This window comes from Podarcis cretensis (assembly GCF_951804945.1).
Source record: "Podarcis cretensis genome assembly, chromosome: 7".
NCBI classification, from domain to species: Eukaryota; Metazoa; Chordata; class Lepidosauria; order Squamata; family Lacertidae; genus Podarcis; species Podarcis cretensis.
The window spans coordinates 88,222,378-88,366,556 of record NC_137176.1 but is presented as its reverse complement, the minus strand read 5'-3'; the positions used below and the strand labels follow the sequence as shown (position 1 = coordinate 88,366,556).

At 46.5% G+C, this 144,179-nt stretch overlaps 1 protein-coding gene and 1 long non-coding RNA gene across 2 annotated transcripts; one reads left to right on the top strand and one right to left on the bottom strand.

The window, feature by feature from the left end:
- Positions 1 to 30,656: 30,656 nt before the first annotated feature.
- LOC307220628 lies at positions 30,657 to 136,008 on the bottom strand. The gene is made up of 2 exons (XR_013841006.1): positions 135,911 to 136,008; positions 30,657 to 30,834 (listed from the first exon to the last, which is right to left on the bottom strand). It is a non-coding gene; the product is annotated as an uncharacterized lncRNA (long non-coding RNA).
- Positions 112,229 to 113,041, top strand: LOC307220289 (THO complex subunit 4-like). The gene has a single exon (XM_079984033.1). It carries the CDS (start codon positions 112,245 to 112,247, stop codon positions 112,845 to 112,847), a length of 603 nt encoding a protein of 200 aa, XP_079840159.1. The 5' UTR covers positions 112,229 to 112,244; the 3' UTR covers positions 112,848 to 113,041.
- Positions 136,009 to 144,179: the final 8,171 nt, after the last annotated feature.

Here is a 144,179-nt window from a genome sequence, read left to right as displayed (position 1 = left end):
CCATGATTGCAGTCATGGGATTTTTGTCTATCACATGATGGTATATGTTTTGACTCCACGGAGTGGGAAGTGAAGGAGACAGGCTGTTCGTGTTATTGTGTTTCGTGAAGTGGGACTATCGTCATTTGCTCTTTTCCCTCTTTGTTCTCTGATGCTAGAGAGAGAGGGAGCCATGTTTCAGTGCTCCGTGTGTGTTTATATGTAAATAAAGTAGATTAGCCAAAATGCTGAGTTGCTGAGGTCTGTCACGCGAGATGCGCAAACTCTGTGGATCACTAAGTGTGCCGGTGTCAGTTGGCATCAGTGTTCAGGCGGAAGAAAGCTTTTGAAGCTCCCGAACGAAAGACCAGGAGGGAGAGAACATGCCTGCTGGGCATGTGTCTCTGCCAGGGTCCTACTTGAGTGTAGGCCGAGCTCCTGGCATATAGATGTGAATTCCATATTGACACAGACCCTCTTGAAAGGGTGGACATCATTTATGATTGCTAACATCTTCTGGAATTTAGTCCTCTGGAACTGAGGATCCCTTTGAGGGGATGTCTAAAGGGAGATCCAGCAAAAGACCCTGGGATATGTCAGTTCTGAAGAACACTGGCATCAAAAAGTCCAAGCCGAAGAGCGAGGAATTAACATGCGTCTCCGGACCCAGAGTCAACCTAAACCTCATGAGTCTGGAACCTCCTTGTGAGCTTGTCATACCTGAAACTCCTTCACCAACAGCTGTAGTTAGGGTGTGGTCTGGGAGGCCAAAATATGTAAGGTCTTGAATCATAGAATCATAGAGTTGGAAGAGACCACAAGGGCCATCGAGTCCAACCCGCTGCCAAACAGGAAACACCATCAGAGCACTCCTGACATATGGTTGTCAAGCCTCTGCTTAAAGACCTCCAAAGAAGGAGACTCCACCACACTCCTTGGCAGCAAATTCCACTGTCGAACAGCTCTTACTGTCAGGAAGTTCTTCCTAATGTTTAGGTGGAATCTTCTTTCTTGTAGTTTGGAACCATTGCTCCGTGTCCACTTCTCTGGAGCAGCAGAAAACAACCTTTCTCCCTCCTCTATGTGACATCCTTTTATATATTTGAACATGGCTATCATATCACCCCTTAACCTCCTCTTCTCCAGGCTAAACATTCCCAGCTCCCTTAGCCGTTCCTCATAAGGCATCGTTTCCAGGCCTTTGACCATTTTGGTTGCCCTCCTCTGGACACGTTCCAGTTTGTCAGTGTCCTTCTTGAACTGTGGTGCCCAGAACTGGACACAGTACTCCAGGTGAGGTCTGAGCAGAGCAGAATACAGTGGCACTATTACTTCCCTTGATCTAGATGCTATACTCCTATTGATGCAGCCCAGAATTGCATTGGCTTTTTTAGCTGCCGCGTCACACTGTTGGCTCATGTCAAGTTTGTGGTCAACCAAGACTCCTAGATCCTTTTCACATGTACTGCTCTCAAGCCAGGTGTCACCCATCTTGTATTTGTGCCTCTCATTTTTTTTGCCCAAGAGCAATACTTTACATTTCTCCCTATTAAAATTCATCTTGTTTGTTTTGGCCCAGTTCTCTAATCTGTCAAGGTCGTTTTGAAGTGTGATCCTGTCCTCTGGTGTGTTAGCCACCCCTCCCAGTTTGGTGTCATCTGCAAATTTGATCAGGATGCCCTTGAGTCCATCATCCAAGTCGTTGATAAAGATGTTGAATAAGACCGGGCCCAAGACAGAACCCTGTGGCACCCCACTAGTCACTCTTCTCCAGGATGAAGAGGAACCATTGATGAGCACCCTTTGGGTTCGGTCAGTCAGCCAGTTACAAATCCACTGAGTGGTAGCATAGTCAAGTCCACATTTTACCAGCTTCTTTACAAGAATATCATGGGGCACCTTGTCAAATGCCTTGCTGAAATCAAGGTAGGCTACATCCACTGCGTTCCCTTCATCTACCAGGCTTGTAATTCTGTCAAAAAACGAGATCAGGTTAGTCTGACATGACTTATTTTTCAGAAATCCATGCTGACTATTGGTGATCACAGCATTCCTTTCTAGGTGCTCACAGACTGTTTGCTTAATGATCTGCTCCAGAATCTTCCCTGGTATTGATGTCAGACTGACTGGGCGGTAATTATTTGGGTCCTCTCTTTTCCCCTTTTTGAAAATAGGGACAACATTTGCCCTCCTCCAGTCTGCCGGGACTTCGCCTGTTCTCCAGGAATTCTCAAAGATGACTGCCAGTGGTTCTGAGATCACATCTGCCAGTTCTTTTAATACTCTTGGATGCAGTTCATCTGGCCCTGGAGACTTGAATACATCTAAACTAGCCAAGTATTCTTGTAGTTCCCTAACCTATTGGTATTGGGAGACTTCAACTTCCATGCTGATGCCACTCCCTCCTCACAGGCTCTGGACCTGGTGTCTTCCATGGCGACACTAGGGCTCTCCCAGTTTGTTTCAGGCCCCACACATCAAGCAGGCCACACGCTGGATTTGATCTTTGGCGCCGGTATAGATGTGATCATGTCTCCTTCGATGAAGGTGCCATGGTCTGATCACTACGCTCTGAAAGCCAGGATTGACTTTCCACCCCCACCCTGCTTAGGTGGCGAGCTGATTTGGGCTCGCCCGCAGAGGCTGATGGACCCTGATAGATTCCGTCAAGCCTAGCGGGACCTTGCTCCCCCTGGCGACTCATTGACTGAGCTTGTTGAGGTCTGGAATACCCAGCTCCTGGCAGCCATTGATGAGATCGCACCTAAGCGCCCTGTGCGACCCCGCAGAAACCGGGCTCCCTGGTTTACCGAGGAGCTCCGGAAAATGAAGCGGGACCTCAGATGGCTAGAGCGAGTATGGCGGGGTGCCCGTGACGGAGCCTCAAGAACATCTTATAGGGTTTTTATGAAAACCTATGAGATGGCAGTGAAGGCCGCTAAGAAGTCTTACTTCTCGGCCTCCATTGCATCCGCTAGCTCTCGCCCGGCGCAATTATTTAGTATAATTCGGTCTTTAACGTCCCTTGAAGGACAGCCAAATTTAAATAACAATCTGACACACAGCTGTGAGGCATTTGTGAGCTTTTTTGCGGAGAAGGTCCTGTTGCTCCGCCATGACCTCCCTGCCAATTTGGATACAATAAAGGAACTGGAGGCCCCTCGACTGTCCTCGGGTCCAGTATTGGACCACTTTGACCGGATATCTCCAGCCGATGTGGACAGACTCCTCCGAGCTGGAAAGCCCACCACCTGTCCTCTTGACCCGTGCCCGTCATGGCTGATTAGAGCGTGTCCAGACGAGGTGCAGGCCCCCCTGGGGGATATCATCAATTTGTCCCTTGGCACCGGGCTATTCCCAGGGGAACTGAAGGAGGCAGTGGTGCGTCCGCTCTTAAAGAAAACATCATTAGATCCCTTAGATCTATCCAATTACCGCCCGGTCTCGAATCTTCCATTCCTGGGTAAGGTGATTGAGAGAGCGGTTGCTGAACAGCTTGGTAGGTTTCTGGATGAAACATCTGCTCTGGATCCATTCCAGTCCGGCTTCCGCGCTGGTCATGGGACCGAGACGGCTCTGGTCACCCTAACAGATGATCTCCGCAGGCAGCTGGATCGAGGCGGGTCGGGGCTGCTGATTCTTTTAGACCTGTCAGCAGCCTTCGACATGGTCGATCACGAACTCCTGGACCACCGCCTTGCCGACGTGGGGATCCAGGGCACAGTCCTTCAATGGCTGCGCTCGTTTCTCTCTGGTCGGGGACAGAGGGTGGCGCTTGGGGGGGAATTGTCATCGCGCCACTCCTTGGTGTGTGGAGTGCCTCAGGGTGCTATTCTCTCCCCGATGCTTTTTAACATCTTTATGCGCCCCCTCGCCCAGCTGGTCTGGAGTTTTGGGCTGGTTTGCCATCAGTATGCTGATGACACCCAACTCTATCTGTTGATGGATGGCCATCCTGACTCGGCCCCAGACAGACTGGCGAGATGTCTGGAAGCTGTGGCTGGATGGTTACGTGGGAGCCGGTTGAAGTTAAATCCTTCGAAGACAGAGGTCCTCTGGCTGGGGCGGGACGATATGGGATTGAGGGGGCAACTCCCATCTCTTGCGGGGGTGCAATTAGTGCCAGCACCGTCTGTTAAGAGTTTGGGTGTAATCTTCGATACCTCCCTCTCTATGGAGGCGCAGATTACAGCTATAACAAAGGCGGCATTTTTTCATCTCCGCCAAGCTAAGCAGTTGGCCCCTTATCTCTCTCGCCCTGACCTAGCCACTGTGATCCATGCGACGATCACCTCCAGACTGGATTATTGTAACTCGCTCTACGTGGGGCTGCCCTTGAGACTGACCCAGAAACTCCAGCGGGTGCAGAATGCCGCGGCGAGACTCCTTATGGGGTCTTCGCTGCGAGATCACATTCATCCGGTACTATACCAGCTGCACTGGCTCCCGGTGGAGTACAGGATCAGGTTTAAGGTGCTGGTTTTAACCTTCAAAGCCCTATACGGCCTAGGACCCTCGTACCTACGGGACCGCCTCTCCTGGTATGCCCCACAGAGAAACCTACGGTCTGCAAATAATAACATCCTCAAGGTCCAAGGCCTCAGAGAGGTTAGGCTGGCCTCAACTAGAGCCAGGGCCTTCTTGGCTGCGGCTCCAATCTGGTGGAACGCTCTGTCACAAGAGACTAGGGCCCTGCGGGACCTGACAACTTTCCACAGGGCCTGCAAAACAGAGTTGTTCCACCAGGCCTTTGGTCAGGGCGCAGCCTGACTCCCTCCTCTGGCAACCTGCACAGAATTTTGCTTAATCGGTTGCCATTAATTTGACTTTAATTAATTTTTATAATGAAATATTTTTAGAATGTGTGATTATTTGATTGTTTGATTATTTGATTATTGTTAGCTGCCCTGAGCCCGGCTTCGGCTGGGGAGGGCGGGGTATAAATAAAATTTATTATTATTATTATTATTATTATTATTATTATTACTATCTCCTTAGTTATTCTGGGCATTGAGGAGTTCAGCCCTTTCTGTGTCCCCTGTTTGCATTTCACCATCTTCTCCTCTGAGTGACCCCACTGTTTCTTTGTTCTTCCTTTTGCTACGAACATACCCATAAAAAGCCTTTTTTGTTGCTTTTAACCTCTCTAGCAAGCCTGAGTTCATTCTGTGCTTTAACTTTTCTGACTTTGTGTCTACACGTGCTGGCTATTTGTTTGAATTCCTCTTTGGTGGTTTCCCCCCTTTTCCATTTTTTGTACACATCCTTTTTTAATCTTAACTCAGTTAAAAGTTCATTAGATAGCCACCCTGGCTTCTTTAGGCACCTTCCATGTTTCCGTCTCATTGGTATTGCCTGAAGTTGTGCTTTTACTATCTCCCTCTTAACAAACTCCCAGCCATCATGAACTCCCTTTCCTTTTAGTATTACTGTCCATGGGATCTCACCCAGCACTTCCCTAAGTTTTATGAAGTCGGCTTTCTTAAAGTCAAGAAATTGAGTCCTAGTATGCTTGGCTGCTCCCTTCCGCTGTATAGTAAACTTCAGAAGAGCATGATCACTCGCGCCTAATGATCCTTCCACTTCTACCCCACTAACCAGGTCATCGACATTGGTTAGGACCAGATCTAAAATGGCTGTTCCTCTTGTTGCTTCTCCCACTTTTTGGACAACGAGGTTGTCTGCAAGGCCAGTGAGGAATCTGTTTGACCTTATGCTCTTGGCTGAGTTTGACATCCAGCAAATATCCGGGTAATTGAAGTCCCCCATTACTACTATCTCCCTTCCTTTTGCATGCTTGGCCATCTGTTCCAGGACGGCATCATCTATGTCCTCCATTTGGCTTGGGGATCTATAGTAAACTCCCACAATGAGGTCCCTGTTATTCATCTCTCCCTTAATTTTGACCCAAATGCTCTCACTTTGGCTTTGAGGTTCTAAATCTTGGATCTCTTCACAGGTATACACATCCCTGACATATAATGCCACTCTTCCTCCTTTCTTGTCTGGTCTGTTTCTCTGAAATAGATTGTAACCCTCCATTATTACATTCCAGTCGTGGGACTTATCCCACCAGGTTTCAGTGATGCCTATTATGTCATATTTAGTTTGCTGTACCAAGAGCTCAAGCTCATCTTGTTTATTACCCATGCTTTGCGCATTAGTGTACAGACATTGAAGTCCATTAATCATTCCCCCGTGTCTCTTATTTAAGGATATTTTTCCTCCCACTACTAGGCCTGCGTGCTGTTTGCTCCATTTGGTCTATGACATTTGGATGATCATCTTCATCAATTGATAGACTCCTACCTTCAGGAGCACTGTCTTCCTCCCCCACATTAGTCAGTTTAAAGCCCTCCTGATGAGGTTTCTGAGATTTTTGGCAAAAACATTCCTCCCAACCGTTGTGAGGTGCAGCCCATCTCTTGCCAGAAGTCCATCTTCAAGAAACTGCAGTCCGTGATCTAAGAATCCAAACCGTTCCTGTTTACACCATTTGCGAAGCCAGCTGTTCACTTCCACTATTTTTCCCTCTCTCCCTGGGCCACGTCGTTCAACTGGGAGGACAGATGAGATGACAATTTGTGCATTTAATTGCTTCAATTTCCTGCCCAGAGCCTCATAATCTCTTTTGATCTTCTGGAGGCTATTGCTTGCAGTGTCATTGGTTCCCACATGAACCAAGAGGAAGGGGTATTTGTCAGTGGGTTTTATGATTCCTTGCAGTCGTTCAGTTACATCTTAGATCTTAGCCCCGGGGAGACAGCACACTTCCCGAGACATCTTGTCAGGCCCACAGATCACTGCTTCTGTTCCCCTCAGTAGGGAATCCCCTATCACCACTACACGCCTCCTCTTAGGTTTGGTCGGGGTTCTTCCGTGATCTGTCCGTTCCAAGGTCGCCTGCACATTCCCTGAGGACTGACTTTGCTGCTCGTCTTCATATACCTGATCGACTGTAACAAGGGAGAGATCCTCAAATGGAGTCTGCTCTTCATCTTCCATGCTAGGGGAGAGGACCTCAAAGCGATTGTGTATTTCTAAACTTCTAGTTTGAGACTTCTAGCAACTGGAAACAGCTCAGATATCCATCTCCTTGTTCTCATCTCTCCTCCTGACTGAGCTGTGCCTTCTGGTGTTGATCTTGGGCTGCTGTTTGACCTTGCCCCTGGTTTTTTCCTGAACGGATTCTCCATGCTTGACCCTAGTTTGTTTGGACTGAGGCAGCTTCACCCCTGTTCTCTTTGGTGGGATGTTACCAACTGGGACCTCATCCCCTGAGGCCACGCACTGGAGCACGACAGAGTTAAAGAGTCATGAGAAGTTGACAAAGCCAACCTGGAAGTTTGAAGGCCCCATCTCCTCAGACTACAAACCCCAGAGACTGATCCTGTGTCTGGACAGGAACTGAGAGTGTTCCAGATGTCTCCTCCCCAGGCCATGAACTTGCCATAGCCTGAACATCCTCCTTCACAGAAGATTTTATTCCCTGCCTTTGGGTTCCTTGATTTGCTCTTCATCATCTTTTTGGGGTCAGTGTGCCGCTTCTGTGTTCCCACTCCATGATGCATTGCTTTTATCTATGTGTGGGTGTCAAAAGGCCCCAAGCACAATACGTTTTGGGGAAAATGGGGTGTGTGTATCTTTTCTTAGTTATCACAATGATGATTGTTATTAATGGTAGTTCTCCTGAGGAAGACAAGGTAATCTGACACCGACTACTTCAGAGGGAATTGCAGGCTGCCGGGGGAACAAGATAAGCTATGTAAGGCCTAACTTACGGTGACCTTTCTTTCTTCCCTGAAAACCACTTGCTTTAGAAAAATCTCCACGCTCATAAATCACCATCACTCACCACTGCTTGGAACAAGCGGGATGCTTTTGCTACATTTATCATGGTTTAAGGAATGTTGACATGTTGTTCTCTTCTGAATTTAAAAGTTCTCTCTCTTCCCTCCCCCCTTCCCCCTTCTTCTTCTTCTTCTGCTTCTTCTTCTTCCTCCTCCTTCTCCCTTCCTTGTCTGAAAGCTTTCCAGATAAGCAACACCTGTCTACGGAGGCTCATTTGGATAGACGAGATTGGATGCGTGTGCCTCTCCAGGCGATTAAGTGGGCTCTGGGAAGATTAACCTTGCACAGAAGGACCCCGCCGAAGGAAGACAAAGGGGTAGGGAGGACACAAGAGCAGAAGCTCACGAAGTTAGACTGCAGCTCATAATCACGGTTGATGGCTCCCTCGTTTGTCACAGCAGACAGCCAAGGCAAAGGCTCTTTGCTTGGAAGGAAGCTGCGGGAATGTGTGGACCCCTTCATTCAATTGCCTGCTCACCCACCCACCCTCGAGGTGCCTGGGAGGTCATTTACTGGCGGGGAAGGGGAAGTTAAAGTCACATCAAGCCCATGTTTGCATTTATATATTTATTTCTTTAAGGAGAAATGTCATTGTTACGGGTCCACTTCTTTGAGTTTTAGTCTTGTTTCATTTTTCTTTTTTGAAATTTCCATGGAAGCAAAGCAAACAAATAAAAAATAATACAAGTACAAATTACACTACAGGGTTTTTGCACCCTTGGGGTGTCATCCAACACTGCAATTCTACAATCCTTTGATTTTATGGAATACACACACACACACACACACAAAGACTTAACACCTGGTAAGCAGAGTACTTAGGAGCATTAGGAAATCTGAATTTCACATTGTGCCACGGAGTGAACATCCTGTGCGTCTGTATTTGTTGTATATATGATAAAACACCACCAAATGGCATTTAATTTTTGCAGGGTCCTCCAAGCCTTTGGCAACATGCAATTTGTGAGTTGTTGCTTTTCCCAGCTAATGCTAAACTTCACAGATTTTTATGCCAAAGTGAAAGTCACACATCCTTTCAACTGATCATCCTGTTGAAAGCTGCAATGAAGTTGGAATGGGATGTTTGAGCATTGCAATCATTGCTTGGAAAACTGTTGTCCAGAATTTGAATATTTGTCGGCGGTCCCACCGTAGGACTAGGGGGTATTATTGGGGTTCAAGGATGCACCCCAGCCCTGCCAAACCCCTCAGGAGTCATGAAAGAGGCCCAGTAAGGGATGTAGTCTGGGGAGAGGGGTGTGTGGCTTGAGGAGAGTCCCAGGGGCCAGATAGAAAGACTTGAAGGGCCACATTCATTCCCCCAAGTCCCTACCAGAAGTGTAAGCACTTTCAGCATAAGGAAGAGAACAGGTCTAAATAATGTCATTACCCTACACTAGTCAGTTGCGAGAGGGAGAATGAATTCTGCATAATCAATGGAAAGGCATCGATCTGAACAATCAACCCAGCATGCAGAATCCAACCCTTCTTGGTGCAGGGCCCAGGTTAGGTTTCTATTTTGCTCCTGCCTCAGAAGAACTGAGGAGGAATTAAAGAACCTTTTATTGAGGGTGAAAGAGGAGAGCGCAAAATATGGTCTGAAGCTCAACATCAAAAAAACGAAGATCATGGCCACTGAGCCCATCACCTCCTGGCAAATAGAAGGGGAAGAAATGGAGGCAGTGAGAGATTTTACTTTCTTGGGCTCCATGATCACTGCAGATGGTGACAGCAATCACGAAATTAAAAGACTCCTGCTTCTTGGGAGAAAAGCAATGACAAACCTAGACAGCATCTGAAAAAGTAGAGACGTCACCTTGCCAACAAAGGTCCGTATAGTTAAAGCTATGGTTTTCCCAGTAGTGATGTATGGAAGTGAGAGCTGGACCATAAAGATGGCTGATCACCGAAGAATTGATGCTTTTGAATTATGGTGCTGGAGGAGACTCTTGAGAGTCCCATGGACTGCAAGAAGATCAAACCTCTCCATCCTTAAGGAAATCAGCCCTGGGTGCTCACTGGAAGGACAGATCCTGAAGCTGAGGATCCAATACTTTGGCCACCTCATGAGAAGAGAAGACTCCCTGGAAAAGACCCTGATGTTGGGAAAGATGGAGGGCACAAGGAGAAGGGGATGACAGAGGACGAGATGGTTGGACAGTGTTTTCGAAGCTACCAGCATGAGTTTGACCAAACTGTGGGAGACAGTGGAAGACAGGAGTGCCTGGCGTGCTCTGGTCCATGGGGTCACGAAGAGCCGGGCACAACTAAACAACTAAACAACAACAACAGAAGAACTGATTGTTTATTTAGTACTGTGGTGAAACACTTATCTGCTACACAACAGCAGGGATGGAAAAGCTCTAATAAGAGTTGGACATTTCTGCTCCAGGAACACCCAGAAGCTCCCCTGGAACCTAAAATGAGCTAGTAAATCATTCTCATCCCCAGAGCACCACCCCATGTTTTTCACCTGCTCCTTGGACAAATTACACTGTCATGGTAAATCCTGCTATGTTAATTTCAATCGATAATAGAAAAAATGGAAATTCTTTAACTGTCACTTTCTTAGAAACGATTCTCCTCCCGGGCGCACTTTCTCTGCCACATGCTCTGTGCAGCAGAGCCATCTCTGTGTGCTTGTCCTCTGTCACATGGTTCCTGCTGGGCATTGCCTTGCATCACAAATGGAGAGCAACCTCTTTGCTTTGAAAGAGGATTGGACAGATTCATGGAGGCGAGGGCTATCGGTGGCTACCAGCCATGATGGCTTGGCTTTGCCTGCATACGTGGAGGCAGCAATGAATATGGCCTTGGTCCAGTATATCTGAAGGAGCGTCTCCACCCCCATCGTTCAGCCTGGAAACTGAGGTCCAGTTCCAAGGGCCTTCTGGTGGTTCCCTCCCTGAAAGAAGTGAGGTTACAGGGAACCAGGCAGAGGGCCTTCTCGGTGGTGGCACCCACCCTGTGGAACTCCCTCCCATCAGATGTCAAGGAAATAAGCAACTACAGTGGTACCTCGGGTTACATACGCTTCAGGTTACAGACTCCGCTAACCCAGAAATAGTACCTCGGGTTAAGAACTTTGCTTCAGGATGAGAACAGAAATCGTGCGGCGGCAGCAGGAGACTCCATTAACTAAAGTGGTGCTTCAGGTTAAGAGCAGTTTCAGGTTAAGAACGGACCTCCGGAACGAATTAAGTATGTAACCAGAGGTACCACTGTATCTGACTTTTAGAAGACATCTGAAGGCAGCCATGTTTAGGGAAGCTCTTAATGTTTGATGTTTTATTGTGCTTTTAATTCTTTTGGGAGCTGCCCAGAGTGGCTAGGGAAACTCAGCCAGATGGGTGGGGTATAAATAATAAATTATTGTTATTGTTATTGTTATTGTTATTGTTACTGCTTGCACTATTTCACAGCTGCACCTGTTATTAATCCTGTTTTCCGGAAGGAAAAGGGTTCCTAGTTCTGAGAACAAGAGCATACTCGCCTCCTGTGACTCCAACTGGAAAGGCAGAGCCCAACAACAACAACTTTATTATTTATACAACAACTTTATTATTTAGAAGATCATGCTTGTGGGGTTTTTTTCCATTTGTTGGCCACTGTGGGAAGGTCAGATGGTCATTAGACCATCCAGGGCAGGGAGGGCTATAAAGGCATCCTGTTTGGAATCGGACCCTCCCTGAGCAACAGGGTTATCCTGCCTCCAGTGTGTTTCTGTAGAATCATGGAAGGGATCCAAGGGTCATCTAGTCCAACCCCCTTTCAATGCAGGAATCTCAGCGAAAACATCCATGTGTGCTCTTCGTTTCTCCTTCCTGGCCTTGTTCCCCAGCCCTGCCTCTTGGACTGGTTCTCTGGATCTGATAAGGGATTGGCTGCTGGGAAATGCCATGGTTCAGTGGTGGAGCATTCATTTCACATGCAGAAGGTCCCATCTGGCATCTCCAGATGGGTCTGGAAGACAATTAGAACATAAGAACAACCTACTGGATCAGGCCAATCACCCATGTAAGTCCAGCATCCTATTCTCACAGTGACCAGCCAGCTGTCTATGTGGGGCTACCTTTGAAGGTGACCCGGAAACTACAACTAATCCAGAATGCGGCAGCTAGACTGGTAACTGGGAGCAGCCACCAAGACCACATAGCACCAATCTTGAAAAACCTACATTTGTTCCCAGTATGTTTCCAAGCACAATTCAAAGTGTTGGTGCTGACCTTTAAAGCCCTAAACGGCCTCGGTCTAGTATCCCTGAAGGAGCATCTCCACCCTCATCATTCAGCCCACACACTGATGTCCAGTGCTGAGGGCCTTCTGGCGGTTCCCTCACTGCAGGAAGTCGAGTTACAGGGAACCAGACACAGGGCCTTCTTGGTAGTGGCACCCGCCCTGTGGAATGCCCTCCCATCAGATGTCAAAGAGAACAACAACTACCAGACTTTTAGAAGACATCTGAAGGCAGACCTGTTTAGGGAAGCTTTTAATATTTAATGCATTACTGTATTTTAATATTTTGTTGGAAGCCACCCAGAGTGGCTGGGAATGCCCAGCCAGATGGGCGGGGTATAAATAATAAATTATTATTATTATTATTATTATTATTATTATTATTATTATTATTCCCGAAAGTAGTACCTGAATGCAACTGCAATCTTCCCAGTTGTGATTCCAACTGCCATTCAGGGCCATTCACTGTCTTGTGACAGTGGTGGTAGCCACTGCCAGTCAATGTAGACAATACTGAGGTAAGCGGAACATATTGCAGATATTGATATGGCACAGCATGAAGCAACTTGATGCATAAAAACTGACTCCTTTTGGAATAAAACATTGTCCAGGCTCAAAAGTTTATTTCAAAGCTTTACTTGCAGAACTTTCTGCAAAACAGAACAAAAAACAGTAAATGATACATTCAAACAATTCCATAAGATCGCGTGCACATCCAGCATGGGCTCAGCATCTTAAAAATAACTTTGAATAGGACTGAGATAAAAACTCTATGGTCCTGGAGTGAGTAATTCAAATTTTATTCCTACTCTGGCTGGGAACAAAAGGCCAAGACCAACTCCCCAAGATGGTAATTTGCAATTCAATACTTTTCATGTGATCTAAAGTTAAACACTCACGTGTTAGCTAGCAGAGAACAAGAATAGTTAATTACTAACCCATCTAGGTGTTTAGCGAACTCTTTTTGCTCTTTTTTTAGCTTCAGTGGAATCTTCCAGTTAAACCCTTAAAGCAATACACACAGACATTCTCAATTTCACTGTGAAATAAAAAATCATACAAAACTGATCAAGGGTCTGATTCAGTGTAAGGCAGCTCCCTCTGTTCCTATATGGTTCATTCCTGACATGTGCCAACGAACCATTGTTCCTCCAATAGCAGAAGCCATATTTAGTTGGTCTCTGCATCTCAGTCACCCTGAAAGGTTCCAGCTTCCTTCTAGCCCTTTGCTCTACTAATCATGTTGCTTGACCTCAATAGCTTGCTTTGCTGCAATATTTGAACTAGATTGGGGAGCACTGCCCCCCAGGGATGTGAGATCCAACTAGCACGGAGTCAGGCAATTCGTTATTATCCGGCCCTACACATCACACGGAACGTTAAAGGGCATTTCACAGCTGAAAAGACTCCATTTCTAACTAAAGTGCATCTCGGGGTTGCCAGCAAACCCCAGGCATCAAGGGATATTTTTTTATTGTAATTTATTTCTCGAGGCCACCTCGCTCCAGCATACATTTTAAGGACAAAGCAAAGCACTTTAAGAGCATCTTCAAGCCTGCAGCAGTGATACCTGCTTCTGTCTACTGTTTAATGACTCTCCTTTGAAAGGGGAGGGGAACAGATATTGTAGTGTTAATGTTTGCAGGAAAACATAGAGTTTATGGGGAAGAGAGCCGTAATACCCCTTCAGCCATCTGGACAACAAAAATACAACGGGGAGTTTTCAAAACGCATTCAGCTTCTTTGAAATGGAACTGGGCCGTAAAAACAAACAAACAAGGTTGTTTCTGTCAGGTCAGGAAACAGGCACAAAGCTGAAGATGCGCTCGTAATATCTCTGCGGCACAATCACAGGTCACCGGGTTGTTTTGAAAGTCAAACAGTGCCTTCTGCTCCCAGTTAAAGCAGACAAATGGTTATGGCAAGCAAAAGGCCAGGAGAAATGGTGGCCGATGCTGGTGGAAGAGACAGTCATTCAGCTTTCATATGGAGATATGGACAGCATCAGCGGAGGGTCTAGGGAATGGCTCTGGTTCCTAAGAACCTAAGAAAACCTTGCTGGATGAGGCCAATGGCCCATCTAGTCCAGCTCCCTGTTCTCACAGTGGCCAACCAGATGCCTGTGTGGTGTAGTGGTTAAGAGCGGTAGTCTCGTAATCTGGGGAACCGGGTTCGCATCTCCGCTCCTCCACATGCAACTGCTGAGTGACCTTGGGCCAGTCACACTTCTTTGAAGTCTCTCAGCCTCACTCACCTCACAGAGTGTTTGTTGTGGGGAAGGAAGCGAAAGGAGAATGTTAGCCGCTTTGAGACTCCTGAAGGGGAGTGAAAGGCAGGATATCAAATCCAAACTCTTCTTCTTCTTCTGTGGGAAACTGGCAAGCAGGATTCGAGCACAAAAGAACACTCTCTGCTCCTGTGGTTTCCAGCAACTATTATGTAGAAGTGCTGCTGCCTTCAGTTGTGCAAGAAGAGCATTTTATCATTTAGAATCATAGAATCATAGAGTTGGAAGAGACCACAAGGGCCATCGAGTCCAACCCCCTGCCAAGCAGGGGGTACAATGCCAGTCATAAAACTGTACAGTTGGAAGGGACCATGAGGGTCATCTAGTCCAACCCCTGCAAAGCAGGAATCTTTTGCCAAGGCTCGAACCCACAAGATCAAGAGTCTTATACTCTACCAACTGAGCCATCCAGAAGCTAATAGAATAATAGAATCTTAAAGCTGGAATGGACCCTGAGGGTCATCTAGTGTCCCATCCCCCCAGCAAGAAAGGAATCTCAGCTAAAGCATCCATAATAATGGGGGGGGGGTTTGAGAGAACATGAGTCCCCAGAAAAGACTGTGGGGGAGAAGATAACTTCTCCCCATCAAGGAACCTGCTATCCTGAGGTCCTGATGTTTAACTTGAAGCCATTGGCTCAGCTCCTATCCTACAGAGCAGGAGAAGACAAGCTCATTTCCCATGTAACAGACCTTTAGATGTTCGAAGATGGCTATACTATCTCAATCTCCTCTTTTCCAGACTAAACAAACCCAAGTCGCACAGCTGTTCTTCGTAAGACTTGGTTTCCAGACCCTTAACATCCTGGTCACTCTCCTCTGCACACGTTCCAGCTTGTCAATGTCCTTCTTAAACTCTGGTGACCAGAAATGGACATAGGACTCCAGGTGGAGTCTGGCCAAGGCAGAATAGACCTGCTGCAAAGCAAGCTTTCACTGGTACAACATATTGCAAAACCATTATTCTCACCCTTATGCTAGTGTAACAGCTCTTATGCTGGCAGTCAGTGAAGGGTGAATCTGGGTCATAGGAATCAGCCAGAAACCTTATGAGATCTCTCACACTCATAAATTGGTGTTGATACTGGCGAGGTGGCAGCGCAGGTGGGGTGTCCACAGGGATGCTGCCTTGGGAGCTTCCAGCATCTGAGGCAGTTGCTTCACCCTGCTTCAGAGGTGCACCGACCCAGCAGCAGTGACCGATCAGGAACCAGAATGGAAGGGTACAATATTATCACCTAGAATCAGGAACCACCTCCAAAGATGGGAGAACACCCATCCACACCAGAGGAACCTGCATCTACAATCCCAACATTTGAGCCATGAGTACCGTACTTTTCCATCTATAAGACACCCTCATGTATAAGACACCCTCTATTTTGAGGGGCTCAAATTTAAGAGAATCGGGGGAGATTGCCCCCAGGGTTGTTGAGCTTTTTGGGGGGAGATTACCCAGGGTTGTTGAGATCTATCCCTACACAGGCAGAAGCTGCCAATCGCCCGCCCAACTGCTGGAGCGTCAGCCAATCAACACCACCTATTGACGCAGCAACCAATAACATGCACAATAGCCGCTGACAGCCTCAGTAGCAACCAATCAAACGTCCACCCTATGCACTACCCATTTATAAGACAACCTCCACTTTTTAGCATGATTTTTAAAGGAAAAAAGTATATACGGAAAAGCACGGTATATCATGGCTCGTCTTTAAAAGCTTGGTAGGTAGGGTGTGGGAAGTGTTGGGACATCTTCATTGCTTCGGTTCTGGAAACCTTGCCTGATTCCTGAACTCTTGAATCCTGACTCCTGGAATCTGTGTCTGCTGCCAAACCTGTACTGGTGAAAGCCTGAATAAAGATCTCTTTATTCAAGAGCCTCTCTCTGTGATCGTTGGATGGAAGGCAAGAAACACGGTTTCCTGCCTCCTAGGTGGATGGGACAAATACAGCTTCCTTCCTCTCCAGTGGGTAGAGCAAACATGTTCCTGCTCAAATGTGGAAGAGTGACACTGAAGTTAAACAGTGTCCATGCTGTGCTACGGCTATCTTTCAAATTCCAATGGTGCTCTTCATCTTTTCTGTCAATTGCTCACCTGCAAAAGGTCCCGTAAGGGGAGTATGTGCGTGAAGACTGATGAGAGTCTTTCTGTGCATCCGTCTCCCCACTATTAACATCAAAGCAAGGAACTGGAAACAAGACCATCACTAATTAAACTGTAATCCCAGCGAAGCACCGATTGCCGCCTACCCAAGGATTAGATCTGTCACTGAAGAAAAATGTTGCCTTTTTCTTCCAAGACCTTTTCAGACCTTTCATTGAGAGAGGGAAAAATAACCCCAGTGTGTTATCAAGGCTACAAAATAAACCAGAAGATGGGTTTGCAAAAGGTGGTGACATTACATCTATTGCAAAGGTCAAAGGAGAGGGCGGGGGAGGGGAAGTATGCTTGAGTGATGGTTATAATCCACCAGCAAGGATATAGAGAAAGGTGTCTTACACCTTTCCGCCGGGCGATTTTATTCATCCACATTCGCCGCAAGCCTATGGGCCAACTTCCAGACCACAGCTCGCAATGTTATTTCATCAGCCACCAATTCCTCATTTAAGTTAAAGCCTGGTTGACACAAACAGCAGGCCAGGTGGTAAAACTTTTCCGGGACTTCAGATTGCATGCAGGAGGTTGCAAACTCCTAGTGTCCTTTCATTTAAAAACAAAAAAACAAAAAGTTTGTCCAGTATATCTTCAGATACACTGAAAATGTGTGCGTGCACACGAAAGCTTATACCCAGAACATACTTAGTTGGTCTCTAAAGTACTACTGGACAATTTAATTTATTTATTTCGACTACGTCAGACCAGCACGGCTACCTACCTAAATCTTTAAAAAAAACTTTATATATATATAAACACAGATACAGAGCAATAAGAACATTATCATTTACGATTGTTGTTATTATTTATTAAATGTCTATACCATCCTTCATCCGACGACCACAGGGAGGTTTCACCACTTTGAAGGGTTTTTGGGTTTTTTTAACAATCAGCAGTGTATTAATTTTGCGAAATAAATAAATCAGAAATCCAGATTGTTTGAATGACATCGCATGACCTTTCAGAAAGACATATTACATTGTTCCACCGCTAGGCTATTCTTCCAAACGCTGCACCCTTTTTCTTTTTAACTCCCTTTAAGAGTTCTATTTATTTGCTCAAAGGCAGGTCAGCTTCAGGCTAACTTTCTTTTTAAAAGGCGCAGAGGGAGCACAGAGATGGCTTGAGCTTGCTGATGTTCAAGGCATCTGCATGTCAGATCTTCCAAAGCACGGCAGTGCAGTTGGACATTTTTATCCGATCATTCAGCCTGACAGCTTGTCAAAGCATTCCAGGGGAGTTTTCCCTTTTCTCTTCCACAAATAGCTTCCTTTGCCTTCCTTTTCCACCTTGCTGCTTAATGCCACCCTCAATAAGTGGCTCTGAGAGAAAGAGAGTTCTGCAAGCAAGAGCACAAGAAGTAAACTGGCTGGCTGGATTCAACCAGGTGGCCACAGATCATAGGAAGCTCCTTCTTGCTTGCTCCATCTAGCTCAGTAGCGTCTTAACTGACTGGCAGAGCCTCCTCAAGGTTCCAGGATAGAAATATCTCCCTGTCCTACCTGGAGATGATGGAGGTTGAACCTGGAGCCACAGAGCTATGGCCCTTCCAGAATTGTAGAGAAAACCTGGAGGCAATAGACCTTATGCATTATCACTTTGCAGCAACTGGAAATCAGATGTTTACTGCTTCTGAGCATGGGGATTTGATCTACCTAAATAATAGCTGTGTGTGTGTGTGTGTGTGTGAGAGAGAGAGAGAGAGAGAGAGAGAGAGAGAGAGAGAGAGCAGGATGGTTGGGCCAAAAGGAGCACTTGCCCCAACAATAGCCTGGACAGAAGTGTAAAGTGCAGACCAAACATTATGCACTACATTGACATCTAAAATAACAATAAATTACAAGGTGTCTCTGTTCATTTGGGTGAGAACTACGCCAGCGTGGTGTAAGTTAGAGTGTTCCTGCTCAGCCACAATGCTCAGCGGCTGACCTAGGATCCAGGCACTGTCTTTCAACCCAACCTACCTCACAGGGTTGATGTGTGGATTAAACAAGGACAGCGAGAACCATGTACGCCACCTTGAGCTCCTTGGTTATATGCTATTATTGTTCTCCCCGCCCCGCCCCCCCAAAATAGTGCAGGTGAAAGCTATATACCAACATGTTCAGATGCTTGTGGAGGCAGTAGGCAAGGCAGGGGAGGAGATAACTGTCAATTATATCCCACCAAGTGGAATATTATCAGAGCGGTACTACAGCACTGCCATTGGGCAAGCTTGTGGCCTTCCAAATGTTGTTGGACTACCCTCTCATCTTCCCTGACCACACTAGCTGGAATTGATGGGAGGTAGACTCTACCAGAGTGGTGTAGCATGGGGGGGGGTCACTGAGGCAGTTGCCTCGGGTGCAAAATTGTTGTTGTTGTTGTTTAGTCGTTTAGTCGTGTCCGCCTCTTCGTGACCCCCTGGACCAGAGCACACCAGGCACTTCCACTGCCTCCCGCAGTTTGGTCAAACTCATGATGGTAGCTTCGAAAACACTGTCCCACCATCTCGTCCTCTGTCATCCTCTTCTCCTTGTGCCCTCAATCTTTCCCAACATCAGGGTCTTTTCCAGGGAGTCTTCTCTTCTCATGAAGTGACCAAAGTCTTGGAGCCTCAGCTTCAGGATCTGTCCTTCCAGTGAGCACTCAGGGCTGATTTCCTTAAAATGGATAGGATTGATCTTCTTGCAGTCCATGGGACTCTCAAGAGTCTCCTCCAGCACCAAAATTCAAAAGCAAAATTGTTAGGGGGTGCAAAATTTTAGCACCCTCAATATAACTGTGTGCTTCCATCACTGGACTCCATTGAAAGCGACTTCTCCATGTAAACCAGGAAGTGACCTCTCCAGACAATGGAACGACTCTTATTTTCTTATCTCTGCAGCTGCAGTCTCCTGGGTGATGTGGATGCCATAAGGCAGTTCAATGTGCATGCACATGCCATCCGTTTCCCTCATTCCCACCCACCCACCCCATCCATGCAGCCCTGGGTTCTGGCAACCCATGCTACACCACTGGTCTACCAACATCTGAAGGGACACAGATTCACACACATGCACTTTGTGTCACTGTAACGGAAATAGTGTAAGTGATAAAGCAATACACATCCACAGTCATTCTTAACTCAGCCGGGTTGTTATCAGTCCCTCTCCACTGTGGTCATTCTGAGGATAACCTCTGCTCTGTTCACTTCAATTAACAGGCAAAGCCTTCTGTTTTCTTCGTCTGCTGAAAATGTAATCTGGCAGAAACCACTAACAATGGGAAAATAAAGTTCTCATCATTAAAGCATTACACATCAGAGACATTCATTTATGCATGCCATTAAAAATGACTCTAATAGTGTGTGCATCACTTATATCGTTTAATCTGTACAGCTACCAATCCTGGCTGGAACCCAGGAAAGATTCCCAATTCTATTAGTTTCAATTTACAAGATTCTGGTTAAAGCTATCTGATGCTGATGTATATTTTAGAGATAACTTTCCATCCAGCTGACTGTTCAATGAGGTGATTATCGTCTTCCTGTACTGCCCTTGATTTTGTTTGCATTGTGATTTTGAAAAGCAATTCAATCCTGGCAGGCTGGAGAGAGGCATTTGCGTCCGACGTAATTCACTCAATGTAAATTAGGGAGATCTTATTACATTCCAAGCTTCTGCAGAGGGAAGTGGAGAAGGATAGGGAGTATTGCAATGGTGGGGCCCAGGCCTTGAGTGCCAATATGGTAGGGAAGCAATAAATAATAATAATGGCGATGTCAATCAAAACCAGTGGAATGCCATCAGTTGTTGAGAAAGATCTGCACAATTAATTGACGGAGTTTGCATCTGCAAGATGAAGTAATGGCCATTAGCTTAGAATGGATGGGGAACCTATTCAGCTTGAAGGTCACAATTCCCTCCCGCGGTTGCCAGTGGTGGCCAGGAGGACCAGGAGCAAAAACTTCAGTGGGGCCATTGGAGGAACATTTTTAAAAAAGTATCCGATTCAGAGGCTGAACCTGAGGAATCCCAGCCTGCACAGGAGTCCCTGCCTCCAGGGCCGGCTGAACTGGGGCAGGGGCTTGAACCTGAAGGGCCCTCACCTGTGCCGGATCCTCAGGAGCAGACACCAGCTGAATCCTCTCTGGCTCCGGAGGTGATCGAGGACCCATTGCCTTCAGGTGCTCCTCTCCCAGACCTGTCAGGGGAAGGTGAGATTGCCTCTGGGTCCAGTAACCCTCCAGCCTCTCCGGAGCTGCAGAGGCTCAGGGCAGAGAGGCGGAGGGAACTAAGTTCTCTCAGGAGGAGTGCTTGCCTTAAGGCCAGGAGAGGCGGGTCTCCTGGGGGCCGGGGCCGCCCCTGGCCTCAGAGAAGATAAAGGCCAGTCAGCCCAGTCCCAGGTTGCAGGAGCAATGTCGTTGGAAACCTGTTCCTGCCGGCACCCTGACCTGCTCTCCTGAGTTCCTGACCACGCCCGACTCCTCGCTTTGGACCTCACTTCGCCCCTGATGGACAGTCTCCTTACCCTCGACCTAGGACCGGACTCAGACCACGCTGCACGGTAACACCCCCCCCCCGGGACCAGCACAAGTCTTCAGGTTCAGGCCAAAGGAGCATCTAGTCCACATTCCTGTTCTCATATTAGCTGAGCAGATGCAAGCAGGCCCTGAGCGCAAGAGCCTTCTCTCCTCCTGTGGTTTCCAGCAATAGATATTGTGCTGGGCCCGGCGGTAACCCAAGCAACACGGTCCAGGTCCAGTCCTGAATCCAAGGGTTCTGCAAGGAGTCAGTCCGACAGGGCCAAGGCAGGACATGAGGCAGGAAACCAGCCAAGGTCAGGCACAGGATCACAGGAAGGTTCTGGCAAACAGCAATGTTGCTCCCGCAACCTGGGTCCAGCAGCCTTTTTTCTCTGTCGGAGTAATGGCTGATCCCGATCCCCCAGTGACTCACCTCCCTGTCTCGCCCAAAGGTGAGCACTCCTCCTGCGAGTACTCAGGTCTCTCCTCTCAGACCTGAGTTTCTGCAGCTCGGGAGACGTTGGTGGGTTACTAGACCCAGGGGCCGCCTCAGCCTCCCCTGAACAAACCAGTAGTGGAGCAGCTGTGAGTGATTGCCCAGCTGGAGGCAACAAGGTAATCCCCGCTTCTGGAGCCAGGTCAGGCTCAGGCCCCTGACTAGGTCCAGGTGGTGCTTGTTGTAGGGGAACCTGTGCAGACTGGGGCTCTTCAGAATCAGGCCCTGGACTTGGTTCAGCTGCCGCCTGAGGCAAAGGATCCAGTGCGGACTGAGACTCCTCCGGCTCCGAGTCTGAGCCCGAGTCCCAGGCCATCACAGATATTCAGAAGCATTGCTGCCTCTGACCATCATGGTTGGTAGCTATTGATAGTTTTGTTATTTATTATTTATTGAATTTATATTCTGCCCTATACGCAGAGGTCTCAGGGCAGCTCACAGCCTTCTCCATGAATTTATCTAAGCGTCTTTTAAAGGCATCTAACTTGATAGCCATCACTGCCTTTCAAGCGAGTGAGTTCCGTACATTATGCACGGCATGGAGATGGTCCTTTTTTTATATAGCTGTCCTGAATCTTCCAACATTCAGCTTCATTGGATGTCCAAGAGTTCTAGAAATTTGAGAGGGGGTGGACTTTTCTGTATCCCCCTCCCTTGCAGGAGGTTGGACTAGATGACCTTTGGGTCCCTTCCAACTCTAAGATTCTATGTCAGGGAGCTGGCGTACAGCTTCCGGGTCATGTGGCCAGCATGACTAAGCCACTTCTGGCAAACCAGAGCAGTGCACGGAAACGCTGTTTAGCTTCCCGCTGGAGCAGTACCTATTTATCTACTTGCACTTTGATGTGCTTTCGAACTGCTAGGTTGGCAGGAGCAGGGACCGAACAACAGGAGCTCACCCCGTCGTGGGAATTCGAACCGCCGACCTTCTGATCAGCAAGTCCTAGGCTCTGTGGTTTAACCCACAGCGCCACCCATGTCCCTCAACTGTGTACAAAATTTCAAATGTGTTCACACCATAACAGCATTATGATATCGGCAGTTTTAGTTTCAATTCCTTTTCTAATGACCCCTAACATGGAATTCGCCTTTTTTCACAACTGCCACAAACTGGCCCTACATCTTCACTGAACTATTCGCCACAACCCCAAGGTCGTCTTATTAAGGAATGCAAAACGGTGGCGGTTTCTCTTCTGAAATCAGAGTCGTTTCCATTCCACTGCAGTTCAGTTTCCACCAAATCCTTTGTGATTCTTATCACTGTGTGGAATTTAGGTAGCTTGTGCCACTTAAATTCATTCAAATGTTAAGGAAATGTTGAAACAATGTAAAGAAAAGTCATAAATCACATATTGTTTATGGACTTAAAGAGAGAGAGAGTGAGACAATTGATATGTTCAAATATAAATTGCATTCTCTTGACTGACTTCCATTCCTAACCACAAAGGGTAGCAATTTCCATTTCTTTTTTATTGAAATTATCCAACATCTCTACTTCATGAAGCAGGAAAGGTCTAGCAATGGCTTTGCTTTTGTTTTGTTTTGTTTTGCTTTGACTACATCTATATCTCACCTTTCCTCCAAGGAGCTCAAGGTGCCATAAGTGGTTCTCTTGCTCCCCATTTTGTTCTAGCAACAACTCTGTTAAGTTGAGAGACTATGTGTGGTGATCAGTGAGCAGGAATGGGTGGTGCTGTGGGTTAAACCACTGAGCCTAGGACTTGCTGATCAGAAGGTTGGTGGTTTGAATCCCCGCGATGGGGTGAGCTCCCGTTGCTCGGTCCCTGCTCCTGCCAACCTAGCAGTTCGAAAGCACATCAAAGTGCAAGTAGATAAATAGGTACCGCTCCGGCAGGAAGGTAAATGGTGTTTCCGTGTGCTGCTTTGGTTTGCCAGAAGCGGCTTAGTCATGCTGGCCACATGACCAGGAAGCTGTACGCCGGCTCCTTCGGCCAATAAAGCAAGATGATCACCGCAACCCCAGAGTCAGTCACGACTGGACCTAATGGTCAGGGGTCCCTTTATCTTTACCTTTTATCTCAGGTCTAACCACTATTCCATGCAGCAGCTATACACCTGGTTGCTGCAAAAAACAGAACATTGAACTAGCTACAGTGGTGTAGCGTGGGGGGTGCAGGGGGGCCAGCCGCACCGGGCGCAACATCTGGGGGTTAGGGAAATCCACGGGTTAGGGGGCGCAAATCCACGGGTTAGGGGGCGCAAATCCATGGGTTAGGGGGCGCAAATTACTTGCCTTGCCCCGGGTGCTGATAACCCACGCTACGCCACTGACTAGGTAAGACCTGTGGTGTGATGCTCATCATTGCGCAATCCAACCAACAACAGTAGCTCTCAGCTCCCAGAAACAAGGTAGAGAAGAAACCTGTAAATCAAGTACAGGCTTAGATGTTGAGCTCTTCCTTGCTGAATGTCAACTTGCTATTGTGTGGCTATTATTTCATGAGTTGCTGCCAAATCCACATGACGGCAATCATAAACCATCTTATAAAATTCCTTTGATTCACTCTCTCGGCGCAGCATCACAAGGGATGAGCGGGGAGCCTGACTGCTTATCATGCAGGAGAAACCTGTATAACTCACCACCTTTTCCTTCCTGTCATGTTTGTATATGTCAAGCATCTGCCGCTGCCTCTTGTCATCTACCAAATGTGCAAGATCTCTGGGAGGGAAAGGAGCAGCTTTTCACTGTTGTTTTCCTTGCTTTGCTTGATGCTGACAAGCCGTGTCTGATAAGGGGCGCAGGCCCAGCCTGTCTCTGCAGAAAATAATTCCATAACTAGGGTGAGAGGAGGAATCCACAGAAGTCAGGTTTCAAAGCACCCCACCTGATTTGATCCAGGTAGATCATGACCTGAGTGGGGATAGTGGAGGAATTCAATTCAGTTCACATTTAAAGGAGAACACCCCTAATTCGCACTTGTCAAAACAAGGCACAGCCATCCTTTGAAATTTATACTTCTCTGAATTTTGCAATGGGATAAACTATATATTGCAGTAAAGTGTCCATAAAAATGCATATGTTTGTAAAAAAATAAGGGACGCAGGTGGCGCTGTGGGTTAAACCACAGAGCCTAGGAGTTGCTGATCAGAAGGTTGGTGGTTAGAATCCCCATGATGGGGTGAGCTCCCATTGCTCGGTCCCTGCTCCTGCCAACCTAGCAGATCGAAAGCACGTCAAAGTGCAAGTAGATAAATAGGTACCGCTCTGGCAGGAAGGTAAGTGGTGTTTCCCTGTGCTGCTCTGGTTTGCCAGAAGCAGCTTAGTTATGCTGATGTTGGGAAAGATGGAGGGCACAAGGAGAAGGGGACGACAGAGGACGAGATGGTTGGATAGTGTTTTCGAAGCTACCAGCATGAGTTTGACCAAACTGTGGGAGGCAGTGGAAGACAGAAGTGCCTGGCGTGCTCTGGTCAATGGGGTCACGAAGAGTCGAACACAACTAAACGACTAAACAACAACAACAGAAGAACTGATTAGGTCACGACTGGACCTAATGGTCAGGGGTCCCTTTACCTTTTACCTTTAGACTTTGGTTCCTGGCCTGGGATCACTGTGTGCAGATCATGGGATTTATTTATTTATTTATACCCCGCCCATCTGGCTGGGTTTCCCCAGCCACTCTGGGCAGTTCCCAACAGAATATTAAAAACATGATAAAACATCAAACATTAAAAACTTCTCTAAACAGGGCTGCCTTCAGATGTTTTCTAAAAGTCAAATAGTTGTTTATTTCCTTGACATCCTATGGGAGGGTGTTCCACATGGCGGACGCCACCACCGAGAAGGCCCTCTGCCTGGTTCCCTGTAACTTGGCAGTGAGGGAACCGCCAGGAGGCCCTCGGAGCTGGACCTCAGTGTCCGAGCTGAACGATAGAGGTGGAGACTTACTGGGTTGGGGCTGTTTAGGGCTTTAAAGGTCAGCACCAACACTTTGAATTGTGTTTGGAAACATACAGGATTACTGTGAGTAGAATTAATTTGTATTAGAAGACTGCCATACCCTCTACAGTGGTGCCCCGCAAGACGAATGCCTCGCAAGACAGAAAACCCGCTAGACGAAAGGGTTTTCCGTTTTGGAGGTGCTTCGCAAAACGAATTTCCTATGGGCTTGCTTTGCAAGACGAAAATGTCTTGCGAGTTCCTGCAGGGTTTTTTTCCTTCCCCCCCCCTTTTCTAAGCCGCTAAGTCGCTTATCAGCTGATCCGCTAAGCCGCTTATCAGCTGATCCGCTAAGCCGCTTATCAGCTGATCCGCTAAGCCGCTTATCAGCTGATCCGCTAAGCCGCTTATCAGCTGATCCGCTAAGCCGCTTATCAGCTGATCCGCTAAGCCGCTTAACAGCTGATCCGCTAAGCCGCTTATCAGCTGATCCGCTAAGCCGCTTATCAGCTGATCCGCTAAGCCGCTTATCAGCTGATCCGCTAAGCCGCTAAACCGCTTAACAGCTGATCCGCTGAGCCGCTTATCAGCTGATCCGCTAAGCCCCTAAGCCGCTAATAGCGCTAATCCGCTAAGCCGTCAATGGGCTTGCTTCGCAAGACGAAAAAAGCGCAAGACGAAGAGACTCGCGGAACGGATTCTTTTCATCTTGCGAGGCACCACTGTATTTCCACTCCTGGTGTAACTGACAGGTGACATTTGCTCTGACAACAGGGACTGTTGCTCTCAAGTACACCACTGCAGTGAAGGCAGACCTGACCTTCAGTGCTCCAGCCATCAGTGATCGATATCTGCTAGCAGGAGTGCAATATATCTCTGCAGAGTCCATAGATTCACAATGCACCCAGCTAGGGTCTTTTGCAATAGACAAACTCCAACCACATCCCAGCCCCCGTCAAAATGGCCATCTGCTAGTCAGTCATACTGGGCAGCAGTTAATTACTGATGAAGTCTAGGCCAAACTGGGGGGAAAGCACTCAAGAGTCATAATTCCTGTTGCTTCTCTTAGTTTTGAATGTAACTGTCAGAGGCGAGCTGCCACATGGTTAATTTTACAAAGTGCAGTCATCTTTGAAAAGGCTCACTATGGGGCAACTTGTTTTCTGCACACATCTGCAGAAACCTGCATACCAGCATGATCTTGCCGCACTTCGTTAGTCTCAGCGGGAGCTTTAAATTGTCACTTTCTAATGGGAATTTTGCATTCATAAAGACGTACAGTGGTACCTTGGTTCTCAAATGCCTTGGTACTCAAACAACTTGGAACCCAAACACTGCAAACCAGGAAGTAAGTGTTCCGGTCTGAGAACTTTTTTGGGAAGCTGAACATGCTCCGTTTTGAGTGTTATGCTTTCGATTTGAGTGCCACACTTCCATTTTGACTGTTACGCTGAGATCTGTCTGTTTTTGCTATTTATTTTGTGGTTTTGTTTTTGCGGCTCTTTTTGTTTTGTTTTTGTGACTGTGTGGAACCCAGTTCAGCGACTGATTGATTGATTGATTAAGCCGCTTCTGGCGAACCAGAGCAGCGCACGGAAACGCCGTTTACCTTCCTGCCGGAGTGGTACCTATTTATCTACTTGCACTTTGACGTGCTTTTGAACTGCTAGGTTGGCAGGAGCAGGGACCGAGCAATGGGAGCTCACCCCGTCGTGGGGATTCGAACTGCTGACCTTCTGATCAGCAAGCGCTAGGCTCTCTGGTTTAACAGCGTAGTAGCAAACAAATCAGTTACAGATCTTGACTGTGAACTTGCTTGGTTCTGGCCCTATTTGTTGAAGCTCAGAAGCAGGAAAAACTGGAGCGACCAGAGGGCAAAGAAGCCAAGATGTAAAGGCAGAGATCTGGAAGACCATATGAGGCAGTTTATATATTTTTTAATCTAAAGTGTTTAAGTATAATACCAGTCCATAATAGATGATAAAGCTGTAGGGAGCGGACTTCTCCCTACTGTCACAAAACAAATTCAACAAACAGAAACCAACTAACTGAGAAAGATGTTCTAGATTTAAACCTTCTAAGTTGTCCGTTAGGTTCTTATTTATAATCTTATTTACAACGGACAATGGAAAGGGGGGAAATCAATAGAGCTGTTTGAAATACAGTAGCTGATGGAGTGCTGCTACAGAGTACTAAGCTAAGAACTTGTTTCATTCTTTCTCCCTCCTCCCCCCCCAAAAAATCTTCTGTGTGTCTCTTGTCTGATCACGGGTCAGTGCATAGGGACTGTCTGTATCACAATTACTTTTGAACTCTGCTCAGATGGTTACCGTTTATTACTACTCTCACTGGACATGCTGCATCTAAATTTAAGGACTTTGAAGTTGCATCGATTTCAATCTGAAGAGATTTAACCGCAGGCTTTGCTCTCCCACTAAAATCAATGGGCTTTCAAAAGCGCTTGGCTTTCGCCGGATCATGTCCTTCATTATTAAGTGGTCAATGCGGTGACACAGTCATAGAATCATAGAACTTCAGAGTTGGAAGCGGTCATCTAGTCCAACCCCCTGAATTACCCACTGTCGACCCTCTGTGGCGAATTAATGGTGTACGTGTAAAAATGGTTATTTTTAGAGTTTGCAGAAGTGATTTTATTGTTATTGTGTGGGGAGGGTTTCTTCTTTCTTTCTTATTCTTTCTTTTTAGTTTAATACCCTTTATTGTATTTTTTTTTTCATTTTATTTATCATTTTCAGTTTTTGAGTTTGAAACCATTTTTTTTAAAAAAAAAAAAAAACCCAACAACCACTATTGATATTGAATCCCCTTTCACCCTTTCCACGGTTCATTTTCTTACTTTCTTTTCCTCTACATACTTTAATTTCCCCCCGTATCTTATTCTTCTCAACTTTATATCTCAATATTCCTTACTGCCGAATTTATTCTTTCACTGTTAACTTTTTAATATGTTCACAATACGTTTCCAAATAATCTATGAAACATTTCCAATCTTCTCAAATACTTTGTTCATCCTGATCTCTTATTCTGTTTGTCACTCTTGCCAATTCTATATATCCTATTAATACCTTGTGATACTTATGGGCTGCAAAGCAGTTTACAAATATGTAAATAGTAAAAAATAAAATAAAACAATATTTCACAACAGGGATTGGGGAAACCTTTGTCGGCCCAAGGTCCACATTCCCTTCCACACAACTTTCCAGGAGCTGCATGCTAGAGGTAGACCAGTTTAAAGTAAGCAGCACATAAGCAGCACACAACACTACCAAACCATTCTATGTTCTAAATCTTATATTAATAATCCAAAAATTGAGAGAGCTAGTTACAAGATCTACTACAGAAGCCACAAACAGAAAACTCATTCAAATTGTGTCCATAAGGAAGATTCCATCTTTAAAGTTCCTTTAGCCAGGCTCCTGTAGATATCAAGAAAGGTAAGTTTGATCAAACGAAGTATCAGTGATGTTACGCACAAGAGTTAGACAGGGTGCCAGTGTTTGTCGCCTGTTTCCCCCATGAAGAGTCTCAGGCTTCATCAGTAAAATCTCTCTCACAGTTTTGATATATTTATAAACATTCAAGTCCATATACAGTGGTACCTCGGGTTACATACGCTTCAGGTTACATACGCTTCAGGTTACACACTCCGCTAACCCAGAAATAGTGCTTCAGGTTAAGAACTTTGCTTCAGGATAAGAACAGACATCGTGCTCCGGCGGCGCAGTGGCAGCAGGAGGCCCCATTAGCTAAAGTGGTGCTTCAGGTTAAGAACAGTTTCAGGTTAAGTACAGACCTCTGGAACAAATTAAGTACTTAACCCGAGGTACCACTGTATTACATTTCTTCTTAGACTGTATTACATTTCTTCTTAGATTAAGTTACAATATTTAATTTCTTTCTTCAGGAAATTCTTCCTCAAGATTTTTGATTCAACTTCATATGCTAAGTTCTTTCTTGACTTATGTGCTGCTTACTTTATACTGGTCTACTACGAGAATTGGCAGCATAGGTTCATTTCTTCAGTATGCTAGATGTAGACTAGACCAAAATCAAAAGCGAGCAATGCCAAGTTTTCCTTTTGTGTAGTAGGTTCGTTTCTAGAGACACACGCTCACCCACAGCCCTCTCTGCACTCCATCCAGGCAAGCAAGAAACATTATCACACTTCAAAAGCACATTCAACAACACTAAAGGAGAATGTGCCCCTGGGTTGTGTGGCCTGGGAGATGGGGTGTGACCCAAGGACCAAACAGAGGCTTAGCAGACCACATTTGGGGTCCAGCCCTGAGGTTCTTCACTCCTGTTGCACTGAGTTAAGCATATTTAACTCCACAGATGGGTATAGATTTTAAGGATGTGGAAAATGTCTCCTGAGTCAGGCCAATTAAACACCAAGTCCAGACGTCCGTAAGAAGCCTGCAAGCGGGATTTGAACACACGTGTCAGGTGTGCGTGCAGGAGCCAGGTCCTGTGACCAGTAAGGCTTCGCAGGAATGGGGCCTTCCTAAATTTGTTCTGGAGAGGCAAGGCGCGGCCGCACAGGTGAGGCCACTTGGTAACTCACTGCACCTGGTTGCAAGAGCCAGGAAGGGATATAAGGTCAGCATTTCCCTTGGGCTTTTTGTCACAGCAACACATTTCCTGCCGTGCTGTGTTTAGTTCCTTGCTTCCTGATCCTCGGACCTCGGCTCCTTGACTCCTTGCTTCTCAACACTTGACTTTGTGACTCCTTGCTTCTCAACCTTCAGACCCTTGACTTCGTGACTCCCTGCATCCTGACCCTTTGGCCCCTGGCTTCTGGACTCTCATTCCTGCTCCCACCCCGCCATCTTGCCCCTGGTCCCAACGTCTTCATCTGGGACTTTGATCGCCCGTAGACTGGACCATGACACAAGACTCTCCACTTTCTGTGGCATCCAGCAACTAGTATTCAGAAATACTGCAGCAGAACATAGCCATTGTTGTGTATTCAGTGGTCTGTGTTTGCCTGAGCTTGAGTCTGGACTAAGGATTCTGAGCCCCTGTGTTCTGATTCAATACGTGGTATCCAATCACAGAACATTTCAGGATTTGGGCCTCTGCCATTGGCCCTTAAACTCTGAGTTATGATTCGCAGCTTGGAAGTTTAGACAGCCAATCACGTTGGGAGTGGGAGTGGCCCAGGCCTTCAGAAATGTCATCATCATCAACCTTTATTACAGTCCAGAGACCCAACAAATCGTTCCAAAGCAATACACAATTCATACATGCAGGACAAACAACTCCTCTTTCTTATAAAAGCCCTGTACAATGGAACCAAACTGCAAGTCCGATGCAGTCGGCAGGGACAGTTATCGAACAGTATCGAGATGACTAGGGGGGTGAGACAGGGATGCATTTTGGCCCCCAAATTGTTTTGTCTATTCTTAAATGACCTAGAAGAGAGCTTAATGGACCCAGATGGACACCTTCCAAAAATAGGAATGAGAACGACCCCCCCATGCCTTTATATGCGGATGACGCGGCCATTATCTCACGTTCCAGACTGGGTTTGAATTATCTGCTGAGGAAATTTTCTGATTACTGTTCTGGAAATGGTTTATCCATTAATTATGAAAAATCTAAAATTTTAGTTTTCGAAAGAAGCTTTTCTTGGTCTAAATGGGTGCTGGATGGCCATAACATTAAACAGATCAAATACTTCAGTTATCTAGGGCTCACATTCCATCATACAGGATCTTGGAAGCACCACTGGCAAACCTCCCTTCAAAAGGCGGAGATCACAAAGCTAGCCATACTCAGATTCTTTTCGCAAAGGGTGGCAAATATGTTCCAGCCGCCTTAAGGGTTTTCAACGCAAAACCCATTTCCCAACTCCTGTACGCTGCAAATGTATGGCATAATGGGGACCTGCCAAAGCTAGATGGTTTTCAGAAATGTATATAAGCAGTTGCTTTGCCCCGTTGTCCAGTTCTGGTAGTTCAATACAGGTTCTTGCTGTTATCACTGTGTCTTGCCTCGTGGGAACCCACCTACACTTCAGCCATCATGCCTAGCACTCATTGATAGGCTTCTTCCCCTGCACAAGTTTGTCCAATCCTCTTCTTAAAGCCATTGAAGTTGGTGGCCTCCTGCAGAGGAGAGTTCCATAGTTTAACTATGAACTATGTACTCAATTCTGTTTGGGATTTCAGCTGTTTAGAAAGGCCCAAAACCTAAATCCAAAAGTATAATTTCTTTCCTTTTTGGAGGGGTGGTCCCATTTTTTAAAAGAAAAAGGAAAGGAAAGCATCAATCAACAGCATCTCTTCTTTAAGGCTGCATATGGAGTGTGACGATAAATAAACTAGCTGAAGCTTAGGGGTTTTGCTTTGCCTTTGGGGGGAGTGTTTTATGAAGCATCTTGAGGTGATGGTCGGGGAGTGTGATGATCACAAATCAACAGACATCAAGGATGGGCGGGAAAAGCTGGCTGGCCATGTACAGAGCGGCAGGGATTGCCATCAATTATTATTATTATTATTATTATTATTATTATTATTATTAATACCCCGCCCATCTGGCTGAGTTTCCCCAGCCCACTCTGGGCGGCTTCCAATCGAGTGTTAAAAACAGCACAGCAAACACTTGATAAATATCTCCTGGCAGACCACGAGTCACTTAAACTGCATTTGACTGCCTCTCCTTAATATTACATCTGATCTACTGTATTGCAGAGTAAAAAGGGGGGGGGGGAGAGAATCATTTTTACTTCCAGGTTTGACAAATGCTTTCCCCTACCCAGTGGTTTTTTTTTTCCCTTAAAAAAAAATGTTTAGGGGTACTCTCATTTCCCTACTCATATTGAAATACTGCCCTTCAATGAGGCCAAACTTAGATTCACAAAATGTTTAGGGGTATGTGTCCCCCCAGAAAAAAGCACTGCCCCTACCCAAGACTTATATTGCTTACCTCCCTACAAACCCGCAGCCACCCCTCCAAACCTGCAGCCCAACCGGCTGTTATTGTGCAAAATGAGCAAACAGAGAGGTCCCCTGACAGGTACAGCAGAGGAGAAGATATTTACAAGACAAAGCGACTGAGAGCTGAATTTATCTCCAGCCAATACCGGCTTCTGTTTTATTTGATGGGATATTCCTCAGCCCAAATTAAATTATAATGTAGCCCTGCCAGTTTATCCCTCTCTGCAGCGGGGGTTGCTGTCATCAATTAGGAAGCTTCTTTTCTTGCATGCTCGTGTCGATTATTAGTTACAAGGGATGCCGTGGTCGGCCTGCCTGCTGTTCTGCTTTGGTTACAGGTGTATAAAGGAAGCCCTGGGCAAGCAGACTCCTTTCCCAGCAGGAAGATGGATGAGGAGGAGTCAGGTGGGTGGGCAAAGATGCTTCTAGTATACCCTCTGTCAGGGGCTGGACTGAGGAGGAATGGTGGGGACCGCTCCTGCCTCCTCCTGAACCTTCCCGGAAATAGGAGGACAATATAGATTTAGAACAGTGGTTTGCAGAAGGGCACAGTTCAGAGGCTGCAGAGGGGAGAAGCTGGGAAATATTGTGAGGGGAGCAGCAGAGGAGAGACAGCTGACACACTCAGTGTCTTTAGAAAGCATTACTGACCACCAGGCAAGCATTGAGAGTAGTAGAACAGAAAGCTCAGAGGAAGAAAGCCCAGATCAACTGGCACAGGGATGATGTATGATAAGAGAGACGGAGGGGGTTGGACTTTACTTGGAGCAACACGGAACAACTCTGAGAAGCGTAATCATCTGTCTCTCTGTGAATATTGAATGAAATACCATGGTAGGAACTTCTTAGGGACGCGGGTGGCGCTGTGGTCTAAACCACAGAGCCTAGCGCTTGCCGATCGGAAGGTTGACGGTTCGAATCCCCACGACGGGGTGAGCTCCCTTTGTTCAGTCCCAGCTCCTGCCCACCTAGCAGTTCAAAAGCATGTCAAAGTGCAAGTAGATAAATAGGTACTGCTCCGGCGGGAAGGTAAACGGCGTTTCTGTGCGCTGCTCTGGCCACATGACCCAGAAGCTGACTGCGGACAAACACCAGCTCCCTTGGCCTATAGAAAGAGATGAGCGCTGCAACCCCACAGTCGTCCATGACTGGACCTAACGGTCAGGGGTACCTTTACCTTTAGGAACTTCTTGCTTTCCCATTTCTGTCTTTCCCATTTCCCATTCCCTGGTGAGGGAGGAGAATCGGATTCCCTGAAGAACTTTTTCTGACCAAAATCTGGAACGGACACACATACCGCACCATGCTGCTGCCTCCCCGACTCTACTGCCCACCCACCAGAAAGCACACCCAGGGGTGATATGATAGCCATGTTCAAATATATAAAAGGATGTCACATAGAGGAGGGAGAAAGGTTGTTTTCTGCTGCTCCAGAGAAGCGGACACGGAGCAATGGTTCCAAACTACAAGAAAGAAGATTCCACCTAAACATTAGGAAGAACTTCCTGACAGTAAGAGCTGTTTGACAGTGGAATTTGCTGCCAAGGAGTGTGGTGGAGTCTCCTTCTTTGGAGGTCTTTAAGCAGAGGCTTGACAACCATATGTCAGGAGTGCTCTGATGGTGTTTCCTGCTTGGCAGGGGGTTGGACTCGATGGCCCTTGTGGTCTCTTCCAACTCTAGGATTCTATGATTCTATGATTCTATGACTCCCCGGCCACACAAGGTGGAAGAAAGAAGCTTCTTGCACCTCATCCGGGGCATGAGCTACTTACTCCCCTGCTTGAGGGCCTGAGGGCCCCGTTCCTGCCACTCCCCACCTGGCCCAGGGCAGGGCCTAACAGGCCTCATAAGGACTGCTGCTGCCGCTGCTGCTGCCCAGCAAGGACTGGGGTACAGTGAACCCTCCAAATACAAACTTAATTCATCCCAGGGGTCCATACTTACCCTGAAAAGTCCATATCCGGAGGCTCCGCTTCTGAGCACTCGTGCGGCTCGATAGAGCGCTTCTGCACATGCGCGCACAGCCTAGAGACAGCATGATTGGTTGGTCAACAGTAGGTGTAAGTTAAGGACTGGTTTAGATCAGCCAATCAGTGTCATGCTGTAACAGAGCAGCTATATATAGATATATGCCTGCATTCTGTGATAGCGAGGTTGTGACGGTTCGATAGTGGTGTGATGGTGTGTAATCTATGTGTTTATTACTGCTTATAACAATAAGGACAAGTTCTAGCATTCATGCTGTTTTCCTTCATTGTCCGAAAGACAACGTCCAGAGTTCAATCGGCTTCCAACGACGTTGCATCCTCTGCAAAGTTCACCACAGAGGAAGCATGTGGGCACGAGATTTATTAGCACACTTCTTTACAATAAATCTCTCACACGCACTTCCGGGTTTGCCGTGTTCGTAACTCAAAATTACGTTTCACGAAGGTAACATAACCCGAGGTACCACTGTATTTTGAGGGAAGTTTTGTTGGGAGTTTTTGCTGTTGTTACTGATATTACCTGGTATTAACTTTCTGTATCTTTATTTTTATGTGGGAATTGTTCAGTTTGGTTATGTAGTTTTTAAGGTACTTTGTTTATTTTTATGACTACTTTGCTATGTTTCTAATTATGTAAATCTTTTCATATTGTAAGCCGCCTTGAGCATTGTTTTAACTGTGGAAAGAAGAAGAAGAAGAGGAGGAGTTTGGATTTGATATCCCGCTTTATCACTACCCGTAGGAGTCTCAAAGCGGCTAACATTCTCCTTTCCCTTTCTCCCCCACAACAAACACTCTGTGAGGTGAGTGGGGCTGAGAGACTTCAGAGAAGTGTGACTAGCCCAAGGTCACCCAGCAGCTGCAGGTGGAGAAGCAAAGAAGCGAACCCAGTTCACCAGATTACGAATTTACCGCTCTTAACCACTACACCACACTGGCTCTCAGTGATGATGATACAGCCAAGAAGATTGACTGCTTTCTGAAGGACTTTCTTACTGTTGCAAGAACTTCTAGCTACTTCTCTCCTCCCCCCCCCCAATAAATTTTATTAAAGTTTGAAAGAAATTACACAAGGTTAATATCAAATATCTTTTTTATTAAAAAACACACTAGTGGAAATAAAAAGTAAGAAAGTAAAAATGAACGCAAATAAAAACACAAACCAAAAGAAAAGAAACCCTTGCTGGTTTCTTCACCCCACACAACACCTCCTCTCCCCAGTGCACCAAAGTCTTCAAGACCAAACCTTTCTGTGCAATTTGGTTTGTGAAAATTGGTTGCAGCTGGTGCTATTGTCAGGCAAGGAGATAATTGAAAGCCAGCAGAAACTATCAGCCATTTAATTGCTTACATTAAAGAAACAAATTGACAGCAATCAAGGCGACGCATAAAAGGCACTAGAACAACAAGGAAAGATGAGAACGTGAGGAGCCAGATTAATTTTCACCAAGGATAAGTTAGGGAGGGGGGTTTAAAAAAAGCCAACCTCAAGTGGTATAATTATTATGTGGCATGCATTGTTCATAAACTTTAATCAATTTAAAACTCATTCTCAACATATTAAACTTTACTAACTCTTTAATGGTTGGAGATTATTCCAGTCATCAGCTGTGTGTAGGAGAAATCATGCGCCTATAAAAAAATGGAAACCGTAGCTCTAAAATGACTGTTTTATTACCAAGTTAATTCACCTTGCCTGCTGCTTCAGCCATGCTGAGATCCTTATAGTTCAATTCTATATGTGCCTGCTCAAAAGGAAGCCCTACTGAGTTCAACAGGACTTAATTCCAGGTACGTGTGCATGGGAAGAAGGAAGAAACCCAATTCAGTTCACATTTAAAGACTGTGTACACACTCCCATTTATTTTGCACATCCAATGCATATCTGATGTACAACTACCGTTGGTTTGGGAAGCAGGTGTATACAGAATGCTAGCTTGTCTTTCCCGTATCTATCCTACTGCTTCTTATAAAACATTGCATTTTGATATATTTTGCCCCAAACCAGCTTTGATCCTAATTGATTAAACCAATAACCTTGGGTATAGGATATAATGTTGAAATGGCAGCATGGGAACAATTGTGGATTGTAGATTTGAAATTTACACAGAGCCTAGGACGTGCCAATCAGAAGGTCAGTGGTTCGAATTCCCGTGACGGGGTGAGCTCCTGTTGCTCTGTCCCAGCTCCTGCCAACCTAGCAGTTCGAAAGCACGTCAAAGTGCAAGTAGATAAATAGGTACCGCTCCGGCGGGAAGGTAAACGGCATTTCCGTGCGCTGCTCTGGTTTGCCAGAAGCAGCTTAGTCATGCCGGCCACATGACCCGGAAGCTGTACACTGGCTCCCTCGGCCAATAAAGCGAGATGAGCGCCGCAACCCCAGAGTCAGTCACAACTGGACCTAATGGTCTGGGGTCACTTTACCTTTACCTTTACCTTTATGGGATAAAAGAGAAATCTATGAAAATGATATATAGATGCTACCTAACACCTAGTAAACTAGCAAAAATGTATAAATCATAATCCAATAATTGTTGGAAGTGCAAAGAAAAAGAAGCTATCTTTTTCATATGTGGCGGGTTTGTAAAAAGGCTAAAGTTTATTGGGAAATGTTATATAAAGAGTTGAAAAAATGTCCAAGATAACTTTTATTAAGAAACCAGAAGATTTCCTTTTGAGGATAATAGGTTCAGAGATACCTAACGAACAGAAGAGATTATTTATGTATGTGACCACACCTGGCAGAATGATATATTCCCAGAGATTGAAGGAAGAGGCAGCAGAAATTATTGGACTATGCAGAAAGGCGAAACTTACTGGAAGAATAAGAAATCAGGAAGAAAAAGTTTTAAATTTAGAATCAATATTATTTGTTGAATATTTAAAGAAGTATTGTAAACAACTTAGCAGGGTTGACATGAAAACATGCAGTGAAATATTTCAAATATGATTGTTTTGGACAAAAAAATAATTAGGTTTAACTTGGATATGCAGAGGAAAAGATATAACTTAAGTAACCGAAGAAAGGGGGTAGGGGTTGATATTAATATTGGGTATATGAAATTTGTTGCGCAAAAAGATGTTTGGATGATGCAAAATTAGAAAATGGAAAAATAAAATATTGAAAAAGAGAGAAAGAGAGAGAGAGAGAGAATGACCTTACTGCCAGTAATGTGTACTCAGTCGCTTGCAATCAAGTAGCACCTTAAAAACAAACCATTTTGCCATGGCATAGAGTTTTCTAAACTCAAGAGCAGACACCCCTAGATTTAAGAAATAAAGGGCTGGAATTGATTCAGCCTTCGATGCTGAAAGAGATCCAGAGGTCTTCTTGCATCTTGACCTTCCAGCTAAACTGAGCTGCCTGTGCATCACTGCTGGGACTTGGCAATACTTTCAGAAATGATTTCTATAGCTGCAGACTTGAAGCAGACTTGAAAGTGGCTGGCTGAGCAAACCATGAGGAGTCAAAGTCTGACTGAGAGTTCTGAGCAGGAAGGAATGGGTTGTGGCGCAGTGATGCACCTCTTGCTTGCGCCTGTTGCCTAATCCGCCTTCCTTTTATCCGAAGGCTGGAGGGAAGGGAACAGAGACACAGTGGTTGCACAAACCCAAGGAACTGCTGAGCCTTAGGCAATGTTGCATGCCGCCACAATCTCTGAACAGTGCAAGATTCCAGGAATGCTCAGGGTTTGGTTTCCTCTGGATGAGAGACAGAGAAGACTGTGATGTAACCTCAGGTTACATATGCTTCAGGTTACATATGCTTCAGGTTACAGACTCCGCTAACCCAGAAATAGTGCTTCAGGTTAAGAACTTTGCTTCAGGATGAGAACAGAAATCATGCGCCAGTGGCGCAACGACAGCGGGAGGCCCCATTAGCTAAAGTGGAGCTTCAGGTTAAGAGCAGTTTCAGGTTAAGGATGGACCTCCAGAATGAATTAAGTACTTAACCCAAGGTACCACTGTGTATATGGTTTATTTACACATATGTACAACCTTAGCCTGCTCATAGCATCCACACCCCAAGAAGGTCTTGCTTCTCCCATAGCCTTGGATTCCCGCAGAAACAGAAAATTGTAGAGATGGAAGTGACCACGAGGGTCCTCTATTCCAAATCTGCTGCAACCTTTTTGTCCTGTCTGGGCCTCGAACCCCCAGGGGCGTATGAAGTGGAGGTTGGAGGAGGCGGTCCACCCCATGTTCCACTCTTGGGGGGGGGGTGACAAGATGGCTCTGCCTCCCCCCAGCTGTAGAGCAGCTGAGGGTGTGCGCAGTCAGTATGCGCGTCGCTCGCGTGGCATCTGTACAGGCTGCCACTCTTGCGCGGTCTGTGCAGGATGACGTCTGCACATGCACAGTCCATACGGGATGCCGAGCATGTGCAGTTCATATGGGATGCTGCACATACGCAGTCTGTACGGCATGCCACTCTCGTGGCAGCCTGTACAGACTCCACGCAAGTGGCAGCCAATGCGGAGTGCACATGTGTGGCATCCCGTACGGAATGCGCAAGTGGCAGGCTGCCATGCGTTCACACTCCGTATGGGATGCCACACATGTGAACTCTGTACGGGATGGCGTGTGTGCGCAGTCTATATGGACGTCGCGAGTGCTCCACCAGGTGGTTTGCCCCACCCCTCAGTATGGCGCCCCGGGTACCAGAGAGGGTTCCTCTGCCACTGCGAACCACAACCCTGAGACTAAGAGTCTCGTGCTCTACTGACCGAGCTCTCCTTAAGAAATCAAGCATGTCTCTCCCTCACAGGCTTCTACCAGCTGCCACCTGCTTCTATCTTCAAGCTCACACACAACTCTGGCCCTTGTCCTTTTCACCAACAGCCAGGCGAGGGAGGAATACCCACCCACTTGCCTCTGGCACAAGGCCACTTCTTTTGTTACCTTAATGACCCACACTTAGGGTCATGGTAGCCAATTCAACCATGAGATCCTTGCTGGATCCTGAAGGGACAATGGAGATGGTCACTGTCAAACAAAATCCTGGCTTGGTCTACAACTTTTTGCAGTCCTTCTGATCCACCATGATCCAATGGACCAGGCTCTAGCTCAGGGACAAGAGTAGAGTTGGGGCCCTTTTTCAGCCCAAGGGCCATGTTTCCTTTCGGGCAACATTCCAGGGGCCAAAGGGGATATAGAGTTTTACCTTTGACTCATAGGCTGGTATCTACATAGACTCATAGATCCCTGTCTATCCCACATCCAGACAAGCGATAAGCATTGCCAAGGGCACATTCTTTTTTTAAAAAAAACAAAAAGAATTTCATTTAGCTTTCCAAAGTTTACATACTTTCCCATCAACAATACTTTAATTTATCCACTGACTTCCCATCCCCCCCATGGTGTTCTATGTTTATCATTTAACGCTGCATATTTTAACTTACAACATTTCATAGGTACATCCTGAGTTATTAGCCTTAATGTCTTTCTTCTGCTTCAAATCCCACAGGCATTTTTGTACAATTATAATGGTTCTTTAAATATTCTACAAAAGATGTCCAACCCTCAAAGAACGTTTCATCATTTTGATCTCCCATTTTTGCGGTTCGCTTTGCCAGTTCTGCGTACTCCATCATTTTAATAAGCCGTTCTTCCTTCACTGGAACCTCACCCAAGGGCACATTCTAGGCAGGCAAGAACACACAAACAGGGGCTGGTGATGGGTGAATCAGAAGGACCAGATAGAGAGGCTTAGAGGACCTCATTTGGCCACCAGGCCTAAAGTTCTGCATCCCTGGTATATGTTCAGAAATGAAAAGAGAGAACAATACCAGCAAAGTAGGAATGGCAGACGAAATTGGTGGAATATGTAGAATTAGCAAATGTATCTAATAGAATAAGAGATCGCAAAGATGGAGTATTCAGAAAACAGTGGGAAATGTTTGCAGAATATCTGAAGAATCATGTGAAAGAGGTTAAAAACTAGCATGGCTAGTGTAAATACAGCAGTATAAAGTATTGAAGATATAGGAGGAAAGGAGAAAGGTGAATATATGGGGAAATTAGACTATGCAGTCTAAATGGATAAACAAATGGAACCATGGAAGGGGGGAGGGAAGTCAATGATGGAATGTGTGGTTATATTCAATTACAGTGGTACTTTGGGTAACAGATGCTTCAGGTTACAGACGCTCCAGTTTACAGACTCCTCTAACCCAGAAATAGTACCTCAGGTTAAGAACTTTGCTTCAGGATGAGAACAGAAATTGTGTGGCGGCGGCAGGGCAGCAGTGGGAGGCCCCATTAGCTAAAGTGGTACCTCAGGTTAAGAACAGTTACAGGTTAAGAACAGCCCTCCGGACCGAATTAAGTTCTTAACCAGAGGTACCACTGTAAATGTGAAAATTGTAATGAAAATTATAAATATATTTTAATAACAATGATGATAAAGTTATCCATCCCTGAACTGGAGAATATGGCTGGGGATGATGGGAGCTGTAGTTCAAAACATCTGGAGGGGGGAGAAGCAGGGGTGGAGGAAAGGGGGTGTGGTGCGGGCGGGCAGCCCCGGGTGTCACTCCTGAGGGGGGTGACAAATGCTGGGCAGCACTAAATGTTGGAGCTGCCGCTATGACTGAGCTACTCCTCCGATTGAGTCCTTCGGAATTGCCTCCGACGTTGATTAACGACCTGAGCCTTTGATGAGGCTCCAGGCACGTTCACTCATTAAGCAGAGTATCCAGCAGCAGGGAAGGATGAGATAGTTTGAGCTACATGGCTAAGAGTTTTATTTCTAACTACGCAGACAGAAAAGAAATATACATGCTCTCTCTGTGAAAGCAGAGAGCAACTGGAAAACAAAGGAACACGAAACCAGTAACATCATATCCGTCTCCTGTCTTCCGTGAGACTTCCAACAGCCTGGAATGTCTGGAATGAAAACAGAGTCTTGTGACTTCAAGCACTGCACAGTGACATAAACAGAAACTAACACTCACTGCGGGGCCTGCAGTGCGCCCGAGCCACATGTCTCTCCTGGGAGTGACGCAGTGGCTTGGGTGCCCGCAGGCTCTATGCTGCCCCAAACGGTCCGCCACCTCCTCTCCTTCAGCTGCAGGTGGTTGAGTGGGAGGAGGCAGGCAGACTCCTTGGGGGCCCCGCGGAGCATCCTGCCCCAGCTGGCCCTGCTCCTGGGTGCAGGGAATGCACGCCGCCCCAGGGGCCCGATCAGCGTGCTCTTCCGCTGGGGAGAAGGTTGCAGAAAGTTGGCGCAGTCCATTATTTGATTGTTCTTTTTAAGTGACAATGGAAGGTGATAACAGGAAATGTGGCTGCTGCTTGTTTTTTTTCTTCCCCAGCGCAAAGGGAAAGATGGATGTGTTGTTTTTATTTATTATTTTTTCCCTTGAGTTGAGTCCATTTTTCATTTTTTGATAACAATCTAATTTCTCAACAAGAGTGACATAAAAACAAAACAAACGCCGGGCAAAGCCTGGCTGCTCTCCAATTTCCCTTTCCTTTCAAAGGGATCAACAACCAGTTTCATGGAGTCTTTCTCCCTCCACTTAATGATTATTCTAATGCTGCTGACCTTCAACCACACTGGCTCGAGTAGTGAAAGTCTGGCTGGCTTTCTGCTCAAAATCAATAGGTTCAGAGGCCTTTTCCCTAACGGGTCTCTCTTTTTAAACATTGCTTTCCCTTCTGGCTCCACACAGCAGGACCTGATTGTTACTTGCTTGTTCAACAGACATGAGAAGGTTGCAAGTTACATGCAGCTGGAGGAGAACCTTTGCCTGAAGGGATGATCACTCTGTGTTGCTCAAAGGCCAAGAACCTACCCTCTGGGTCTCTCGGGTGTTCACCATCGAAAAAACAGAGCCGCTGCTTACCATCCGTCCAAATATATTTCCATACTTTTTGCCCAGTCTTTTAGGTATCGCCATAGTAAAAGCTATGGTTTTCCCAGTAGTGATGTATGGAAGTGAGAGCTGGACCATAAAGAAGGTTGATCGCTGAAGAATTGGTGCTTTTGAATTCTGGTGCTGGAGGAGACTCTTGAGAGTCTCATGGACTGCAAGAAGATCAAACCTCTCCATTCTGAAGGAAATCAGCCCTGAGTGCCACCTCAGGAGAAGAGAATACTCCCTGGAAAAGACCCTGATGTTGGGAAAGATGGAGGGCACAAGGAGAAGGGGACGACAGAGGATGAGATGGTTGGACATGTTGTTGAAGCTACCAGCATGAGTTTGACCAAACTGCGGGAGGCAGTGGAGGACAGGAGTGCCTGGCGTGCTCTGGTCCAGGGGGTCACGAAGAGTCGGACATGACTAAAAGACTAAACAACAACAACAACATGATGGGGATAAACAAATCATAGAATTTTTGAGTTTGAAGGGACCCAAACCTTTGCAATCCTGGAACACCTGGCAGATGACCATTCAAACTATGCTTGAAAAACCTTCAAAGATGGAGGGTTGACCACATTCCCACATAATTCATTCCACCGCCAAACAGCTCTTACTGCCAGAAAACTATTCCTGGTGTAAAGCCAGAATCTCCTTTCTTGTAACTTGAAATCCATTGGTTTGGGTCACACCTTCCAGGACAGCAGAAAACAAGCTAGATCCATTGTCCATGGGACGAAGATGGCTATCGTGATTTGTAGATGGCTATCATTAGGAACGCAGGGACGCAGGTGGCGCTGTGGGTTAAAGCCTCAGCGCCTAGGACTTGCCGATCGAAAGGTCGGCGGTTCGAATCCCTGCGGCAGGGTGCGCTCCCGCTGCTCGGTCCCAGCGCCTGCCAACCTAGCAGTTCGAAAGCACCTCCGGGTGCAAGTAGATAAATAGGGACCGCTTACCAGCGGGAAGGTAAACGGCGTTTCCGTGTGCGGCTCTGGCTCGCCAGAGCAGCGATGTCACGCTGGCCACGTGACCCGGAAGTGTCTCCGGACAGCGCTGGCCCCTGGCCTCTTAAGTGAGATGGGTGCACAACCCCAGAGTCTGTCAAGACTGGCCCGTACGGGCAGGGGTACCTTTACCTTTACTATCATCTGGAAAGGAATTGGGGGGGACGGGACTTGCTGATATCATAATGTCGTTATACAAATCTGCAGTGTGGCTGTGGACAGTTCTGGTCTCTTCACCTCAGAAAGAGAGCTGGATACTCCCCACAGCATACAGAAGCCGTCCCGGTTTCTGATTTGATCCCGGAATGTCCCGCTTTTCCTTAGGGCATCCCTATTTTCTGTTGGAGTTCACAGTCTACGTGCAGCTTGGCAAGTGAGCAATTAGTTTTATTGACTACAGGCTCGGGAGACAGAGCATGGGAGAAATTTGCCGGGAGATAAGGGGACCTAGTAACAGCTCGGTGATTGGCTGAAGTCTCTCATATAGGCAGCATGACCTATGACATTGTTTGGCTAGTTACAGTAGGAGTATTTTGGAGTGCTTGGAGAGTGTTGAAGTTCGTGTCTGTACAGTGGATGCATGGGTTGCGAATGTGATCCATGCCGGATGCACATTTGCAACCCGCAGCATTCACAACCCGCAGCGGCGCGTCTGCGCATGCGCAAAGCGTGAATTAGCACTTCTGTGCATGCGCGACCCCCGAAACCCGGAAGTAACCCATTCCGGTACTTCTGGGTTTCGGTGGGTCCGTAACCCAAAAAAACACAACCTGAAGCACCTGTAACCCAAGGTATGACTTGTTACAGACAGGTAGCCGTGTTGGTCTGCCATAATCAAAACAAAATAAAAAAAATTCCTTCCAGTAGCACCTTAAAGACCAACTAAGTTAGTTCTTGGTATGAGCTTTCCTGTGCATGCACACTTCTTCAGATACACAAGGTATGACTGTATATAGTAACTTGTATATAGCTTGTGAGTTTTCTGCTGTATATAATAAACTACAAAATCAAGTTACTAGTTGTTAGCTTTGCTCCTGATCATCGTCCTGACTGAGCAGTCTCGATCATTGCCTAGGAAAAGCTGTACTACTCTGCTAAGTTGTGCATCACTGAAGAAGTTCAGAGGTGAAGAGACTGGTACTAGTAACATGCGAGAAGACTTCAGAAAGTGCTCACAGGCTTCAGAATTTTAACATTTTCATGGGAGGAACGTTGGAGTGTATGGATAGGATGTCCCTACTTTCATCGGAGAGATATTGGAGGGTGCGCAGGATGCAAATTAAATCTATTTGGGGGAAAGGGTGCATTCTTCTTATTCTACACATCCATTGAAGTCAAGGCCACCATTAGATCAGCATCTCTCCTCCTGCTCCCCTCAAGGAGCCTTTCCCTAACAACTGCAACCACCGTAGAGGCTGTCCCTTGCATATCTTTACATCTGCTATTACACAAAGCCTTGAGGCACTGTGGACTTTATGCCTCTCCAAGGATGTATGAAAGACAGCTATATATATTTTTCCCCCTCTCAAAGGTGATTGCGAGGACAGACCTGTAGCAAAGGTTTGTGCGCACACAGGGACCGGGAGAGAATTATTGCTCTGATTTTATTAGAGTGCATAAAGATATGACGTTTTTGATGCCACAAGCAACCACAGCATAATCATTACACCGAAGACAGTATTTTTCTTCCGCTTCCCCTTTGGCTTGCCGTGCTGTTAGGAACAGCATACTGTATTTCCTCCATGCCGCTACAGAGATGTTGATTTCTTTTTGCCAGTTTTGGACTTGGTATGCCCTTGCTAACTTGGGAGTCAATAATAGTTGTGGGAACAGGCCAGGAATATTAATGGATTGAGGCTGAGATGGTTAAATAAGTGACTGAGACTTACAGAGTGCAGCAGGGATGAAGGATTAGGCCCCGATTCACCCCAATTTTGCTTGCAAGGCTGCTTCCTGCAAACCTTCCCTGCCTGCTCAACACTCACAACATCAGGTGTGCATCAGGTATGGCTACAGCTACAAAGGGACAATTGGGAGATTAGATTAAATGGATATCCCAATTTTGTTTTTTTGTTTTTCTTTTTCGTGAAAAAGTTTTTTAAAAATTGGAGCTGGATCCATGAGGAATTAAAAAAGATGCTGAGAATATCTATAGGGGGAAAACCCGAGACATTTTTTCTGAGCATAGTTGGAAAGGAGGTGCCACAAGATAGAAGAAAACTATTTCTATATGCAATCGCAGCAGCCAGAATACTCCTTGCAAAGAACTGGAAAGGAAATCAAATGCCTGCAAAAGAGGATTGGTTAATTAAATTAAAAGAGTTTATAGAATTGGCAAAATCAACTGCGGTAATAAGATATCGAACACACCAGAAATTAAGGGCACAATGGTTATGGTTTGAATAATATATGAACAAACACTGCTGTAAAGGTAACATGCTGATATGTTTAGACTAAGCTTATAAGGTGACTTGATGTTATACCATAATAGTGTCAGGAGTTCAGCCTACACTCGAGTAGGACCCTGGCAGAGACACATGCCTGACTGGCATGTTGTGTCTCTCCTGGTCGATCGTTCGGGAGCTTCAAAAGCTTTCTTCTGCCCGAACATCACAGTGACTGATGCCAACAGACATCAGCACACTTAGGGATCCACAAAGTTTGCGCACCTTGCATAACAGACCTCAGCAACTCAGCATTTTGGCTAATCTACTTTATTTACATGTAAACACACAGAGAGCACTGCAACAAGGCTCCCTCTCTCTCTAGCATCAGACAGCAGAGAGAAAAGAACAAAGGACAATAGTCCCACTTCATGGAACACAGTAACACAAACATCCTGTCTCAGTCACTACCCACTCTGTGGAGTCAAAACGCATACCATCATGTGATAGACAACAATCCCATGACTGCAGTCATGGAGCAGGAATTCTAACAAATAGTACTGTAAAAGAAGTAATTACAAGTGATAAATGATATGCAATGTAAATAAGAACTTAAATGACTCAAAGATGACGAGTGCTGGTGGAGGGGAGTCAAATGGGTGTGGTACTTCATCCTTTTTTCTTTCTTACCCTTTCCCTTTACTCTCTTTGGTTTTGGGGGTTAAGTGTGTGTACCTGTTTGGTTGGTTGGTTGGTTGGTTGGTTGGTTGGTTGGTTGGTTGTAAATATGCTTAAATAAAACATTAAAAAAATGGATCTCCCAATTTTGATTATTACTGCATGTTTGTAGTTTGCATTGTCATCCTATTTTTATTGCTATTGTCATTCTTTTATTATCAGCCACCCTGGGCTTCCATGGAAGGGTATAAGAATTAGTATTTTTAACAAATAGCTCTTAAATTAAATTGTATATACTGTACTTCCTTCCTTCCCTCTTACTTGCTTTCCAAAGGTGGCTGCCTCTCAAGGATAGCCTGGGCTATCAGAATTCAACAGCAGAAGAACTTATCACATTTTTGCTTCATCACTCATGTCACTGGGAGATAATTATAGAATAAATAAGCAAGAAAAAGAGCTTGAAGCTGACAAGTGATTATGGAAATGCCATAAGAGCTCCTTCCATCTTGGTCTTTTCCAGACCCCTGCTGGCATGCAAGTCACTTGCTAATGTCTAGTCTTTTTGCTGCTTCTCAAACTACCGTATTTTTCACTCTATAGGACGCACCCGACCATAGGATGCACCTAGTTTTAGAGGGGGAGAACAAGAAAAAAAATTCTCTCCCTCTCTGCGCAACGACCCTTCAGCGAAGCGGCAGGAGAAATGGAGCCCCTTCCATACCTCCTCCTGCTTCGCTGAAGGGGCGCTGCGCAGAGAGGGAAAGCTGCACAGCGCCTCTCCAGCAAAGTGAAGGCAGGAGAGCAAGAGGGATCGGTGTGCACCAAACCCGAAGCCTCCAGAGCGTGGAGGGAGAGCTCCCGCTGCACTTTGGAGGCTTCGCGTTGCTTTCGCTGAAGCCATGGAGCCTGCATTCGTCCCATAAGACACACACACATTTCCCCTTAATTTTGGAGGGGGAAAAGTGTGTCTTATAGAGCAAAAAATACGGTATACAGTGGTACCTTGGATTACATATGCTTCATGTTACATACACTTCAGGTTACAGACGCTTCAGGTTACAGACTCCGCTAACCCAGAAATAGTACCTCAGGTTTCAGAACTTTGCTTCAGGATGAGAACAGAAATTGTGCTCCGGCGGTGCAGCAGCAGCAGGAGGCCCCATTAGCTAAAGTGGTGCTTCAGGTTAAGAACAGTTTCAGGTTAAGTACGGACTTCTGGAACGAATTAAATACTTAACCCAAGGTACCACTGTACTAGTTCCACTGGGCAGATGTCTTAAAGCTGGCAGGCCAGGGGTGGGCATCCTAATCACCCCTAATTGAAGCTTAAAGTTCTGACTTGAGAACTTTTGTCTCTGTACAAGTAACTAGAACTATGAGTGTCACGCGGCCTCTTGAAACCACTTGGGGAACAGGAATTGGTGCCTTTCTTCTCTGAGAAGCTTTTGAAATTTTGGAAATTTTAAAAATAGGCTTTCTTCACAGTTCCCTTGTCAGTCTCAGAATTGCAATGGCAGGAAGTGTGTCATGAACATGAAAAGTACAAGCAGAAAAGACAATTTTGTTTTAGTTCTCTCTTTGTCAAATGACAGCCCCAAAATAGTTTCTCCTATTCACTTTGATTCTATTCCAGCTCTTTATTTCTTGATTGAAAAGACAACGCTTGCTGTTAATCTCGGCTTTCTTGCTCAAGCACACCGTGACCTCGAAAGCTTGATGAGTCTGTTCAGAAAGACGAGTTAGTGTGTCTGTTCCTAACTTAAGAGCATAAGATGAGCCCTGAAGCTGGATCAGACCACAATGACCCATCTGGTCCAGCATCATGTTCTCACAGTAGCAAACCAGATGTTTGTAGGAAGCTTGCAAACAGGACATGAGTGCAACAGCTCTCTGCTTGATGTGGGGTGTGAAACACAGAGCAGTCAAGTACAATGTCCCTAGAGTGGACATAAAAAGGGGATGTCTGGACCAGCCAGTCGGAACTTCCTGTTGAACTAATTGGCTGGTGAAGAATTCAACGAAACAGTAGTTGTTATCTGGAAACACTGTTCAGCAGAGTTCAGAGTTGGATATCAGAATTGGACATTTGCTGATTATACAAAGTTTCACAGCTTGCTCTCCGCCGGGTAAAGTCTGGCAACGTGATTCATTTAAGGACTTTCAGAGACTTCAGTTTGTTAGTTCTGATGTTTTGAATTTCTCCAAAGTTGTTCACATTGTTATTGTTTCTGGCCATTGTGTTGCTTTTGATATTGCCGACTCATATTTTGCAACACAGGGGTTGGTTGGTTTACTCCTCCTAGGCTGGGACAGACTTCCTCTACATGTGACCAGAGGTGGGTGTGGCCTCACCTGTGCAGGTAACAAAAGCATAGGACTGGCCACCATCTCTCTCTCTCTCTCTCTGACCACATTCGTCAAAGAAGCAACATCTGCTTAGCCTAAGATGCTCTCTTAGCTTCCAGTCAAGAGAGGACAAAGGAGCTGTCGCCTTATGGGATAGTTTCCAGGTATATTACTTTTGTAATTTAAGTCTGCCTTCTGGGATCCAATTGTGAACAGAATGTGAGTGAGTAAACTCTTTTTATACTTTTATAGAAGATTGTGTCATGTCTATTTCTTTTATGGGAGACTGGTGGCGCTGTGGGTTAAACCACAGAGCCTAGGACTTGCTGATCAGAAGGTTGGCGGTTCGAATCCCCGCAACGAGGTGAGCTCCCCTTGCTTGGTACCTGCTTCTGCGAACCTAGCAGTTTGAAAGCACGTCAAAGTGCAAGTAGATAAATAGGTACTGCTCCAGCAAGAAGGTAAACGGTGTTTCCGTGCGCTGCTCTGGTTCACCAGAAGTGGCTTAGTTATGCTAGCCACATGACCCAGAAAATCTGCGCCGGCTCCCTCGGCCAATAAAGCGAGATGAGTGCTACAACCCCAGAGTCATCTGCGACTGGACCTAATGGTCAGGGGTCCCTTTACCTTTTAAAGGGGAAATTACCAGGTAACTTATTTTAGAGGTTTTAACGAGCCTGCGCAAATGCATCTGCTGTGCAAGTTTAAAATGGGGAATGTTACTCTGCTAAATTGTAGAACTTGTTAACACAAGTTGGAAAGGATATGATCAAACAATATATCCTCTACTGCATCCCTGAACATTCCCACACTTGAGGCACTGGGGGGATCTGCGGGTTTGTGAAAGCCCCTTTTGAATGAGACACTGGGGTTCTGTTAAATACCCCTTTGCTCACAAAAAAACCCTTGGCTCACAAAAGCTCCCTTTTGTTCATAGAAGACAGAAACAGCCCAGTTGCTGCTTAGTTGCTGGAGACACCAAAGATAAGAGCGGTCAGTTGGGAGTGAATTAGGAAGTGAACCAGCCATGCTAGCTAACAAGGACAACTCTCCCTTAGTAGGTATGTAGGCTGCAGAACTTTATTTATGCAATAATGTATTAAGCGTTGTCAGTATTTGTGGAAATGCTGGGGTGGCAGAAGAGGATATATTTATTATTAATATCCTTCCTAACCTGCGCTAGCAAGTTCCTTTACTTAGCAGAGTGCTTTCCCCTTTACACGGCAGAAAACTTGTTGCAAACTCGTGTGAGTTTCTTAAGACAATACACAATTCAATCTGGCTTGTCCTTTTTTAGTTTCCTTTTTGCCTCTTCAAGAGGAGCAGAGAGGTTCCCTCACCTGTTTCCCTCATCACAGAAGAGCATCAGCTATGAGCTCCACAGAAAGTAATGGAACTTCTTCAACCACCTCATCATCCTATCGAAAGGCCCGTTGTCAGAGATGGAGAGAGGGAGACCAGACAGGGACATCTATCACGTGAGACATCCCCGTTGTCCATACATCAGTCTGTCGGATGTTCCATTGGGATGATGGATTCCATCACAGGTTGGGAGCAGCCTTGATCAACGACATGTTTCATTACAGTTTAGAACATGATGCTGAGTAGCTGCTGTCAGGAGTGATGCAGGAAGCCATAGTTTGGCTCGCTGATAGATTGGAACTGCCAACTTTCACCCAATGAAGAATCCAATACAGAAAACTTCTTTTTCTTCCTTTTTTTATTTATTTGCCAATACGTTGTAACTTTGTTTACTTGGGGGCTCAGCACATCCATCTTTCAACATATAGTGATTACTTATCCCCCCCAAAAAAGAAAAGAAAAGACAGCACATGTCCAGGGAATGAGGATAAACAAATCCTATCGCATAAAGTAATTTATTCTGGCAGGATGAATAAAAAGGTTAAACTGTGAGGATTAGGGCTCTAATCCTGGATCTTTTCTGCAACTATTAGGGTCAGGATGGTAGATAGTTCTTTTCAGACATACACTTCCCCCTGCCCTTGTTTTTTCAGTTCATGTAGGAGTTTGGACCATGTAAAGTTCATAAGGATGCAGGTGGCGCTGTGGTCTAAACCACTGAGCCTTTTGGGCTTGCCGATCAGAAGGTCGGTGGTTCGAATCCATGCAATGGAGTGAGCTCCCACTGCTCTGTCCCAGCTCCTACCAACCTAGCAGTTCGAAAGTACGGCAGTGCAAGTAGATAAATAGGTACCACTGCAGCGGGAAGGTAAATGGCATTTCCGTGTGCCCTGGCTTCCGTCACGGTCTTCCGTTGCACCAGAAGCGGTTTAGTCCTGCTAGCCACATGACCCAGAAAGCTGTCTGTGGACAAACACCGGCTCCCTCGGCCTGAAAGCGAGATGAACGCCGCACCCCATAATCTTTGACTGTACTTAACCATCCAGGGGTCCTTTTTACTTCATAAGGAGTAAATTCCTTCCAGCTGTTCTAAAAAATCTAAGATGCTAGACTGGTTTGGCTGGTCTGATGCAGCAGGACTTCCTATGTGCATCCTCAGAAGTATTGGGGGGGGGGGCTTCTCAGCAGGGGGAAGAACAGAATATCCTGTTTGGAAAAATAGCTGGCTTGATAGTACCAAACACTGATTTGGCAAAAGGGCATGAGGCTCTCAATCTCAGGGTTGTGGGTTCGAACCCCACATTGGGTGGGCATAAAGATTCCTGCATGAGATGGACTCGATTACTCTTGTGGCCCCTTCCAACTCTACAGTTCTGTGATTATGTGGGTCATCGATTTCCTTGTAATGCATGAATCACGGCTAAATAATTCCTGGCAGAAGGCTATCCAACCTCAGTTTCAAAAGCTTCAGTGAAGGAGAGTCCACCACCTTTCAAAGTCATCCACTTCTTCCTAATGTTTAGTTGGAATCTCCTTTCTTGCAATTTGAACCCATTGGTTTCCCCTCCCGCACTGCATCCTCGTGACAACCCTGTGAGGCTGAGAGGCAGGGACCATAGAATCATAGAATCATAGAGTTGGAAGAGACCACAAGGGCCATCGAGTCCAACCCCCTGCCAAGCAGGAAACACCATCAGAGCACTCCTGACATATGGTTGTCAAGCCTCTGCTTAAAGACCTCCCAAGAAGGAGACTCCACCACACTCCTTGGCAGCAAATTCCACTGTCGAACAGCTCTTACTGTCAGGAAGTTCTTCCTAATGTTTAGGTGGAATCTTCTTTCTTGTAGTTTGGATCCATTGCTCCATGTCCGCTTCTCTGGAGCAGCAGAAAACAACCTTTCTCCCTCCTCTATGTGACATCCTTTTATATATTTGAACATGGCTATCATATCACCCCTTAACCTCCTCTTCTCCAGGCTAAACATGCCCAGCTCCCTTAGCCGTTCCTCATAAGGCATCGTTTCCAGGCCTTTGACCATTTTGGTTGCCCTCCTCTGGACATGTTCCAGTTTGCCAGTGTCCTTCTTGAACTGTTTTGCCCAGAACTGGACACAGTACTCCAGGTGAGGTCTGACCAGAGCAGAATACAGTGGCACTATTACTTCCCTTGATCTAGATGCTATACTCCTATTGATGCAGACCAACTTGCGCTCAGTAACTTTTATGGCTGAGTGGAGATTTGAACTCGGGTCTCCCCAGTACTAGTCCAGCAATCTCACCACTACACCACACTGTCTTCTTTGGCGATCACTCACATCTGAGTAAGATTGTCTTCCATAAGCACGGTTTTAACAATGAGTCCATAAGTGACTGTGGAGGCCAATTCTGGATCCAGACGTCCTTCCACAGTGGGGACAATGGTTTCTGGGTGGGAGTTGATCACGGTGTGGATTTGCCAAGCATGCCTTCCTCTTAGCATGTTTCTCCCTTGCTTCCTGAGTTTGAGTGTCTTCAAAGCCCATGACACCTTTGGTAAAGGCTGTTCTCCAACTGGAGTGCTCGCAGGCCAGTGTTTCCCAGTTGTCAGTGTTTATACTACATTTTTTTAGATTTGCCTTGAGACAGTCTTTAAACCTCTTTTGTTGACCACAAGCATTACGCTTTCCATTTTTAAGTTGGGAATAGAGTAGTTGCTTTGGAAGATGATCAGCAGACATCCTCACAACATGACCAGTCCAACGAAGTTGATGTTGAAGAATCATTGCTTCAACACTGGTGATCTTTGCTTCTTCTGGTACACTGATATTAGTTCACCTGTCTTCCCAAGTGATGTGTAAACTTTTTCGGAGGGTGTATGTGGGGGTGGGCAAAGACTTGGCATTGCTCTTCTCCTTATCTGCCCATCCCATACCACCCACCTTAAGGCATCTTAGTTTTGGGATGCCTCCATTTCTCATTCTTTTCAAACATCACACACAGAAGTTTACCGGCTTATCTGGAAACAAAAAGGTTTCGAATTCTGCAGAAGGTGTTATAAATCTCCGCTGACAGGCACACAAATATAGATCACATCATTGCAGAGGTGCCTCTCCTTTTCCTTCCTCTCCCTGAACTTAGGCCTAATGAAGTTTTGCTGTTTGGACCAAAGTTAGATTGAATTGTGTTGTCTGCAGCAGGAAAAAAAAACCCAGATGTGACATTTGATGGTTGCTATTTTTCTTGTGCGAGACTGTGGACGTTCACAGTATTGAATGCTGCAAGTTCTCTTTCCATGACCAGCTGAAAGAGCTGTTCTCCCTGCAAATGGAGGAAATTGCCTTGTACCGAATCAGACCATTGATTCATATAGCCCAATATTGTCTGCACTGGCTTGCAGCAGCTGTCTAGGATTTCGGGCAGGGGCCATTCCTGGTCCCACCCGGGTATGCCATGGATTTGATTTGATTCAACGTGGCTTTTTTCCAGTTAAAATGCTGAGCTCAAATCAGCTCTCACAATAACAAAGTATTAAAAACCAGCAAAGGATTGCATGGCGAGTTCCCACCTCCCCCGGTGGAAATACAGACACACGACACAAATATTTAGGTTAATGGGCAAAAAATGGCCACAACTTTATTGGTTACAGGAATGAGCGGTATTGGCCCGATTGATTGAAGACCGGGAAGGGTTAACCACCAGTAGAGGGAGTCTGTTGATGCACATCAACTAGGAACTCCCCCAGGGTCACAGCTATGGGGCGTGCCTTAGGCCCTCACCTCCCTAGGCTTTGGACAGGGCCACGCCCCCCAAAATCCTTTATTGGACTACCCTTCAATATGTGGGGCAGGTGATGGCGCTTCCTCCCCTCTTCCATCTACAAAACAATACCCATACCAATGCCTAACTGCCACTTGAGCAAAGGCTCGCCGCCAATAGCCTCAGACCTGCAACCAATCCCTAATCCCCGCAGATATGTCAGCCAACCAAACATCATTTCCCACATCGGAAAGATGCAAGCCATCCTCTCAGCAGAGGGCCACTTTGCTGAACTGGATCTTGGGGTGGTCAATGACCCGATGAGCTGAGGCCGCAAAAGACGGAGATCCCTGGCCACGCCAGTGTGATATCACGCAAGCCACGCCTCCCCAGGCCAGCCGATTGGCTGGCCAGGGGATGACACAGCCAGGGATCCCTCAATCGTGCGGAGGCTGAGAGCCAGCCCCTGCGCACGTGGAGAGGGCGTGAAGCCCGCAACTCCACCTCCTCTTGAGTTCGGAAGTGGTTTTGTCGTCGTTGTTGCTCTGAAGCGTATAGCCCGCTATTTGAAAGGGACTATGCACTACAGGCTGAGGTTCACCAGTCAGAAGACTGGAGGTCTTGAAATCTTTGCAGATGCTAGTTTTGGAAGTGACACCACGGATGGTACAAGCACTTCTGGAGTATGCTACATGTACAACCACTGTCTGTTTGACTGGTTGTGCAAAAAGCAGACGACAGTGAGCCTAAGTTCCTGTGAAGCAGAACTCAATGCTCTGTCATTTTCACTCATGGATTGTGAATGGTTGATGCCACTGTTTAAGGACGTCAGAGTTTCTGTGAAATGTCCTATACAAGTGTATCAAGACAATAGATCCTCTTTGGCTTTGCTGAACTCAGAGAGTTGCAAGCAAAGAACCAAGTACTTGCAGATTAAGCTACATCGTGCAAGAGAGTGTATTCAGAAAGGACTCATTCGGGTGTCCTACATGCCAGGAAATGAAATTCCTGCTGATCTGTTGTCTAAGGTTGTTAACAGAGAACAACTTAAGGTTTATGTACAGAGGCTGCAATTGGGTTGAACCACAGGTACTACAGGTTACACGGAAAGGGGGAGGATGTTAGGATATTTCCATTCCACCTTAAAAGGGAGCAGGCTATGTGAGTCATACAGCCTGCGTATTTCCTGTTCACAGGATGTTTCTGTTTTGATAGAGCTGTTGTGTCTCTCTCTCTCTCTCTGCGCTGAACACGCTAGCAGGCAGACATGTTTTTCTTTGTTCTGACCAATGCTGAATAAACGTTCTAAATAATGCTCTCCTGAGTGCAACTTTCGCTGTGCATTATCTGCTGATAGAGTGTGCATCAGTTCTGGAATGTGGAAGCTATTTTCTGGAGCTCATGTCGCTAATTGCTGATACTGTATCTACGGGAGGTCGATGGACGTCCGGAGTCCGGAGTCGGCGTGGAGGCAGTGATGGCCTATGTCTCCCTGGCAGTATCCCAACAGGCATCTGTCTGTCTTGAGAGACAATGGAGCGTGCCTTGAAGTCAAAGCACTGAAATGATATATAATGATTTGAAGAAAATGTTTAAATTAACATTTGTTAAAAAAAATCCTGAAGCATTTTTGTTAGGGATTGTAGGAAAAGACTTGCCAAGGAAAAGAAAGAATTTATTTATGTATGCGGCAACGGCGGCAAGAGTCTTGATAGCACAAGGATGGAAGAATGAGGAAATCCCGACAAAAGAACAGTGGCAAGAGAAACTGATGGATTGTGCAGAATTGGCAAAATTGACACACAAACTGCGAGACAAGGACAACTGTGACTTTAAAGAAGAATGGGAACTTTTTACAAACTATTTAAAAAGACAACCTTGACAGGTTTTGAATAAACAGACACAAATTTATTGATTGTTAACATAATAGATAGATAATTTAAGGATCTTTACAATTTTACAATATGCAGAGAATAACGTGTGTTGAAAAATCAGAGAGAGGAGCTGAGGGACGTCTTGGGGGGAAGGGAGGGTTTTTCTTGGGGAGGGGGGGAAGGGAAATGGGGGGAAATGAAGACAATATGTTTTGATAATTGTTATGTTGAAATTTAATTAGATTATTTTTTTTTAAAAAAAAAGCACTAAAATGACCTCCCCAGGGCAGTGTGTCTGGATGTCCTGGGCTGCCCAGATGACAAGACCCCTCTCTCAGCCTCACTGATGTGGTCCAAAAGAAAGCAGAGCAGAGCTATACATTTGGCACCAGCTTGGCTACAGGAGTTGCTAGAATGGGGCTTGCAAAACACCATACCCACCTCCTTAGGGACTCCAGATTTGGGTAGTGTTTACCTCTTAGCCTTTTCTTCTCCTGGAGATATGCCACAAGGCAGCAGAGGTTTAGGATCAGAGTTTCCCCCTCTTAGATGGGCTACCTTTTCAGCTTGGCTCCCAGTACATTTCTGAGCACAATTCAAAGTGTTGGTGCTGACCTTTAAAGCCCTAAACGGCCTTGGTCCTGTACAATGGTATCTTGGGTTACAGACGCTTCAGGTTACAGATTCCACTAACCCAGAAGTAGTACCTCGGGTTAAGAACTTTGCTTCAGGATGAGAACAGAAATCATGCCACGACAGTGCAGCAGCAGTGGGAGGCCTCATTAGCTAAAGTGGTACCTCAGGTTAAGAACAGTTTCAGGTTATGAACAGACCTCCAGGACGAATTAAGTTCTTAACCCGAGGTACCACTGTATACCTGAAGGAGCATCTCCACCCCCATTGTTCAGCCCGGACACTGAGGTCCTCCTTGAAGGGCCTTCTGGTAGTTCCCTCCCTGCGAGAAGCAAGGTTACAGGGAGCCAGGCAGAGGGAGCCAGTGTAGGTCTTTCAAGATCAGTGTTATATGGTCTCGGTGGTCACTCCCAGTCACCAGTCTAGCTGCCGCATTCTGGATTAGTTGTAGTTTCCAGGTCACCTTCAAAGGTAGCCCCATGTAATTTAAAGACTACCTGCAGAAACACTGTAAAATTAATGAATGTTAAAATGATGTTGGATTGAAAATAAGTGGCATTAGCAACAAAGTTAAAAAGAGTACGCAAAAATGAATTGATAATGGGTGAAAACATAGAGTTATAATATGTTAAGATATAGAGTTAAGATAAATGAAAGAGGGTAAGGATTTGCTGATTTGATTATATTAATGTGAATACAAAAAGGGGAGGTGTGAGGAGGTCAAAGAAACAAGCTAATGAGTTTAAAGTTATAAGAAATGGATTTGTTTTAACTTCTTTTTTTTCTTTTTTTCTATGTTTCTTGTTTTCTGTATTTTGCACTTCTGTATGAGAGTTTTTTCTTTTTTTCTGTTTTACTATGTATTTTTTGTATTTATGACTTTGTAAAACCTTAATAAATATTTCTAAAAAAAACCAAAGGTAGCCCCATGTAGAGCGCATTGCAGTAGTCCAAGCGGGAGATAACCAGAGCATGCACCACTCTGATGAAACAGTCCGCGGGCAGGTAGGGTCTCAGCATGCGTACCAGATGAAGCTGGTGGACAGCTGCCCTGGATACAGAATTGACCTGTGCCTCCATGGACATCTGTGAGTCCAAAATGATTCGTAGGCTGCGCACCTGGTCCAGATACACTGAAACGGAAGTCACCAGACCCTTATATATAGTGGGAGGGTGGGGTGGGGTTTTCTCAGAAGGGTAGTAGGAGATGGGTGATTGACTCAATGGGTATGGTAAACCTGTTGACGACTGTTAACGACTGCAATTAGTCCTACAGGAAAAAGCAAGGAATAGTATGCAGGTGACCAAAAATAGCTTTAGCATATGTTATGAGACAAGAATCCAATATTCAGACCAGGTCTTTCCATAGTTTCCAGTTTACCATAACCATTGAGTCAATCACTCATCTCCTACTACTCTTCTGAGAAAAACCCCATCCCACCCTCCCACTATATATAAGGGTCTGGTGACTTCTGTTTCAGTGTATCTGAAGAAGTGTGCATGCACACGAAAGCTTATACCCAGAACAAACTTAGTTGGTCTCTAAGGTGCTACTGGACAATTTTTTATATTTTTTTATTTATTTCAACCCCATACACCATTATCACCATGTCAATAAACACAATAACATATAAGTAAAGCATCAATGAACAGTTCAGTAAAGAATGAATGCAGGTCAATGCAAGCAAATGTCGATTCCAAAATTATTGGCACTTTTGCAGATGCCACATAATACCCATTTCGCATTGGTAACCACTTGGATCTTTTAATGTGGCATCACCTTTGGAACTCACTGCCTATTGATATAAGGCGGGCACCTTCACTATGCCCTCTTTGGTGCCTGCTAAGAACATTTTTGTTTAAACAAGCTTACCCAGATGTTTAGAAAGCTGATGCGAGCGTTAATCTGTTTTCATGGTTAGTTTATAATAATAATAATAATAATAATAATAATAATAATAATAATAATTTATTATTTATACCCCGCCCATCTGGCTGGGCCTCCCCAGCCACTCTGGGCGGCTTCCATAGAAAGCAGAAATACAATAAAATATCACACGTTAAAAACTTCCCTGAACAGGGCTGCCTTAAGATGTCTTCTGAATGTCAGGTAGTTGTTAATCGCTTTGACATCTGCTGGAAGGGCGTTCCACAGGGCGGGCGCCACTACCGAGAAGGCCCTCTGCCTGGTTCCCTGTAGCTTTACTTCTCGCAGTGAGGGAACCGCCAGAAGGCCCTCGGCGCTAGACCTCAGCGTCCGGGCAGAATGATGGGGGTGGAGACGCTCCTTCAGGTATACTGGACCGAGGCCGTTTAGGGCTTTAAAGGTCAGCACCAACACTTTGAATTGTGCTCGGAAACGTACTGGGAGCCAATGTAGGTCTTTCAAGACCGGTGTTATATGGTCTCGGCGGCCGCTCCCAGTCACCAGTCTAGCTGCCGCATTCTGGATTAGTTGTAGTTTCCGAGTCACCTTCAAAGGTAGCCCCACGTAGAGTGCATTGCAGTAGTCCAAGTGGGAGATAACCAGAGCATGCACCACTCTGGCGAGACAGTCCACAGGCAGATAGGGTCTCAGCCTACGTACCAGATGGAGCTGGTAAACAGCTGCCCTGGACACAGATTTGATCTGTGCCTCCATGGACAGCTGTGAGTCCAAAATGACTCCCAGGCTGCGCACCTGGTCCTTCAGGGGCACAGTTACCCCATTCAGGACCAGGGAATTCTCCACACCTGCCCACCTCCTGTCCCCCAAAAACAGCACTTCTGTCTTGTCAGGATTCAACCTCAATCTGTTAGCCGCCATCCATCCTCCAACCGCCTCCAGACACACGTTTAGAAAGCCGCATAGGAGCCAATCCAGCTTCTATGAGGGAAGGGGAGATTGTCAGCTTGGCTGGAAATAAATCTGCATGGAGGCCATGGGGACAGAAGTGGTTCTGAGGAGCAGGTTGTGGAGAGAAGCTTTGCTAGATAATGAGTGAGGAGTCCCTTAACATATTGATTTGAAGTAGTGATTCGAGGTGGTGTGTTTTCAGGGTTCTAGGAAGCTAATATTGCTCCTGTGACAAAATTACTCGGGGGGGGGGGGAGAGACTGTGCGAACTGGAAGTAGTCATTATGCATATTCATAGATGATCTTGGAGCTCTGCTGAAGTATTTAAAATGATTTATTAAACCAGAAGGATTTTTACACTTTTTAGTGCTCCATTTATTGTCTGTTTTAACAAGCTCCCAAACAAACATTCAGATCTGGAGACTGGTAAATAATTATCTAGTCCATCAGGACTTAAACACAATTGTTTCAGTCATTCAGAGATGCTTAAAAGCCATTTTTGACTCTCCCCCTCTTCGTTTTATAGCAGGGATTTCTATCCGCAGAGGAAAAATTACATTCGGTGGGATTAAGGGAACCCTTGCAGAGAGACCAGCACAGACCTGTGATAGGGAATACACAAAGCAAAATCAGTGTCATTATTTCTTTTTCCGCTTAAATTAAAAAAGTTACATAGCGACACAAGCTGAGCCGCATGAATTATATCACCTTATGTAAATAAAGCTAATAGGCGATAACATTAATTAGCAGCATAAAACTTTCTCTTTTTGCTCATCATTCAGGAGACAGCAGAGGTACTCATTTGCAAGGATTAATTTATATTTTAATTAGAAATTTACATTTTTTTTGGCAGCCTTGTAGGGGAACAATTACCAATCCCCAGTGGGTTTTAAGGCTTTTCAGTTTAAATGAATTATGTTGATTTTAGAGAGCCATTTGAGAACAGTTTGTCACCCTCCGCAATCTGGGCCCCTGACACGCCATCTCTTTCTGAACCCACCTGCGACCTTTTGATTCTGTGAAAATCGTTCCAAGGCGTGCAGTGTGAAATGTAAAAGGTGGTTTGGAGTCGATGCCTCATAAGGCATTTGTGTTAAACAGTATTGGCAGGGTATGCCCGTGATAAAGTTCAAGCCATCCCCCTTTTTCAGAAAAAAACCTGAAATAATGAACTCAAAAATATAATACCTGCTCTTTGCGGGGCTACCCTTGGAGTTGATCTGGAGGCCACAGAAAGCGAAATTTAGGTTTCTTGTGGTGATTAGTCCGCTCACCTCCAGCGGTGGGTGGTGTTGCGGCCGGGCATTTGAGACCTTCAGTGACCCCTGCTATAGACAATTGTCGGCCGCCATATAATAATAATAATAAATTATTACTTATACCTCACCCATCTGGCTGGGCTTCCCCAGCCACTCTGGGCGGCCTCCCCAAAAATATTAAAATACTGTAATACATCAAACATTAAACGCTTCCCTAAACAGGGCTGACTTCAGATGTCTTCTAAAAGTCTGGGAGTTGTTGTTCTCTTTGACATCTGGTGGGAGGGCGTTCCACAGGGCAGGTGCCACTACCAAGAAGGCCCTCTACCTGGTTCCCTGTAACTCGGCTTCTTGCAGTGAGGGAACCACCAGAAGGCCCACGGCGCTGGACCTCAGTGTCCGGGCTGAACGATGGGGGTGGAGACGATCCTTCAGATATACTGGGCCAAGGCCGTTTAGGGCTTTAAAGGTCAGCACCAACACTTTGAATTGTGCTCGGAAACGTACTGGGAGCAAATGTAGGTCTTTCAAGAGCGGTGTTATGTGGTCTCGGCGGCTGCTCCCAGTCACCAGTCTAGCTGCTGCATTCTGGATTAGTTGTAGTTTCCGGGTCACCTTCAAAGGTAGCTCCACATAGAGCACACAGCAGTAGTCTAAGCGGGAGATAACCAGAGCATGCACCACTCTGGTGAGGCAGTCCGCAGGCAGATAGGGTCTCATTCTGTGCACCAGATGGAGCTGGTAGACAGCTGCCCTGGACACAGAACTGACCTGTGCCTCCATGGACAGCTGTGAGTCCAAAATGACTCCCAGGATGCGCACCTGGTCCTTCAGGGGCACAGTTACCCCATTCAGGACCAGGGAATCCTTCACACCTGCCCGCCTCCTGTCCCCCAAAAACAGTACTTCTGTCTTGTCAGGATTCAACCTCAATCTGTTAACTCATATTGGTGGGGCTGGATAGGATTTTTTTCTACTTGGCAAATTGGCACCTGCCATTTGGTTTTTGCCCACCTTGCAGCAATTGTCACAACTTTGTCAGGTTAGGCATTGGGTAAGCCTTTGTTCAGGGAGGTTGCCCTTAGTGTGACTCCCTGCAGATGGGCATCAGTAGCAGCTTTTACAATTTTAGAATATTCTACATCAGAGTTGACTAAGAGCCAAGTTAGAAGAGCTATTAAATGTGCAGGTGAGGGTGGGGCAGACATCCAATGCTGTTCAGATTTAAATCCAAACCTACCCAATCCTCACTTCCCAAAACAATACATGAACGGAAATCCTCTTAATTTTGCAACGCAGTTCTCCAACCAAGCAATATGTAGAAATATACATGTGTTGGATTAATGTGTGCATGCATATATTAGGGGGGGAAACATTAAAATGCATCAGATCATTGAAAATTGCTCTGCCAAAATATGTATATTGAGCAAAATTGCATACAAATTTGTATATATTAGGAGAAATCCACTGAAGAGTGTTCATGAGAACATTTTGATATTTTTTTAAGGAAAAACAACAAAACTTATATAAAAGAATGGAGAGCTGAATTTAAGATCATCAAAATGTGGATCTGAGGAAACCCGGGCCCTAAGGAAATCAGATTATCCTCCACCAGGGCCAGGGCCTTCTCAGTGATGGCTCCGACCTGGTGGATTTCTCTGTCCCAGGAGACCAAGGCCCTGCAGGATTTAACTTCCTTCCGCTATTCTGCCTGGCTTTCAATTTGAACTTAGCCTGATCTTTTATTACCCTTCCTTCCCCCCCTCCCCTTTTTATGAAGATTACCCTCTCTGGGATCCCACAGCTAATTCTCCCCTGGTCTCCTCACTGGCCCAAATAGGACTCATTTAGCCAGCTAGCCCTGGTGATCATCCAAAGTTTATTGCATGGATTTCCCCCCTAAATTGATTTTTGAATTCTGAATTTATTGTTATTCATGTCTTATACTGTATTTTATGCTGTTTTTTTGTTGCATCAATTAAGTGTTTTAAAATTGTTGTTAGCCGCCCTGAGCCTGGTTTTCTGAACCGGGAAGGGCAGGTTATAAATAAAACTTTATTATTATTATTATTATTATTATTATTATTATCCATCCCTATCTGCAGCCGACTTTAAAAATGGCAGCTATGGGATGTTCCCTCCCACTTTATAACTCAGAACTGGGGAATCGGCAATCTTCCGGCAGGGCCAATGTTCAGGGGTGATGGAAGATTACATTTAGCAGCTTCTAAAGGACCACAGGTCCCTCACTCCTGCCCAAACACCAAATGAACTTACCCCTCCCTGACTTCATCATATTTTGCTTCCTCCCAGTCCCACTGGCCTGAAGCTGATGGGGCAGCGAAGGAGAAAATTCAGGAAAGGTTAGCATCAGGGTCACGGCGAGTTCCACAAGGTCTTATAGAAGGTTATTATTTTGACAGCATCCTCACATTTCCCATCTATTGACTTTCCTATCTTGGTTTAGTAGATCAACCTAGCATTCTCCGTAGGATATTTTGAATTTTAAATCCGGTTGTGTAAAAGCCTTGCTTGGGGGGCAGGGGGGGAGCAGACCTCAACATTTCAACCAATTTTTTACAGGAAGCGATGGTGCTGTCGGGCGTCAGGTGCTGCTTTGTTTGGTGAATATTTCATGCAGCAGGGATTTTGGGGAGTTTGAACAACAAATAGCACTTGACTTCTTATCGAGCTCCCTATCCCAGGTAATCCCTGGCTGTGGTTGTTAGAATGAAAGGATAAGGCAACCAGGGCAACATACCAACTGCAGCATTTTACAAGAAGAGTTGGATCTGAGAAAACCGCCATCCAGGCCACGGCTCTGTTTTGAACAGGAGTCAGCCATATACCGTATTTTTCGCTCCATAAGACGCACTTTTTTCCTGCTAAAAAGTAAGGGGAAATGGTGCTCGCTTCGGCAGCACATATACTAAAATTAAAAAGTAAGGGGAAATGTCTGTGCGTCTTATGGTGTAAATGTGTGGTCGATCGCTGGCTCCCTTTCTGGCCCCGCTCCCTTGCCCAGGCCTCCATTGTCAAATGTTCTGCAGATGGAGGCTGTTTGTTTCCCCAGCGAAGTGTGACTGGTTGATTAGATTATCTGTCTGGAAACTGTAGAAATGGCTCCCTTTCCTTTTCTAAAGAAGCTGCAGAACTGTGACTTGAACCCCATAAAAACAGGATTTTTTCCCCTTTGCAAAGTAAGCTCAACAACTTTGAGCTGATCCTCAAAAAAGGGGTTTTTTCCCCTTTGCAAAAGAAGCTGCACAACTGTGAGCGGGTCCCAAAAAAAACAGGGCTTTCCCCCTTTCCTCCTCTAAAAACTAGGTGCGTCTTAAAGTCAGGTGCATCTTATGGGGCGAAAAATATGGTAACTCTGGGACACTCATTAAGACTGCATGACAGCAACATGGTAGTGGCCCAAAGGGCCACAATAAATGTGACATTGTGTACCCCTGGAAATCCCTGAGTGTGCTTCTAATAGAGAAGTTATGGTAACCTGTTGCTTTATGAAACTGATCATTTTGCAAGTTGCCGCCCCTCCATTGGGGCAGGAATACAGGTAATATGTGAATCACAAAGATGCAGCTCAAAGCTAGAACAAAAGTTGCTGCAAACGGCTGCACATAACACAGATTCCCAACATGCATACTAATACAATGTAACAGATCATGGTGAGAATCAACGCTGGATCAGCAAAATTGCCACTGCTTATTGCGCATGTGACAGAAATTGACAAATTCTATGAAGACTTACAAGACCTTATAGAAGTGACACCAAAGAAGGATGTTCTTCTCATTATAGGGGATTGGAAAGCTAAAGTAGGGAGTCAAGAGATAAAAGGAACAACTGGCAAGTTTGGCCTTGGAGATCAAAACGAAGCAGGGCAAAGGCTAATAGAGTTCTGTCAAGAGAACAAGCTGGTCATCACAAACACGCTTTTCCAACAACACAAGAGACGACTCTACACATGGACATCACCAGATGGGCAGCATCGAAATCAGATTGATTATATTCTCTGCAGCCAAAGATGGAGAAGCTCTATACAGTCAGCAAAAACAAGACCTGGAGCTGACTGTGGCTCAGATCATCAGCTTCTTATAGCAAAATTCAAGCTTAAACTGAAGAAAGTAGGAAAAACCACTGGGCCGGTAAGATACAATCTAAGTCAAATCCCTTATGAATACACAGTGGAAGTGAGGAACAGGTTTAAGGATTTAGATTTGGTGGACAGAGTGCCTGAGGAACTATGGATGGAGGCTCATAACATTATACAGGAGGCAGCAACGAAAACCATCCCAATGAAAAGGAAATGCAAGAAAGCAAAGTGGCTGTCCAATGAGGCCTTACAAATAGCGGGGGAGAGAAAGCAAGCAAAATGCAAGGGAGATCGTGAAACATACAGGAAATTGAATGCAGATTTCCAAAGAATAGCAAGGAGAGACAAGAAGACCTTCTTAAACAAGCAATGCAAAGAAATAGAGGAAAGCAATAGAATGGGAAGAACCAGAGATCTGTTCAAGAAAATTGGAGATATGAAAGGAACATTTCGTACAAAGATTTCCATAATAAAGGACAAAAGTGGAAAGGACCTAACAGAAGCAGAAGACATCAAGAAGAGGTGGCAAGAATACACAGAGGAATTATACCAGAAAGAAACGGATGTCTCATATACCCCAGGTAGTGTGGTTGCTGACCTTGAGCCAGACATCCTGGAGAGTGAAGTCAAATGGGCCTTAGAAAGCACTGCAAATAATAAGGCCAGTGGAAGTGATGGTATTCCAGCTGAACTATTTAAAATTTTAAAAGATGATGCTGTTAAGGTGCTACACTCAATATGCCAGCAAGTCTGGAAAACTCAGCAGTGGCCAGAAGATTGGAGAAGATCAGTCTACATCCCAATCCCAAAGAAGGGCAGTGCCAAAGAATGCTCCAACTATCGCACAATTGCACTAATTTCTCACGCTAGCAAGGTTATGCTTAAAATTCTACAAGGAAGGCTCAAGCAGTATGTGGACCGAGAACTCCCAGAAGTGCAAGCTGGATTTAGAAGAGGCAGAGGAACCAGAGACCAAATTGCAAACATGCGCTGGATTATGGAGAAAGCTAGAGAGTTCCAGAAAGACATCTACTTCTGCTTCATTGACTATGCAAAAGCCTTTGACTGTGTCGACCATGGCAAACTATGGCAAGTTCTTAAAGAAATGGGAGTGCCTGATCACCTCATCTGTCTCCTGAGAAATCTCTATGTGGGACAAGAAGCTACAGTTAGAACTGGATATGGAACAACTGACTGGTTCAAAATTGGGAAAGGAGTACGACAAGGCTGCATTTTGTCTCCCTGCTTATTTAACTTATATGCAGAATTCATCATGCGAAAGGCTGGGCTGGATGAATCCCTAGCCGGAATTAAGATTGCCGGAAGAAATATCAACAACCTCAGATATGCAGATGACACAACCTTGATGGCAGAAAGTGAGGAGGAATTAAAGAACCTTTTATTGAGGGTGAAAGAGGAGAGTGCAAAATATGGTCTGAAGCTCAACATCAAAAAAACGAAGATCATGGCTACTGGTCCCATCACCTCCTGGCAAATAGAAGGGGAAGAAATGGAGGCAGTGAGAGATTTTACTTTCTTGGGCTCCATGATCACTGCAGATGGTGACAGCAGCCACGAAATTAAAAGACGCCTGCTTCTTGGGAGAAGGGCAATGACAGGCCTAGACAGCATCTTGAGAATTAGAGACATCACCTTGCCAACAAAGGTCCGTATAGTTAAAGCTATGGTTTTCCCAGTAGTGATGTATGGAAGTGAGAGCTGGACCATAAAGAAGGCTGATCGCCGAAGAATTGATGCTTTTGAATTATGGTGCTGGAGGAGACTCTTGAGAGTCCCATGGACTGCAAGAAGATCAAACCTCTCCATTCTGAAGGAAATCAGCCCTGAGTGCTCACTGGAAGGACAGATTGTGAAGCTGAGGCTCCAGTACTTTGGCCACCTCATGAGAAGAGAAGACTCCCTGGAGAAGACCCTGATGTTGGGAAAGATGGAGGGCACAAGGAGAAGGGGGCGACAGAGGACGAGATGGTTGGATAGTGTTTTCGAGGTTACCAGCATGAGTCTGACCAAGCTGCGGGGGGCAGTGGAGGACAGGAGTGCCTGGCGTGCTCTGGTCCATGGGGTCACGAAGAGTCGGACACGACTAAACGACTAAACAACAACAACATTGCGCATGTGTATTAAGGGTGGTGCTGTGGGTTAAACCACAGAGCCTAGGGCTTGCCGATCAGAAGGTTGGCGGTTCGAATCCCCGTGACGTGGGGAGCTCCCGTTGCCCGGTCCCTGCTCCTGCCAACCTAGCAGTTCAAAAGCACATCAAAGTGCAAATAGATAAATAGGTACCACTCCGGCGGGAAGGTAAACGGCGTTTCCGTGCACTGCTCTGGGTCGCCAGAAGCAGCTTAGTCATGCTGGCCACATGACCCGGAAGCTGTACACTGGCTCCCTCGGCCAGTAAAGCGAGATGAGTGACGCAACCCCAGAGCTGGTCACAACTGGACCTAACGGTCAGGGGTCCCTTTACCTTTATTAAGCATTAAATTAGGTAATGATGTATAATAATTGGTGAAAATTGAAATCCTTTCTTTGAAGCTTTATAAATACCCCTGCCTGGAGCATCAGGCGGGGTTGCAGTTTTGCGGAACAATCCAACTCTAACCTATTGCTTTGCAATAAACGTTGGACTCCTACGAGTTTTATTATTGGCGTGAACTCAGGAGATAAGCCATTTTTGGCTTACAACAGCAATATACCTCCTTTGTGGATTATTCCAACTTTATGAGATATTTAGAGGTGCACTGCCCAGGTACGTGGCTGTTCCATTTAGCTATCCTTGTTCATTTATGCTGATAGACTTACAATGCAATCTTAACCACGGCTGGATCTAGACACATCAAAGCAGCGCTTCAGTTAAATGCACTTTGTATGAGAAATTGAGTTGTCAAAAACGGAACTCCACAGGTCCATCCAGTGTCACAGTGCTAGAATGCATAAAGGTAAAGGTAAAGGGACCCCTGACCATTAGGAGGTCCAGTCGTGACCGACTCTGGGGTTGCGACGCTCATCTCGCTTTATTTGCCGAGTGAGCCGGCGTACAGCTTCCGGGTCATGTGGACAGCATGACTAAGCCGCATCTGGCGAACCAGAGCAGCGCACAGAAACACCGTTTACCTTCCCACCAGAGCGGTACCTATTTATCTACTTGCACTTTGATGTGCTTTTGAACTGCTAGGTTGGCAGGAGCAGGGACCGAGCAACGGTAGCTCACCCCGTCACGGGGATTCGCACCACCGACCTTCTGATCGGCATGTCCTAGACTCTGTGGTTTAACCCACAGCGCCATCCACGTCCCTGTTAGAATGCATAAACAATACATATAAAGCATTTTTTTCTTTTTTCTTTGCCAATGTAGTTGAGTCCCATGTCTGCTCAAAAATAAGTCCAAGTTAATTCAGTGGGTCTTACTTGAGTTAGGAATGAAGTCTTTCAGAAGTCACCTGCCCTAATGGCGTCCTGTAAAGTTAATCATGTGTCATGTCGCAAGGGTGTGTGTGTCACTTATTCCAGGCATAGGCAAACTCGGTCCTCTAGATGTTTTGGGACTACAATTCCCATCATCCCTGACCACTGGTCCTGTTAGCTAAGGGTGATGGGAGTTGTAGTCCCAAAACATCTGGTGGGTTTGCCTTGTTGCTTAGTCATTTAGTCATGTCCGACTCTTCGTAACCCATGGACCAGAGCACGCCAGGCACTCCTGTCTTCCACTGCCTCCCGCAGTTTGGTCAAACTCATGCTGGTAGCTTCGACAACACTGTCCAACCATCTCGTCCTCTGTCGTCCCCTTCTCCTTGTGCCCTCCATCTTTCCCAACATCAGGGTCTTTTCCAGGGAGTCTTCTCTTCTCATGAGGTGGCCAAAGTCTTGGAGCCTATGCCTGAGTTTGCCTATGCCTGACTTATTCTTCCACAAATCTCCTGCCAATCATCTGCCTTTGAACTGCAGATCCATAAGTCAACTATAGTTCCCAGGATCCTTTGAGGGAACCCCTGGCTGTTTAAAGAGGCATAATACTGCTTTAGAATGTATATTGCAGATGGGGCCCTAAAAGTGTCCATTGAAACTGCTTCCTGCCTCTGAAAACCTCGCAGCACAGCAAATACCAGAAGCAAAGGGAGTGGATGGGGGGAAAGCATCTTCAGAGACAGAATCTGCAAAGCGGAACAGAGTGGATTGAGAGGGGGGAAAGGCCTTTGATGTCCCCCTATTATAGACCTTCCTCAACCTTCAAATGAAATTAAAACAGAAAGCTGATTCTGTTGTTCCTCCTTCCCTAATCCCATTTTTTAAAATAATACGAGAACAAAAAAGACAATTAAGCTGACAAATACGTCTTTTCTTCCTCTTGGCTACAGATGCTGAGAAGTGCTGGGGAAGATTCATTGTCCGCCTTTCACTCTTTAAATCAAGCAGAACATGGGATTGTGGGGAAATGTTCCCGTCAAAATGTTTCTCTTTGTTTTTCAGGGACAAACGCTGCCCTCCCCCCTTTGTTCACCCCTCTACAGTCTTCGATTTCACTGCAAGTCCATCTGCATTGTAAGAATGTAAGAAGAACCCTGCAGGTTGAGGCTGAAAGGCCCATTGAATCAAGCATCCCGTTTTCACAGAGGCCAGTCAAGAAGCCAATTAAGATGCAGGACTTGAGTGCTCTCCCTGCAATTGCTATTCAGAAGCACACTGCCTCCCAGTGGCAAAGCGTGGGTTGCCAGTGCCCGGGGCCCCTTAGAGGACGGCTGGGAAACAGATGGAGTACACATGCGCATTCAACTGCCTAACAGCGTCCAGGCCACCCAAGAGATCACAGCCGCAGAGATAAGAAAAGAAGAGCCATTCCATTGTATCTGGAGAGGTCACTTCCTGGGTCACATGGAGAAGCCATTTTCAACAGAGCCCAGTGAGGGAAGTGCACAGTTGCATGGAGGCAGCACCGGGTGTTGAAATATTGTGCCCCTCACAATTTTGTGCCTGGCGCAACTGCCCCTGTGCCCCCACACACTACACCACCGCTGCCTCCAACAGTTAAGGTAGAACCTAACCATCATGGCTAGTACCCACTGATAGCTTCCTCCTCCATTGATTTCCTGGCTGGAATGTGTCCAGGAATGGTGATAGAATCGTAGAATCGTAGTATTGTAAAGTTGGAAGGGACCACCAGATTCATCTAGTCAATGCACGGATCTCAGCTAAAGCATCCATGACAGATGGCCAGCCAATTCTCCTGGTATGTCACACGGAGGACCTTACGGTCTTCAAACAAAAACATCTTGGAGGTCCCAGACCACAGGGAGGTTAGGCTGGCCTCAACTAGAGCCAGGGCTTTTTTGGCTGTGGCCCCGATCTGGTGGAACGCTCTGTCACAGGAGACTATGGCCCTGCGGGACTTGATATCTTTCCACAGGGGTGTGACCTAGCTAAGCCTGGCAGAACAGCTCTCTCTATGGTCTTAACTCCTTCATGCCTTAATTTGAGTTAAGCATGTTGGCTATATGACACTGATTTATCCCTCAGTTGATGACCATCACTGTTCATGTGCGTCGTGTTGAATACAGGACTGTCGGCTACAAATCGGGCATTCTTTACCCTACACTACGCTCACATTGTGAGGTACCCAAACATCACAAGGGAAGGTAGAAGAGGAAACGACAGCAGAGCAGTCAACTGCTCTAACCACTAACTCATCTTGTCCTATTCCCTCATACGATGTTGCTTTAAGATTTTTGCAAGAACTTCATAAATAAAACTGATGGCCTCACATGTATAGAAATTTAGCTTAGCAGTGCGACAGTACTGGGGATTCGTGCGGTGGCAGAACTTTTTATTGGAATAATCTGTCGCATTCGTTCTGTTGCTGTAATGAAAGCAACAAATTAATGCAAGCATTATGCAAATTGTCCCATTAAGTACGTCATATGCATTCGTCTTCCTGCGAAACGACCATCATCTGTTAACTCTTTAGTGCCCAGGACGTTGCTCAAAAAGGAGGAGGCAGCACTGAGGACACTTTACTTAATGGGTATTCGACTTCCAAAACATTCGGAAACCAAGACATGGCTTTCGTTTGGCTGCAGGAAGCTCCTGCAGCCAATCAGAAGCCACAGAAGTCACATTGGATGTTCAGGTTCCAAAGAATGTTTGCAAACCGGAACACTCACTTCTGGGTTCGCTGCATTCAGGAGCCAAAACATTCGACTCGCAAGGCATTCAGTTAATGTTTTTATTTATTGATGTTGGCATCCATCTGTCTCAAGAGACAATGGAGTGCACCTCCGGGAGTGAAGTCAAACCACTGCGTTGTTTTTGCTGCATTAGCAGCAACCAAGTGACCTCTCAAGGGCAAGTCCTGGATTGCCCTGTTGACAAGACCCCCCTCTCAGCCTCACTGAGGTGATTCAATTCACTCTCAACAATTACAACAGAAATCATGACTAAATAATAATCAATACAAATAACAGCAACAAGGTCACATAAGGGATGACCAGGGCCGGCACACCCGTGAGGCAAGGTGAGGCAACCGCCTCAGGCGGCAGAATTCCCAGGGGCAGCAAATCCCAAAGTTGATCTTCCTTCCTCCCCCCCCTCCCCCCCTTGTTCCTGAGGTAGAACTTCACTCACCACATTGTTTGAAGGATTTTATCTTATTTTTCTGGTCTGGCTCTGTGTAAGGCTTGCTGTGTTACTTAAATGGCAAAAATTGAGCCGTGGCAGAGGGAATTTTACAGCAGGGGAGTCACAGCCAAAAAGCCACAGGCAAGAAGCAGATCCGTAGACACTGACCTGAGCGTATGGGGAGCTACTTATAGGAGATGTTCCTCACTCCTGTTTTATTTCAGCTGTGTCCAGATGCAGCCATGTTTAGAAATCAATGGGGATTCAATCCTAAACCCTATTACCTTGAAGCAAAACTGACTGAATTCAATTTCCCTGAGTAGACATGCTTAGGATTGCATGGTTCATGACTAGCTAAAATTACGCTGGATTTCTATGGCGAATAAGAATGTAATCCTAACCTTGTTTACCTGGGAGTAAGCCTGATTGAATTCATAGGATTTACTACTGAGTAGGCATGACTGAGGGACGCAGGTGGTGCTGTGGGTTAAACCCCAGAGCCTAGGACTTGCCGATCAGAAGGTCGGAGGTTCGAATCCCCGCGACGGGGTGAACTCCCGTTGCTCAGTCCCTGCTCCTGCCAACCTAGCAGTTCGAAAGTACATCAAAGTGCAAGTAGATAAATAGGTACCACTCCGGCGGGAAGGTAAACAGTGTTTCTGTGCGCTGCTCTGGTTCGCCAGAAGCGGCTTACTCATGCTGGCCACATGACCCAGAAGCTGTACACCGGCTCCCTCGGCCAGTAAAGCGAGATGAGTGCCGCAACCCCAGAGTCGGTCACGACTGGACCTAATGGTCAGGGATCCCTTTACCTTTACCTAGGCATGACTGGCGTTGCACTGTCTGCATCCATCCCTTTGTTTTTCGACCCTGTTGTTTAAAATACTATTCTCTCCCTCTCACACACACATATACATACATACATATGTATACCAGACTCTGCATACATCTGACAAAGTGAGCTCTAATCCACAAAAGCAGATGCCATAATCCACTTGGTCGTCTTTAATTTTCCATAAGACAATCTCCTTTTCTCTCTTTTTATTCACTCTCTCTCGTTCTGCCCTTTCACACTCAACAGCGTCTGTCAAAGCTGCCTTTGGTCTTTGTCCCAATTTGAGACAATCGAAATGGATTTAATGGATTAAAAGTTTGAAGAGGGTTTTCTTCTCTCTCTCTCTCTCTCTCCTTTTTAATTAAAATGCCTGGTAGTAAATTAAAAAAAAAGAAATTACCAAAGACTTTATCAAAGGCAAACATATGTGAAGAGGGAAATAGAGTTGGTTGGGTTAGCAAAAGCTTGTGGGGGAGAGAGCAGGTCAAGGGCAGAATTGGGAAAGGATGGAACAGGGTGAAATCGCCCACTAGGATTTGACAGATGGAACTCAGAGAGGGCAGGAGGGCAGAATGGAAGATTTCAGAAAGCAGCCCGAACGAAAGTGGAAAGTTCCACAAAGTGGAAAGTCCTTTGTGGACGAACAAAGCAGCTTTTTCAAACCACGATAGCGTTGGAAGATTGGGGGATCAGTGTCATGCTAGCACTTCCCTCCAAAAGACATGGCCCACTAGCCATGCCATGCAAGGGGGTCACCTCTAAGGCTGAGGGAGGGAGGTCCTTGTGTGTCAGGGACGTGGCTGAATCAAACGCCTGGGAAGAGTGTGACTCTGGAGATGAAGGAATGCCAGTACAGAGGGAGCCAGAGCCTGATTCTGGAGATGAGGGATTGCAGCCACAGACAGAGCAAGAGTGGGCTAGTTTTGCCCCCCTTCATCAAGAGTTCCCAGACTTGGAGAGCTCACAGGTAGAGGGAGGGGAGGAGATAGATGACATTGAGGGGGTTGCTATGCAACCAGGAGGGAGACTCCACACACTGGCTTTATAAATGCCCTGTATCCCTCTAACCACTACACCACACTGTCTCCATCTAGGTGCCTTGAACAATGAGCAATGTTTGTACCCTGAGCCCCTTGTCAGTACTGGGTTTAGGGTGGTGGAGCCAAGGGGGCACAAAATGGAGAAAACCCATAAATGAGAAGATGGGGGGGGGTTGACCTCACACAGGGCACCATACTATGAAAGAGTACCAATATTCAATTCACAAAATTGTAGAGTTGGGAGGTAACCCAGTGGTCATCTAGTCCAACCCCCTGCATTGCAGGAATCTTAGCTAAAACACCCATGACAGATGGCCATCCAACCTCTTCTTAAAAACCTCCAATGAAGGAGAGAGTCCACAATCTTTCAAAGGAGACCGTTCCACTGCCAAACAGCTCCTACCATCAGAAAGTTCTTCCAGATGTTTAGTCAGAATTCAACTTTAACTAAACCTAATATTGGAATGATTTCAATCAAGAATGGGAGTTCTTGGTGTCCTACACCAGTCGTCCTTGACAGCTTTATCTTCCCTGATATTGAGGAGGTTCATGCAGGGTTTCTCAGACTTGGTCCTTCAACTGTTTTAGGACTACAATTCCCATCATCCCTGACCGCTGGTCCTGCTAGCTAGGTATGATGTGAGTTGTAGTCCAAAAACAGCTGCAGACCCAAGTTTGGGAAACACCAAGGTAGTGGACCAGATCTTACTGAAGTGATCTGTTCCTTTCTTGGCTTCAAACTTGTTTTGGGAATATACGCAACAAACTTTTTGTCTGTACACGGCTGGCATTACTGCTCAAATGTTGTTGCTGTCTTCCTCTAGAGTCTCTCCCCCCCCCCCCCCGCTGTTGGGTCCCTTTTGTTCCTTCTAAATCAAGGATCACAAGAGTGCTGAGAAGACTCCTGTGAGAAGCCAAAGAAACTCTGAGTTGGCCCTGTGAACTGCCTGGGGGAGAAGACCGCCATCTCCCTTGAGGATCTCCAAGGCAGCCTCAGGAGACGCCGCTTGCCTGCTGCATTGCTGCATTATTCATTTGCTTGCGACAAGGCAAATATGAAGAAGAAGAAGAAGAAGAAGAAGAAGAAGAAGAAGAAGAAGAAGGGGGGGAGGAGGGGGAGGGGGAGGAGGCGGCGATGAAGAATCATCACTTGGGAGTGATTCACATCTTGCTTTTCCTTTTGTTTTGCTTGCTGATGTCGTGTGAACAGCCGCCTTTGGGGGGAAACAGAGTCTGATCGTGCGCAGAATGTGGCTAGCCTTGCTCTGAGTTGCTTAAGCTAAGCGCTGCTTGCTTCTGTTGCTCTGACAAAACACATTCTGCATTTGGGAAATATGCCTTCTGGTAGGTGGAACTTCCAGGTTTAGAGGCAGATGCTGAAGAAGAAGAAGAAGAAGAAGAAGAAGAAGAAGAAGAAGAAGGGGAGGAGGAGGAGTAGTTTGCATTTGATATCCCACTTTATCACTACCCGAAGGAGTCTCAAAGCAGCCAACAATCTCCTTTCCCTTCCTCCCCCACAACAAACACTCTGTGAGGTGAGTGGGGCTGAGAGACTACAAAGAAGTGTGAAGTGTGACTGGCCCAAGGTCACCCAGCAGCTGCATGTGGAGAAGCGGGGAAGCGAACCCGGTTCACCAGATTACGAGTCTACCACTCTTAACCACTACACCACACTGGCTCTCCTGATGAGGGGAACAATAGGAGAAGAGATGTACCCGTGTGCTGCTTATGTTTCTCTGGGAGCGTTTAGATGCTCACAGTTTAATTTCCAATGTAATAACAATAACAACAACAACAACAACAACTCCCTTGTGAGTTTGCTTCTGGAGCCACCCTTCTATGGATCTACTCCAGTGCTCCATGCATCACTGCCCTGATCCTGCCAGGAGTAACACCAGCATGATGGACATTTATCCAATTAGTCATGGCATGGAGAAAGTGGGTGGAGAAAAGAGACAACCAGCAATGCTGAATGTTGGAAGATTCAAGAAAGTTAAAAGAAAGTACATATTCAAGCAGCACATAATTAAACTAGCAGCCTAGGACCTACGGCACCACCTCTCCCGATATGCCCCACGGAGGACCTTAAGGTCCATAAATAGCAACATTGATATCAGGCAATACCAATGAGACGGAAACATGGAAGGTGCCTAAAGAAGCCAGGGTGGCTATCTAAAGAACTTTTAACTGAGTTAAGATTAAAAAAGGATGTGTACAAAAAATGGAAAAGGGGGGAAACCACCAAAGAGGAATTCAAACAAATAGCCAGCACGTGTAGACACAAAGTCAGAAAAGCTAAAGCACAGAATGAACTCAGGCTTGCTAGAGAGGTTAAAAGCAACAAAAAAGGCTTTTATGGGTATGTTCGTAGCAAAAGGAAGAACAAAGAAACAGTGGGGTCACTCAGAGGAGAAGATGGTGAAATGCAAGCAGGGGACACAGAAAGGGCTGAACTCCTCAATGCCTTCTTTGCCTCAGTCTTCTCCGATAAAGAAAACAATGCCCGACCTGAAGAATTTGGAGCAAATGATTCAGCAGAGGAAACACAGCCCAGAATAACTAAGGCGATAGTACAAGAATACTTGGCTAGTTTAGATGTATTCAAGTCTCCAGGGCCAAATGAACTGCTTCCAAGAGTATTAAAAGAACTGGCAGATGTGATCTCAGAACCACTGGCAGTCATCTTTGAGAATTCCTGGAGAACAGGTGAAGTCCCGGCAGACTGGAGGAGGGCAAATGTTGTCCCTATTTTCAAAAAGGGGAAAAGAGAGGACCCAAATAATTACCGCCCAGTCAGTCTGACATCAATACCAGGGAAGATTCTGGAGCAGATCATTAAGCAAACAGTCTGTGAGCACCTAGAAAGGAATGCTGTGATCACCAATAGTCAGCATGGATTTCTGAAAAATAAGTCATGTCAGACTAACCTGATCTCGTTTTTTGACAGAATTACAAGCCTGGTAGATGAAGGGAACGCAGTGGATGTAGCCTACCTTGATTTCAGCAAGGCATTTGACAAGGTGCCCCATGATATTCTTGTAAAGAAGCTGGTAAAATGCGGACTTGACTATGCTACCACTCAGTGGATTTGTAACTGGCTGTCTGACCGAACCCAAAGGGTGCTCATCAATGGTTCCTCTTCATCCTGGAGAAGAGTGACTAGTGGGGTGCCACAGGGTTCTGTCTTGGGCCCGGTCTTATTCAACATCTTTATCAACGACTTGGATGATGGACTCAAGGGCATCCTGATCAAATTTGCAGATGACACCAAACTGGGAGGGGTGGCTAACACCCCAGAGGACAGGATCACACTTCAAAACGACCTTGACAGATTAGAGAACTGGGCCAAAACAAACAAGATGAATTTTAACAGGGAGAAATGTAAAGTATTGCACTTGGGCAAAAAAAATGAGAGGCACAAATACAAGATGGGTGACACCTGGCTTGAGAGCAGTACATGTGAAAAGGATCTAGGAGTCTTGATTGACCACAAACTTGACATGAGCCAACAGTGTGACGCGGCAGCTAAAAAAGCCAATGCAATTCTGGGCTGCATCAATAGGAGTATAGCATCTAGATCAAGGGAAGTAATAGTGCCACTGTATTCTGCTCTGGTCAGACCTCACCTGGAGTACTGTGTCCAGTTCTGGGCACCACAGTTCAAGAAGGACACTGACAAACTGGAACGTGTCCAGAGGAGGGCAACCAAAATGGTCAAAGGCCTGGAAACGATGCCTTATGAGGAACGGCTAAGAGAGCTGGGCATGTTTAGCCTGGAGAAGAGGAGGTTAAGGGGTGATATGATAGCCATGTTCAAATATATAAAAGGATGTCACATAGAGGAGGGAGAAAGGTTGTTTTCTGCTGCTCCAGAGAAGCGGACACGGAGCAATGGCTCCAAACTACAAGAAAGAAGATTCCACCTAAACATTAGGAAGAACTTCCTGACAGTAAGAGCTGTTCGACAGTGGAATTTGCTGCCAAGGAGTGTGGTGGAGTCTCCTTCTTTGGAGGTCTTTAAGCAGAGGCTTGACAACCATATGTCAGGAGTGCTCTGATGGTGTTTCCTGCTTGGCAGGGGGTTGGACTTGATGGCCCTTGTGGTCTCTTCCAACTCTATGATTCTGTGATTCTATGATTCAATAGAGGAATCTGGTTGGCCACTGTGAGAATGGGATGCTGGACTTGATGGGCCATTGGCCTGACCCAGCAGACTCTTCTTATGTTATTGAATTTTTTTAAAAAAAATTTAGTCGTTTAGTCGTGTCCGACTCTTCGTGACCCCATGGACCAGAGCACGCCAGGCACTCCTGTCTTCCACTGCCTCCCGCAGTTTGGTCAAACTCATGCTGGTAGCTTCGAGAACACTGTCCAACCATCTCGTCCCCTGTCGTCCCCTTCTCCTTGTGCCCTCCATCTTTCCCAACATCAGGGTCTTTTCCAGGGAGTCTTCTCTTCTCATGAGGTGGCCAAAGTATTGGAGTCTCAGCTTCAGGATCTGTCCTTCCAGTGAGCGCTCAGGGCTGATTTCCTTCAGAATGGAGAGGTTTGATCTTCTTGCAGTCCATGGGACTCTCAAGAGTCTCCTCCAGCACCATAATTCAAAAGCATCAATTCTTCAGCGATCAGCCTACTTTATGGTCCAGCTCTCACTTCCATACATCACTACTGGGGAAACCATAGCTTTAACTATATGGACCTTTGTCGGCAAGGTGATGTCTCTGCTTTTTAAGATGCTGTCCAGTTTTGCCATTGCCTTTCTTCCAAGGAGTAGGCGTCTTTTAATTTTGTGACTGCTGTCACCATCTGTAGTGATCATGGAGCCCAAGAAAGTAAAATCTCTCACTGCCTCCATTTCTTCCCCTTCTATTTGCCAGGAGGTGATGGGCCCAGTGGCCATGATCTTCGTTTTTTTGATGTTGAGCTCAGACCATATTTTGCACTCTCCTCTTTCACCCTCATATTGAAATATACTCGGAGTCAAGTATGAATTTCATGCTCCTTATTCAGCTCATAGTAGCAATGAATGAAACTTTCCCCAAAACATCTAGCTATATATCCATTATTTACACAATGGGCCCCGTGTGATTGGCTAATTCCGGGCTGCTCCTGTAGGCCAATCAGGTCGCGGATTCACCTCCTCCAGAAGCTTGATTGGCTGCTCCTGCAGGCCAATCAGGTCACTGATGCACCTCCTCCAGGAGCCCGATTGGCTGCTCCTGCAGGCCAATCAGGTCGCTGATTCACTTCCACCTGGAGCTGGATTGGGTGTCTCCTGTGGACCAATCAGCATAGCTGTCAATGTTTCAACTTTTTTTAAGGGAAATTCCCTTATTCCGAATAGGATTCCTCGCGAGAAAAGGGAAAAGGTGACAGCTATGCCAATCAGACAGCTGCATTCTGGACCCTATTGTTCTAGGATTCAGCTCACTACATAACAGTTATCATGTTCTTATCTGCCCATGAACTTCCCTGACTATTTCCTGAGCTACCTTGCGATCATCCTAACATCTCCCTCTTTGTTTATTCCTTCAGGGGTCTTCCTTTGTCTCCCTACCCACAACAGGTTGCTTAGAAAAGAGAGTGAATATATTCAAGGCATCAAGGTGACAGCTGTGATAATTTCCTCTGTTGAGGCAAGGAGCTTGTTTTCTTACAAAGTAGCATATGGGTGAGTTGGCTCTTGAAAAGAAGGTTATGCGGTCCCCGAGGAAAGCTCTAAGTTAAGCAGTCCGTGCCGACTATAATATCCTTCTTAGCTGAGCTGCAGCAGAAGCAGCTTAGAAAATGCAAAATTTGAAAGGGAGCATAAAGGTGGTCTTAGGGTTTATGCCTGATTTGTTTGGAAATGTGGTGCAGTTAATCGGAGATGATACTGTCAGTGGATATTTTGGGTTCATAAATGAGAGCGGTGGTTTTGGTTTGGTGCTCCCTAGTTTGCATTTGGAAGACTTTTTGGAGATGAGTGGAGGGAAAAATATTAAGAACTGTCTAGTTATTTGAGGAGTGGTGTGCAGGAGAATAGTTGTTCCCCAGGGCCTTTGGCTCAGAATCAACTTGATCCCCTTCCCCTCTTTCCTTTTTCCGTATATTAAAAGCTATGGTTTTCCCAGTAGTGATGTATGGAAGTGAGAGCTGAACCATAAAGAAAGGCTGATCCCCGAAGAATTGATGCTTTTGAATTCTGGTGCTGGAGGAGACTCTTGAGAGTCCCATGGACTGCAAGAAGATCAAACCTGTATCCATTCTGAAGGAAACCAGCCCTGAGTGCTCACTGGAAGGACAGATCCTGAAGATGAGGCTCCAGTACTTTGGCCACCTTATGAGAAGAGAAGACTCCCTGGAAAAGACGCTGGTGTTGGGAAAGATGGAGGGCACAAGGAGAAGGGGATGACAGAGGACGAGATGGTTGGACGGTGTTTTCGAAGCTACCAGCATGAGTTTGATCAAACTGCGAGAGGCAGTGGAAGACAGGAGTGCCTGGCGTGCTCTGGTCCATGGAGTCACGAAGAGTCAGACACCACTAAATGACTAAACAACAACAACAAGTGCAGGAGAACCGTTCAGCTCCCTACCAGCATATCTCAGTCATAAAACATCCCGGAGTTCAGCTAAGATGGTCAGCTATGGTCACATCCATACTGTTCCAGTGCAGACCCAGGAGTAGTTGATTAGCTGTTAGATTGGTATGCAGAGATATCCAGAACTTTAGAAGCAAATGTAAGTGTCATCTCTGAGAATAAACATTTAACTATCTGTCATGTGCACTCCTTTGGCTGAGAAGCAACTTTGACAGAAGGATGTCATATGGAAGATGGAAAAAGCCTGTTTTCTCCTGTTCCAGAGGGTAGGACCCAATCCAATCCAATGGCTTCAAGTTACAAGAAAGGAGATTCCAACTAAACGTCAGGAAGAACTTTATGACAGCAATAGAATAATAATAATAATAATAATAATAATAATAATAATAATAATAATGTATACCCCGCCCACCAGGCTGGGTTTCCCCAGCCACTCTGGGTGGCTCTCAACAGAATATTAAAAACATGATAAAACATCAAACATTAAAAACTTCCATAAACAGAACTGCCTTCAGATGTCTTCTAAAAGTCAGATAGTTGTTTATTTCCTTGACATCTGATGGGAGGGTGTTCCACAGGGAGGGTGCCACCACCAAGAAGGCCCTCTGCCTGGTTCCCTGTAGCCACACTTCTCACAATGAGGGGACCGCCAGAAGGTCCTAGGTGCTGGACCTCAGTGTCCAGGGCTGAACGATGATGGGGGTGGAGATACTGGGCCGAGGCCGTTTAGGGAGACAGGTGGTCAGTTCACTCATCCAATCAGCCTGTCCACATTCTCAAAGGTAACAGATTGGAATTGATCCCATGCAATTTGGCTAGATAGGACTCTAGCCCTCTCCCACCCAGGGGCAAAGGAAGACTAACGGGCACCCAGGGCGGGGTGTTGGGGGCGGGGCAAACTGCCTGGTGGCACATGCGCATGTGTCGTACACACACCACATGCACAGCAGCGCTACGTGCAGCTCACGTACATGCGCCGTACATGGCAGCGCTGTGCATGCGCCACTGGGCGGTTTATCGACAGCGCCGCTCGAGCGCTGTACGGGCGGCTGCGGGATCCTCCACTCCCGGCTGCAGCGATGGTGGAGGGATCTTCCACATGCGCCTGGGGCAGGGCAAGCTGCCACAGGGTGCCTTCTTGTCATGCCCTGAGATGCCACCCAGGGCAGACCGTGTCATGAATTCTCCATGGCGCTTTAGCAGAAATGCTCAGAGTTCCAGGTTCTTCAGTGCAGTATATTTACTGTGAGCTATATATACAAATGGGACACAGGTGGCGCTGTGGGTTAAACCACAGAGTCTAGGTCTTGCTGATCAGAAGGTCGGCGGTTCAAATCCCCGCGATGGGGTGAGCTCCCGTTGCTTGGTCCCTGCTCCTGTCAACCTAGCAGTTCAAAATCACATCAAAGTGCAAGTAGATAAATATGTACCGCTCCAGCGGGAAGGTAAACGGCACTTCCGTGCGCTCCTCTGGTTCTCCAGAAGCGGTTTAGTCATGCTGGCCACATGACCTGGAAGCTGTACGTTGGCTCCCTCGGGCAGAAAAGCGAGATGAGCATCACAACCCCAGAGTCGGCCACGACTGGACCTAATGGTCAGGGGTCCCTTTGCCTTTACCTTTACTCTTTTAAGAAGTTGGATATTCACACAATTCACATGTTTCAGGGAGACATTTCAGCGTGCGCACACGAAATGGAAAGGTGGGTTTTATTTAGCTTAGTTCTACTATGAAGTAACTCAGACCTTCTCCCGAGAACCCACCCTAATACGTTCTGATCTCATTCTGTATTTGAAGCCTGTCCGCAAAACTTAATCTCTTCTATCACCGGCAGAAACTTCATGGAAATAATGGCCGATGGGCCTCTGCCTTTTCTGCGGAGCTGCAGCTTCCTTGCATGTTTTAAACATCATCCCGCAACGTCCAGATAGGGGCTGGCAGTGTTTGTAGATAATGCAAAATTCATTCCTGGCCTTTGTTGGAATAACCTTGAGACTTTTCAAGTTTCTGTGTTCACTGGAGAAGAATTGGGAGGGAGAGGAGTCGGGAGGCTTTCTAAAGCCCGATACCAGCCAAGGGGACTTAATGTTATTCATTTGATTGAAGAAGACAAGTGGATCTTCGCATGATGCATTACTCCATTTATGAAAAGTCGCCAGCTGGTTACGGTTGATAATCGCCCCATGATTTAGTTAAGTCTCAATTTAGCACTTGAAAACAACCAGCTAATTGGATGCGGCCAGTTCTCCTGCCTTCAAAAACGCACTCGCTCAGACGACTAGGCGTGCATAAAAAGGATCGGGTTATTAGAACGACGGCGGCTGTGGTTTGTGGCGAGCGGTTTGTTGGCTGATTTATCTCCCCTTCTTGCTGAGAGCAGGAGACTGGGGGCTTTTGATCCTATATAGACACTGGGAAATCGGGGTGGGAGAAAGGATTGAATGAGTCTTCTGTGCACTAAAAGGATGAGCTTTCAGGCCATGTGGAATCCTTTCCCTTGCAAGGCTCCTCTTTTTTAAAAAAAGGCAGTCATCAGATGGGAGAGTATAAGATATACTCTTCTTTAGGTATCAGAAGACCCGGTTCAAGGGCAACGCTGAAGCTGAAAAACAGGGCTGTTAATCCCACACCTAATTCATACTTGAGTAACTTTCTTTCCTGACTTCCTCACGCCTCCCTTTTTTGTGTTCCTCTTTACCCAATCAAATACAGCAAATTCTAACCCTCTTTCAGAAATCATTTCTAATTATTAAAATCACTCTATTATATCTCCAATCTTTCCTCCTTATGTTTAAATACCCTTAACATATTATTTACCTTTGACATAATAAAACTTTTGTCATTCACCTTTTTTCTGTTACATTTTTGCATGTTTTTTCCACACTGTATCACTAATGCCATATTATTTTCATATCCAACATCCTTTTAGCATTCATAAACTTTGCAATATTTCTGCAGATAGTTCTTAAACTTCTTCCAGTCCTCTTCCACCGCTTCTTCTCCCAGGTCTCGGATTCTGCCAGTCATTTCTGCCAATTCCATGTAGTCTATTACTTGCATCTGCCATTCTTCCAAGGTGGGCAAATCTTGTGTCTTCCAGTACTTTGCGATGAGTATTCTTGCTGCTGTTGTCGCATACATAAAAAACGTTCTATCTTTCTTTAACACCAATTGGCCGACTATGCCCAAGAGAAAGGCCTCTGGTTTCTTAAGAATTCTACGATTCTATGCTCCTAGCTCAGGGGTGGTGAACCTGTGGTCCTCCTGAAAATAAAAAAAATAAGGTCTTACATATAAAAGTTACAGATAGGTAGCCGTGTTGGTCTGCCGTAGTCAAAACAAAATAAAAAAATTCCTTCCTATCTGGTATCTGAAGAAGTGTGCATGCACACGAAAGCTCATACCAAGAACTAACTTAGTTGGTCTTTAAGGTGCTACTGGAAGAAATTTTTTTATATAAAAGTTAAATGTTCATAACTGCATATATAAACCACATGTCTGAAACCCCACAGAAAAAGTCCTGAAACCATTTTGTCCCTCTCAAATTGACCTCAAATATTTCTCTGCAAGGACGAAGGAAAATGGAAAAGCCTCCCCATTGCCTTTTTGTTCACAAATCCTGTCTTAAGGGTATGTCTGTGTATGAATAGGGTGAGCCTGTGACCTGGCTCAGGAACGAAGTATTTGTCATGACGAAAGACTGGCCAGGCTCCCCAGGGTATCCAATCAAGTGACCATTAACAGGTAACCTGCCAGACAGGAGATAAACAACGCACTCAGATTTCTGTTGTAGACCGCCTTTTCTGTGATGTAGGTATGATGCTTGTGGGGGGTGGTCTTGAGTTACACCCCTTCTGTGATGTATGATGTATGGAGGGGTGGCCTTGAGCTCCAGGAAAGGCAATTTATAATGTCTATATAAGGGTAGGCACACCTCTCTTCTGGGTCCTCCTCCTTTCCTGCGTGTGGGGGAGCACCCTGTTGCAACAGATCATTAAAGATCAGGCTTACTAGCTGCTTTGCTTATCAATATTCTCTGGTTGGCCTCTGTTATTTTCTCCTACCGATGAAGAACCTACAAAGGACTCTCTAAGGGCTCTTGTGTCCCCCATAAGGGAATAAGGGCAGAGTTTTGTTTATTACACTCCATATATTGTTGGACTACCATTTGTGCCATTCCTGATCATTTGGAATGCTGGCTGGGGATTGAAGTCCATGGAACATCTGAACATCTGCAGGTTCCCCACCACTGGTCTCAAACACAGCATCAGACCTCGTTTAGTCCATACAGAAACGACTTCATTCCACTTATGTACAATGATGGTCTCTGTGTAAACATAACCAGTCTCTCATTACCCTCTTCAATGGGCAACTGAACACTCAGGGAATTTTGATGTCAAAGGTTACTTACCGGAAGTCCCCTTTAGTTAATATTAATCCTAGGGCACAAGGAGACCAACAACTTTGGAATCAATATGGTACAATGATATTTCTTCAGGCAAATTGGATTTAAAGCCTAGTAAGGTCTATGCATAGGGACACAGGTGGCGCTGTGGGTTAAAGCCTCAGCGCCTAGGACTTGCCGATTGAAAGGTCGGCGGTTCGAATCCCTGCAGCGGGGTGCGCTCCCGCTGCTCGGTCCCAGCGCCTGCCAACCTAGCAGTTCGAAAGCACCTCCGGGTGCAAGTAGATAAATAGGGACCGCTTACCAGCGGGAAGGTAAACGGCGTTTCCGTGTGTGGCTCTGGCTCGCCAGATGCAGCTTTGTCACGCTGGCCACGTGACCCGGAAGTGTCTCCGGACAGTGCTGGCCCCTGGCCTCTTAAGTGAGATGGGCGCACAACCCCAGAGTCTGTCAAGACTGGCCCGTACGGGCAGGGGTACCTTTACCTTTACCTTTAAGGTCTATGCATTCTTCCTGTTACTGTGAGAACTTTGGTCTCCAGATGGCAATCCCACTGCATCTGATTTAAAACCAACAACAAGAGGGTGTTTTTCCTCCCCGTGTGATTTACTGAAAGATATTTGACTCTCTAAAACAGGCTTCCTCAACCTCGGCCCTCCAGATGTTTTGAGAGTACAATTCCCATCATCCCTGACCACTGGTCCTGCTAGCTAGGGATCATGGGAGTTGTAGACCAAAAACATCTGGAGGGCTGAGGCTGAGGAAGCCTGCTCTAAAAAGATCACCAAGACCAGTAGCACAGATGAGGTTCCCTAACTAATAGCTGGATGTAATGCAGCAAGTAATTTAGTCTATGATGCACTCCACCTGCTGCTGTCAGGTTACCCAGCCAAGAGTCTCCTCCATATAAATTAAGGTCATTGATTTTGCCTGCAGCCCCATCAAAGCTTGCGTTCCTAGCTCAGCTCTCTGGATTTGTTTGTTTACCTGGGTTGGGTTGTCTCATCAGACGAGGGCGAAACGTTTGGTCCGGCCCAAATAAGATCTCTTTTGGAAGCGTTGCAGCTTTCCCAGAGAAAAGCCAGAGACGAATGCCAGCAGTTGCTATCGCAGTCCTGTTAATATTTAAACAACAAATCTGTCAACAGATTAATTGGCATCGGCTCGTTCCAGCCGTTTTGTGGTAGCCTGGAGCAATTGGCAAGCTGAGGCATGGAGCGCGTACATATGTACAGCTGTGTCACAGCTTATAAAGGCTGAGATATAAGGCTAGAATTTGCTGTCCTTCCTTCGCGGGGCTGGGGGAGTGAAGCATTGTTATTCTGAAATGTATTGCCAAAGAAGGGAGAAGCGATGGGGGGAAGAGACGCTGTGTAAAGTCTACGTGCCACTTCTGGCAATATATTGATTTTCTTCACTCCGCACCAACAGTCTCAACCTTCCCTGGGAATGTTGAGCAGTGGAGACTGGTTCATTTGGGCAAATGAGGCAGGGCCTAACCAAACTCAGTAATAAGAACACGAGACAGGCTTGCTGTGTTAGGATCATCCTACTTGCGTGTAGGACCCTGGCAGAGATACATGCCCGACTGGCATGTTCTCTCCCTCCTGGTCGGTCTTCAAAAGCTTTCTCCAGCCCGAACATCACAGCTGTGATGGCCTGGGAATCTGATTCAGAGGCTGAACCTGGGGAATCCCAGCCTGCACAGGAGTCCCTGCCTCCAGGGCCGGCTGAGCCAGGGCAGGGGCTTGAACCTGAAGGGCTCTCACCTGTGCTGGATCCTCAGGTGCGGGCATCAGCTGAGTCTGTTCTGGCTCCTAAGGTGATGGAGGACCCATTGCCTGCAGGCGCTCCTCTCCCAGCCCTGTCAGGGGAAGGTGAGGTTGCCTCTGGGTCCAGTAACTCTCCAGCCTCTCCTGAGCTGCAGAGGCTCAGGGCAGAGAGATGAAGGGAACTAAGTTCTCTCAGGAGGAGTGCTCGCCTCCAGGCCAGGAGAGGCGGGTCACCTGTGGGCCGGGACCGCCCTATGCCTCAGAGGAGATAAAAGCCAGTCAGCCCAGTCCCAGGTTGCGGGAGCAACATCGTTGGTTACCTGTTCCTGCCGGCACCCTGTCTTGCTTTCTGCCAGAGTTCCTGACGACGCCCAACTCCCTGCCTTGGACCCCGCTTCAGCCTTGACAGACAGCCTCCATACCTCACCCTCGACCTCAGACTCGACTCGGACCATGCCGCACGGTAAACCCCCCTGGGACCAGTACAACAGCAACTGATGGCAAAAGGCATTAGCACGCTTAGGGATCCCACAGAGTATTGGCGGTTCGAGTAACAGACTCAATAACTCAGCACTTTGGCTAATCTACTTTATTTACATATAATACACTCGGAGCATTCTGACTTAGCTCCTTCCTCTTTCTCATCAGACAGCAAAGAGAAAGAACAAAGGACAATAGTCCCACTTCACGGAACACAGTAATACCAAAACATCCTGTCTCCGTCACTTCCTACACTGTGGAATGAAAACATACACTGTCATGTGACAGACAACAATCCCATGACTGCAAACACGAAGCAAGAATCCTAACATGCTGAATCAGGCCAGTGGTCCATTTAGCCCAGCGTTCAGGCCTCACAGTGGCCAATCAGCTGCCTGTAGGAAATCTGCTTGGAGGACAAGATTCCTCTCCCTCCTGAGGTTTCCAGCAACTGGTTTTCAAAAGCATTGCTGCCTCCAGCAATAGTCATCATGGCTGATAGCCACCAATAGACTTATCCATCAATTGTTGTTGTTATACAGTGGTACCTTGGTTCTCAAATGCCAAAAACCTGGAAATAAGTGTTCTGATTTTCGAAGTTTTTTCAGAAGCCGGACATCCAATGTGGCTGTCGGCTATTGTTTCCGGGACGCCTGCACCAATCAGAAGCTGCGCCTTGGTTTTCGAACATTTCAGAAGTCAAACGGACTTCCGGAATGGATTAAGTTTGAGAACCAAGGTACCACTGCATTTGGCGCTTCTGTTTTTTGTTATTTATTTTGCATTTTTGTTTTTGAGGCTTTGGGGGTTAATTTGTTTTTGGGACTGTGTGGAATCCCCCCTGGCACCATTTTTACACCCAAAAACCACAGCATGTCAGGATGGCTTCAACCACCTCTGATGTTGTGAAATATCTTGCAGCGTTGTATACCAACCTTTGCCAAGCCGGTGCCCTCCAAATGATTTAGACAACAAATGCCATCTGCCCTAGCGCTATTTTTGACTGATGATCCATAGGGTATAATTTAGAGTAAGCCAATTTCCTTTTACCATCTTCCTTTGTGCCCTCTTGACGTGAGGAAATCATGTCCCAGGTCTTCCTCAGAACCGAGTCCCTAAAAATGAGAAAGAAGAAATAAATAACAGTTCAGTTTTCCAATCTAATTAATGAAGGCTTAATTAGCCCAATTTGAATGTGAATAAACACAATTTGAATTAATTTGCATTCGTGTTCCAAAGCTCCCAAAGGGTTGCTCATTCACATTCAAGGACTCACCCAGGTAATCAAATATTCTAATCTGATGCGCATGTTTGAAAGCACTTTCGTTTCAGCTCCCTTCACCTGTCTGGCATCAAGGTGAGAGGAGCCAAGAGGGGGAAAGTCTGGACAAGATGGCGGCTGTCATCAAGACTGGGAAGTGGGAAATAACGCATCGCTGTCTTGTCTTCAGAGTGCCATTCCCTTCCCTGTCCCAAAATCATAAGCCAGCATTTAAAACTGCCTCTTTTGTGCCACATCAGATGTTCAGCCATAAAATCAATCACTGCAATTTACTTTTTCCAGCACATAAAACACTGCTTTATGACTGAGCTCCAGCGGTGGTTATGTTTCCAGTGAGGATTTGTTCTTGGGAAATATGTACGTCTGTGGAAAGGAAGGAGATGGACCAGTCCCAACTGTATGGAGACCCTCATTGTCATTTTTTTTTAAAAAGGCAATTGCCAAAACTCAATCCAAAAAGATTCCTTCCACCTTTTCCACCACCTCTGGGGAACAGCCTTCGACTCCCTTTTTCTGTTTCTGCTGGACTTCAACGAGCAATTCCTGTTGATGCTGCAGTTTAGAAGGAGATAATTAAGCCCCCTGTGTACATCGTGCAATTTCCTCAATCAGCTAGAGTAAGGTAAATGAGACGTCGTCACATTTTATGCTTACAAAATCTCACAGCAATTCATAATACACACACAGACACACAGAGAGAGAGAGAGAGAGAGAGAGAGAGAGAGAGAGAGAGGAAAACTCTACTCTCTCAACATCTGTGGCTCTGTTGTTGTTGTTGCTTAGTCATTTAGTCTTGTCCCACTCTTCGTGACCCCATGGACCAGAGTACGCCCGGCACTCCTGTCTTCCACTGCCTCCCGCAGTTAATCCAGAATGCAGCAGCTAGACTGGTGACTGGGAGCAGCCGCAAAGACCATATGACACCGGTCTTGAAAGAACTACACTGGCTCCCAGTACGTTTCCAAGCAAAATTTAAAGTGTTGGTGCTGACCTTTCAAGCCCTAAACGGCCTCGGTCCAGTATACTTGAAGGAGCGTCTCCACCTCCATCATTCTGCCCAGACACTGAGGTCCAGCGTCAAGGGCCTTCTGGCGGTTCCCTCACTGCAAGAAGCCAAGTTACAGGGAACCAGGCAGAGGGCCTTCTCAGTAGTGGCACCTGGCCTGTGGAATGCCCTCCCACCAGATGTCAAAGAGAAAAATAACTTCCACACTTTTAGAAGCCATCTGAAGGCAGCCCTGTTTAGGGAAGCTTTTAATGTTTAATAGGTTATTGTATTTTAGTGTTTTGTTGGAAGCCGCCCAGAGTGGCTGCGGAAACCCAGCCAGATAAATAATTATTATTATTATTATTATTATTATTATTATTATTATCTCCCATTGCTAGGTCCCTGCTCCTGCCAACCTAGCAGTTCGAAAGCACATCAAAAAGTGCAAGTAGATAAATAGGTACTGCTGCGGCAAGAAGGTAAACAGCGTTTCCGTGTGCTGCTCTGGTTTTGGTGTTCAATTGCGCCAGAAGCGGCTTAGTCCTGCTGGCTACATGACCCAGAAAAACTGTCTGCGGACAAACGCCGGCTCCCTCGGCCTGTAAAGCGAGATGAGCACCGCAACCCCAGAGTCGTCCGTGACTGGACTTAACTGTCAGGGGTCCTTTACCTTTTTCTTTTTTTTTAAGCTGATGGGAGATGGGAGCTACATACTCCACAATCCACAATCTGGCTCCAGCACAGTCCACAATCTGACTCCAGCACAATGGGCTAGTTGGGTGCATTGAGTGCATTGCAGTAGTCCACACACAAGTGCTTCAGGGACCAGTCTGTGAGGTCTGTGGCTGTGTTTGTGCCTCCTCTACACCTGCCCAGCCTAGGAAGTGAAACAAATGTCTCCTATTAATGGCTACAAGTTGTAATGGCTATTGCCTTCAATATCAGAGGCAATGGGCCTCTGAATACCAGTTGCTGCGAAACCTGAGAGGGAAAGCATTACTGCGCTCATGTCTTCTGCGGCAGAGCCCAGACGTGATGGATAGCTCAGGTGTTTGTCCACTTCACATTTAGTCATTTAACAGAGAACTGAAGTCTCCAAAGCTTCAAAGGAAAGCTATTTTGTACCCAGTGAACAGTGAACCAAGTTTATGAGGTGTGTTCCGTTTCCAAGGATATGTTCTGAGAGACTATCCCTTTGGTGGCATTATCTTGGAGCCTCTGTTGGAGACAACATCATCCCAGTGACCTTGCTTGCAGACTGAATTCCTGAATGAGATCATCTGCAGGGCAAGGAGCCCACCAGAGAGGGAGAAAGAAGCAGATACAATAAAGTGTTCTTGGTTTTCAATGGGCAGTCATTGCCTGTGGGTCTTTTTTTAATATTGTGATTGAGAAAATGGGAGGCAAATTAACGAATTAATCATATTTTTATAGACTATTGACTTTTATCATCCTTACTTACTTTTGACCTTCTTTGGTCTTTCATTTTTTTATTATTCAAGGGAGTATTATTATTATATAAAAGAATATATTTTTGGATATTTTTGTATGGAAAGGGCTGAGAAAGAGGAAGAACCACCCCTGTTCTTATTTGTCAAAGCAACACTCCATAAAACCAGCTCACTTGAGTTTGCAACCTTCCTGTTATTTTGCTAGCTTCCTATGTTCTAAGGAAAGGGCTTTTACTCGCCTTGGCCCTGTTGGACTGATTCCTAGTGGAACCTTCGGATTCTGGTCTGGTCCTGGACCACGTTTCACGGGTTACCCCCCCTGGCCCAGCACAGAGGGAAGCTGAAGAGGTAACATTGTTTAGTGATCAGGAAGAGCCTGTGGCAGAGAGCAGTCCAGAATCAGAGGCAGAAGTGGAGGTTGGAGAGGAGAGGGGCAAAGATGCAGTGATGAGTCAGGCTACTGAAGAAGCCAGGTGGTCTCTCCATCCTGCCACAACCAGCTCCCCTCCACCCTGGTCTCCCAGGACCAGAAGAGGTATGAAGTGGGCAGAGCAAAGAGACATGTGGTCCAAGTCTCAGATTGCTTGAGAAGGACCTTGGGGGGATGCTTAGACACCTGTAGGAAGGCAGGGGCCTTCAGTCCTCACAACTGTCTCATTGGGACAAGATCTATGGTCAAGAGATGCTGTGCTCACTAAGCCCGGCCTCCTCAGCTGGTTGTTTCTTTGAATAAAGAGTTAACTTCACTGACGCCATGTGAGTTATTACTGACCCGCTCCTGGCACCTGTCCCAACAGTGACCATCTCTCCTCATTCATTTCCAGTGAAAAATAGCCACGGTTTCTAGAGGAGATTCTTAAGGACGGGTGTAAGCAATTAACAGGTAAATGATGTCCTGGAGGAAGAGGGAGCAGATGTTCTGATACCTGCAGAATGCTCCTCTTACTAGGATATTCTGGCAGTAGAGCCAGGTGGGATTAAAAACAATATAAAGCTGAGTCTTAACCTTAATTTCTTCCAATTAACCTAGAGATGAATTGGGCAAAGTTATGATAAGTTTGGCCATCACACAACAAGGGGTGCATATTGGAATTATTTTTATTGGCCAATTCATCTTTATCTCAACATCCTTTCTCAAAACCCTTATTATTATTCCGTAGTTCAGTGAACCCACCTCTTTTGTCACAGACTATTTTAAGGGGGGAAATGGGATAGTACAATCGCTCAATTAATTCCCCATCTTAAAATTCCAATAAAATCAATTTGGAGGAGCCGGCATGTCGTTAAGCTGACATCATAATACGGCAATTAGAAGCAACTTTCATCTTGCCAGTTCCTTTGAAGGTTTTGATTGCAATTAATTAAACATGCATTGCTTTCAAAGTGGAAATTGGATGAGGAGCCTGAGATAAGGAATGGAGGGGGCGCGATTATGGCAATGATACTTCCCCCTCGCACCCCAGTTCCAAAATGACCAACAAATTTATTATTTATTTTTTTTGCAAACTGTCTGTAAAAAGTTTGCATGCAGGAAGTTTGTTCTTGAGTCAACAGCGATGTTTTGAATGGTGTTGGCAAGCTGCCATCCGCTGAACTCTCTTTTGATTTCTCATATTAATTGCATGAAATAGAATGGGCAACCTTGCCCCTGCTTGCGTCAAATGAAAGGGAACTGATTTCTCTTTTTTTAAAAAAGGAAATAGCTCAAGGCTTAAAAATAACCCATCAGTTCCCCGCTCTTCCAAACACACTCTTCCACTTTCCATTCGAAATCTTTCTCATATAATCACAGAACTACAGAGTAGGAAGGTACCCCAGTGGTCATGTAGTCCAATCTGCTGCAGTGGGGGTATCACTGCTACATCACCATCATTTATTATTTATACCCCACCCATCTGGATAGGTTTCCCCAGCGTCTGTAGGTGGCTTCCAACAAAAGATGTTCCAACAGTGTTGTTTTTCCTGTTTGCCAGGTTATCTGATTGTCTTTCCTGATGGTCTGTCACCCATTAAAATGCTGATTACACAATTCCTGAGACAATGGGAAGGCTCCCTGACACCCCCCCCCTTGCAGGGAAAGCATTTGGTCAGTTTGGGAATCAAAGTGGTTTGAGTTCGGTCTTCCTGTGCTGATCTATGTATGTGCTTGGTTGGTACACTTATGAACATTTAACATATATCTAAGACCTCAAAATTCCTATCACAATGGTCAAAATACACATCGGAGGAGAGTGTGGATGAGTCCCTGTGCTGCAGAATTGCCTTGGATTAAGGGAGTTTGCTACCATTTTCCTATACCGCTGCAGTGCTAGATTTGATAGACACAGGGGGAAATTGTAAATAAGCTGATTCCCTGTGCGCAGGAGAGGTGGAAGATAGAGGCAGGAGGCTCTCTTTCTTGTGATCGTTATAATACATCTCCGCTTCCTATTCTGTTAGGATTTTCAATCTGGTGCTCCGGTGTACCAAATCACACAGCAACATCAAAGTGCCGTTTGCTTTCAAGCAGGAAGTGTATCTTGAATCATTTTTTAAGCTTTGTTCTCCTTGACTAATCAATTACTTTGAGCACTGCCAGGTCTTTTGTCTACGTGGGGGTTTGGCAGGGGGAGACAAGCAAACAATCTTTGCCGAGGAAATACAGGAATCTTGTAGGGCATCGCCCTAACAGGGGCCTTTCTGAGAGCACAAGGCAAAGTCTGAAGAGGGGAAGCAGCTCCTGCCACCAGCCGGCAAGAGAAACACGTTCGATCGACTCTGCCGAACTTCAAGTTATGAAGTTGCATTAAAACGGGAAGACAGGGACTGGAGGGAGAGATCTCCTTCCATCCAAAAGAAGAGAACTTTGAGTTGCCCCACTGAACTGGTTGACAGTAGGTCCAAGATGGTGACCACTAGTAGATTCAAGGGGACACCATGAATTTTGGGATCTGCAATTCATCTCCATAAAACACGGTGCTGGAGGAGACTCTTGAGAGTCCCATGGACTGCAAGAAGATCAAACTTATCCATTCTGAAGGAAATCAGCCCTGAGTGCTCACTGGAAAGACAGATCCCAAAGCTGAGGCTCCAATACTTTGGCCACCTCATGAGAAGAGAAGACTCCCTGGAAAAGACCCTGAGGTTGGAAAAGATGGAGGGCACAAGGAGAAGGGGACGACAGAGGAAGAGATGGTTGGACAGTGTTCTCGAAGCTACCAGCATGAGTTTGACCAAACAGAGGGAGGCAGTGGAAGACAGGAGTGCCTGGCGTGCTCTGGTCCATGGGGTCACGAAGAGTTGGACATGACTAAACAACTAAACAACAACAACAAAACATGGCCATGATGGCCACTAGCTTAGGTTGCTTCTAGAAAGGACGAGCGGGGCCCTGCAACAAAACATTGCAGTGCCAAGTGTTTTTCTTCAGGGTTCCAGCTACTCCTTTCCATTTCACTTTCCTGGTTTTCAATTTCTCTCCTCCCACCCTTCCACACACGCTTGTCAATCACCATCCTGTGCCCACCCAACATGCTGAATTCACATGGTTTAACTACACTCCCAAAGACGCCCTTCACCCAGTTGAGAGACTAGGGTATGTTTAGCCTAGAAAAGAGGAGCTATGCTAGCTGTTATGTATTCAGTAGTCTGTGTTTGCCTGATCTTGAGTGTGGACTGAGGATTCTGAGCCTTTGTGTTCTGATTCGATACATGATATCCAATCACAGAACATTTCAGGATTTGGGCCTCTGCCATTGGCCCTTAAACGCTGAGTTACGATTCACAGCTTGGAAGTTTAGACAGCCAGTCACATTGGGAGTGGGAGTGGCCCAGGCCTTCAGAAATGTATATAAGCAGTTGCTTTGCCTCTGTTGTCCAGTTCTGTTAGTTCAGCAAGGTTCTTGCTGTTATCACTGTATCTTGCTTCGTGGGAACCCACCCACACTTCAACAGCCATCTTCAAATATCTAAAGAGATGTCACATGGAAGATGGAGCAAATTCACAGCTCACAACTCACAGCTGTCCATGGAGGCGCAGGTTAACTCTGTGTCCAGGGCAGCTGTCTACCAGCTCCACCTGGTACGCAGGCTAAGACCCTACCTCCCCGCAGACTGTCTCGCCAGAGTGGTGCATGCTCTGGTTATCTCACGCTTGGACTACTGCAACGCGCTCTACGTGGGGCTACCTTTGAAGGTGACCCGGAAACTGCAATTAATCCAGAATGCGGCAGCTAGACTGGTGACTGGGAGTGGCCGCCGGGACCACATAACACCGGTTCTGAGAGATCTGCACTGGCTCCCAGTACGTTTCCGAGCACGATTCAAAGTGTTGGTGCTGACCTTTAAAGCCCTAAACGGCCTCGGTCCTGTATACCTGAAGGAGCATCTCCACCCCCATCGTTCAGCCCGGACACTGAGATCCAGCGCCGAGGGCCTTCTGGCGGTTCCCTCATTGCGAGAAGTGAGGCTACAGGGAACCAGACAGAGGGCCTTCTCGGTAGTGGCGCCCGCCCTGTGGAACGCCCTCCCATCAGATGTCAAAGAGATAAAGAATTACCTGACATTCAGAAGACATCTTAAGGCAGCCCTGTTCAGGGAAGTTTTTAATATGTAATGCTGTACTGTTTTTAACACTGATTGGGAGCCGCCCAGAGTGGCCGGGCAAACTCAGCCAGATGGGCGGGGTATAAATAATAAATTATTATTATTATTATTATTATTATTATTATTATTATTATTATCATTTTCTCTTGCTCCAGAGGGTAGGACCCAAACCAATGACTTCAAGTTACAAAGAAGGAGATTCCAACTAAACATCAGGATGAACTTTCTGAAGGTAAGAGCTGTCCAACAGTGAAATGGACTCCCTTGGAAGTTGGTGGACCCTCTCCTCCCTTGGAGGTTTTTAAGCAGAAGTTGGAAGGCCATCTGTCATGGATGCCTTGGTTGAGATTCCTGCATTACAGGGGGTTGGGCTCTACAATTCTACAATTGCAACTCTACAATTCTATGGTTCTATCTCAAGGGAGCTCTGGAGAGACCTTCGCCTAAAACCCTGAAGAGCTTCTATCAGTCATTGTAGACAATACTGAGCTGATGGAATGATTATATTCCACTATGAGGCAGCTCTCTCGAGGTGCTGGGGAAATAATTCTGCATTGGCCTGGAAATACACAACTATTCCTCCAGTGGTAGAAGAAGAAGAAGAAGAAGAAGAAGAAGAAGAAGAAGAAGAAGAAGAAGAAGAAGAAGAAGAAGAAGAGGCAGCGTTTGGATTTGATATCCTGCTTTATCACTACTCGAAGGAGTCTCAAAGCGGCTAACATTCTTCTTTCCCTTCCTCCCCCACAACAAACACTCTGTGAGGTGAGTGGGGCTGAGAGACTTCAAAGAAGTGTGACTAGCCCAAGGTCACCCAGCAGCTGCATGTGGAGGAGCGGAGACACGAACCCAGTTCACCAGATTACAAGTCTACCGCTCTTAACACTACACCACACTGGCTCTCTCCAGCACCACATTTTCCTGGCTTTTGATGCTCTCTCCATGGGCCTCCCCTCTTGACCCCAAAGATATACCCTTCTCTGCTCCTGATATCCACCCGATTGGTTCTACCAAGCTGGGGCCGAACGTGTATGTTTCTTTTCTCCTAAAGGTATATATTTAGCTTGCTTTGCTAAGCCAAACGATTCATTTCCTTCACTGCTGGGTCTAAATCTGAGTGCCATTTCCAGATTTTCTTATTCCTTTGTCTGCCCAAGCTCCATCCATCGCTTCAAGTTGCTTTTCTAGGATGTTTCGCGCCAGGCTGCAAAGGAGATGTGATGTGTAATAAATGGCTTTTGACCTCAGCTGGCCCCGAGAGGGCAGACTTCTGATGCAGAGAAGAAAGGTCCCCAAGAAGCCAAAAGGATAAGCACAGGCTCAAAGGAAGCCTCTGAAAGCGATTCCATCCCACGACTGCTGGGCGCTACTTAACCACCAGAGTCACAATTGCCTGCCGCCAATCTTATAGCAAGCAGCCATGTGAGCCACAAGGAAAACACAGAAAGGCTCTTGCAGAAGGAACCAGGAGAAGCTTTCTCAGAGGGCAAGAGACGATCGAGAGCATGGGAGATCTCCAATCATATCTCCTGCAGTTGTTTAAAAATGGGAATGCAGCCGTTTGTGTGTGCATCTTCAGATCGGGGCTAAAATAGCAGAGGAGGGGTTTTTTTGTCCACACACTTGGGTCCCATAGAATCATAGCATTGGAAGGGATTCCAAAGGCCATCTAGTCCAACCCCCTGCATCGCAGAAAGCACAACTAAAGAATATTTTTAAAAATGGGAATGCAGTTATCCAGGGCCAAAATGCCAGGGCAGGGGATTTAAACCCTTGAGCCACACACTTGCCTGATCGAACCCACCCACCTTCAGAGCTGCCATTTTCTCCTTCATAGGGTAAACAATGAACTGTTCTCCATATGACATCTGGTCCTACCCCCACCCCCACCCCCAGCTATGGAGAAACGAAGCAGCTCGGGGAGCGGTGAAAGTGCTTCAGAAAAAAAGGAAATAGACCCTCTGGAGGAAGAATTAAAACAAACTCCCTCTGAGCACGCGTCAATCTGGATTAGAATTTCAAGAAAGGAGATTCAGGCTAAACATTAGGAATAAGATTGTGGTGACAAGAGCTGTTCATTGTATTTTAATATTCTACCAGAAGCCGCTGAGAGTGGCCAAGTATTATTATTATTAATAATAATAAATAAATAAATAAATAAATAAATAAACAAACAAACAAACAAACAAACAAACAAACAAACAAATGATTTATAGGAATAACCTATATATGGGATCGAGAGTTGGGAGGGAAAAAAACCAATTAAAATACAGGTTAAAATGCAATTTAAAATGCAGCCTCATTTTATTTTTATTTTTTTATTATTTATTTTTTTAGCATTTGTAAAACAAAATACATTACCAATCTTTATTGGATTTTAATGTATTTACAATAAACAAGCAAGATAGCCTAATGTCGTAACAGGACAACTCTTAGCATAGTATTTGCTTCATAGTCTGTCCTGAAAAGGGCTCTGAAGACAAATGAAAATAGTTTCAGAAAACAAACTAACACGGCTGTATTTCCTAGGTGGGGAGAGAAGTCCAAAAGTCTGAAAGTGAAGAATGTTTGGAAAAGGTCATTTTGCAGGGTCTCCAAAAATCAGAATGTAGAGTACCTTTACCTCATCTGATTATTCTTCATGCCCCTAGACCCTGTCTTGCAAAAATATTTTTAACATGGAGTCCTTGTTACATTTTGCAAAGGATGCAGTTTGATATGCTTCTCAGTACACAATTTGGCTTGGGTGAAATAAAATACAGATAGTTCCAGTTAAAATGCAGCCTCATTTTAAAAGTAGCCGATAAATCAAGACCATAAGGGGAGGGAAACATAAGGGTCAAACTGAGTCCAAACCAAAGGCCAGGTGGAATTATTATTATTATTACTAAACAGTGGAATAGACTCCCTTGGGAGATTGTGGACTCTCCTTCCGTGGAGGTTTTCAAGCAGAGGTTGGATGGCCATCTGTCATGGATGCTTGAGCTGAGATTCCTGCATTGCAAGGGGTTGGACTAGATGTCCTTTGGGATCCATCCCAATTCTGTAATTTTATGGTGCCAATTAGCGGGAGAGAGCTGCTGTCCCCATTTCCTTGTTGTCGGCTTCCCAAGAAGCAAGATGCTGCACTCTGCTTCCATTCCGCTCTTGCGCCATTAACGGCGGCAGAAGATTGACATCCGTGTGACATCCCACATGTTGCTGTCATTGTGCAAATTGTCAGGGTTTTCAGCGGACCTTAATAACATCTTATTCCCCAGCCCCATTACCTTACAGCTTTTTGTCCCAGTCCTACAGATGTGAACAACTTCTCCACCTTTTCCTGTGCTTGAATCCATCACGTTTGTCAAAAAAGTAGGAAGGTTTGTCCCTGTTTGTCTTGCTGTTACGGCGACCGGTTCCAAGATGGTTTCAGATGAATAAAGCTTGTCATCTTTAAAGTAACAGATGTTACAAAGCTGGACTTATTCCAGATAAGCACGGGCAGAATGGAAGGGGTCACGAACACCCATTTCAAGCATGCCAGCATTACGAGGTCCCAGCCTGACAGTGACAGTCACAAGTGACAGCCGTCCTCTGAGAACAGTCTTAAGGTTGGACGAAGGGGAGACTCTTGCTATCTGCTCTTTCCCTGCCTCCCCGGAAAATTGGCTTTCACCTGACAGTGCGTTCAGTACATAATACATCCCATTTCCTTGCTAAACTAGATATAGGTAAAGGTAAAGGGACCCCTGATCATTAGGTCCAGTCATGGCTGACTCTGGGGTTGCGGCACTCATCTCGCTTTATTGGCCGAGGGAGCCAGCGTACAGCTTCCGCGTCATGTGGCCAGCATGACTAAGCCGCTTCTGGTGAACCAGAGCAGCACACGGAAACACCGTTTACCTTCCCACCAGAGCGGTACCTACTTATCTACTTGCACTTTGACGTGCTTTCAAACTGCTAGGTTGGCAGGAGCTGGGACAGAGCAATGGGAGCTCACCCTGTCACGGGGATTCGAACCACCACCTTCTAATCGACAAGTCCTAGGCTCTGTGGTTTAACCCACAGCGCCAACCGCGTCCCTCCCCTAACTAGATATACTAGATATACTTTTGTCCAAACCCAAAACACATTGCTGTGTGTTCAACAGCAAGGAGGTGGGGAGTTAACTTAAGTGCTCCTTGGTCTAAAATAAATCATGGTTAGGTAAACTAAGGGCCAGGGGCTGGATACTGCCCAATCACCTTCTCAGTCCGGCCCACGGACGGTCTGGGAATCAGCATGTTTTTACATGAGTAGAATGTGTCCTTTTATTTCAAATGCATCTCTGGGTTATTTGTGGGGCATAGGAATTCATTCACATATTTTTTCCCCAAAATATAGTCCAGCCCCCCACAAGTTCTGAGGGACAGTGGACCGGCCCCCTGCTGGAAAAGTTTGCTGGCCCCTGGTCCAAATGGAATGGAGGTGGCAGCGAGGGGACACAACACAATTCACGTAAAAGTAACATTAACTACTTCAGTCAGGTCCAGACGTCTCCCAAACGATGGAACGCCACCAGGAAGCAGTGATACCCAACTCTTCTGTCTGCCTGTCTCCATGCTGTGACCTTTCTCAAACCCCTGCTGTAATTCAGTACTGCTTCCCTCTCCTCTGAAAGCATCAGGAGAAGGTTGGGGGTGATCTCCACCATTTCTCCTCCTCAATCTCATCCCCTTCAATCCAGTCCCTGACATCTTATAGACTGCAGAATAAGAAATATCTTCACCTTTCTCCATTTCTTCAACTTCTGAATACCACGAAATATATATTAAAAAAAATTGTCCAGTAGCACCTTAGACACCAGCTAAGTTTGTTCTTGGTATAAGCTTTCGTGTGCATGCACACTTCTTCAGATATCAAATACCACATGTTTGATCCAGGCATAGCCATTCTTAGAGTGGGTCATCGCCGAGTCTGAACCCAAGCAGAGATTTTACTTGCAATTCCAGCCCACTTTGGGGAACACTGTGTGGCAAGGCATCGCCCCTGTTCTTTGGTCCTCCCCAATGCAAAGAACGAGAGATGTGACAGCCAATATTTGGACAAAATCAGGCCACATCTTTATTGACAATGGGTGTAAGAGGTTTTGCATTAGCATTGTGTAGGCCCCACTCCTTATGGCCCACCTGCCAAAAGAACTTGTGCTTTCTGGTCAACCGGAAATGAGGGAGTCCCTTACCTACATCAAGGGGTATCTCCCCCACTGGTGTCAGGATACTGTCAGCGGCTCTCAGCTGGTTACCCAGGAAAGTAGAAAAGACAAGGAGAAGTTTCTTACAGTCCTTTTTTTATTTCAATCTGCACAGAGAGAAGAACCCAGCCTCTTGGATAATGGTGTTGTCCCGAGTGAATCACCACCCCCTGTCTCTCCCAGTTCCTCATTCGTCATTCTCGTCATCTCCTCTACAGGTGCTGCTAAGTGCCCTCTGTCAGGAGTGCATGCAGGAGCCAGGCTCTGTGACCAATAGGACTTTGCAGGACGGGGCCTTCCTAAGTTTGTTCTGAAGAGGTAAGGCAAGATGTGGCTGCACAAGTGAGGCCAATTGGTAACTCACAGCACCTGGTGGCAAGAGCTGGGAAGGGATATAAGGTCAGCATTTCCCTTCGGCTCTTTGCCACAGCAACATGTTCCCTACCCTGTTGTGTTTGACTTCATGACTCCTTGCTTCTTGATCCTCAGACCCTTGACTTCATGACTCCTTGATCTTGATCCTCGGACCCTTGACTTCATGACTCCTTGCTTCTTGATCCTCGGACTCTTGGCTTCCTGACTCCTGGCTTCTGGACTCCCGTTCCTGCTCCCACCCCGCCATCTTGCCCCTGGTCCCGATGTCCCCAGCCGGGACTTTGCTTGCCCGTGAACCGGACCGTGGACTTTGCTCGCCCGTAAACCAGACTGTGACACCCTCTGTCTTTGAGAAGAAGAAGAAGAAGAGTTTGGATTTGATATCCCACTTTATCACTACTCTAAGGAGTCTCAAAGCGGCTAACATTCTCCTTTCCCTTCCTCCCCCACAACAAACACTCTGTGAGGTGAGTGGGGCTGAGAGACTTCAGAGAAGTGTGACTGGCCCAAGGTCACCCAGCAGCTGCATGTGGAGGAGCGGAGACGCGAACCCGGTTCACCAGATTATGAGACTACCACTATTAACCACTAGTTAAGATGTAGTTAAGGTGTAGTGGTTAAGAGCGGTAGTCTCGTAATCAGGGGATCCGGGTTCGCGTCTCCGCTCCTCCACATGCAGCTCCTGGGTGACCTTGGGCCAGTCACACTTCTCTGAAGTCTCTCAGCCCCACTCACCTCACAGAGTGTTTGTTGTGGGGGAGGAAGGGAAAGGAGAATGTTAGCCGCTTTGAGACTCCTTAAAGGGAGTGAAAGGCGGGATATCAAATCCAAACTCTTCTACTACACCACACTGGCTCTCACCACACTGAGCTCTTTGCTCACCTACTTTTAAGGCTCACTGGCTTCTGAGAGATGGAGGATCTGGAATGCTTTCTAATGACAGCGTGTCAGCCCAGTATTGCTCTGGCTCTCCCGTGATTTCCCAACTTTCCCCCTCATCTGCCTCTGAGCTGGGACCTCCCTCAAACCTCTGTTGTAAATCTCCACTGTCTTCCTTTTCCTCCTCCCTGGAAGGGCCATTCCTCCTCTGCCCAGTCCCTGACAACTGGATTGCAGCTGGGGAGTGCTGTAGCCCCTTTCCCCCACCTGGGTGTCCAGACAGAAGCATGGTTCCCCTGGTTTCCTTTAATGGGATGCCCCATTTTGGAGGGGCCAGGCAGAGGTTACAACCAACCAAGACTATGCCTATTCCTTCCGACCAATACTATACATATCCAACGCACAGTATTCTGTTAACCATGGTGATCAATGAGATGCCTACCTGAAGCCTACAGGTGCAACACAGCAACAGGTAGGAAGGAATGCTGCCATTAGAACATCAGAAGAGTCTCCTGGATCTGGTCAGTGGTCCATCTACTCCAGCATCCTGGGCTCACAGTGGCCACCAGATGCTGCTGTGGGAAACTGCCAAGCAGGAGTCAAGCACGAGACCATCATCCCCTCCTGTAGCTTCCAGCAACTGGCATTCAGAAACATCTGCCCCTGATTCTTTTGTTGTTGTTGTTGTTGTTGTTGTTGTTGTTGTTGTTGTTGTTTAGTCATTTAGTCGTGTCCGATTCTTTGTGACCCCCTGGACCAGAGCATGCCAGGCACTCCTGTCTTCCACTGCCTCCCGCAGTTTGGTCAAACTCATGTTAGTAGCTTCAAGAACACTGTCCAACCATCTCATCCTCTGTCGTCCCCTTCTCCTTGTGCCCTCCATCTTTCCCAACATCAGGGTCCTTTCCAGGGAGTCTTCTCTACTCATGAGGTGGCCAAAGTCTTGGAGCCTCAGCTTCAGGATCTGTCCTTCCAGTGAGCACTCAGGGCTGATTTCCTTCAGAATGGATAGGTTTGATCTTCTTGCAGTCCATGGGACTCTCAAGAGTCTCCTCCAGCACCATAATTCAAAAGCATCAATTCTTTGGCGATCAGCCTTCTTTATGGTCCAGCTCTCACTTCCATACATCACTATTGGGAAAACCATAGCTTGAACTATATGGACCTTTGTCAGCAGCAAACAGAAATCAGATGACCTTACCCTCCAAAAACAGGTCTAATTCTATTTCAAAGCCCTCTAAATAAAGGAAATAAGTGAGGTCCTCCACACACGTACGCATACTTTAGGGGCTTCACCTTGTTTTTAATTTCTCCATCCTTTCCCATTACTGAAGCATGAGAAACAGTATGTATCATAGACCTGGAGCAACACCTACTGGGAAAGAAAGGGAAGTTCAGAGCAGAGCCACCGCTACTGCAAGGAAAAGGGAGTTTTCCTGTAATCCCAATTTAATGACAGTGTCATTGCTCAGAACAGGCAATTCCTGGCTTTGCAGTTCCGTGCAGGAATAATGTAGGGAGGTGGTGAGAGAGAAAGAGAGGTGTATGAAGCTGAGGGGATATTTTAACATTCCAGTAAGAAGGAAGAACGGAAAGCAAGTGAAATTCAGTGTCCAGATCAAATGAAATAATAGTACCACTCCCAACTCTTAGAATTCTCCCAACTCTTATTATTCACTCTGTTCTGCCTTGGTCAGACCACAGCTGGAGTGCTGTGTCCAGTTCTGGACACAACCATTTAAGAAGGATATTGGCAAGCTGGAACGTGTGCAGAGGAGGGCAACCACGATGATCAAGGTTCTGGAAGCCAAGCCTTATGAGGAACAGTTGAGGGAGTCTTGAAAAGAGGAGTCTGAGAGGAGCAATGATTGTTGTTGTTGTTTAGTCGTTTAGTCGTGTCTGACTCTTCGTGATCCCATGGACCAGAGCACGCCAGGCACTCCTGTCTTCCACTTCCTCCCGCAGTTTGGTCAAACTCATGTTAGCAGCTTTGAGAACACTGTCCAACCATCTCGTCCTCTGTCGTCCCCTTCTCCTTGTGCCCTCCATCTTTCCCAATATCAGGGTCTTTTCCAGGGAGTCTTCTCTTCTCATGAGGTGGCCAAAGTATAGGAACCTCAGCTTCAGGATCTGTCCTTCCAGAAAGCACTCAGGGCTGATTTCCTGAAGAAAGGAGAGGTTTGATCTTCTTACAGTCCATGGGACTCTCAAGAGTCTTCTCCAGCTCCATAATTCAAAAGCATCAATTCTTCGGCGATCAGCCTTCTTTATGGTCCAGCTCTCACTTCTATACATCACTACTGGGAAAACCATAGCTTTAACTAAACGGACCTTTGTTGGCAAGGTGATGTCCCTGCTTTTTAAGATGCTGTCTAGGTTTGTCATTGCTTTTCTCCCAAGAAGAAGGTGTCTTTTAATTTCGTGACTGTTGTCACCATCTGCAGTGGTCATGGAGCCCAAGAAAGTAAAATCTCTCACAATGATAGCCATCTTCAAATATCTGAAGGGCTGTCCCATGGAAGAGGGAGCAAGCTTGTTTTCTGGTGCTCCAGAAGAGTTGTTTGACAATGGAATGGGCTGCCTTGGAAGATTGCGGGTTATCCTTCACAGGAGCTTTTTTTAACAAGAGGTTGGATGGCCATATGTCAGGGGTTTCTTTTGATAGATAAATAAACAATATACACGCCCCATTTGCACAAATGTTAATGATTGCAGAATTCTGTATTCTCTGCCCTAATTTCACCTCTACAGACTGCGGCAGCTTACATACAGAGGAGATTCCTGCACTGCAGTGGGTTGGACTAGATGGCCCATGGAGCCCCTTGGTTCTACAAGCCTTGCTGCTCCACATTGCCTCCCTGGTAGTGGCCGGAAGGGAATAATAATAATAATAATAATAATAATAATAATAATAATTTATTTGTACCCCGCCCATCTGGCTGGGTTTCCCCAGCCACTCTGGGTGGCTTCCATAGAAACCAAAAATACACTAAAATATTTTTTTAAAAAATGATATTTATTAAAGTTTCCAATAAAAACATACAAATACAAACAACAACAATAAAAACAAAACAAACAAAAAACAACAGGTATAATTTCAAATCTTATTTTCTCAACCTATTTTCCCCGACTTCCTCATACCTCCCCGTTTTGTATTCTAATTTCATTATCCAATCAGCAAATCCATTCCTAAAAAAAAAAAAAAATACACTAAAATATCACAGATTAAAAACTTCCCTGAACAGGGCTGCCTTAAGATGTCTTCTGAATGTCAGGTAGTTATTTATCGCTTTGACATCTGATGGGAGGGCGTTCCACAGGGCAGGCGCCACTACCGAGAAGGCCCTCTGCCTGGTTCCCTGTAGCTTTGCTTCTTGCAGTGAGGGAACCGCCAGACGGCCCTTGACGCTGGACCTCAGTGTCTGGGCAGAATGATGGAGGTGGAGACGCTCCTTCAAGTATACTGGACCGAGGCCGTTTAGGGCTTTAAAGGTCAACACCAGCACTTTGAATTGTGCTCGGAAACGTACTGGGAGCCAATGTAGGTCTTTCAAGACCGGTGTTATGTGGTCTCGGCAGCCGCCCCCAGTCACTAGTCTGGCTGCCGCATTCTGGATTAGTTGTAGTTTCCTGGTCACCTTCAAAGGTAGCCCCACGTAGAGCGCATTGCAGTAGTCCAAGCAGGAGATAACTAGAGCATGCACCACTCTGGTGAGACAGTCCGCGGGCAGGTAGGGTCTCAGCCTACGTACCAGATGGAGTTGGTAGACAGCTGCCCTGGATACAGAATTGACCTGCACCTCCATGGACAGCTGTGAGTCCAAAATGACTCCCAGGCTGAGCACCTGGTCCTTCAGGGGCACAGTTACCCTACTCAGGACCAGGAAGTCCTCCACACCAGCCAGCCCCCTGTCCCCCAAAAACAGTACTTCTGTCTTGTCAGGATTCAGCCTCAATCTGTTAGCCGCCATCCATCCTCCAACCACCTCCAGACACTCACACAGGACCTTCACTGCCTTCACTGGTTCTGATTTGAAAGAGAAGTAGAGCTGGGTATCATCTGCATATTGATGGACACCCAGTCCAAACCCCCTGATGATCTCTCCCAGCGGCTTCATATAGATGTTAAAAAGCATGGGGGAGAGGACGGAATCCTGAGGCACCCCACAAGTGAGGGCCCAGGGGTCTGAACACTCATCCCCCACCACCACTTTTTGAACATGGCCCAGGAGGAAGGAGCGGAACCACTGTATAACAGTGCCCCCAGCTTCCAGCCTCTCTAGACGGTCCAGAAGGATGTTATGGTCAATTGTATCAAAGGCCGCTGAGAGATCCAGCAGAACTAGGAAACAACTCTCACCTTTGTCCCTAGCTCGCCCGAGATCATCAACCAGCTCGACCAAGGCAGTTTCAGTCCCATGATGAGGCCTGAATCCCGATTGGAAGGGATCCAAATGGTCCGCATCCTCCAGGCGTGCCTGGAGTTGTTCAGCAATCACCTTGCCCAAGAATGGAAGATTTGAGACTGGGCGATAGTTGGCCATACTGGCCGGGTCTAAAGATGGTTTTTTAAGAAGCGGTTTAATGACCGCCTCTTTCAGCGGATCTGGGAATGTTCCCTCACAGAGGGAAGCATTCACCACCCCGCAGAGCCCATCGCCCAGCCCTTCCCGGCTTGCTTTTATTAGCCAGGATGGGCAAGGATCAAGCAGACAGGTGGTTGGTTTCATGCGTCCAAGCAGCCTGTCCACATCCTCGGGGGTAACGGATTGAAATTGATTCCATGCAACTTGACCAGACAGAGCTCTAGCACTGGGAAGGGAAACTGCAATCGGTCAGCCCGGAATGCATCCGGTAACCTGGGGGATGCCAAGAGGCTCAGCTGGCCTTACTGAAGAACTGTTTAGTGTGGGTGACTTTCCTGTGCAAGAAGTTGCTAAGCAGTCTTGCTCCCTTGACAACCAGACCATCTTAGACCTTGCTGCTGGCAGGTCGGACAAACAGGCGCGAGTGGATGGCGACAGTTCTGCATGCCAAGGCCTGGTAGCCTATCTTGGGAAGAGGGCAGCCCAGGCCTTCCCTCCTGCTATGCCAGACCCTGCGCTGACTCTGGAGACCCCAAACGCTACTGAATATGCATGATGGATTCGAGGCAGCCTTGGACCCTGGGAACTGTTCTTCAGTTACAAAGAGTCAAGAGATGAGATTCCCTTTGACACTGGGGACCTGGCAGCTATATTTATGGCTGAGAACTGGGTGTTGGGTGGTGGCTTGGAAGGGCTTTTTTTAAAAAAAAATTCCGTCTCACAACAGGATTCAGCTCTCGTTTATTTTACTAAATTCATCATTTATCCTACAGGCATGTCGAGGATACGGCTCAGACCTTCCCTCTTGCTTGTGGCATATGATAATCTGCAAGATGACAAACTGTCTTCTTCTGTTACGGTTAATGTGAAGGAATCATAGAGAGTCAGATCTTTCTCAAATGATCCAGCCAGAATGATATCATTCCCATTCCTTTTCCCTTGCCGGCTTGCATGGAAGGAGATGCTGGGGTGGGCTAGGGGCTACTGTAGCTCAAAGCTGTAGCAGCCCTCTGCACCAATGCCCCTGTTTCTGTGCAGAGCTGGGCATAGTGTATGTGAGTATAATGTACAGTATAAGCACCGGCAACTGGGAAATACTGGCCTGCGAGCGCTCCAGTTGGAGAACAGCCTTCACCAAAGGTGTCATGGACTTTGAAGACACTCAAACTCAGGACGCAAGGGAGAGACGTGCTAAGAGGAAGGCACGCTTGGCAAATCCACACTGTGATCAACTCCCACCCAGAAACCAATGTCCCCACTGTGGAAGGATATGTGGATCCAGAATTGGCCTCCACAGTCACTTACAGACTCATTGTTAAAACCGTGTTTATGGAAGACAATCTTACTCGGCTACGAGGGATCGCCAAAGAAGGAGAAGATTGTATGTGAGAATGAACATTTTATATAATTGTTCGGCCTGGATCGAGCTGCCAGATTTTATTGGTTGAGCCTGTTGGCACCTTATGACCCACCTCATGTCTCCTGAGACAGAGCTATGCTAGGACCTTGGAAGTGTGGGGGAAGAATACAATCCCATTTTCCTTCATTTTGCAGGCTGAAATGCCTTTCCACAAGCCGACATCAGTGAGCAGTCCAAATTGGCTCCGGACTTGAATTGTGACTGACCGTGATGGAAAGTCACTAAGTAGTGGCTCCACCACTTCTTCATGGAAACCGAGTGCTTCTTTCTGGCAGTGGGGTGATGCCTCCCACACCAGAGAATTATGAGATGTGTCCACAGTGCTCTTTGCAAAACCTGTGTTCTGTAATCTAGGAGTAAAGCTGTGGAATAGCTCCTACAGAAGGAGTTAAATGCTGTTTATGCTTGTTTTTGTGGCAGTCTTTATTTCCCTCCTTGATTTCTACACACACACACATTTATAGAATCAGAATTGTAAGCTCATGAAGGGACCCCTGACCATTAGGTCCAGTCGCAGACGACTCTGGGGTTGCAGTGCTCATCACGCTTTACTGGCCGAGGGAGCCAGCAGTCAGTTTCCGGATCATGTGGCCAGCATGACTAAGCCGCTTCTGGCAAACCAGAGCAGCGCATGGAAACGTCGTTGACCTTCCCGCCAGAGTGGTACCTATTTATCTACTTGCACTTTGACGTGCTTTCGAACTGCTAGGTTGGCAGGAGCAGGGACTGAGCAACAGGAGCTCACCCCGTCGCAGTGATTCGAACCGCTGACCTTCTGATCGGCAAGCCCTAGGCTCTGTGCGTGGGGTCATAAGTGACCTCAATGGCCATAGAGTCCATCCCTCTGCAACGCAGGAATCACAACAAAAGCATCCATGGCAGCTGGCCATCCAGCCTCTGTTTCAAAAACTCCAAGGAAGGAAAGCCTGAATGTCGGAGAAAGTGGACGTATTGATGCCACTCTCTTTCTTGAGAATGTTTGCAATTTCATCAGTTGCTTATGACGTAAGGAGTCGCTACACGACTTACAAAACTTTAAGAGGATAAAACGTGGCATTTTAAAAATTGCTCAAAACTACTTTAGCTGGCATTAAAAGCCATTCTGTTAAAGCGGAATGAGATTATTGAAAACTCAAGATGCCGCATTGGAAAAGTTGTAGATTTAGTCATTGTTAAGTGAGGGTTTAGAAACACACGTTGTGAAACGTGAGGAGTTAAGGAAGAGAATTTTCCCAGATTCATTTCGGCTATAAAAAGGGAAGACAAGATTTAAATAAATAAATAAAAGCCCAGCAGCAGCTTCAATGCAAAAAAACCCCGATTTGTGCCAGGCCCAATGTGGATAAAAGTTAAAGCCTGGGATGGGATGTGTAATAATAATATTATAATAATTTATTATTTATACCCCGCCCATCTGCCTGGGCTTCCCCTGCCACTCTGGGCAGCTTCCAAAAAAAATATTAAAATACTGTAATACATCAAACATTAAAAGCTTCCCTAAACAGGGCTGTCTTCAGATGTCTTCTAAAAGTCTGGTAGTTGTTGTTCTCTTTGACATCTGGTGGGAGGGCGTTCCACAGGCCAGGCGCCACTACCGAGAAGGCCCTCTTCCTGGTTCCCTGTAACTTGGCTTCTCACAGTGAGGGAACCGCCAGAAGGCCCTCGGCGCTGGATCTCAGTGTCCGGGTAGAACGATGGGGGTAGAGACACTCCTTCAGGTATACTGGACTGAGGCCATTTAGGGTCTGAGTTCTTGCTTTTGCTAGTTTTGACTGGCATTAGCAAGTCCAGGGGTGCAATACTTGCTCTTTGCCAACATTTTGTAAAAGCAGAGGAAACGGCAGAGCTAACAAACCAGCCTGGCAGAAGCGTGCGGGAGACTTAAAGAGAAAATGGAGAATGTGGGCTCAGATGCGCAGTATCTCCGGTAAATAATGAATATGTTTCTCCACACACAAGGAAGCAAACAGATGAGTGACAGTCCTGGGATGATGAAAGGAAAGTTTGTCATGCTGCATTTCAAAGGGAAGTGTGAGTTCAGATGGTGCAACATGACTCTGCCTTCCCAGAACAAGAGTGGTGTGATAGGCAGGGCCCGATCCGCCTTGCCGTCAGGCCTCTTCTCCCAGCTCCCTCTCCCTTTTGATGTCACTGTGATTTTCTTGGGAGGGAGGGGTGCTGAAATATACTAGGAATCGAGAGTGGATTTCATGCTCTTTATTCAGCTCATAGTGGTGAGGAACAAAGGAAGTTCCCCCAGAATGTCTGCTTTATATACATTATTTACACAATGGGCCCCACATGATTGGCTAATTCTGGGATTCACCTGTAGGCCAATCAGGTTGCGGATTCACCTCCACCTGGAGCTGGATTGGGTGGCTCCTGTGGACCAATCAGACTGCTGCATTCTGGACCCTATCATTCTAGGACCAATCAGACTGCTGTACAGTGGTACCTCGGGTTACATATGCTTCAGGTTACATATGCTTCAGGTTACAGACTCTGCTAACCCAGAAATAGTGCTTCAGGTTAAGAACTTTGCTCCAGGATGAGAACAGAAATTGTGCTCCAACGGTGCTGCTGCAGCAGGAGACCCCATTAGCTAAAGTGGTGCTTCAGGTTAAGAACAGTTTCAGGTTAAGAACGGACCTCTGGAATGAATTAAGTACTTAACCCGAGGTACCACTGTGTTCTGAATCCTATTGTTCTAGGACCAATCAGACTGCTGCATTCTGAATCCTATTGTTCTAGGACCAATCAGACTGCCGCTTTTTGGATCCTATTCAACTCAGTACATAACAGGTGCTCTGCAAACTCCTCTGCGGCTCCTGTTTATTTGTCAATATTTTCCTCGTGATTAAACTTACTGGCTACTAGCCATGATGGTATATACCTTCCAACATTCCTTAGATGAAAACAGGGACATTCCGTTCAATACCAGGAAGCTTCCCTCATGCTTGCTCTCCTCACAAACATCGACATCGAGCACACATTGACCTCGGTCTCCACCGAACCGACCTCGCAGTATTGTTGTAAAGAAAAAAGGGGCAAAGGAAGGAATTGTGGGCTGTGGAGGTAACGCTCCGCTTGTGCTGAGGCAAACCTCTCACCCAGCATGCAACAGGGTGCCAAGGAGTGTCGCGCCCACACTCCCTGAACTTTTGCCTCTTGGCTAGAAGACAGGGTTTTCCCCCTGACCGTTTGTCCTCTCACAGATTTGATTACTAGACATTACATAGAATTGGCTGGAGCATGACTGGGGACGCAGATGTAATCAAGTACAGTGGTACCTCGGGGGTTAAGAACTTAATTCGTTCCGGAGGTCCGTTCTTAACCTGAAACTGTTCTTAAGCTGAAGCACCACTTTAGCTAATGGGGCCTCCCACTGCCACCACCGCACAATTTCTGTTCTCATCCTGGAGCAAAGTTCTTAACCCGAGGTAATGTTTCTGGGTTAGCGGAGTCTGTAACCTGAAGCGTCTGTAACCTGAAGCATCTGTAACCCGAGGTACCACTGTATCAGGGAAAACATTTTAGGGAAACACCTGCTGATACGTGTATTTGCTAACGCTGGAAATGTGCTTAGATGGAAATACTGTGGTACCTCGGGTTACATACGCTTCAGGTTACATACGCTTCAGGTTACAGACTCCACTAACCCAGAAATATTACCTCAGGTTAAGAACTTTGCTTCAGAATGAGAACAGAAATCGTGTTCCGGCAGCGTGGCGGCAGCAGCAGGCCCCATTAAGCTGGTGCTTTAGGTTAAGAACAGTTTCAGGTTAAGAACGGACCTCCGGAACGAATTAAGTACTTTACCTGAAGTACCACTGTACGTCAGGTTCAGAGTGGTTTCACTACTGTTTCCAGTTGTTGACTTCTGCTAATAAAAGAAGTCTCTACAGAGCTAACCGGCAGCCTGCTTGGAGCATGCTTTGCCAGCGTGCTTCTGCACAGCTCACCTGCATTCACCCTCCCATCGTCATCCTTGTTATTCCTACATTGGGCGACAAATTTGACAGATAAATGGAAGGAAATAAAATTTTAGCAGGAAGCTGCTAAAAAGGAGGGGGGAACTGGGTAATAATAATAATAATAATAATAATAATAATAATAATAATAACGGAAACTGTGAGAATGACAAGAAACATATTGGAAGACACAAGATTTACCCACCCGGGAAGAATGGCAGATGAAAGTGATGGACTATATGGAACTGGCGGAAATGACTGGCAGAATCCGAGACCAAGGTGAAGAGTTGGTGGAAGAAGATTGGAAAAAATTTAAAGTTTATCTACAGAAACATTGCAAAATTAAGAAATGTTAGAAGGTTGTTGGAATGAAGTAATGTGGTTTTAGCAGAAATGATATAAAGGACTAGGTAAAAATTGATTTTTTTAATTGGTGAAAGACGAGAATTACAGTATATTAAGATAAATTATTAGGATAAAAACAAAGCTGGAAAGGATTTGCTGAAACATCTAATTGAACTAGAATACAAAAAAGGGAGGTGTGAGGAGGTCAAGGAAATAAGCAAAGGAAAGAAAGTTATGTAAAGGTTTGATCTGCTTTTTTTGTCAATTGTTTGTATTTTTTCTGTGTTCTTTTCCCTTTTTTGTCCTTTTATCTTTTTTATCTTTGTAACCTTTAAAATTTGAATAAATACTATTTTTTAAAAAAAAGAGAATGACAAGGAACATACCAGAGATTCTTACTGAACTCAATGGGACTTAGTTCTGAGTGAAAATGGTTCGGATTGCAGTGGAAGGCTGCCCAGTCTTTACCCAGGTACCTGGGAGTAAGCTCCATTGAATACAGTGGGGCTTCCTTCTGAGTAGACAGTGTAAGGCTCCATTTACAAGTGTCCCTATTTTCCAGGGACGTCCCTGATTTAGAAAAGCCGTCCCGGGGGAACACTTGTTGACAGCAACCGGGGCGAGGAAATGAAGGGGTTTTTCTGTTGATATTGCAGTGTCCCAAGTGCACAGCGGAATGATGAGGAATACGTGCCAACATGCTCTATATTGCTTTATTTACATTTCAAAGCTGGTAGGTTACAGAAAAACATCTTGCCTCTGCCGGAGCAGAAAAAGCATCCTCTCTCCTCTAAAGCACGGAGAGAACAACAGACACTGAACTGCAAAGAACAGTGAAAAACAGGAAACCAGTGTACGTCACATCCAGTCTCCCTTTCCCGTGAGAAAACCCAACAGCAATTGACTGTGGAATGTAAACACCTGTCTCGTGACAAGCACTTCGCTGCACAGTGAAGAGAGCAGAAACCAACATTTTCCGCCTCCGGGTTGAGCAGAAATGCAGAACAATGGGGCCGCCGTTTATGTGGGACGCTACGTTGTACTGACCGGGTTTTGTCTCTCGTCGCAGCCAAAGCAACTCCCAGAAAAGTGGCAACACGATCTCTTCGAGAGTGGCTTCGGTGCTGGGGCTGGTGTCGAGACAGGCGGGAAGCTGCTCGTCTCTAATCTGGATTTTGGAGTATCGGATGCAGATATACAGGAGCTTTTTGCAGAATTTGGGACATTGAAGAAGGCAGCAGTGCACTATGACCGTTCTGGGCGTAGTCTAGGTACAGCAGATGTCCATTTTGAGAGAAAGGCAGATGCACTGAAGGCTATGAAACAGTACAACGGAGTTCCCCTGGATGGACGTCCCATGAATATCCAGCTGGTTACATCACAGATAGATACACAGAGGAGACCAATACAGAGTGTAAATAGAGGAGGCATGACCAGAAACCGTGGTGGTTCGGGTGGCTTTGGCAGTGGCAGCAGACGAGGCAGCCGTGGCAACAGGGGCAGAGGTAGAGGTGCTGGCAGGAGTTCCCAACAGCAGCTCTCTGCAGAAGAATTGGATGCACAGTTGGATGCTTACAATGCCAGGATGGAGACCAGTTAAAGCTGTTGGCGCATCTTGTGCATGGGAAGGACTGCAGACATCTCATTCCATGTTCCCCAGTGGGAGAAGAAGGGTGGATGGCGGCAGCGGCTACTAATATCAAGAATGGAATTTGTTTTGCTTTTATGTTCTGGAATAGGTTTCAAACTCATGTAAAGGTTTCTTTCTCTCTTTTTTTTAAATTCTGAGACAGATCTGTTTTGTACCGAGTTATTTTTGGGAAAAATTTTACTGGTTGCCTGTTGGGCCAAGATGGCTTTTTCACCTTGGCAGTAATAAAATAGAAATGTGTCTAGAAAAAGAAAGAAAGAAAGAAAGAAAGAAAGAAAGAAAGAAAGAAAGAAAGAAAGAAAGAAAGAAAAGCCGTCCCGGTTTCTTATTTGATCCTGGAATGTCCCACTTTTCCTTAGGATGTCCCTGTTTTCATTGGAGAAATGCTGGAGGGTATGCAATAAAGGAATAAACAAACATTTCCTAAGAAACGGCTGGCTGCTGAAGTATTGCAATGAAATAATTTAAAGCAGATATGTGAGCTTTTCCTTCAAAATTATAGGAAGGGCTTTGTCTGCCAGTGTGATAGGAATTTTGAGGTCTTAGATACATATTAAATGTTCATAAGTGTACCAGCCAAGCACGTACTTTGATCAGTACAGGAAGACTGACCTGAAACCATTTTTATTCCTCAAACTGAGCAAATGATTTCTCTGCAAGGTCAAAGGAAAATGGAAAAGCCTCCCCGTTGTCTTTTCCTTCACAAATCCTGTCTTAAGGGCACATTTAAGACATGAATAGGATGGGAGGCTGTGACCTGGCTCAGGAACTAAGTATTTATCATTACAAAAGACTAGCCAGGCTCCCCAGGCAATCCAATCAAGTGACCATTAAACAGGTAACCTGGCAGACAGGAGGTAAACAAAGCACTCAGATTTCTGCTGTAGACCGCCCCTTCTGTGGTGTATGTATGATGTTTCTGGGGGTGGTCTTGATCTACAGGGTGGCAATTTCAAAAGTCTATATAAGGGCTTGCACACCATTGTTCTGGGTTCCACCTCCTTTCCTGCATGTGAGGCGAGCACCCTGTTGCAACAGATCAATAAAGATCAGGCTTACTAGCTGCTTTGCTTCTCAATATTCTCTGGTTGGCCTCTGTTATTTTATCCTACTGATAGGGAACCTACGTAAGGACTCTATATGGGCTCTTGGATACCCCATAGAAGAAGAAGAAGAGTTTAGATTTGGTATCCCGCCTTTCACTCCCTTTAAGGAGTCTCAAAGCGGCTAACATTCTCCTTTCCCTTCCTCCCCCACAACAAACACTCTGTGAGGTGAGTGGGGCTGAGAGACTTCAAAGAAGTGTGACTGGCCCAAGGTCACCCAGCAGCTGCATGTGGAGGAGCGGAGACTCGAACCCGGTTCTCCAGATTACGAGACTACCACTCTTAACCACTACACCACACTGGCTCTCACATATGGGAAAAAGGGCAGATTTTGTTTACAACACCAGTGTCACCGTTTCCTTCATTTGGTGCAGGGATTTTATTTTCCATATAAACAGAACTATGTTTTTACACACACACACACCACTTTTAATTGTTCTCCAAGACCAGGAGGAGAGGAAAAGTGGATAAATCTGATTTGCAGTATTTAGGGACGGAGCTTCAGGGTCTATCCCCCACTCATCACTAACAAATAAAAATGAAACTGAATGAATTTTGCAGACACAAGAGGGAGAATGGGTAATATATTATGCAAAATAATATATTCTCAATTTTGCATGCTGTACGCAAGTCACAGAATTTAGCATTCCGCAGAGGGTGCAGAACTCCACCCAACATAATTTTGCACATTAAAATGCCAAAATGCCCGACACCTGCAAGAGCTCTTTAAGAAGAGGGGTGGAGAGAGGGAGAGAGAAAGTGCAGACTGAGTGTACAGTAGCTGTGGGTGCTACATCTGTGTCCAAACATCTTCAGGACGTTTTTGCAAAATATACTCCTTTCAGGTTTCCAGATGGCGCCAAGTCCCCGATTATTTCCTTGTGTGGGCACACGGCGCCGGCTGAGCGTCAACAAAGGTCTTCGGATTTTGAAAAGGCATTGGAGCCACTTCTTGGGGAAACTAATTAAGTACCATACAAGCCGAATCCACGCTCCAGTGATTGCAAATATGCGGAGAGCATGGTGTGTGATCTTAGCAGAAGCGTCAGCTTCATATAATTTTAATTTCCTCGCTCTCGCTCGCTCTCTCCAAGCCTGCCTGGAAGTTTCAGTCGGTTTTGTTTTGTTTTGTGTGTGTTTGCGCATGCATGTGCTTTTTTTCCCTCCCTAAGTGCTATAAATTAGCATAAATTGAAATGTCAATATCGGGGGGTGGGGGTGGAATAAAATATAAAAAGAAAACTGCGCTTGGTTCTGAAAAAAGCAATGTAGCCTTTTCAATAGCTGGAGGGTTATTTATTTTTAACGGGAGAAATGTAACACATCAGTGCGCTGCCTGGAAACTGCCATTCCAAACATCTCCCTCTCCTCCTCCTCATCACCGCCTCCTCCCTGATTTATACAAGAAGAGTCCTACTGGATGGGCCCTGAGGTCCGTCTGTTCCACAGTTTCTTTCCAAGAATTCCTGGGTTTGTGGCATTTTATTAGCATTTAATATGTTCTACCGCCACTGTCAGAAGCAGGATGTCTCTGAAAAGCCAGTTCCTGGGGACCAGAGGAGAGGAGAGGGCTCACATGCTTGGATCCTGATTGCAGCTTCCCCATGGACATCTGGTTGCCCAGTGTGAGAAAAGGATGGTGGATTAGATGAAGTTCAGGGAAGTTTTTAATGTGTGGTGTGGGGGACTCCCTGGTCCTGAATGGGGTAACTGTGCCCCTGAAGGACCAGGTGTGCAGCCTGGGAGTCATTCTGGACTCACAGCTTTCCATGGAGGCACAGGTCAAATCTGTGTCCAGGGCAGCTGTTTACCAGCTCCATCTGGAACGCAGGCTGAGACCCTATCTGCCCGTGGACTGTCTCGCCAGAGTAGTGCATGCTCTAGTTATCTCTCGCTTGGACTACTACAATGTGTTGTATGTGGGGCTACCTTTGAAGGTGACCGAGAAACTACAACTAATCCAGAATGCGGTAGCTAGACTGGTGACTGGGAGAGGCCGCCAAGACCACGTAACACCAGTCCAGAAAGACCTACATTGGCTCCCTGTACATTTCTGAGCACAATTCAAGGTGTTGGTGCTGACCTTTAAAGCCCTAAACGGCCTCAGTCCAGTATATCTGAAGTAGCGTCTCCACCCCCATCGTTCTACCCAGACACTGAGGTCCAGCACCTGGTCCTTCAGGGGCACAGTTACCCCATTCAGGACCAGTCAGTCCTCCACACCTGCCAGCCCCCTGTCCCCCCCCCCAAACAGTACTTCTGTCTTGTCAGGGTTCAACCTCAATCTGTTAACCACCATCCATCCTCCAACTGCCTCCAGATATAGAAGAGAAAATTCAGCAGTAGGCCTGCCCCCCTTCCTTTCATGCTTCAGCTAGTTCCAGCTCTGCAGATAACAAAAAAATCCCAATTATCAATTCAAGTGACATGCCTCATATTGGAAGGGAAGCCTGACGAGGCCTAAGCGGTCTGTTTGCTTAGCGATCGGCTCATTAAAGCAGAGTCAAATTCCTTCAAAACGGCTGGGAATCAGATAGAAATGTAATTGAATAACAGCACTAATGTCTCCATTGATGGCTGAAGGTCTTGAATCTTCCATGGAGCCCAGAAAAATAATGACCTTCAAGGAACAATCATGTACATACAAGCAATGTTGTAAATGGGATTCTTGCTTGTGCTGTTTTAAAGGCGAGGGGTTCCTTGATGGTAAAACTGATGCTCTCGACTCTGCAAGCCAGGCTTCGCCAGTCGGATGTCCTCCAGAAGCTACCATAGAATTACAGAATTGGAGAGTTGGATGAGACTCCCCGATAATCATTGAGCTATGCAGGAATCTGAACTACCGTATTTTTCGCTCTATAACACGCACCTGACCATAACACGCACATCGTTTTTAGAGGAGGAAAACAAGGGAAAAAACATTCTGAATGAAGCAGTGGATGTATCATTTTTGTGCTTCATGCTGTGGCCACAGACATGTGATCTGATGGTGAATTTGGGGTGACCCAATGCAAAAATCCTGAGAATCCCTGTGGATCCATGCTTTGTAACCACGTTTTTGCACCATTGCAGCCCCAGGCAACAGGGGGTGTGTGATTTTTGGGGGGCAGGCTGTAGCCATGGACATGCTATGTGATCTGATGGTGAATTTGGGGTGACCCAGGTGACGCTGTGGGTTAAAGCCTCAGCGCCTAGGACTTGCCGATCGAAAGGTCGGCGGTTCGAATCCCTGCGGCGGGGTGCGCTCCTGCTGCTCGGTCCCAGCGCCTGCCAACCTAGCAGTTCGAAAGCACCTCCAGGTGCAAGTAGATAAATAGGGACCGCTTACCAGCAGGAAGGTAAACGGCGTTTCCGTGTGCGGCTCTGGCTCGCCAGAGCAGCGATGTCACGCTGGCCACGTGACCCGGAAGTGTCTCCGGACAGCGCTGGCCCCTGGCCTCTTAAGTGAGATGGGCGCACAACCCCAGAGTCTGTCAAGACTGGCCCGTACGGGCAGGGGTACCTTTACCTTTACCTTTTTAATGCAAAGATCCTGCGGATCCATGTAGATCCATGCTTTTTAACCACGTTTTTGCACCATTGCAGCCCCAGGCAACAGTGGGTGCGTGATTTTGGGGGGGCAGGCTGTAGCCATGGACATGCTATGTGATCTGATGGTGAATTTGGGGTGACCCAATGCAAAGATCCTGAGGATCCATGTAGATCCATGCTTTTTAACCACATTTTTGCACCATTGCAGCCCCAGGCAACAGTGGGTGCGTGATTTTTGGGGGGCAGGCTGTAGCCATGGACATGCTATGTGATCTGATGGTGAATTTGGGGTGACCCAATGCAAAGATCCTGAGGATCCATGTGGATCCATGCTTTTTAACCACATTTTAAGTGAGGAGGGAAGGAAAAACACAGAACGGACAAGGAGCATGAGAGGGGTGTGCAGAGAAGCAGCTGACTAAGAATGCAGGAGAGGGGTATAACGGGAGGGAGGAAAGGAAGGCAAAAGTTTTCCCTCACCTACCCACCCAAGCCAGCCAGCGCGCGCGCGCTCTCTCTCTCTCTCTCTCCCTTCTGCATGTTTTCAGCAGCACGGAGCACAGAGACGACACTCTGCTTTCCCCTCTGCTTGCCTGGAGGGGAGGGGCTTTCCCTGCTCTTAGTTCCGTTTGAGCAAACACAGCAAGGAAACAGAAATGGGTGGGCAGTAAGACCCTGAGGCAGAATGCAGGAAAGCAGCCGCTTCCTCTTTTCAGGTTTCCCTTCTCCGAGACGCGCGATTTGATTTTTGCCTGATTTTTTTTTGCCTCCCCTCGCGCCATTTGGCTCCAGGGACCACACATTCGCTCAATAACATGCACAGACATTTCCCCTTCCTTTTTAGGAGAAAAAATCTGCGTGTTATAGAAGGAAAAATACGGTAAATCATCTATGACTGATGGCTTAGCATCCTCCGATTCAAAACTACCTTCGGAGAGAGTCCATTCCACAACTCTTACAAATCATCCCTTCTGGCGTACCAAAAGGATTTAGGAGTCTTAATAGTCCACATGCTTGACATAAATCAACAGTGTGATGCAGCAGCAAAAAAAGCTAATGCTACTTTAGGTTACATCAACAGAAGTATAGTGTCCAGATCAAGGGAAGTAATAACCTCACTCTATTCTGCCTTGGGGACGCGGGTGGCGCTATGGGTTAAACCACAGAGCCTAGGGCTTGCCAATCAGAAGGTCAGTGGTTTGAATCCCCGTGACAGGGTGAGCTCCCATTGCTCGGTCCCTGCTCCTGCCAACCTAGCAGTTCAAAAGCAAGTCAAAGTGCAAGTAGATAAATAGATACCGCTCTAGCAGGAAGGTAAACAGCGTTTCCGTGTGCTGCTCTGGTTCGCCAGAAGTGGCTTAGTCCGGCTGGCCACATAACCTGGAAGCTGTACGCCGGCTTCCTCGGCCAATAAAGCGAGATGAGCACCGCAACCCCAGAGTCGGCCACGACTGGACCTAATGGTCAGGGGTCCCTTTACCTTTATTCTGCCTTGGTCAGACCACACTTGGAATACTGTGTCCAGTTCTGGACACCACAATTTAAGAGGGATGTTGAGAAGCTGGAAGGTGTGCAGAGGTGGGAGACCAAGATGATCAAGGGTCTGGAAATCAAGCCCTATGAGGAATGGTTGAAGGAGCTGGGTATGTTTAGCCTGGAAAGGCAGAGACTGAGAGGAGATATGATAGCCATCTTCAAATATCTCAAGGGCTGTCACATGGAGGAGGGAGCTTGCTTGTTGTGCTGGGCCCGGGGTAACCCGTGAAACACAGTCCAGGACCAGACCAGAATCCAAAGGTTCTGCTAGGAGTCAGTCTGAGAGGGCCAAGGCAGGACACAAGGCAGGAAACCAGGTAAGAACAGGTACAGGGTCTCAGGCAGGATGTAGCACACATCAGTGTTGCTCCCACAACCTGGGGCAGGGTCCGACAGCCTTTGTCGGGGTAGCAGCCAGTCCTGATCCCCCGGCGACTCATCTCCCTGTTTCGCCTGAAGGCGAGCACTCCTCCTGCGAGTACTCAGGTCTCTCCTTCTCTCAGACCTGAGTCTCTGCAACTCAGGAGACGTCGGTGGGTTACTAGACCCAGGGGCCGCCTCAGCTTTCCCTGACCCAACCAGTAATGGAGCAGCTGTAAGCAGTGGCGTAGCATGGGGGGTGCAGGAGGGGCCGGCCGCACCGGGCGCAACATCTGGGGGTTAGGGTTAGGGGGCACAAATCCATGGGTTAGGGGGCGCAAATTACTTGCCTTGCCCCAGGTGCTGACAACCCACGCTACGCCACTGGCTGTAAGTGATGGCCCAGCTGAAGGCATCTGGAGCCAGGGCAGGCCCAGCTGGACTTGGCCCAGCTGGTGCTTGTTGCAGGGGAACCTGTGCAGACTGGGGATCTTCAGAATCAGGCCCCAGACTTGGTTCAGATGATGCCTGAAGCAAAGGATCCAGTGCAGACTGAGACCCCTCTGGTTCCGAGCCCCAGGCCATCACACTTGTTCTCTCCTTCTCTGGGGGGGAAGGATTGGAACCAATGGATTCAAGTTTCAAGAATGGAGATTCTGGCTAAATAACAGGAATAACTTTCTGACCGTCAGAGCTGTGGAACGGAGGACTCCCTCGAGAGGGGATGGACTCTCCATCCTTGGAGGTTTTCATAGAATCATAGAATCATAGAGCTGGAAGAGACCACAAGGGCCATCGAGTCCAACCCCCTGCCAAGCAGGAAACACCGTCAGAGCACTCCTGACATATGGTTGTCAAGCCTCTGCTTAAAGACCTCCAAAGAAGGAGACTCCGCCTTCTTTCAAGCAGGAGTTGAGTGACCACTTGGCATGGGTGCTTCAACTGAGTTTCCTCATTGCAGGGGGCTGGTCTGGATGACCCTCTACAATTCTATGATTTCAGGAGCTTTCCATTGCAGGCCCTACAAGGCTGTCCAATAACTCAAGGCATATTGTGCACAGTTCCAGGAGCCTAGCAAATGTAGCATTGTCCACAAGAGTCAGTTTCATGCTGTACACATGCTGTACACTGTATGCTTATGAGCATAATGAGGCATGAGGAATCGGGGGGGGGGGTTGTCCCCCTGATAGTGATCAGCTAGATGCCTCCAGAAGCTCCTGGTCACAACATGTTTTATCTTCCCCTAATATTCCGAGGGTATACTGCCTTTGGAAATGGAGTTTCCATCTAGACTACTCAGTTAATTCACTGTTGATAGCTCCGACCTACAATAAAATGAATTATTGGCCATAAAATACATTAATATTAGCCCAAATGCAGTGTCTCCTGCCTCTGTTGACGCTCCTTGTTTCAGAAAATGGCATTTGCAGATTTCTTGGGGACAGTTTCATTTGATGAGCTGCAGATTTACAGTTATAGATTCTGCCAGCGAACACCCATTTTCACTCCAAATGAGGGCCAATTTTGAACTGTAATGAGAAAAAGTAAATTATATTTGATAATGCCCTTGATCCCACCATTGAGAAATGCCGGTAATAAAGCTGTCATTAAAAAAAAAAAAATTATAAAAGTATCTCTTGACTCAAAATGTCTCCTTTTCATGCTGAGGTTAAAGTGGAGAATGATTCCTTAAAGAAAGATCACTGCTGTTGGCACTCATAAAAGCATTTGGTTCAGTTTAATAGTTAATATACAATTTAATATACAATTCAACATATCTGAGCTTTACTCCAAGCACTAAAACATACACACATACTGCAGCCAAATATTGTATCGATGGTATGTGTCAGGCCTGGTCGTTGTCCTCTTCAGATCACCACACAAACGCTTCTTGTTCTTTTATAAAACTTTTTATTGCGTATTAACAAAACAATCTTATAAACGGTTCTTAAATATTATTCCTCAGAGTCACTTATTTCAGATACCTTCTGAGCTCTGCTTCTCCATGACCAGCCACTCTCAAAATGTCAAACGCGCCCTTCCCTTTGTTTTCCTGCTCTTTTTTCTAACCTCCTGGCTAGAGCTGGCCTGTATCTCCCCTCCTCCGAATCTGAGCTAGAACTCAACCCTGGCCTTTCCTGTGAAAAGCCGGTCCCTCCCTGTTGTTCCTCTTGCTCCCTTCTCTTAGATTCACTGCTCTCCTTCCCCCCTTGGGGAATGCTTTCTCCCTCTGAGAAACTGGAAACTTCTAAGTCTTCCCTGACATCATGTGCATTTATTTACAGGCTTTCGTTGAGGTCTGAAAGCTGAAGCAGCAATTAGCAAAACTATTCATCTGAGGTTTGATACCAACACACTTACGAAGAGGAGTCCATTGGCTCACCCCACTTTCCTGCGCAGTTGGGGTCCTAGCTGGTTTCCCTGTGCGCAGGGAGACTTACAGGGTCTTTGTTAAACTACCAGTCTTCTTCTCTGGCGATCACTCATAGCCGAGTAAGAGTGTCTTCAATAAACATGGTTTTAACAGTGAGTCCGTAAGTGACTGTGGAGGCCAATTCTGGTTCCACACGTCCTTCCACAGTGGGAACATAGGTTCCCAGGTGGGAGTTGATCACGGTGAGGGTTTGCCAAGCATGCCTTCCTCTTAGCACATTTCTCCCTTGCGTCCTGAGTTCAAGTGTCTTCAAAGCCCATGACACCTTTGGAGCGCTCGCAGGCCAGTGTTTCCCAGTTGTCGGTGTTTATACTACATTTTTAAAGATTTGCCTTGAGAGAGTCTTTAAACCTCTTTTGTTGACCACTAGCGTTACGCTTTCCATTTTTAAGTTGGGAATAGAGTAGTTGCTTTGGAAGACAATCATCAGGCATCCATACAACATGACCAGTCCAACGAAGTTGATGTTGAAGAATCATTGCTTCAACACTGGTGATCTTTGCTTCTTCCAGTACACTGATATTAGTTTGCCTGTCTTCCCAAGTGATGTGTAAAAATTTTCGGAGACACCGTTGATGGAATCTTTTAAGGAGTTGGAGATGGCGTTTATAAGTGGCCCATGTTTCACAGGCACACAGTAAGGTTGGTAGTACAATAGCTTTGTAAACAAGCGTTTCAGTTTCCCTGAGAATGTTCCGGTCCTCAAACACTCCGCACTTCAATTGGGAGAAAGCTGCACTCACAGAGCTCAGGCGATGCTGGATTTCGGCATCAGTGTTGGCCCTTGTGTACACAAGCAGAATATAGTGGAAGCAAACAGGTTCTTGAAGCACAACCACCAGTCCTGCAACACTCCCGAATTTGCAAATGCAATACAAGGTGTTTTTCCTCTAGTGAACTACTACCAAAAGCTACATCCAGATTAACATCTTACAACCATTAGCTCCCAGTAGGAAACTAGCAGTTGATTGTCCCAAGTCCTCAGTTTTGCAAAGGATAGGTAACCCTTCCATGACACACCTTGGATATACAAAACTCTATAGCAGACTTCCCCAAAGTGGTGCCCTTCAATGATTCGAACTACAAATCCCATCAGCCCCAGTAAAAAGGTAAAGGTAAAGGTACCCCTGCCCGTACGGGCCAGTCTTGACAGACTCTGGGGTTGTGCGCCCATCTCACTTAAGAGGCCAGGGGCCAGCGCTGTCCGGAGACACTTCCGGGTCACGTGGCCAGCGTGACATCGCTGCTCTGGCAAGCCAGAGCCGCACACGGAAACGCCGTTTACCTTCCCGCTGGTAAGCGGTCCCTATTTATCTACTTGCACCCGGAGGTGCTTTCGAACTGCTAGGTTGGCAGGCGCTGGGACCGAGCAGCGGGAGCGCACCCCGCCGCAGGGATTCGAACCGCCGACCTTTCGATCGGCAAGCCCTAGGCGCTGAGGCTTTAACCCACAGCGCCACCTGCGTCCCCAGTACTGACTGGCAAAGGATTGTGGGAGTTGTGGTCCAAAAATACAGAGAGCAATAGGTTACAGGGTGCTCACCCCATTCTAGAAGGTGGGTCTTACCAAGAAACTTGGTTCCGGTAGAACTTTGCATGTGCCCTGAAACTACGTTTGCAATTTGATTTGGCTCAGAGCCATAACAATAACTTTATGGCAGACTGGGAATGTCCCAGTGCACGAGTGACAATCCCAGTACACAGCAAGCGACAGCAGGAGGTTGCACCCTTTACCCAGTTCCAGAATCCGCTATAAAATCTATTACAAGCAAAGCCCTTATTTCAGCAAATTATCCCCATTTGGAACAAATTGTTATCAGTCAGAAAGCACACCTCATCCTCATTAAATCAAAAATTCCTTCTGCCCTACCTAAGAATGCAAAACTTGTCCCCTTGCAGCACGGCAAGGGCACATTGCTAATAGACTCTAGTAATCAGGGCAGGTCTATTCTATTTGCATTTCTGAAGAACTTCCAAGCTCACCCCCTTTTGTCACCAGGGCAAGAGTGCCTTAACTGAAAATAGATTGACTGGGCGGAGACATCCCAATGGCAGCTCTCTCTTTCACCCTGCGGCACGACAGTTAATTAACTTAATGCAGGAAGTCTCAGGAACTCTTCATCTGTGCTTTTGGTTATGCAACTTCACTCCAACATTTCAAGCCTGGATCTGGTGGGTGAAAAGGGGTCCTTTGACAATAACTGGGTGCACAAGGCATTCCTGCTTGGTTCAGCCTAACTGTCCCACATTCATCTGGTTGAGGACTCAGCTACACAGCTGCAAATATAACATTTTAAGTGCAATATACAAATGTGACACTAGATGGTGCTGGTGAGCTAATGGGAAATTCCATATATATTTTAAAACTTTTTTTTGAGGTATTTTCACAGCGTTTTTTTATATGCGTGTAGATTCAGCCTCAGACTTCTCCATGGGAGGTTGCTTTAGTCCATCGTGATCCAGCCTTTTGGGATGCTTCCTGGAAGCAGGGAAATGCTTCTTTTTATTAAGATGCATGGTCCCTCGGAAAGAGAAGCAGTCTTCCTTTCCTTCACTTAGGCTTTGGCCAGGTCTGCAGCTTTATTGTCAAGATTAATCAAGACCCTCTGCAAAGAGGTACCAGCCAGGATGTCTCTGAAGATTCCGACTAAACATCAGGAAGATGTTTCTGTTCAACCATGGAGGAGATTCCTTCAGAAGGTGGTGGACTCACCTTCCTTGGAGTCTTTTAAGCAGAGGTTGGAAGGCATTCTGTTATGGAGGCTTTGGTTGAGATTCCTACATTGCAGGTGGATGACCCTTGGGTCCTTTCCAATTCCATGATCCTACGATTCAGCTAGGGGACGCAGGTGGCGCTGTGGGTTAAAGCCTCAGCGCCTAGGGCTTGCCGATCGAAAGGTCGGCGGTTCGAATCCCTGCGGCGGGGTGCGCTCCTGCTGCTCGGTCCCAGCGCCTGCCAACCTAGCAGTTCGAAAGCACCTCCGGGTGCAAGTAGATAAATAGGGACCGCTTACCAGCGGGAAGGTAAACGGCGTTTCCGTGTGCGGCTCTGGCTCGCCAGAGCAGCGATGTCACGCTGGCCACGTGACCCGGAAGTGTCTCCGGACAGCGCTGGCCCCTGGCCTCTTAAGTGAGATGGGCGCACAACCCCAGAGTCTGTCAAGACTGGCCCGTACGGGCAGGGGTACCTTTACCTTTACCTTTACGATTCAGCTGGCACAGAAAGAGTTCAAGGGTAGGAGATGGACTAGGCCTTCCAGCAAAACCTACGGGATTATCACACCTTCCCTGTGAGGCAGGTTTTATCTAACCCTTTTCAATCTGGTTGGTGATACTAGTCAGGAAGGAGTGAGGCTTGCATTACCCTGTTCAAAGCTGGTTACTCACACAACTTCTGAATTGCTTGCCATAAAAACAGGAAGAGATTCTTTTAGCCTCCTATTACCCAAAGTCTGACTCTTTAATCATCAGAAGAGCAGCTCCCCTGATGCCGGGCCAGATAGGTGTGATGTTGCCAGCACGTTGGATGATAGAGGAGTCATTTTGGACTCATAGCTGTCCACGGAGGCACAGGTCAATTCTGTGTCCAGGGCAGGTGTCTACCAGCTCTATCTGGTACGCAGGCTGAGACCCTATCTGCCTGCGGACTGTCTCGCCAGAGTGGTGCATGCTCTAGTTATCTCCCGCTTTGACTACTGCAATGCACTCTACGTGGGGCTACCTTTGAAAGTGACCTGGAAACTACAACTAATCCAGAATGTGGCAGCTAGACTGGTGACTGGGAGCGGCTGCTGAGACCACATAACACCGGTCTTGAAAGACCTACATTGGCTCCCAGTATGTTTCTGAGCACAATTCAAAGTGTTGGTGCTGACCTTTAAAGCCCTAAATGGCCTCAGCCCAGTATACCTGAAGGAGTGTCTCCACCCCCATCGTTCAGCCTGGACACTGAGATCCAACTCTGAGGGCCTTCTGGCAGTTCCCTCACTGAGAGAAGTGAGGTTACAGGGAACCAAGCAGAGGACGCCCTCCCTGTGGAACACCCTCCCAACAGATGTCAAGGAAATAAGCAACTATCTTACTTTTAAAAGACATCCGAAGGCAGCCCTGTTTAGGGAAGTTTTAATGTTTAATGCTGTATTGTGTTTTTAATATTCGGTTGGGAGCCACCCAGAGTGGCAGGTTATAAATAAATTTATTATTATTATTATTATTATTATTATTATTATTATGTGTTGACAGCATCGGTTTTGTGTGGTGATCTGGAGGAATAAACCCCAGCTTGGCACCCCCAGAAGCAGAAAAATCCCAGGGGAAACTCTTGAATCTTTTCCCCTTGCTTCCCAGTCCTCCATTGAGTCTTTATGGCAGGTCGACATGCTCCTGGTTCCTTATCTCTTCCCCCCAGTTCATAGATGCATTGAGATTCCTCTCGCCAAATTAGACCAAAGGTCTACCTGACTTGGCACTATGGCTCCAACAGCAGCAAGCCAGACCCCTCTGAAACCTTATAAGCAAGCCACAAATGAGATGGCTGTTCCCAGTTCCTTGCCCCTCATCATCTGGCCATCGGAGATATGCAGCCTCTGAATGGGAGTTTTCATTTGCCCTGCACAGATTTATCCTCCATGATTTTCTGTCATCCTCTAATGCATATGTTCTGGTTTTCTTAGTCGCCCACTGCACCATCTACCCCAAAAACGCCTCTGACTTCCATCCTCTTTCCACACAGAGAAGGAATTAAGGATAGAGGGGGGTTTGCCCTGCCGGACTTAAGACTTTATTATGAATCGGCAGCCTTTTGCTGGTTGAAACACTGGCTACTTCTTGAGAACACAGACATTTTGGATCTGGAAGGGTATGACAATAGCTTTGGTTGGCATGCATACTTATGGTACGACAAGGCAAAGGTGTATAAAGGCTTTAAAAACCATATTGTAAGGAAAGCATTGTATAATGTTTGGATTAGATACAAAGATTTGTTGGAAAGTAAAACCCCTAGGTGGGTGTCACCAATGGAAGCTAGAGAAGTAAAAAAGCTTAATATGGACTCTAAATGGCCAAAATATTATGAAATTTTAGAATATGATGGTGAAAGGGTGAAACTTCAGAGTTATGAGAAACTAAAGCCCAAGGTTCGAGATTGGTTGCACTATCATCAGATAAATGAGACATTTAAACAGGACAGGAAAATAGGATTTCAGAAAGAGAGGTCAAAACTAGAAACAGAATTGTTGGAACCCAATACTAAGAACCTATCAAAAATGTATAACTTGCTGTTGAAATGGAATACACAGGATGAAACGGTGAAATCAGCAATGATTAAATGGGCACAAGATATTGGTCATGATATTATGTTTGCTGACTGGGAACAGTTATGGACCACCGGTATCAAATTTACTGCATGTAATGCTTTAAAAGAAAATATTATGAAAATGATCTATCGGTGGTACATGACCCCAGTCAAGCTTGCAAAAATTTACCACTTGCCTAATAATAAGTGTTGGAAATGTAATGAGACTGAAGGCACCTTCTACCACCTTTGGTGGACCTGCCCAAAGGTTAAAGCTTTCTGGGAAATGATCTATAATGAAATTAAGAAGGTCCTTAGGTGGACTTTTCCTAAGAAACCAGAGGCTTTTCTCTTGGGCATGGTTGGCCAATTGGTGTTAAAGAAGGATAGGATTTTCTTTATGTATGCCACTACAGCAGCAAGAATTCTACTGGCAAAGTATTGGAAGATGCAAGAACTACCTACTCTGGAAGAATGGCAAACAAAGGTGATGGACTTTATGGGACTGGCCGAGATGACGGGCAGAATCCGTGACCAGGGGAAAGAGACAGTGGAAGAGGACTGGAAGAAATTTAAAATATATCTTAAAAACAATTGTAAAATTGAGGAATGTTAAGATGTCAGGGGGTAAGAGGTAAAGAATTGCAGCAGTAACTAAAAAACTAAAGGAAACTTTATGAAAGGGAATTAAGACAATGGACTTAAGGGTTGCTAAAGAATCATTAAACAAGGATGCAGGGATGGGGAGGTATGGGGAAGTCAAAAAAAAGAAGAGTATGAAATGACGAATTTGAAGTTACATGGGTTTAATTGTTTTGTGTGCCTTGTTTGTTTTTTGTTTTTCTTTTGTTTGTTCTGTTATGTTTTTACTATTTGTTTGAAAAACGAATAAAAATCAATTAAAAAAAAAAAAAGGAATTAAGGGGAGGTGGGCTTCTGGTCCCAAGCCTACGTCTTCCTTAATCCAGAAGCTGCCCACTAAGCCAAAAGCTTCAGCTGCAATCCTTCATCCCCAGTGACCTAAAACATTCTGCCTAGCCAAAATCCTTAAGCAGTTGGTCTTTTGACTCCAAAGTGTCCCACAGAGACATTGGCTTGCATTTATCATGGCCTTCAATTCAGCAAGAGTTATGGGAAGCGCTGAATGGTGGGATTGTCTTGAACCCTCCTGAAAGGAGGAGATCTGCATCAGGTCACTCCTGATGTGGGGCAGAGGAATTAAGGGTTCCTTCGCTTGCAAAATGTTTAACCTTCCTGTTCCCCCCTCAAATGCACGCCCATCCCATTTGGCTGATTGCAAGATTTAGTCCGTTTCCCCCTCCCTTCCACAATGTCCTCACGCCTCCTTAATACACCTGCATTAGCCACAATTTACTGCCAACAGCTGCTGATAAAAATCCCAGCTGAGGATTCCATCACTGGGGCCCAGACCCAGGTGTTAATCACCCCGCCATTTGGGCTGGCATCCACCTTGGTAATCAGGAAACAATGGGTCCCCGGGGAGCCCTGCAAGAGAATATGAGTCATGTACCATCAGCATTAAAGTCAAAACGTCCTGCTGGCTCAGGGATTCTAGATACAGAACAGCCACTCATGGGAAGTGGGGCTGCTGGCATCAGAAAAGCAGTCACTGGATCTGTGTCCTCTCTGCCATGTTTAAGGGCAAAGAGGCTCAAAGCAGGGAATCCTTTCTGTAGTCTGGTGTATATGATGATGATGATGATGATGATGATGATGTGTGTTTTTCAGCCAGAAAAGATCTCAGGTCCATCATGTCAGGGGTGCGTGCAGGAGCCAGGCCCTGTGACCAATAGGTCTTTGCAGGACTGGGGCCTTCCTAAGTTTGTTCTGAAGAGGCAAGGCGTGGCCGCACAGGTGAGGCCAATTGGTAACTCACAGCACCTGGTGGCAAGAGCTGGGAAGGGATATAAGGTCAGCATTTCCCTACAGCTCTTTGCTACAGCAACATGTTCCCTGCTCTGCTGCGCCTGACTTCGTGACTCCTTGCTTCTTGATCCTCGGACCCCTGACTTCGTGACTCCTTGCTTCTTGATCCTCGGACCCCTGACTTCATGACTCCTTGCTTCTTGATCCTCGGACCCCTGACTTCATGACTCCTTGCTTCTTGATCTTCGGACCCCTGACTTCGTGACTCCTTGCTTCCTGACCCTTGGACCCTTGGCTTCTTGACTCCTGCCTTCTGAACCCCCATTCCTGCTCCCACCCCATCATCTTGCCCCCGGTCCTGACGTCCCCTGCCGGTCGATCGCCCGTGAACCGGACTGTGACACATCACCTCTCAGGTGGGCGTCACTGCCATTATATGAGAACAAGAGAGACGTGGGTGGCGCTGTGGTCTAAACCACAGAGACTCTTGGGCTTGATGATGGGAAGATTGGTGGTTTGATCCCCACGATGGCGTGAGCTCCCATTGCTCTGTCCCAGCTCCTGCCAACCTAGCAGTTTGAAAGCACACCAGTGCAAGTAGATAAATAGGTACCGCTGTGGCGGGAAGGTAAATGGCCTTTCTGTGCACTCTGGTTTCCATTACAGTGTCCCATTGCGACAGAAGCAGTTTAGTCATGCTGGCCACATGACCCAGAAAGCTGTCTTGTAGACAAACACTGGCTTCCTCAGCCTGAAACGAGTTGAGCGCTGCACCCCATAGTCACCTTTGACTGGACTTAACCATCCAGGGTTCCTCTACCTTTACCTTTTTTATATATGAAAACAAGGGAGGAGTTTATGGTGAGTTCCTTTTTTTCTAGAAAAATAGCCCTGATCACAATGATTTACTTATTTATACCCACCTCTTTCCCTTACAGGGACTTAAGGCAGCTTACAAACAAAATAAGAACACCTAAAAACATAGAGAGAAAAACCATCATTAAAAAAAAAAGAACATCAACAGAAATAAAACTATATATAAATATACAAGATCTATTAAAAACGTAGAAATAATTGCAATAAAAACAGCACAGCACAAACTCCCTTACCCTTTCGCTACTGGATGGCTTTTAAAAAAGATTAAACTAATTCTGAAAGCTCTCAGCAGCCATTATCCGTGACAGCTATGTTCTGCCTCCATGCTCAGACACAGTCATGCTTCTGAACATAGCTGCCAACTCCTAAGGGCCGAGGGGCAGTTTTGGCTCCCTGAATATTTTTTTTAGAGTGGCGGGCCCCTCAATATTAGAGGATGTTGCACAACGTTGTGTCTCACCCCACCCCACCCCACGATACTCTAGAGAAGCTGGCACCTCTGTTTCTGAATGCCAGTTAATGGAAACGATAGAAGGGGAGGGTGCCTTTGTGCTTAAGGGTTTCCCAATAGAGACTTCTGGTTGGCCACGGAGAGATGGACCATTGGCCTTGGTCCTGTATACCTGAAGGAGCATCTCCACCCCCATCATCCAGCCCGGACACCGAGGTCCAGCACCAAGGGCCTTCTGGCAGTTCCCTCACTGCAAGAAGTGAGGTTATAGAGAACCAGTCAGAAGGCCTTCTTGGTGGTGGTGCCTGCCCTGTGGAACACCCTCCCAGCAGATGTCAAGGCAATAAACAACTATTTTACTTTTAAAAGACAACTGAAGGGGGTCCTGTTTAGGGAAATTTTTAATGTCTGAAGCTGTATTGTTTTTAATATTTTGTTGGAAGCCGCCCAGAGTGGCTGGGGAAACCCAGCCAGATGGGCGGGGTATAAATAAATTGTTATTGTTGTTGTTGTTCTAGCAGGCTTTTCTTATGTTCTTTACAAACTTATTCAGCTCAGTCCAGTGCCACCTATTGGCTAAACTGTATAATGACGCTATCCACTCCAAACTCATCAGGATTATAAGCACAACAACGCATTGGCCAAAGAGTAAAATTAACCTGGCTCAAGGCGAGCTGCCTAGTTTTAAGTCATGTATATACTCGGAATGCAAACCCTGAAATGGAGCTTACGCAGCTCCCAGCCCCGATGTGGCAGCAGTTAAGTCAGTGGAAAGAAACTCTTTCGCGGGGGCAAAGGCCCTGCTAATAGGAGCAATCAGAGCTCTGGGGCACAAATTAGAGGACTACTGGATTTCTCATTGTGCAATTACCAACAAGGTTTCTATTGACTGCTTTTTGTTTGCTCTGAATCATTAAAGCCAATCTCCCTCCCCAGCTGCTTTATTGACAGGAAGTGGAGAAGTCGGCGTGGCTTTTGAGCTGAGGTTGGGAGGGGGGAAGGAGCCCACCACAAACAAGGCAAGTTACTTAAATCGGACGCGATTCATATACGCGTTCCTCTGCTCAAAGCATAGGCACCCGACCATTAAGCAGAGTGAGACAGCCACCTCGGGGGGCAAATGCTGTAGAGCAGAGACCATCAATGGCAGCCTTATGCCATTGTTCTCAGGTGCAATGGAAGACACTGGGTGCATTTAGACGTGCTTTAGCTTTCCTGACTACAATGTTAGCATGTCTAGCTACCTTTTTAACATCTACATGCAGCTGCTGGGAGAGATCATCAGGGGGTTGGGTGTTCATCAATGATACCAGCTCTACCTCTCTTTAAAATCAGAACCAGTGAAGGCAGTGAAGGTCCTGTGTGAGTGTCTGGAGGCAGTTGGATGTATGGCAGCTAACGGATTGAGGTTGAATCCTGACAAGAAGTACTGTTTTGGGGGGACAGGAGGTGGGCAGGTGTGGAGGACTCCCTGGTCCTGAATGAGGTAACTGTGCCCCTGAAGGACCAGGTGCGCAGCCTGGGAGTCATTCTGGACTCACAGCTGTCCATGGAGGTGCAGGTCAATTCTGTGTCCAGGGCAGCTGTCTACCAGCTCCATCTGGTATGCAGGATGAGACCCTACCTGCTTGCAGACAGTGTCGCCAGAGTGGTGCATGCTCTGTTTATCTCCCGCTTGGACTACTGCAATGCGCTCTACGTAGGGCTACCTTTGAAGGTGACTCAGAAACTGCAATTAATCCAGAATGCGACAGCTAGACTGGTGACTGGGAGCGGCCACCAAGACCACATAACACTGGTCCTGAAAGATCTTCATTGGCTCCCAGTACGTTTCCGAGCACAATTCAAAGTGTTGGTGCTGACCTTTAAAGCCCTAAACAGCCTCGGTCCTGTATACCTGAAGGAGCGTCTCCACCCCCGTCGTTCAGCCCAGACACTCGGGTCCAGCTCGAGGGCCTTCTGGCGGTTCCCTCGCTGCGAGAAGTGAGGTTACCGGGAACCAGGCAGATGGCCTTCTCGGTAGTGGCACCCACCCTGTGGAATGCCCTCCCAGCAGATGTCAAGGCAATAAACAACTATTTTACTTTTAAAAGACAACTGAAGACGGTCATGGGAGGCAATGTGGTGTAGTGGTTAAGAGCAGTGGACTCGTAATCTGGTGAACCGGGTTCGCTTTCCCGCTCCTCCACCTGCAGCTGCTGGGTGACCCTGGGCTATTCACACTTCTCTGAAGCCTCTCAGCCTCACTCACCTCAGAGTGTTTGTTGTGGGGGAGGAAGGGAAAGGAGAATGTTAGTCACTTTGAGACTCCTTAGGGTAGTGATAAAGTGGGATATCAAATCCAAACTACTACTCCTCCTCCTCTTCTTCTTCTTCTTCTTCTTCTTCTTCTTCTTCTGGCGTTGAGCTGCCCTGCTTGTGTTTTGGGGGCACTTAAACTAGTCCAATGGAGAGCAAGTCTTGTTGTCAACCTCTTAATAGAATAAATTGCCACTTGAAAAGTAATTGGGGAGAAAACATTCCTGCCGGGGAGGGGGGAGAAGCAAATTCCTATAATTTACAGCTCATTGCCATTAATTGAGATAAATGTGCTTTTCTTTTCTTTTCCTTATCAAATTACTATGAATGGTGGCCAGGCTGAGCAGTACCGATCCGTCCTCTGTACGGATAGATGCCTCCTCCACTCTATGCTGGCAGGCCAAGGTGATTAATGAGACGCGCTCTAATGGCGAGGTGCTTTTAGCTGCAATTATCACTGCTGTTTAAATGAAATGGGCCTCTCAAACCGGTAAATGAATTTTAAGCATAAAAACTTCTTTCTCTTCTAGGCTGCTGCAGCTAAACTCCCCAGAACGCTGCTGTTCGCTCTGGAAGAATCAATATTTGAAGTGATTCCGTCAAAGAATGATATCCTGGGTCAAGGAGAAGATGGGAGGGTTCAATAAAGCTGGTGAGAAGACTTCTGGTGATGTCATTGTTATGGAGTGCAGATAGCTTGCAGCTATTGGTTGAATATGCAGGGGATAAGGGACGCGGGTGGCATTGTCGGTTAAACCACAGAGCCTAGGACTTGCCGATCAGAAGGTTGGCGGTTCGAATCCCCATGGTGGGGTGAGCTCCTGTTGCTCGGTCCCTGCTCCTGCTCACCTAGCAGTTCGAAAGCACGTCAAAGTGCAAGTAGATAAATAGGTACCACTCTGGCGGGAAGGTAAACGGCGTTTCCGTGAGCTGCTCTGGTTCTCCAGAAGCGGCTTAGTCATGCTGGCCACATGACCCGGAAGCTGTACGCCGGCTCCCTCGGCCAGTAAAGCAAGATGAGCGCCGCAACCCCAGAGTCAGCCACGACTGGACCTAATAGGTACGTGGGTCCGGTAGGTACGTGGGTCCTGAGCACCACAATTTAAGAAGGATGTTGAGAAGCTGGGATGTGTGCAGTGGAGGGTGACCAAGATGATCAAGGGCAGTGGTAGGCAATCTAAGGCCCAGGGGCCACAAGTGGCCCATGGGGGTCGTTTAACTGGCCCAGAAGCCACCCCTGAACCAAGCTGCCCGCTTGGCAAGTCCACACACACTGCGCTAAACCGGCACACCACGGCACATGGACTCACTTCTGCAGCGCTGGAAATCGCATCTGCACAGAAGCTGGAAATCGCAGTCATGTTCACACATGCGCACAATCCAGCCCACAGAGAGATCTCTGCTGGAGTGAACCGGCCCAGGCAAGGTTAACTTTGCCGACCCCTGATCAAGGGTCTGGAAACCAAGCCTTATGAGGAACGGTTGAAGGTATTTTTGGCCCAGAAAAGAGGAGACTGAGAGGAGACAGGATTTGTTGTTGTTTAGTCATTTAGTCGTGTCCGACTCTTCGTGACCCCATGGACCAGGCACTCCTGTTTTCCACTGCCTCCCACAGTTTGGTCAAACTCATGTTGGTAGCAGGAGACATAACTCAGAGAAGCTATGATCTATGCCGTGCAGGGCCACCCAAGATGGACAGGTCATAGTGGAGAGTTTTGACCAAACATGATCCACCTGGAGCAGGAACCGGCAAGCCCTTCCAGTATCCCTGCCAAGAAAAGGAGACAGAATAGCCTTCTTCAAATATCTCAAGAGCTGTCACATGCTTGTCATGGATGCTTGGGCTGAAATCCCTGCATTGCAGAGGGTTGGGCTAGATGACACTCAAGGTCCCTTCCAACTCTACAATTCCATGATTTTATTACTCTGTCTGGAGGGCCACAGGCTCCCCACCTCTGAACTAGCAGAAACAATGCATTTCTGTTGCTTTCCCGGCCCTTGCTTGCCTGATGCTCCCAGAATTAGCCATGCAGAGACAATCAGGAATCAGAATTCCTTTTATGTACTGAGCTGAATAGGATCCAAAAGGCAGCAGTCTGATTGGTCCTAGAACAATAGGATTCAGAATGCAGCAGTCTGATTGGTCCTAGAACAATAGGGTTCCGAATGCAGCAGTCTGATTGGTCCCCCGAATGCAGCAGTCTGATTGGTCCTAGAACAATAGGATTCAGAATGCAGCAGTCTGATTGGTCCTAGAATAATAGGGTCCCGAATGCAGCAGTCTGATTGGTCCTAGAACAATAGGATTCAGAATGCAGCAGTCTGATTGGTCCTAGAACAATAGTATCCAGAATGTAGCAGTCTGATTGGTCCACAGGAACCACCCAATCCAGCTCCAGGTGGAAGTGAATCCGCAGCCTGATTGGCCTACAGGTGAATCCCGGAATTAGCCAATCACGTGGGGCCCATTGTGTAAATAATGTATATAAAGCAGACATTCCGGGGGAACTTCCATTCCTCCTCACCACTATGAGCTGAATAAAGAGCATGAAATCCACTCTCGACTCCAAGTATATTTCAATTCCTCTATCTGCTGCTCTTGGAAAGATGCTTCCTGATACTTCTGCCTTTTGTTCTTTCTCATTGCAATACCAGGTTTCCTTGCAGTTCCCATTCTCTCCCGGCATTCTCCTTGGAATCTTCCTGCCCCCCCCCCTTTTCTGAGAATGGTGGTGCCCGCCTTAATGCTGTCAGGCACCTCTTGAGATACCCCCTCGGGCAAAACCTTTAGCAGGGGGGAAATGAGGGCAGGCAACTGAGAGTGTCTGCTTTGACATGGCCCTCCAGTGCCCTCCAGTGGAAAACGATGGGAGCCAGATGTTAGCTGAGTTTCAGCATTTCAGAGGCGCAGCGATCAGAGAAAGAGTCTTCTATTATTGTCATTTATAACGGACTGGCATTACAAGCTACAAGAATTTGCTGAAATGGTGCAGTTAACAAATACCCTGAGAGGCAATTCGAAACAAAAAATTATGGAAAAGTGGGATTGATATAAAACACATGTTCAAAAATACAGTAAAGGTTCGCTACCTATGCTACCATTTGATTGACGGTGGAGTGAAACTGAGTGGAGAAATAAGACTAAGAGCACATATTGATAGAGGAATGTATTAGATAATATGTAAAGAAATATACGATAATAAGAGTATATTCATTTGTAAAAGAAAAGGAATATACAACGGGAAAGACAGGAAGTCTAGTGTGTTGGTATGTATATGATTTGGGGGGGGGGGTGTTTTTGTTTTTTCTCTTTGTTCTTTTATTTGTTTCATTTTCTTTCTAGGTATATATAATTTATGTATACATGTTGGAAATTATAGTAAGTCCTGTAATGTAATATGACAATGTTTACTGATGTAATATAAGAATGTTAACAAATAAATAAAATGCAAATTAAAAAAAAAAAAGATTCTCATCTCATTATACATGACAAAGCCATTTTTCACCTTCTCACCCCTTGCTTTTTCCTGTAAGACCTATTGCAGTCGTTAAGAGTCGTCAACAGGCTCATCACAGCTATCTGCCAATCACCCATTCCCACCACCCTTCTGAGTAATACCCCTCCCCACCTTCTCACTATATAGAAGGATCTGGTGACTTCTGTTTCAGTGTATCTGAAGAAGTGTGCATGCACACGAAAGCTCATACCAAGAACTAACTTAGTTGGTCTTTAAGGTGCTACTGGAAGGAATTTTTTTATTTTGTTTTTTTAAAAAAAGAGTCTTCTAAATGAAGGCACTTTGTCACTCAAGACAGCCTGCCAAGATTGGCTTCCTGCCCACTTCTAGGGACACTTCAAAGTGCTGGCTCTGACTTGCTAAAGCCCCATGTGGCTTATGCTCAGCATACCTCAATCTTCAGACCCTGAAATCTTCTCCAGAGGCCGTCCTTCGGATCCTCCCACCGATACAAGATTAGGGATGGGGGCGGGAATTGGAGTCAATTCACATTTTTATGCAAAACAACCTAATTGCTCCCAGAACAATACACAAACTGAAATGCCCCTATCCTCCTCCTAAGAAGCCCACACATTCCCTGCCCCAGCTGGCCAAGAGGCGAGGTCTCGCCCCAGCCTGCAAGGAAGTAAGGATGGAGGTAGCATGGTGAAATATACTCGGAGTCGAGTGTGAATTTCATGCTCTTTATTCAGCTCATAGTAGCAATGAATGAAACTTCCCCCAAAACGTCTAGCTATATATACATTATTTACACAATGGGTCCCGTGTGATTGGCTAATTCTGGGCTGCTCCTGTAGGCCAATCAGGTCGCGGATTCACCTCCTCCAGAAGCCTGATTGGCTGCTCCTGCAGGCCAATCAGGTCGCCGATTCACTTCCACCTGGAGCTGGATTGGGTGGCTCCTGCGGACCAATCAGACTTCTGCATTCTGGATCCTATTGTTCTAGGATTCAGCTCAGTACAGTGGTATCAGCTCTGTACAGTGATACCTCTGGTTGCAAACGTGAAATATACTCGGAGTTGTGAGTGGATTTCATGCTCTTTATTCAGCTCATAGTGGTGAGGAACAAAGGAAGTTCCCCCGGAATGTCTGCTTTATATACACTATTTACACAATGGGCCCACGTGATTGGCTAATTCCGGGATTCTCCTGTAGGCCAATCAGGTTTTGGATTCACTTCCACCTGGAGATGGATTGGGTGGCTCCTGTGGACCAATCAGACTGCTGCATTCTGAATCCTATTCAACTCAGTACATAACAGAACGGGATCCGTTCCGGAGCCCCGTTTGCAATCTGAGCAGAACACAACCCGCGTCTGCGCATGCGTGGGTCGTGATTCGCCGCTTCTGCAGGTAGAAGTGGCCTGGGGAAAGGAGGCATAGTCTTTAGAGAGTCCCAAGGGCCAGACAGAAAGGCACAGAGGGCCACATTTTCTGCCTCCGCTTCCTCCCAGTCTGAGGTTCCCCACTCCTGTATTAGGGCAATGTGCACCTTAAAAATCACATCTGAGTGACAATAACGTACCAGAAGGCATTCCGTTAGGGGAATTGGCTTCCAAGCATATGCGTATTATAAGCCATGTACAAAAAAATGTGCATATAAGGGGGGGAAGTGCACTGAAATGTTGGTGGATTTCCATGAGGACTTTAAAAATAATAATCATTAACTGATATGTGGACACCTGGACTTAACACTGGGGTGGGGGATAAGAAACTGAGAGAAACTCCAGATTTAGCAATCCTCAGCCAAGATAGGGCTTTGGGGCTGCAGAGCCCTGACCATCCTAAGAAAAGCTCACCTGGAGTCAACCTCGAAGGATGGGAAGGGACATAGATGATGATGATGATGATGATGATTTTATTTATATCCCGCCCTCCCCAGCCAAAGCCGGGCTCAGAGCGGCTAACAACAGTAAAATAATACAGCATTCTAAAATCAATTCATGATAAAATCAGTTCAAATCAAATTAATGGCAACCATTGGGCTAGAGTTCTGTGAAGAATTACCATAGGAGGGGGTCAGGCTGCGCCCTGACCAAATGCCAGGTGGAACAGCTCTGTCTTGCAGGTCCTGCGGAAAGATGTCAAGTCCCGCAGGGCCCTAGTCTCTTGTGACAGAGCGTTCCACCAGATCGGAGCCACAGCCGAAAAAGCCCTGCCTCTGATTGAGGCCAGCCTAACCTCCTTGTGGCCTGGGACCTCCAAGATGTTTTTGTTTGAAGACCATAAGGTCCTCCGTGGGACATACCAGGAGAGGCGGTCCCGTAGGTACGAGGGTCCTAGGCCATATAGGGCTTTAAAACCAGCACCTTAAACCTGATCCTGTACTCCACCGGGAGCCAGTGCAGCTGGTAAAGCAATGGATGAATGTGATCCCGCAGCGAGGACCCCGTAAGGAGCCTTGCCGTGGCATTCTGCACCCGCTGGAGTTTCTGGGTCAGTCTCAAGGGCAGCCCCACATAGAGTGAGTTACAATAATCTAGTCTGGAGGTGACCGTCGCGTGTATCACAGTGGCTAGGTCAGGGCGAGATCAGCACTGTATCATTATTATTATTATTATCATTATAATTAATTAATTAATTAAATTTGTATACCGTCCTTCATCCAAAGACCTTGGGGCAGTTCACAGCATAAAAATGCAAGATGAAAACACAAAACACATAATGAAAAACAAGAACGAAACAAAGCAACAACCCCTTCCCCTCCCCCACCCCCAAGGATAATATTTTTAATTAAATAATAATAGACCATACTGAGCTAGACAGAGCAGGTAGCATAAGGTGGTTTCTAGGTTCCCGGCTTGAATGGGAATGAGTCACTAGACAAAGCCAACGTGCCCAGATTTCCATCCCTTCTTCCTATCTTGGCTGTGACAGCAGTGCTCATGGCGACCTTTTGCACCAAGAAGATGAGATGAGTGGCGTTTGTCAACCTGCCAGTCAAGCTGGCACCGTCTGCGGGCACCCCGGAGCTGGCAGCAAGGCAAAGCACCGCCAGCCAGGAGGCCAGAGGAGCAAATGGCAGCCGGTAAATCTTGCGCTGTGAATTAAGGCAGCACTGCAGAAAGAGAATTAGCACCCCTGCTGAGCATCCCACATTGTCGTTAGGTTTCATTAGCCTTCAGTTAGCTGCCTGGGATGCCTGCCAATGAAGAATCCCTGTTTTAGTGGGGTGTGCAGAGTCGCTGACATAGAATCACAGAACTGTAGAGTTGGAAGGCCCCTGGCGTTCATCGTCCGACTCCCTGCAATGCAGGGATTTCGACAAGAGCATCCATGACAGATGGCCAGCCAACCTCTGCTTAAAAACCTCCAAGAGAAGAGTCCAGAGCCTTGTGAGAGAGACCATTCCACTGTCTAGCATCTCTCACTGTCAGAAAGTTCTTCCTGGTGTTTAGTCAGAATTTCGTTTCTTGTATGTAACTTGGTACGGGCCCCAACCTTTGGCGCAGAAAACAAGCTGATTCCATCTTCCATGGGACAGCCCTTCAGATGTTTTAAAATGGGTGTCCTGTCTCCAAAAAAGCAATGACAAACCTAGACAGCATCTTAAAAAGCAGAGATATCACCTTGCCAACAAAGGTCCATATAGTTAAAGCTATGGTTTTCCCAGTAGTGATGTATGGAAGTGAGAGCTGGACCATAAAGAAGGCTGATCGCTGAAGAATTGATGCTTTTGAATTCTGGTGCTGGAGGAGACTCTTGAGAGTCCCATGGACTGCAAGAAGATCAAACATATCCATTCTGAAGGAAATCAGCCCTGAGTGCTCACTGGAAGGACAGATCCTGAAGCTGAGGCTCCAATACTTTGGCCACCTCATGAGAAGAGAAGACTCTCTGGAAAAGACCCTGATGTTGGGAAAGATGGAGAGCACAAGGAGAAGGGGACAACAGAGGATGAGATGGTGGGACAGTGTTCTCGAAGCTACCAGCATGAGTTTGACCAAACTGCTGGAGGCAGTGGAAGACAGAAGTGCCTGGAGTGCTCTGGTCCAGGGGGTCACGAAGAGTCGGACACGACTAAACGACTAAACAACAACATTACTATTACCCTTGATCTGAACACTAGACTTCTGTTGATGCAGCCTGGAATAGCATTCCCTTTTTTCGCTGCAGCATCACACTGTAGACTCATGTTCAGATTGTGGTCTACTAAGATCCCTAGATCCTTTTCACATGTACTACTGCAAGCCAGGTGTCCCTCATCTCCACTTTGTGCAGCTGGTTCTTCCTGCCTAGAAGCTTACATTTGTCCCTATTGAAATTCCTTTTGTTATACGTGGAAGTCTGCACTCTCTCCCACTATCTTGGAACATCTAAAACAGGGATGGGCAACCAGTGGCCCTCTGTATGTTCTTGCACTCCGACTCCCATCATCCCTAGCCAGCATGGCCAATGGTAAGGGGTGGTGGGAGATGTAGTTCAACAGCATCTTTGTTATTGTTGTTTAGTCGTTCTGTCGTGTCCGACTCTTCGTGACCCCATGGACCAGAGCACGCCAGGCACTCCTGTCTTCCACCGCCTCCCGCTGTTTTGTCAAACTCATGCTGGTAGCTTCAAGAACACCGTCCAACCATCTCGTCCTCTGTCGTCCCCTTCTCCTTGTGCCCTCCATCTTTCCCAACATCAGGGTCTTTTCCAGGGAGATTTCTCTTCTCATGAGGTGGCCAATGTCTTGGAGCCTCAGCTTCATGATCTGTCCTTCCAGTGAGCACTCAGGGCTGATTTTCTTCAGAATGGACAGGTTTGATCTTCTTGCAGTCCATGGGACTCTCAAGAGTCTCCTCCAGCACCATAATTCAAGCATCTGAAGGTCCACAATTTCCTCATCCTTAATCTAGAGCAGGCATGGGCAAACCACTGGTCCTGTTAGCTAGGGATGATGGGAGTTGTAGTCCCAAAACATCTGGAGGGCCAAGTTTGGCCATGCTTAACCTAAAGGAACTGGCGGTGCTTTCATTTTGCAGGCTGGCAACAGCAGTGCCAGCAGCAGCAGCAGCACTCGAGGCAAGAAACCATCTTCTAGAGATTGTGGGCTTGCATAGGGACAGCGGCATCCATTCTGGAACAGATGCTGGGACGAGTGAAAAAACCATCTGGTGGAAAGTTGGGAGAAGCAGCCCAGCAGCAGATACCCCACACAGAGTCGAGTTGCTGTGGGCTGGAGCTCCTAGCTCAATGGGAGATGGCACATTTTGAATGCAGAAAATCTCAAGTTCATTCCCTGGCATCTCCGCCCAGAACTGGATCTTGGGTGGAGGCATGTCAGTGCTTGGCCCTCCCCAGACCAAAACCTCCACCCCCACCACTCAGCCTGGACACTGAGGTCCTCTTCCGAGGGCCTTCAGGCAATTCCCTCGCTGCGAGAAGTGAGGTTACAGGGAACCAGACAGAGGGCCTTCTCTGTGGTGGCACCCACCCTGTGGAACGCCCTCCCATCAGATGTCAAGGAAATAAACAACTATCTGACTTTTAGGAGACATCTGAAGGCAGCCCTGTTTATGGAAGTTTTTAATGTTTGATGTTTTATTGTGTTTTTAATACAGTGGTACCTCGGGTTACATACGCTTCAGGTTACATACTCTTCAGGTTACAGATTCCGCTAACCCAGAAATTGTTCTTCAAGTTAAGAACTTTGCTTCAGGATGAGAACAGAAATCGGGCTCCAGCAGCGCGGCAGCAGCAGGAGGCCCCATTAGCTAAAGTGGTGCTTCAGGTTAAGAACAGTTTCAGGTTAAGTACGGACCTCGGGAACGAATTAAGTACTTAACCCGAGGTACCACTGTATTCTGTTGGGAGCCGCCCAGAGTGGCGGGGTATAAATAAGTTGTTGTTGTTGTTGTTGTACCTTCTCAGAGGTAAGGTAACGGTAAAGGTAAAGGACCCCTGGACTGTTAAGTCCATTCAAATTTGACTGTGGGGTGTGGCTCTCATCTCCGCTTTCAGGCTGAGGGAGCTGACGTATGTCCACAGACAGCTTTTCCGGGTCATGCGGCCAGCATGACTGAACTGCTTTTGGCACAACGGGACATTGTGACAAGTGCCAGAGTGCACAGAAATGTCATTTACCTTCCTGCCGCAGCGGTACCTATTTATCTACTTGTGCTGGTATGCTTTGAAATTGCTAAATTGGCAGGAGCTGAGACAGAGCATCGGGAGCTCACCCCGTCGCAGGGATTCGAACTGCCAACCTTACAATTGGCAAGCCCAAGAGGCTCAGTGGTTTAGACCACAGCACCACCCGTGTCGCTACCTTCTGTGAGGAGAAACAGGGGGAGCATCAACTGCCCAGATCAGGGCTTGGCTGAAAGCCAGGAAGGAGTGCAATCCCCAGCGGATATATAAGCTCCGAGTCTGAGCTGCTCCATTGCTGAAGCAATGTCTCCATGCTCTAGCCTTACTGAACTAGAGAGGTGGACACAGCACCCAAAAAGATGCCTATCTAGAGAGCCACAGCCAACCAGAGGTGGATGGGCCAGTGGTCTGGCAGTTTCGTATATCTCTAACATGCATAGTGAATCTGATTTTTTCCTGTTACAGATAGGTAGCCGTGTTGGTCTGCCATAGTCAAAACAAAATAAAAGAATTCCTTCCAGTAGCACCTTAAAGACCAACTAAGTTAGTTCTAGGTATGAGCTTTCGTGTGCATGCACACTTCTTCAGATACACTGAAACAGAAGTCACCAGACCCTTCTATATAGTGAGAAGGTGGGGATTTTTTCCTGTCTGCTTTTTGAAAAATGGACGTTAGGTGGCACCAGTGCTTAAGGTACCACCGTTTGCAACACTCTCAACACAAGTCCAGTGATTCTATCCAAGGTACATTCAATGGTTTCCCCCCCCCCCCAACCAAGGTGTTCTGTAGTTCATCTCACAGAGCATCAGGCATAGGTTGGATAATACCTCACACTGAACCATTCAGTAACTTTAAAAAAGCAAAACAAAATAAAAAATTTCCTTCCAGTAGCACCTTGTTGTTTAGTCGTTTAGTCGTGTCCGACTCTTCATGACCCCATGGACCAGAGCACGCCAGGCACTCCTGTTTTCCATTGCCTCCCGCAACTTGGTCAAACTCATGCTGGCAGCTTCGAGAACACTGTCCCACCATCTCGTCCTCTGTCGTCCCCTTCTCCTTGTGCCCTCCATCTTTCCCAACATCAGGGTCTTTTCCAGGGAGTCTTCTCTTCTCATGAGGTGCCCAAAGTACTGGAGCCTCAGCTTCTCATCCTGAAGCAAAGTTCTTAACCTGAGGTACTATTTCTGGGTTAACAGAGTCTATAACCTGAAGTCTCTGTAACCCAAGGTACCACTGTAAGGGTTAAAATACAATTTAAAATGCAGCCTCATTTTAATAGTAGCCCATAGTTCAAAAACCATAAGGGGAGAGAAACATAGGGGTCAGACTGAGGCGGAACAGCTCTGTCTTGCAGGCCCTGTTGAAAGATGTCAAGGGCCCTAGTCTCTTGTGACAGAGCGTTCCACCAAGTCGGGGCCAGTACTGAAAAGGCCCTGGCCCTGGTTGAGACCAATCTAACCACCTTGTGACTTGGGACCTCCAAAGTGTTGTCATTTGTGGACCTTACGGTCCTCGGCGGGACATACCAGGCGAGGCTTTTTCTCCAGTTGACGTTTTTGAGCTATTTCTGAGGAAAACCAGGAAAAACCACACCATTGACATGGACTGCCATACGTCCAGATTTCCCCCAGACATTTCACTGATTTCCGCCCAAACGCTACTTGCAGTATTCCGGATAGGTCCAGGAAATTCTGGGCATACAGTACAGCAACCCTATCTTAGTTGCTCAGTTAGCTTATTGAAACTCACACAATTAATCAGCAAATATGTCTTTAACTAGCTTATAGCGTTAGAAGGTGCAGTCAAACCACATAAGAAGATGCTGGTGTTACACTAGGCGTTCGTGCGAGCAACCAGCCAGGTAGAAGACAGCATCCACCTTGCCAGTCCAAGTGAGGTGTAAAACCAGCTGCGT

Excerpts from the sequence above, each read along its gene's own strand:
- LOC307220289 (XM_079984033.1), top strand. The coding sequence starts at position 112,245 with ATGCAGAACAATGGGGCCGCCGTTTATGTGGGACGCTACGTTGTACTG.